The sequence below is a fragment of the Scyliorhinus torazame genome, chromosome 30 (genome assembly GCF_047496885.1).
Source record: "Scyliorhinus torazame isolate Kashiwa2021f chromosome 30, sScyTor2.1, whole genome shotgun sequence".
NCBI classification, from domain to species: Eukaryota; Metazoa; Chordata; class Chondrichthyes; order Carcharhiniformes; family Scyliorhinidae; genus Scyliorhinus; species Scyliorhinus torazame.
Window position 1 is genome coordinate 13918618 of NC_092736.1, and position 144179 is coordinate 14062796.

Here is a 144179-nt window from a genome sequence, read left to right on the forward strand (position 1 = left end):
ATGTCGCTGAACAGAAGTGGCCTCCCACCCTCTCTGTCGGATGTGAGTGTGTCCTTGGCATTTTTCAAGGGGTGGGGGGGGGGAGGGCGGGCGTTATTTTGATATCCATGGCCAACGTTGGCATCTCAACAAAGAGTAAAGTATCTGGTCGTTTATTGGATTTTTACTTGTGAAATCTTGTGATAAATTGGCTTCTACACTTTCCTCCAATAGAGAGGCTAATCCTCAAATCAGGTGCCGGAATGTGGCGACTAGGGGCTTTTCACAGTAACTTCATTGAGGCCTGTCATAATATGTACCCATGCACATCACGAGGTAAAAGCAGGCAGTGACAGACACCCAGGTGAGCCAATCAATATACAGAACAGAACACGACCAATCACAAGACGGGACACCAGAGGGGGGCTTCCAACTATAAAACACACGAGGCATCAGCACTCTGCCTCTTTCCACTGGTGATAGCTGTAGTGACAGTCAGGGTGTACAAATCATTCAACACCTCCAACACGTGGATCAGAGCTAGCCTGGTCTAGATAGTTGGCTTTAGTTTACTTAGAGTAGTAGAGAGTCAACCGACAGGCAGCTGTGTGTTTCGTTACCAGAGTTCAATAAATCTCATATTGAACCAACACCCACGTTTGGTGTGTACTTGATCAGCTAATTGCATCATGTGCAATCCGTGTTACCCCAGGGTGAACAACACAACAAAGCCTGCTTGTGACAATAAGCTATTAATATTAGCACATTCTTTTTTGCAATAACAGAATGGTTAGCACGATGGTGGCTCTCTCCATGGGGCAAATGGGAAAACCTGGGTCTTCTCCAGTTGATTAAACAAAGTTAATGAACACAAGGATAAAAGAGTGTTTGATTTTATTCTTTCGCAGGGCATGGGCCACGTTGGCTAGTCCGGCATCCCTAATTGCTCCTGAGAAGGTGGGGATAAGTGGCCTTCTTCAACCGCTGCTGCCCATGTGGTGTAGGTACACCCACAGTGCTGTTTGAGATGGAGTTCTAGGATTTTGACCCCAGCAGCAGTGAAAAAACGGCCGATGCATTTCCAAGTCAGGATGGTGAGTGGCTTCAAGGTGGCGGTGTTCCCATGTGTTTGTTGTCTCTCTCTCTTGCTTGCTGGTGAAAGAACTGCGGTATTGTTCTGAAAGCAGTGAGTGCCTGGCACATCCTTTGCTATGAATCTGGAATGATGCTGAGTCTGCAGAGAAGGTAGACAACCTTGGCAGAGAAAACTTCAAGCCTGGAAGGAAGAAGTATCAAAACGAAAGCCTGAACTTCAGAAAGACATTGACTGGAAGCAGTCCAAGTGCATCAGAGATCCTGATCCTTTTAATCTTATTAATATTTTTCTTTCCCTTCCCACCACCGTTTCCCCTCTGTGTGTTTGTCTGTGTGTGTGTGTATATATAGAGAGTGGGGATTGTTAGAAAGGGGATTTGGGGAAAGGGGTAATAGATAGTTACATTTTCTGTCCATTTAATTACAATAAATGGTACAATAATAAGTAAATAAATAAATAAATAATAAATAATGAAAGGTTACTTGTGTTTTAAAGTTACAAACCAGGGGCGGGATTCTCCGACCCCCCCCCCCCCGCCGGGTCGGAGAATCGCCAGGGGCTGGCGTGAATCCCGCCTCGCTGGTTGCCGAATTCTCCGGCACTGGATATTCGGCGGGGGTGGGAATCGCGCCGCGCCGCTTGGCGGGCCCCCCCCCCCCCGGCGATTCTCCGGCTGGGATGGGCCGAAGTCCCGCTGCTGGAATGCCTGTCCCGCCGGCGAGAATCAAACCACCTCTCTTACCGGCGGGACAAAGCGGTGCGGGCGGGCTCCGGGGTCCGGGGGGGGGGGGGGGGGGGGGGCGTGGGGCAATCTGGCCCCGGGGGGTGCCCCCATGGTGTCCTGGCCCGCGATCGGGACCCACCGGTCCGCGGGCAGGCCTGTGCCGTGGGGGCAGTCTTTTCCTTCCGCCTTCGCCATGGTCTCCACTATGGCGGAGGCGGAAGAGACCCCCTCCACTGCGCATGTGCAGGGATGCCGTGAGCGGCCGCTGACGCTCCCGCGCATGCGCCGCACAGCAAAGTCATTTCCCGCCAGCTGGCGGGGCGGAAATCAGTCCGGCGCGGGCCTAGCCCCTCAAGGTGAGGGCTCGGCCTCTCAAGATGTGGAGAATTCCGCACCTTTGGGGCGGCGCGATGCCGGACTGATTCGTGCCGTTTTTGGCGCCGGTCGGCGGACATGGCGCCGATTGCGGAGAATCCCGCCCCTGGTAGCTGCAGTTTATCGGGCTCAGCCAAGGATCTCGGATATTGCAAATAAAATCTAGTTTCACCGGTCTTGCGACTGTGAGTCAAGTGTGGCTGAATTGACCCCAAACTAACCCAGAGTGTCGTGACAATGACCTCGCTGAATTGCAGAGCACGTTAACAGGACTGAATGGTTTCCCCGCTGTTCCTCTGTTCCTGTATTCGGAAGGCCCGTCAATCTGATCGTAAACCAAAGGACGATCTTACTATCGAGAATTTTTAAAAGAAGTTCAGCTGACTCAACAGACAACCAATGTCACCCTGTCATTAATGCTAATGCTGAGAGAATTATCCGTTTCATAGCCTTGTGGAGCAGATAGCAATGAAAACGATACGTGCGTTGTAACTGTGAAGATGGTGATGTTATTTGGCAGCTTTAGAATGTGTGATCTTTACATAAAAGAATTTGCACCAACAGCCACCTTCTGGAATTGCCGGAAAAGATTTCCGTTTCAGATATGACAGCAGGCTTAGATTTTCCTTGGCAGCTTTGATCAAGTGTCCCACATTCTGTCTTGGAGCAGACGCTACACATCCAATGTCTCTATGGTAACAGTCTACCCTCCACCAAGGTGCTATACTTAATTTCCATGAGTTAAAGTTGAAATAGTTTATCCTGCGGAGCCATCTCTGGCCAGATACGTGGGGCTGGATTCTCCGTCGGCCGACGCTGAAATTGGGAAAGGCTCAGCTCCAAAGTCTTCCCGCTGATCCAGGATGCGCCAAACTACGCCGAAGCCATGACTCGACTCAAGGACAATTACGAGCAAAAGACAAAACACGCTCTTCGCCAGGCACGCGCTCGCCACTCGCTCTCAACTACCGGGTGAGTCCATAGAAGACCTCTGGAGGGCCCTAATCCCACTAGTCCGGGACTGTGACTGCCAGGACGTTGCAGCTAAGGAACACTCAGACCTCCTTATGAGGGACGCCTTTGTGGCCGGAATTGGGTCAGACATCATACGTCAGCGGCTCTTAGAAGGGGCCACACGCAACCTCGCAGAGACTAAAACGCTAGCGCTCTCCATTACGGTCGCCCTGCGCAACGTCCAGTCCTACGCCCCCAACCGCACGGCCCACCCCTCCTACACTTCATGGACCTCACAGGCAGCCGCCCCAGCGGGGGCACTGCACACCCAATACGCCTGCGCTACACGCCAGCCAGCAAACCCCGGGGGGGCCCGATGCTACTTTTGCGGCCAGCAAAAGCACCCCCGCCAATGCTGCCCGGCCCGCACTGCCCTTTATAAAGCCTGCGGGGAGAAGGGCCACTTTGCCGCAGTGTGCCAGGCCCGCCCAGTGGCCGCGATCGCCCGCACCTCCCCCAGTCACGGACAATGGGCGCCGCTATCTTCTCCTCCCCCCCCCAGACCATGTGCAATCAGTGGGCGCTGCCATCTACCCCTCCGTGCAACACGTGCGTTTCATGGGCTCTGCCATCTTGCTCCACCCCCGCAACGTGCATTCCATGGGCGCCGCCATTTTGTAACGCCCAAGATCTCCGGGCGCTGCCATCTTGTCTACCCCTCAGCACATGGGCACCACCAGCGTTCCAAGATTGGAACTCAATGGCCACCCCATTACCCGACGACCAACCAAGGCTTGCCTCCATGTCACTCGACCAATCTCGCCTGCATAACCTGACCAACGCATCCACCAGCGTGAAAGTCGATGGCCATGTGACCTCTTACCTGCTGGACTCCGTGAGCACCGAGAGCTTTATACACCCGGATACAGTAAGGTGCTGCTCCCTCACGATACACCCCGCCAATCAAAAAATCTCCCTGGCCTCCGGATCCTATTGCGTAGCGATCCGGGGATACTGTACGGTCACGCTCACGGTCCAGGGCGTAGAATTCCACGGCTTCCGCCTCTACGTTCTCCCTAACCTCTGCGCTGCACTAATCCTCGGCCTGGACGTCCAGTGCAACCTCCAGAGCCTAACCCTTAAATTCAGTGGACCCTTCCCACCCCTTACTGTGTGCGGTCTCGCGACCCTAAAGGTCGACCCACCTTCCCTCTTTGCTAATCTAACTCCAGATTGCAAACCTGTCGCCACCAGGAGCAGACGGTACAGCACCCAGGATAAGACCTTCATCAGGTCCGAAGTCCAGCGGCTGCTTCGGGAAGGCATCATCGAGGCCAGCAACAGCCCCTGGTGAGCTCAAGTGGTAGTGGTTAAATCTGGGGAGAAACACCGAATGATCATGGACCACAGCCAGACCATCAACAGGTACACGAAGCTCGATGCTTACCCCCTCCCACGCATATCAGACATGGTTAACCAGATAGCACAATACCGGGTCTTCTCAACGGTGGACCTGAAATCTGCCTACCACCAGCTCCCCATCCGTAAATCGGACTGTTCATACACCGCCTTCGAGGCAGATGGCCGTCTATATCACTTACTTAGGGTCCCCTTCGGCGTCACTAATGGGGTCTTGGTCTTCCAAAGGGTGATTGACCAAATGGTCGACCGGTACGGTTTGCGGGCCATGTTTCCGTACAAAGACAATGTCACCATCTGCGGCCATGATCAGCAGGACCACGACGCCAGCCTTGCTAAATTTCTCCGCAACTCTCCTAAACCTCACTTACAAGGAGAAGTGTGTGTTCAGCATGAACCGCTTAGCCATCCTCGGCTATGTGGTCCAGAACGGAGTTCTGGGGCCCAATCCCGACCGCATGCACCCCCTCATGGAGCTCCCCCTCACCCACTGCCCCAAGGCCCTCAAACGCTGCCTGGGGTTCTTTTCATTTTACGCTCAGTGGGTCCCAAACTATGCGGACAAGGCCCGCCCACTCGTACAGTCCACCCAGTTTCCCCTGACGGCCGAGGCCCAACAGGCCTTCGCCCGGATCAGAGCTGATATCGCCAAGGCCACAATGCACGCTGTAGATGAAACACTGCCCTTCCAAGTAGAAAGCGACGCATCAGACATCGCCCTTGCCGCCACCCTCAATCAGGCAGGCCCGTGGCATTCTTTTCCCGCACCCTTCATGCCTCTGAAATTCGGCACTCATCCATCGAAAAAGAGGCCCAAGCTATCGTTGAAGCTGTGCGGCATTGGGGGCATTACCTGGCCGGCAGGAGATTTACTCTCCTCACTGACCAACGGTCGGTAGCCTTTATGTTCAACGACACACAGCGGGGCAAGATCAAAAATGATAAAATCTTGCGGTGGAGAATTGAGCTCTCCACCTATAATTAGGAGATTAGGAATCGCCCTGGCAAACTCAACGAGCCCAAAGACGCCCTATCCCGAGGTACATGTGCCAGCGTACAAGTAGACCGACTCCGGACCCTGCACGACAGCCTTTGTCACCCAGGGGTCACACGGTTGTACCACTTCATTAAGGTACAAAATCTGCCCTACTCCGTCGAGGAAGTAAGGACAATCACCAGGGACTGCCAGGTCTGTGCGGAGTGCAAGCCGCACTTCTACCGGCCGGACCACGAGCGTCTGGTGAAGGCCTCCCGCCCCTTTGAACGCCTCAGCATGGACTTAAAAGGCCCCCTCCCCTCCACCGAACGTCACACACATTTCCTCAGTGTGATCGATGAATACTCACGGTTCCCCTTCGCCATCCCATGCCCCGACATGCCGTCTGCCATCGTCATTAAAGCCCTCAATTCGATCTTCACTGTTCGGTTTCCCCGCCTACATCCACAGTGACAGGGGATCCTCATTCATGAGCGATGAGCTGCGTCAGTTCCTGCTCAGCAGGGGTATCGCTGCCAGCAGAACGACGAGCTACAACCCCCGGGGAAACGGACAGGTAGAAAGGGAGAATGGGACGGTATGGAGGGCCATCCAGCTGGCCCTACGGTCCAGAAATCTCCCGGCCGCCCGCTGGCAAAAGGTCCTCCCTGATGCACTACATTCCATTCGCTCGTTACTCTGAACTGCCACTAACAATATACCGCATGAACGTCTTTTTGCCTTCCCCAGGAAGTCCACATCCGGGGTGTCGCTCCCCACTTGGCTCACAGCTCCGAGAACCGTGCTTCTCCGTAAACATGTGCGACTCCGCAAGGCAGACCCGTTGGTGGAGAGGGTGCACTTGCTCCACACAAATCCCCAGTACGCCTACGTGGTGCTCCCCAACGGCCGCCAGGATACCGTCTCCCTCAGGGACCTGGCACCAGCAGGTTCCACCCCCACACCACCCCCGGCGCCACCCTCCCCTCCCCCATTGCTCGCAACACCACTACCCCCAGGACCGTCTGTCCTCCCCCTGCCCACGCCCGTCGATGAAGAGGATTTCGGCACACTCCCGGAGTCACCCTCGACCAGGTCAGCACCCAACATCGCCGTCACCACTTCGTCGCTCTCAAAGGACCAGCAAGGCCCCGGACCGGTTGAACCTCTGACCTGTCCACCGGACGCCAAGAGACATTTGTTTTGCTGTGTAAATATTAAAATCATGATTGTATATAGATATCCACCACCCCCGCCAGACTCAATTTTGACAGGGGGTGAATGTGGTAAACCACTGTTGTACTTATATTAGAGGGTGTATGGTAGAACCTGCACTACAGGTTCGCCTGTGGCCCCTGCCTGCTGGCTCCACCCAGGAAGCGGGGTATAAATACGCGTGTCCTCCAGCTCGCAGCCATTTTGCCAGCTGCTGTGGAAGGCCACACATCTGATACCAATAAAGCCTCAGTTTGGATTCAACTTTCGTCTTTAAGTCAAATTGATCGTGCCTCAGCTCCGTTGCCTCAACAGCAGCGTCAATGCATTTTACTCCGCACGTACGGTAATTGCTGTCCGCATATCATTTGCGGGCCTGACCCCGTATTCTCTGGGGCCTCCGCGATGATCCAACTCAGTGTCACAAGTAGGCTTACAATAACCCTGCAATGAAGTTACTGTGAAAAGCCCCTAGTCGCCACACTCTGGCGCCTGTTCGGGTACACAGAGGGAGAATTCAGAATGTTCAATTCACCTCACAGCACGTCTTTCGGGACGTGTGGGAGGAAACCGGAGCACCCGGAGGAAACCCACGCAGACACGGGGAGAACGTGCAGACTCCACACAGACAGTGACCCAAGCCGGGAATCGAACCCGGGTCCCTGGCGCTATGAAGCAACAGTGCTAACCACTGTGCTACTGTGCCACCCTCTACGGACTTAGCCCCTTCGTCATTCAGGAGAGTTGGGACCACCATAACTGCTGCTCTAACTGGCCCCAACCAGCTAACTGAACTCAAACCTGGGACTGTAGATTGCAACCATACACTAGTCATTATCTTTGCCGAAAAAAAGGTAAAGTCACCATAGTCCCAGGTGACCAATGGCTGCTTTCCACTTTCACTGGTGGGGATTTAACCTGAGGGTCACCATACCTCAGGCGAGGGGCAAGGTTTAGAAGGCCAGGGCCTTCATGAATAACCTTAGTCGCTACAGGATCCGAACGCTCGCTGCTGGCCTTGCCCTGCATCACGAACCAGCTGCCCAGCCAAGCAAACTAAACCAGCTAATAACCCATCATTGGTGACAGTAGATTTCTTAAGTCAAACATCCGTCATTTTGACTAACAGTTCCAGGAAGAACCAAAATGGCAAATGGAAATCTTAAGCCAAAGGCTACTTATATAAATTGCCTCCTTGAGTTCTGTCTCACCTACAACATTATGCATACAGTATTTTGGTTGTCAGCTCCAGTTCCATTTTGTGAGCGGTTGCAGTTGTCATGAGAGAGTGCCTTTAAGACATGGATGTTTAAGCAATGTACCTTTAATAAAAACAGTGATGTCATAGAGTGGGTGGAGCTGAGGTCAGGTCAGCCATTTTGCAGTTTAGTTTTGCAGGTTTTGTTTGAAAAGCAGCTTGTGTGTGTCTGTGTTTTGCAGTGAGCTGTATTTGCTGTGATCTCTGCTATGAAAGACTATCTCTGGATCATTTGGGTGATTTAAAGTAAAGCTTTTAACCTGATGTGATACTGTTTAAAGGTGTTAAGTCTCTTGGAAGTTTGAAGGAACATTTTAAGGAATTATTTACTGTTGCAATATTTTCTGAGTTATCTTTGAAGTAAGGGGTGTTAAGAGATCCAATGTTTATTTAAGATGTTAAGTTGAGTTCATGGAATAAACAGTGTTTTGTGTTTAAAAATCCACGTGTCCATAATTGTAATCCCACACCTAGGGAACAAGCCATGTGCTCAGAAAAGCAACAAATCCATTAAAGGGAGAGGTTGGTTGAACTCCGTGATTCATTTTGGGGTTCTGAAACCCCCCGCCTATAACAATTGGGGGCTCGAGGGGGATAACAGTCTATCGATTGGATTAGCTTTTGTGAACTTAAAGACAGTGAAGGATTGTTGCTTTTCCGGTGTGGTATTTTAGTTTAAGTGGGGAGAGTGTTGTGAACAATGGCTCTTTCAGAGGCTCAGAAGTTTTTGGGGGTGGTGAATGTCACACGTAGTACTTTACGGACAGAAACGAAACGCAGACTGTTAGATTTGGCAGGAACATTGCAGTTAACCTTACCTGATAAAATGCGAAAAGGTGAAGTAATTATGGCGGTGGTTAAGCATTTAAAGTTGCCTGAGATACCGTTTGACTCATTGGAAATGGCAAAAATTCAGTTGCAAATTAAACAAATGGAACATCAGAAAGAATTAAAGCGGCTGGAATACGAGAGTGAGAGAGAGGAAAAAGAAAGAGTAAGAGAGAGAGGGACAAAAAAGAGAAAGAGAGAGCGAGGAAAAAGAAAAGGAGCGAGAAGAAAGGAGAAAAGAATAGCCCTAGCAGAACGAAAAGATAAAGAGAGGGAGTTTGAACTTCAGAAAATGGCCATGAAATATGACAATCAGTTAAAATTGGCAGACATAAAGGGAAACGTACAGTTAGATGATAGTGATGAGGATAGTGAGAAAGAGCGTCATAGTCGAAGGCTTGGTGGGAATCTATTTAAATATGTCCAAGTATTAAGGAAGTGGAAGCCTTTTTCATTTCATTTGAGAAGGTAGCTAAACAAATGAAATGGCCACAGGACATGTGGGTGTTACTGATTCAAACAAAGCTGGTAGGTAGAGCGAGTGAAGTGTTTGCATCACTACCGGAGGAGGTATCTGGAATGTATGAGGAGGTGAAGAAATCCATCTTAAGTGCATATGAGCTAGTGCCTGAAGCTGACAGACAAAGGTTTAGAAATTTAAGGAAAGAATTTGGTCAAACATACATGGAGTTTGAAAGGCTCAAACAGAGTAATTCTGATAGGTGGATAAGGGCTTTGAAAATAGACCAAACGTATGAAGCTCTCAGAGAAATTATACTTTTGGAAGAGTTTAAAAATTCAATTCCTGATGTACTGAGAACTCATGTGGAAGAACAGAGGGTTTCAACTGCGAGATTAGCAGTGGAAATGGCAGATGATTATGAATTAGTTCATAAATCAAAGATTGGTTTCCGACATCAGTTTCAGCCGGTGAGGGATAGAAACTGGGGACATGAGAAATACTCAAGTGGTAAAGGTAAAGGTGATCTGATGGAAGACAATAAAGAGAGTGTACCTCAGATTAAAAAACAAAGGAGGGTGGAAAAGAAATGAAATATTTCAAATGTGTTCACTAATAAGCTAGGCCATGTAAAGTCACAGTGTTGGTGGTTGAAGAAAAGCACTGGGAAGGCTGATGTGGTAAAACAGGATAAGACAGTGGGGTTTGTTAGAGTGGCAAAGGAAAGCCCAAGGGAAGCGAAGGAGGTGCAAATGATTGTACAGCCTGTTCAAGAAGTAATTGTTAACAAGATGCCAGATGTCTTTAAAGAATTTACTTGTGTGGGTAAAGGTTACTCATGTGTATCAGGAGGAGCAGGTAAAGAAGTCACAATTTTAAGAGATACAGGGGCTAGTCAATCTTTAATGGGAAGAGATGAGGAATTATGTAGTTTGGGAAGAATGTTGCCAGAAAAAGTGGTGATATGTGGAATTCAGGGTGAGAGGAGTAGCGTTCCATTATATGAGGCAAGGTTGGAAAGTCCAGTGAAGAGTGGTGAAGTGGTAGTAGGAGTAATAGATAAACTATCTTGTCCAGGAATACAGTTTATCTTGGGTAATATAGCTGGATCGCAGGTGGGAGTGATGCCTACTGCGGTTGATAAGCCAGTGGAAAATCAGACAACTGAAGTGTTAAAGGACGAATATCCTGGGATTTTTCCGGATTGTGCAGTAACAAGGTCGCAAAGTCACAGATTAAGACAAGAGGAGAAATCAAAGAGTGAAGATGAAGTTGAAGTGCAATTATCAGAAACGATTTTTGATCAGATGGTTGAAAAAGACCAAGAACAGGTGGAGGATGAGGCGGATATTTTTAGTTCAGGAAAATTGGCGGAGTTACAACTGAAAGATGTAGAAATAAAACGGATATATCAGAAAGCATATACGGAGGAGGAATCTGAGAGTATACCAGAGTGTTATTACCGTAAAAATGATGTCTTGATGAGAAAATGGAGACCTGTACATATGCAGGCGGATGAAAAGTGGGCAGATGTTCATCAAGTAGTATTGCCGGTAGGGTATAGAAAGGAGGTGTTGCGAGTTGCACATGAGGTACCAGTGGGAGGTCATTTGGGAATAAGGAAAACTCAAGCTAAAATCCAGAAACATTTTTATTGGCCTGGACTACATAAAGAAATAGTTAAATCTTGTCAATCATGTCACACATGTCAAGTGACAGGGAAACCTCAAGCAGTGATAAAGCCAGCGCCCTTAATACGCATTCCAGCATTTGAGGAACCTTTTACAAGGGTCCTAATCGATTGTGTAGGACCGCTTCCTAAAACAAAAAGTGGGAATCAATATCTTTTGACTGTAATGGATGTGTCTACTAAGTTTCCAGAGGCCATTTCAATACAGCTAAAAGGATTGTGGAGGAGTTACTTAAATTCTTTACGAGATATGGACTACCCACAGAAATTCAATTGGATCAAGGATCAAATTTTACTTCAAAGTTATTCAAAGAAATTATGGATAGCTTAGGAATAAAACAATTTAAATCAACTGCATACCATCCAGAATCGCAGGGAGCGTTAGAAAGGTGGCATCAGACATTAAAGACAATGTTGAGGGCGTATTATCAAGATTAGCTAGAGGATTGGGATAAAGGAATTCCATTCGTATTGTTTGCAATTAGGGATGCACCTCATGAGCCTACCAAATTTAGTCCTTTTGAACTAATTTGTGGTCATGAGGTAAGAGAACCATTTAAATTGATTAAGGAGAAATTGTTGGGTGAGAAATCGGAAATTACACTATTGGATTACGTGTCAAATTTTAGGGAACGATTAAATAGAGGTGAATTGGCTAGACAACGTTTGTAAGTTGCACAAAATGTGATGAAACAGGTAGCGGACAAGAAATCCAAAGTTTGTAGTTTTGCCAGTGGGGATAAAGTTTTAGTGTTGTTACCAGTGGTAGGGGAGCCTTTAAAAGCTAGGTTTTGTGGACCGTATCAGATTGAAAGGAAATTAAATGAGGTGAATTATGTGGTTAAAAACACCAGATAGAAGGAAGACTCACCGAGTGTGTCATGTGAATATGCTTAAAAGGTACTTTGAAAGGGAAGGAGAGAAAAAGGAGGTTTTAATGATTCTAACTCAAAGCGACGAACCAAATCCAGATGACTGTGAATTTGACATACCTCAAATTAAATTGGAAAATGAGCATGTTCTTAAAAATTGGGATGAATTGTTAAGTTACCTTCCAGAGGATAAATGAACTGACCTGAAAGAGTTACTGATATCACATGGGAAAGTTTGTAGAGATAAATTGGGAAGTACTAAAATGGCTATATCTGATGTAGATGTGGGAAATGCTGTTCCTATCAAACAACATCCATATTGACGTAATCCTTTAAAATTGGTACAGGTTAACAGAGAGATTGAGAGTATGCTGAAGAATGGCATAATTGAAGTGGGTTGCAGCCAATGGAGCTCATCCATAGTGATGGTACCTAAACCAGATGGTACCCAACAGTTGTGTGTGGACTATCGAAAGGTGAATGCAGTTACAAGAACGGACTCTTATCCTATCCCACGTTTGGAGGATTGCATTGAGAAAGTGGGACAATCTGCTTTTATTTCCAACTTCCAGACATGGAAAGAACGTTTAAAACATCTGAGGGAGTTCTTCGATCGACTTCAGGAGGCGGGTTTGGTGATAAACCTAGCCGAAAGTGAATTTGGAGAAGCCCGAATCACTTTCCTTGCGGAGTTTCCATTATCCTCAAGGCGAAGGGAAATAATGCGATCTCGTGGCATGAATGAATTTGATCGAACAGTTGTGCAAATGTTTTGTGGCATGATTACTCCACTGATGGACTTGCTAAAGAAATGTCAAAGGTTTCAAGGGACGGCGGACTTTCAACAGGCATTTGACTGCCTGAAAGCTGTGATCACCAATGCTCCTGTATTGGATAATTGCAAGGGACTCTGTGGTCAGATTGAACTAAAGTATCTGATTCTGAAGAGAAATGCCGAGGAGTAGAGGAATGGATGGATCGTGCAGAGACTTTGTTCAGAGAGACTGTCAATCGAGAAGGATTTTGGTTGGAGGAAGAACAACAAAGAAAAATGGACTATATTATTATATCTGTTTGCGTGTGTTGTTTTCTTCAAATGAAAATGTATATTTACTGTGTGCATTTCTTAGTGGATGGTGCAAAAGTGAAAAATGAAACCATCTTGAAGTTGATGGTTTATTTATTTTTTCTTGGGTGGAGGTGTCATGCGAGAGTGCCTTTAAGATATGGATGTTTAAGCAATGTATCTTTAAGAAAACAGTGATGTCATAGAGTGGGTGGAGCTGAGCTCAGTTCAGCCATTTTGCAGTTTGGTTTTTCCAAGTTTTTAGTTTCAGTTTAAAAGCAGTGTCTGTGTGTTTCCAGAGAGCTGTAAGTTTTGCAGTTTGGTTTTGCTGAGAGCAGCTAAAAAGTGCCTGGCTGGTTTTGCTGAGAGCAGTTTAAAAGTAGAAAGCCAGTTTGCGACAGTCTCTGCCATTCTACAGAAAATATATATATCCTTTAACCTGATGTGATACTGTTTAAAGGTGTTAAGTCTCTTGGAAGTTTGAAGGAACATTTTAAGGAATTATTTACTGCTGCAATATTTTCTGACTTATCTTTGAAGTAAGGGGTGTTAAGAGATCCAATGTTTATTTAAGATGTTAAATTGAGTTCATGGAATAAACAGTGTTTTGTGTTTAAAAACCCACGTGTCCATAATTGTAATCCCACACCTAGGGAAAAAGCCGTGTGCTCGGAAAAGCAACAAATCCATTAAAGGGAGAGGTTGGTTGAACTCCATGATACATTTTGGGGTTCTGAAAAGCCTCGCGCATAACACAGTGAAGAATGCATCAGGTTATGAAAGTGTTGTCTCATTATTCATTGTCCTAAATACTTTGAAAAGATAATTTGGAAAAAAAAGCCTCCCCCCACCCCCCAAAAGGACAACAATATATAAATTATAAAGTAGAAAAACAATTCCTATTTAGCACATTTTGCATTAGGTTAACGCAAATCGAGCTGACGGGTGACTTTGTTGAGAATTGGAACGCATTTTGGATTGGGTAAATCAGAGAACTCTCCCAACAATTGACTGTAATCTAGTCATCCCTCTAGACCACCCCTAATAACATGACTTAGAATCACTACAATGCAGAGGGAGGTCATTCGGCCTTTCGAGTCTGCTCCGACCCTCTGAAGGAGCACACGGGGAGAACACGCAGACTCCGCACAGACAGTGACCCAAGGTTGGAATTGAACCCGGGTCCCTCGCGCTGTGAAGCAGCAAAGCTAACCACTGTGCCACCGTGCTGCCTTCACAAGTCCAATCGCTACTCCCTCATCGCTTATTTTGTCCCCAGACCCTCTATCTGCATAATATTGTCCAATTTGTACCAAATAATTATCTTCAATCCACTGAGGATTGGATTCATAACAGCGCCAACTGACTTTACTCATAACCCTTAGCAGGCATCAAGGACAAGAAACTATCCATCTAATCTACAGCCTGTCTTCCAACCAGGTTAGACAAAAGTTAGACGATCAAATCAAATCACATTAACATTGCGAATGCTTTCTGTCAGGATATTATGTGACTATTTCTACATTTTTAGCATGTAAAGGGCAGCATTTCCATTGTAGTTAGCAAGCAGTTTCATGCTAAATTTTTCAAAATAAGTCCCCTTTAAATAAAGGTACTTGCTTGTAGGGGAAAGGAGGTTTAGAGGGGATTCGAGGGGGGACCTTTTCACCCAGAGGGGGGTGGGAATCTGGAACTCGCTGCCTGAAAGGGTGGTAGAAACGGGTACCCTCACAATATTTAAGAAGTATTTAGACAAGCACTTGAAACGCCCCAGCACACAAGGATACGGACCAAATGCTGGAAAATGGGGCGAGAATAGAGAAGGTGCTTGATGGCCGATGCAGGCCCGATGGGCCGAAGGGCCTTTTTCTGTGCTGTACAACTCGATAATTCTGTGACTTTTGCATGCAGAACGGCACCCAATGCAGCGAAACGAGCGAGGTTCTCACGATTCTCAAAATGAATCTCTGAAACTCTGAAGAAGAATCATACGCCCCGGAGAATTGGGCCGTAGCCACGCATGCACCTGGCGGCGGGCCCGCAGCGGCCGCACCGTTCTTCATGGCAGAGGCCGCTAGCGGACCTGGCCCGCGAAATAGTCCCCCCCCCCTTCAGCCGGCTTGCGCTTCCCGACCGCCCCTCCACAATGCCCCGAATAATGTCCCCCCCCCCGCCGCGGATCGGCCCTCCCCAGACTGTGGCGGTGCTGGGCTGGGTCCGCAGCTGCCACGCCGAGTTCCTGACGGATGAGACCACGAGAGACCCTCACCGTCAGGAACTCGGCTGGTCGGGGGTGGAGCATCGGAGGCGGGCCTCAGGCACTGTCCTGAGGCCGTCGATATGTGACGCAGCGTAGAAACGAATGAGAATAGAAACCAGCACAGATCTGTTGAGCAGAACGGCCTGTTTCTGCACTGAAACATTTTGATTCTCACCGCACTGGTGAAACACTGGCAAGCTGGCACAGTGGTTAGCACTGCTGCACCACAGCATCAGGGACCGGGGTTCAATTCCGGTCTTAGTTGACTGTGTGGAGTTTGCACATTCTTCTCGTGTCTGCGTGGGTTTCCTCCGGGTGCTCCCTTGTCCTCCTATATCCAAAGATGTGCAGGTTAGGTGGATTGGCCGTGCTAAAATTGCCCCTTAGTTTCCAAAGATGTGCAGGTTAGCTGGGGTTACAGGGTTTGGGGGGGGGGGGGGGCCTAGGTAGGGTGGTCTTTCAGAGGGTTGGTGCAGAACTGATGGGCTGAATGGCCTCCTTCTGAACTGTAGGAATGTTTAGTTGATCAGCCTGCTGTGCATTGCTTCAGAAGCTGGAGTTACTCTCTTTCAGGAGTTTTAAGAGGCACTCAAAATCATGTGCAATTTTGCTGAGAGTAAATAAACAGCATGTTTCCCACTGGCAGAGGGACAAAAGAGAGAAATCTAAGATAATTGGTCAAAGAATCGGAGGTGACAGAAGGAGAAGTTGTTTTTTTAACCCAGTGAGATTTTATGATCTGCAATGCGCTGCCTGAAAGGGTGATGGAAACAGATTCAATCATAACTTTCAAAAGGGAATTGAAAATAGATTTATAAAGGAAAGGATTACAGAGAGATGGAGAAACAAGTGGGGTCATTGAATACCTCTTTCAAAGAGGCACTAGAGGCAAATGGACCAAAAGATTCTCTTTCTGTATCACTCTTGGGTTTGTACATAGCATTTTATGTTTTAATTTTTAAACGCCAATGATGTCACAAGACGCTCTTCAAATGCAGTGTGTTAATGTGATAAGCACACACTGGATTGTGTTATTTATATATATAATATATATATAAAATTACATATATGTGTATGTAACTCAAATGAGCCTACAGCAGCATAAAGTCAACACTCAGTGGAACTAATTATGAACAAGGACAAGGTACTCCGCTAGCAGAGAGATTTCAGATGAGCTTAGCAGTTCCGTAAAGTGCTGACCTCAAACTTATGGCCGCAATGACATAAGTGCCTCTGCGTTACGCTCGAAAGTGCAGTCTTCAGCTGAAAATCTTCCAATAAGCCTTCAGGCTACCCATCTCATAACAAGCTGGCATGTTGAATGTCACTCAAAAAGCAAAGTCTGACAGCAATTGACTTCACCGGCCTGTGAAGGGCAGAGGGAATCTCATTCACAGGGGCTGGTGTAGCACAGTGGGTTAAACAAATGGCTTGTAATGCAGAGTTTGCACATTCTCCCCGCGTCTGCGTGGGTTTCACCCACAGCCCAAAGATGTGCAGACTAGATGGATTGGCCACGCTATGTTGCCCCTGAATTGGAAAAAATAATAATTGGGTACTCTAAATTTATTTTAAAAATTAGAAAAATCATCGAACACTGTCTCGGGGACGTGCGGTGAGAAACTGCAGTTCACGTGCTGAAAACCTGCCGAGGGCCGGCGCTGACATGGTGGGCTGAATGGCCTCCTTCTGTGCTGTGACCATTCTATGATCCTATTCTGCAACACAAGCGTCTTCACAATCTTCATGATAGCAGGAGCCAACTCAGATGCAGCTGATACTGAATAATTCTGCCCAGGGGATTGATGACTTGGTCTTCAGTGATTTTTAAGGTTCTTCCTCGCAACTAATTCAAGAGAACAATCTGATACATTTGGTTTCTCGTGAACAGTCGTAGACTAATAAGAAAGAGAAGATAGAAACTGTGGGATTGACTGAGGGATTTGCTGTGGGTCCATGCAGCAAACAAGGAATGTCGATTTTTCATCCATTCAAGTGAATTGGCCGGACACCTACGTTTGCAAACACAGAACAAGTAAATTCGAAAGAGTTTCTTGATCGTTCCCTTCAGCCTTAATAACAAACAGATGGTCTTATAGCACACATGAGTGCGGCCTCAACCGGGACCTGGGATTCATGTCGCATTACATTCATCCCCCACCATCTGGCCTGCGAAATCCTACCAACTGTCCTGGCTTGACACAATTCACACCTCTTTAACCTGAGGTTGACGAATGTGATATAAAATAGTTACTTTAGAGATACTAGTTAATGTAATGTAGAAATAAGTCACTTTGATTCTGGCAGTTAGGGACAAAGGGGTTTGAGACCGCATGGAAAAAGCAGGAAGAGGTGTGTCTATGAGAGTGATGCTGCATTGATAGGGGCCAGAGAAAGGGATTGGAAGTGAGCCAATCAGAATAGATCGAACAGGTCAGGAGGGACATAGGCTGACCTATGTCCGTCGAGTATGTGAAACTTGATACCATTTGAATTGATTTTGCAGAGATCCCTTTGTCTTTTAGTTCAGTCGTTTTCTGGGGTGTAAGAGGCTGGATGTCTCTTACGTTTCTGTAAGATGATTTAAGCTTGCAAGCTAAATAAATAACTTCTTTTTACGTGCGAATCCATCTCAACTTTTATTGAGGCCAGACTGACAGAGAAAGAAATTTGGGAATCAACAAGGTTACCCCATCTCTGGATCTGTAAAGATTTAATCACCTGCTAATGCTCGCATTCCAAGCATTGTCTGGCATCTTTGAATTTGTCTATATATATGTTTCTGGAACAAACCTCTTCATTCACCTGAGGAAGGAGCAGCGCTCCGAAAGCTAGTGATATCGAAACAAACCTGTTGGACTTTAACCTGGCGTTGTAAGACTTCTTACTGTGCTCACCCCAATCCAACGCCGGCATCTCCACATCATAGCAGAGATAGGGGTTGAGACATAGCATAGATAGGGGCTGCTTAGTACAACTAAGAATGTAAAGAATGGGAGCAGGAGTCAGCCTTTTGGGCTTTGAGTCAGTCAAAAGATAGGATCATGGATGGGTCACCACCTCAACAGGAGGGTAGCACAGCTCAATTACTCTATCAAGTCTTCAGCAATCTCTGACTAGTAAAAGTAGCTTCACCGAGGCTGGGGGATTCAATCCCGGTCACTGGGTAGATCTGGCATGAAAGCATTTAAGTGACCCTAACTGTTCACTTGAATATGCAAACTTAGAACCCGCCCATTGTGGGCAGGATCCAGATCATGACATCTCACAAGATCTCGTGAGGTGTGATGAGCCAGGTAAATCTCGCGTGAGGCCGCTCGCATGATTTACCAGCCTCATCGCATCCTGTGGTGGGCACGGCACAGCTGTTAGATCGCGCTAATGTCTCTGATGAACTACTCCACAGGCACTCCTTTTAATCCAAACAAAAACCCATTAGCCCGAGCTTTTACGATGCTTTAATTGCAACTCTGGCTCCAAAATCGCCCAGCTATCTGGCAAAGCAAGATTTTTTAAAAATACTACCGCAGCAGTCATACACACACTAACCCAGGCGTTTAACCCTTACTGCACCAAATACACACAATACAACATATCTGAAATTCCTACATTCATCGCAATGGGGAGAGAGTAGGAGAATGGCATTGAGGTGGAGGATCAGCCTTGATCAAGTTGAATGGCAGAGCAGGCTCGAGGGGCTGAATGGCTTATTTTTCTATGCCTCTGTGTTTCAAAGAAACCCAACTCGGCCACCCAAGTCTCTTCTGCCATTGATCCCAATTCACCCTTCAAACCCATTTCTGGCCCACTCTCCAAAAGATGATCGGCAGATTCTTCCCTGGCCTCAACCAACAAGAACAACAAAAACCGGTGTTTGTATCATAGTTTTAACACAATAAAATGTCCCAAGGCCCTTCACAAAGTCTGACCCTTGGTCACGTAAGGTGACACCAGGACAGGTGCCAAAAAGCTTGGCCAGAGAGACAGGTTTTCAGGAGTGTCTCAAAGGAGAATAGAGAGGTGTCGAGGTTTAGGAATCACAATCTTTACAGTGCAGAAGGAGGTCACTTGGTCCCATCAATTCTGCAGTGGTTCTCTGAAAGAGAATTCCACTTCATCCCACTCCCCTGCATTATTCCTGTTCTTTCTTTTCAGGTGGCAACCCAATTCTGCTTTGAGTACCTCGATCGAACCTGCCTCCGCCTTCCTCTCAGGAAGTTCGTTCCAGGCTCCAACCACCTTCTGGGCGATAAAATAATCTTTCCTCGCATCGCTTTTTGTTCTTTTCCCCATTATTTTGAATCTGTGCCCTCTAGTTCTTGATGTCCTCTTGAGAGGGGAACGGTTTTTCGCTATCTTCCCTGTCCAAACCCCTCAGGATCTTGAATGCCTCGATCTAGTCCCCTGTCAGCCTTCTTTGCTTCAAGGAAAGCAGAGGCAAAGCTTCCAACCTACCCTCATAGCTGTAGCTGCTTATCCCTGTCAACTCGGTCATGAAGAGGATTCCAGAGCGTAAGTCCCTACATTACAGCAATGGCTGTTCTGCAAAATAACTTAATTTGCTTCATTTGATCACAACTTTCAGGCTTCCTGAAGTCATGATGAGTGATATATAAATGTGGGTTGTTGCTATTCTACGTTCTTGAACACTCTACGGTCTTACATTCCCTTCAGGTCTTCTGACCCTCCAGTTATTTATACCTCTATAAGAATGTTTGGAACACCCTTGTGGTGATGTGCATCAATGTTAATGCATGTAGGCTAGCTAGACACTAGAGGGAGCACCAGAAACATCACACACAGACACTCAACTAATAGATCAGTTAGATAGGACATGACCAATGGACATTCAAGATACACACAGAGGTGACACCACCACAGGAGGGCATTACACCAACCCATATATAAAGGACACCACACACATGATCTGCTTCTTTCCAGTGGACACAGTCAGTGAGTAGAGACACAGGGTTGATTCAATATTACACCCACCACGTGGATTGCAGCAACTGGTTAGTCAGTCTGGGTAGCTATAGTAGGATTAGCAGTAGTGTCGAACCTGAGTAATAGAAGTGTAAATAGTTTAATAAACGTGTTGAAGTTATCTCCACGTCTGAACCTTCCTTTGTCAAGTGCACCACAAGGAAGCCGCTTATGTTACACCAAGAACATAACAAATCAACCCTGTTACACTAGAAATGTTTTATACGTGCGAGCTGCTACAAATCAACCCTGTGACAACTTATTCTATTGGTGTCATAAGGCAATGCTGAATAAGCGCCACCGCATTCGTCCAGTAAGAAACTGCTATTTTTGCAAGGGCGGCAATTGGCAGAGTGGTTAGCACTGCTGCCTCACAGCGTCAGGGACCGGGTTAAATTCCAGCCTCGGATGACTGTGTGGATTTTGCCCATACTCCCCGTGTTTGTGCGAGTTTCCTCTGGGTGCTCTGGCTACCTCCCACAGTCCAAAGATGCGTAGGTTAGGTGGATTGGCCATGCTAAATTGCTCCTTAGTGTCCAAAGATGTGCAAGTTAGGTGGGGTTATGGGGATAGCGGGGGGTTGGGCCTAGGTAGGGGGCTCTTTTGGAGGGCCAGTGCAGACGCGATGGGCCGAATGGCCTTTTCCAGCACTGTAGGGTTTCTGTGGATTCTATTCTATTCTATGAATACATCATGTACAGGGGTGCATTGTTTAACTCGGTAATCTATTGCAACTTCCAATGCAATCTGCGTTCTTTACAAATGGGAAATCTGTTTTTACAATGGAGCTTGCTGGAACACTTGTCAGCCTCTCAATAGAATTAAAACCCAAGTCAGTTCTGCTATAAAAATAACAAATGGCTAGAAGAAACCTTCAAGGGCAATTCTGGAAATACTTATCTTGTACTCCTATTATTAACAGTGTTATCCGAATTTGATCATTTAAAATAAAAAACCCCGTCGTTTTCCTTGCGGGTATTCACAATTGTCCTTAGCATGGTCGCGTAGTTATCTTGCACACTTTTCTCTTGTGTTTTGAAAAGAAACGATTCTCTGCCGGCAAGATTGCTTCGCTAGCAATCTGTAATCCCATCAATCTTTTGGAGGGATGGGTGATAGGAAAACACAACGCTGGTTGACTTCAATCCGGACATGAAGAGTCTGAAATATTGCCACCTACCTACAAATTGTGTTGACAAATCCTCAAGTGGCGATTGCATTGCACTCGGTCTGATTGGCGTGGAGATGACTTTGAAGTACAAATTCCAATATTTCTTCCACTTCTAATTCTTAATGTTGGAGGAGCACCAGTAGGGCACCAGTATAAAGGTTTCAAAATGCCCAGGGCGTCCAATATTCAGCTTCGCACCGAGTTGGAGTCATACTTCAACCACTGAAGACCTGAACACGTACTTCAGGTACAGTCCAAAGATGTGCGGGTTAGGTCCATTGGCCATGCCAAATTGTCCCGTAGTGTCCAGGGATGTGCAGGTTAGGTTACGGGGATGGGGTGGGTGAATGGACCTGGGTGGGAGTGTTCTTTCAGAGGGTCGTTGCAGACTCGATGGGCTGAATGGCCTCCTCCTGCACTTTTGGGATTCAATGATTCAACCATTGGAGGACTGAATAGGTTCTTCAGCCACTGAACAGGTGCCAGAGGGCATCTTGGAGGGATCCCGACACAATCTGGCTTTAATGTGCCCCAGTGCCCCCTCAAGCACCTGGCATTCCGGTTCCAATGCCTCCTTTCAAATCCAGCGCCCTCTCAAGATGACCTGGCTTTGATAACAAAAGTAACAACATTGCTGCAGTCAGAATTCACGGTATGAAAAATTGCAACCTAAAACGTCGAGTGGCTCGAGAATAGATTGACTGCCTGTCACCTTGTCAGCTGCCCTCAGGCTGAATCAGATTTAATTCAAAATTCCATCACAATGGACGATTACTTGCAGGGCTGAAAGCGGCAATATTTCCATTTCCAACTTGCCGACAGCTCACGGCTTCTTTTGTCTATTTTTGCTCAACACCGTACAGCTCAGGGAAATGCAAATTGTAATTAACATCATGCAGAGTGGCAGGATAACCCATCCCAGTTAAATTCACGTTGTCGAAAAACAGAAACGCAAATTTCAATTTTTCTCAACGGAAGAAATTCTAGACATGCATTCTCCTCTGGAAACTTTCAGTTCAGTTTGTGCTACAATAAAGTTGCATTCGCTTGTAATTCTGACAATGATTCTCCGGGACCTTTAGATTTTTCTTCCCCGCACATGCAATGCCCTACCCCGGGCTAATGAATTTGTAGAACGATGCACATCGGCAGCAATTAATTCTATGACAATTTTGTTTTAAGGGGCTAAACTAAAATCAATTTAATATGGGTGCAAGTATGGATGGAAGTGGTGACACGATATTTTCAGAGCAATTGGTGATTTGGCATCAACGCATGTTGCGAGGCACCGCTCACGGGATTTCACTCACCAAGCAAATTGGTGTCGATTTTCCAACCTATATTGTCCTTGAGGGAGCTCCTTGCGCATTCATTGCTGAAACTAACAAGTATCTTTTTCATTTTTCCAATTAAGGGGAAATTTAGCATGGCCAATCCAGCTACCCTGCACATCTTTTGGGTTGTGATGGTGGGACCCACTCTGACACGGGGAGAATGTGCCAACTCCGTAGGACAGTGACCCAGGTCCGGGATCGAACGTGGGTCCTCGGCGCTGTGAGGCAGCAGTGCTAACCGCTGCGTCCCCTAACAGGTATTTTAACATGGCAAATATCCACCAGAGGAAACATCTGCCGGTTGGAGAGTTTAAAGGGTAATTTAACCTCGACCTTTTGAAAACATCTGCCTGGGTTTGGTCACCTCTCTCAGGAGATTACCTAAATTGGGTAGCATTCAAAACGAGATTAAGGGGCTGGTTTAGCACACTGGGCTAAATAGCTGGCTTTTAAAGCAGACCAAGGCAGGCTAGCAGCACGGTTCAATTCCCGTACCAGCCTCGCCGGAATGTGGCGACTAGGGGCTTTTCATAGTAACTTCATTCGAAGCCTACTTGTGACAATAAGTGATTTTCATTTCATTTTCAAGGGTGGAAGGTGTGGGATATGGAATGCTGAATTGCCATTAAGTGTTGTATTTGCTTTAGCAGCAGGACTTTACAGCACAACATCTATTCCAGTTAAGTATTCGGAAGAATAAAGTAATTGGGCAGGATTTTCCAGCCCTTCCCACCAGCTGGAGAATACCACCACCCAACCCAGTGGCGGGATCTCCAGCAGAAGGGCGGGCAAGCAACGCAAACCGACATTGATTTCAGGGGGCCTGGAAGATCCCGCGGAGGCCAGTGGCGGGCCGTCTCCGCTGCCGGAAAGCACGCGCTCCGTGGGTGCCGGAAAAATCCCAACCATTGTTTTTCGTCCCCATTCCAAATTCCATTCCCTAACCATCGACTTGAACCCTGTCTCGGGCACATTTCCGATCAAGCCAACCTGTGCAAAACCTTGGTACCACAATTGGCCCTGAGGTAAACTCCCGCTCTCATATTCATGCCGTCGGTAAGACCGCCTATTTCCATCTCCTAACATCGCCTGACTTCACTCTGTCATGTTCATAAGACACAGGAGCAGAATTAGGCCATTCGTCCCATCGAGCCCGCTCCGCCATTCTATCCTGGCTGATATGTTCCTCATCTGCTCCCTACAATGTTACAGACCAAGAGCTGGATTGCAAAATCAGCCAGAGCATCTCCTCCCTAGAACATGCGACCTAGGAACGGGAGTCGGCAATTTAGCCTCCCGGGCCTAACGCCCTCAATGTGATCGTGGCTGATCCCATCCTGGCCTCAACTCCCCCGTCCTGCCCGTTCTCCATAATCCTTCAACCCATTACCAATTAATAATCTGTCTAACTCCCCCTTAAATTTACTCATTATCCCAGCAACCACTGGGATAAGATCTCTGGGTTAGCGAATTCCACAGATCCACAACCCTTTGGGAGAAGTAATTTTTCCTCAAATCTGTTTGAAATTTGTTACCTCTTATCGGTTCCTCTGCTGCTGAATGCCTCGTTCATGCGTTTGTTACTTCCAGACTCAACAGTTCTAATGTACCCCTGGCTAGTCTCCCACATTCTACCCTCTGTACACTTGCAGTCATCCAAAGGTCCACTGCTCGTTGTCTTAACTCGCACCAAGACGTGTTCCCCTGTTATCCCCGCAGTGCTCCCTGATCTGCATTGACTCCTGGACGAGCAAGGTCTTGATTTTAAAATTCAAATCCCCCTATGGCCTTGCTCCTCCCTATCGTTGTGGTTTACTCAAGTCCCACAACCGTCTGAGATATCTGCGCTCCACTAATTTTGACCTCTTGCGCAGCACTGATTTTAATCACATCACCATTGGTGGCTATGCCTCCAGTTGCCTAGGCCTCAAGCTCTGGAATACTCTCCCTACTTCCCTCTGCCTCACTACCTCACTCTTCTCTTTTCAGGTACTGTTTAAAACCTACCTCCTTTGTGCCATCTGATTGAATATCTCCTTATGCTGCTCGGTGTCAGACTTTGCACACACGCCAACACAAACCAAATACCTTCAGCAAAGGAGGGAAGTGGGTTGGAAGTAGAGAGATCATCGCAACATCCACTCATGGGCTCCAGAGTCGAAATACTGCAGGCGTTGGGAATCTGAAAGTAAAAACAGAAAATGAGGGAAATACTCAGCACGTCGGGCAGGATCTGTGGAGAGAGAAGCAGATTTCATGTTTCAGCTCAATGACCCCGTCGTCGGAGCTGGGAGAGAATGGAGATGGAACAGGTTTCTCCACCTTCTGGAAGGTAGTGTCCGTGTACTCTCATTTGCTGGCAGCCATTCATTGCCAATTACCACTGTTGTATTTCCGACTGTTTCTGATTCCCATGTCTCCTCATAGAATCGTAGACTTTACAGTGCAGAAGGAGGCCATTCGGCCCATCAGGCCTACTGAAAACACACCCTACTTAAGCCCACGCCTCCATCCTAACCTCGTAACCCAGGAACCCCACCTAACCTTTCAGAACTAAGGGGCAATTTAGCACATCTAATCTGCACATCTTGTGACTGTGGGAGGAAACTGGAGCACCAGGAGGAAAACCACGCAGACATGGGGAGAACTCGCAGACTCTGCACAGACAGTGACCCGAGGGCGGAATTGAACCCGAGTCCCTGGAGCTGTGAGGCAGGAGTGCTAACCACTGTGCCACCGTGCCACCTCTTTTGTTCGTGTTGTTATCTTCTGATGAGCAGTAAGACTGCATTATATTGAGAGGCTACATCACAGACTAATATGCCGACAGTGTAGATGCTTGAAACATGTCGTTGCTGGTATTTATTCCTTTATGTGCATCACCACGAGTCCTCAGAGACTGGCCCAGTATGGCTATGAAGCACAGGAAAAAGATATTCAAATACTGAAGTTCTATACAGGATCAGATTTTTAAAAAATCAACCTGTTCAATTTGAGGTATTATTGCCACATTGCTCAGTGAAATGTAGAACCAAGTGCTAACGAATCAGATCTTCAGGAGGTCATTTAAAAGCCAAATGCATTTAAACTAAGTGTCAGCTTGGCTCAGTTGCAAACGCTCTGGCCTCTGGGTTTAAAATGAGAGGTGGAATTGCAGATCCATCCACCTTCATGGATTCAGCCCATTGAGACAAGGTGGGGCGGGGGGGGGGGGGGGGCTTAGCCTTCCACAAATACCGGGAGTCAGCTTCATGGGGGTCACTTTCCTTCACTCGATCGAGAGGATCACCGAGTCGTCCCTTAGCACTGTTGCTTCACAGCGCCAGTGTCCCAGGTTCGATTCCCGGCTTGGGTCACTGTCTGTGTGGAGTCTGCACGTTCTCCCCGTGTCTGCGTGGGTTTCCTCCGGGTGCTCTGGTTTCCTCCCACAAGTCCCGAAAGACGTGCTTGGACATTCTGAATTCTCCCTCCGTGTACCCGAACATGCGCCGGAGTGTGGAGACTAGGGGACTTTCACAGTAGCATCATCGCAGTGTTAATGGAAGCCTACTTGTGACAATAATAAAGATTATTAATATTTTTTGAAGAGTAAGACATGGTGTCCTGTTGTACTGGCCGATATTCCTCTTGCAACCACAGTAACTGGTCACTCCTCTCACTTCTGCGCATGGGGGGTCTTGTTTTGTACACAATAGCTACCACATTATATTATAAAGGTAAATTCGACATAGGCCCAGATGACCATCGGCTGCTTTCCCCTTTGAGGGGGGAGAGCTGACTAGCGGTGATTTAACCTGAGGGTCACCACACCTTAGGCGAGGGGCAAGGTTGAGAAGGCTTCATGAATAGCAATGACTGCCACATAGGTAGGATAGTAAGCTGCAATGAGAAAATAAGACAATTACAAATGGATGTAGATTAGGTGAGTGGGCCAAAATCTGGTAGACAGAGTTTAACGTAGATACGTGTGAGGTTATCCATTTTGGTCGGAAAAATGGAAGGGCATCTTATTATCTAAATAGAGCAAAGAACAAAGAAAAGTACAGCACAGGAACAGGTTCTTCGACCCTCCAAGCCCGTGGGGACCAAGCTGCCCGACTAAACTATAATCTTCTACACTTCCAGGGTCCGTATCCCTCTATTCCCATCCTATTCATGTATTTGTCAAGATGCCCCTTAAATGTCACTATCGTCTCTGCTTCCACCACCTCCTCCGGCAGCGGGTTCCAGGCACCCACTACCCTCTGTGCAAAAGACTTGCCTCATACATCTCCTCTAAACCTTGCCCCTCACACCTTAAACCTATGCCCCCTAGTAATTGACCCCTCTACCCAGGGGAAAAGCCTCTAACTATCCACTCTGTCTATGCCCCTCATAATTTTGTAGACAAATAATAGTCGCTTATTGTCATAAGTAGGCTTCAATGAAGTTACTGTGAAAAGCCCCTAGTCGCCACATTCTGGCACCTGTTCTGGGAGGCCGGTACAGGAATTGAACCCGCGCTGTTGGCCTTGTTCTGCATTACAAGCCATCTGTATAGCTCACTGTGCTAAACCAGCCCTTGGAGAGAATGGAGAGAAACTTGAGAGGGCTACAGTGCAGAGGAATTTGAGTGTCCTTGTGCCTGAATAGCAGAAAACTAGTGTGCAGGTACAGCAGGTAATAAGGAAGGAAATGGAATTTAGGCCTTCATACCTAGAGGGATAGAATATAAAAGTAGCAAAGTGTTGCTGCAACTGTACAAGGCATTGGTGAAACCGCACCGAGAGTACTGTGTATAGTTTTGGTTCCCGTATTTGAGGAGGGATGTAGTTGCATTGGATGCAGTTCAGAGGCGCTCCATTAGATTGATTCCAGAGATGGCGCAGTGGGTTAGCCCTGCTGCCTCGCGGCGCCGAGGCCCCAGGTTCGATCCCGACTCTGGGTCACTGTCCGTGTGGAGTTTGCACACTCTCCCCGTGTTTGCGTGGGTCTCACCCCCACAACCCAAAGATGTGCAGGGTAGGTGGATTGGCCACGCTAAATTGCCCCTTAATTGGAAAAAATTAATTGGGTACTCTAAATTTATTTTTAAAAAAGTTTAGGTCTATTATTCTCTCTTGAGTTTAGAAGAATGAGGGAAGATCAAATTGAGATATTTTTTAAGGGGAATGAAGAGTCCACACCAAGTAGGTCGAAACAAAAACTTACTTTATTTTACAATTACTATTATACACAGCTCCAGTAGTTCCCTACTGGGTTGCCTCTAGTCGGTACTTTACTGGCCGGCTCTATTTATACAAAACCAAGTATTACAAAGAACAATACAGCACAGGAACAGGCCCTTCGTCTCTCCAAGCATTTACCGGTCATGATACCCCCCTTGGTCAAAACCCTCAGCACTTCCTAGTGCCGTGGTAAACCATGTTATTGCATTACATGTATTGTATTGTATTGTGCATGCCTGGGCTTGTCCAGGCTGGCTCCGCCTGCGGCCCCGCCTGCGGCTCCGCCTGTGGCTCCTCCCTTTGGGGCTTCTGTATAAAAGTGGCAAGTCTCCGCCTCTGGACCCAGTTCGGGTCCAGAGGCAGGAGGCTTGCTGTTTAGTGTATTAAAGCCTCAGTTACGTTCATCACTCGTCGTGTGTTATTGATGGTGTATCAATTTAATATACAGCACTTCCTAGTGCCATATCCGTCTATACCCATCCTGTTCATGTATTTGTCGAGATGCCTTTTGAACATCGTTAATGTATCTGCTTCCAAAACCTACCGTGGCAACGCGTTCCAGGCACTCACCACCCTCTGTGTTAAGGGTCCCCCACCCCCTTATCAGAGAAGCTCGTATTCTGCAAGATCCATAGTTAATCATCCCTACCCCTGTAAATCCGTGCGGGTTCTAACAGGTCTATAAGATGGTAAAAGGTATTGACAAAGTAGATGTGGAGCGGATGCTTCCTCGTGCTGGGCAATCTAGAACGAGACGTCATAGATTTAGGATAAGGGGTAGCAGATTTAAAACAGAGATGTGGAGAAATTACTTCTCTCAAAGGGTCGCGAATCTGTGGAATTTACTGCCCCAGAGTGCGGTGGATGCCGGGACAGTGAGTAAATTTAAGGATGAGAGAGACAGATTTTTCATTAGTAATGGGTTGAAGGGAGAACAGGCAGCAAAGTGGAGTTGAGGCCGAGAGGAAATCAGCTATGATCATCAGAATGGCGGAGTGGGCTCGAGGGGCTGAATCACCTGCTGCTGCTCCGAGTTCCTGAGCAGGGTTCTCTGGACCCCAGCCACGTGATTCTCGGTGGGGCTTGTCATTAGCGAGCACTCTCTTCAGCACTCATGGAGCCTTGATCCAGCGCTGGGCGGCGTCGCGCTGTCGTCATTAACACCAAGTCTGGCCAGGTGTCGGGCAGTTAAGGAGACCCCTCTGGGGCCGCAGAGGTAAGTATCGCCCCCAGGGGGGATCAGGAGGACATGACAAGGCCGTGCGCCGGGAGTGACACTTTGCCATATTTTGATAAAATTCGGCCGATAGAGTTACACCAAATTGGCGGAACAGAAACATATCAGTTGGCCAAATTAGTCAAATTTGTCAATAGTGGCTTTAATACTCCATTGGAGCCTCTTCCCGCCCCTTTTCTCCGGACACTTCCCGCACATTTCTTTCTCCTCTGCTTATCCAACTTCCTCATAACTGTATCTGTGCCATTCACCTCAACTACTTCACGTGGTAACGGGTTCCACATTCTAATTACTCTCCACGTGAAGGAGTTTCACCTGAATTCCCTATTAGATTTATTAGTGACTATTTCATACTCATGGCCCTAGCGTTGGCCTTCACCACAAGTGAATGCGTCTTTTTTACTACCTGCCCTGGCAAACTCTTACTTTCCTCTTTGCTTATTTTGGCCACTTCATCAAACGTTTTGATTCACTTTCACCCTGCCCAATGCTTCAGTTATCATTTCTGTTCTGTCTATGCCGCCTTTCATGCATGCCCTGTAACTCAGGAATCTGATCAGGCAAAGAACGTGATATAGCCAAGAACAAAAGCAAACATGACATAAGCCAGTGAAACCCATGCCTCATTTACACAGCCTAATATCCAACTACATGTTGAACACTCTTTGAATGCATTCTCCACGGGCAGACATGTTTCTTTTTGTTTAAGATCTGCACTAAATTACTTCTGAATTGCTTCGATTTGTGACTTCTGATTCTCCCGGTGCGGTAGAACGAAGAACAAAGAACAAAGAAATGTACAGCACAGAAACAGGCCCTTCGGCCCTCCAAGTCCGCGCCGACCATGCTGCCCGACTAAACTACAATCTTCTACACTTCCTGGGTCCGTATCCCTCTATTCCCATCCTATTCATGTATTTGTCAAGATGCCCCTTAAATGTCACTATCGGCCCTGCTTCCACCACCTCCTCCGGCAGCGAGTTCCAGGCACCCACTACCCTTGAAGATACTCAATGTTCCTCTCGTTTATCCCATTTGATACTTCTGATGGAAAGTTGGCAGGAAAACGATTGCCGAACAATGGGCCACCTTCAAAGAAGGAGGCGGAATTCTCCGTCGGCGGGACCCTCCGGTCCGCCGGCTGCGCACCCACGCTAGGGGGTTTCCCACAATTGGAAACCCCATTGGCCGGCGGCGGGAACGGAGAATCCCGCTGTCGGCGGGTTGCGCCGCACTGGAAAACGCGGCTAGCGGACCGGAGAACCTTGCTGAGGCATTTGTTAGAGGTGTTCAAAATCTAGGGCCTGGGCAGAGTAGAGAGAGCGAAACTGTTCCCACACGTGAAAGGACAGAGAACGAGAGGGAGACAGATTTAAATTTATCAGCAAGAGAAGCAAAAGCGACACATGGAAAACTGTTTTCATGCAGCGAGCGGTTAGGATCTGCAATGCTCAGCCTGAGAGTGTGGTGGTGGCAGGTTCAATCGATAATTTCAAGAGGAAATTAGGCTGTTATCTGAAAAGGAAGAATGTGCAGGGGATATGGGGAGAAGGTGAGCAACTGGCACTAAGTGGATGGCTCATTTGGAGAGCCTATGCAGATACGATGGGCCAAATGGCTTCCTTCTACACTGTAACAACTCTGTGATTTACCTCAATGAGAACTACCTTTTTCTCTCTGGATTGCTGACGTCAATCTTTCCTTATTAGTTCATTCCTTTTAATATGGGCAGCACGGTAACGCAGTGATTAGCACAGTTGCTTCACAGCGCCAGGGTCCCGGGTTCGATTCCCGGCTTGGGTCACTGTCTGTGCGGAGTCTGCACGTTCTCCCCCGTGTCTGCGTGGGTTTCCACCGGGTGCTCCGGTTTCCTCCCACAAGTCCCGAAAGATGTGCTGTTAGGTAATCTGGACATTCTGAATTCTCCCTCCGTGTACCCGAACAGGCGCCGGAGTGTGGTGACTAGGGGCTTTTCACAGTCACTTCATTGCACTGTTAACGTAAGCCTACTTGTGACACTAATAAAGATTATTATTATTTGAAATGTTAGATTTCCTTAAATAGCAACCTCAGTCGTTTGCAAGGCCATTGGTGAGAACGCTGCAGCAGGAGCCTTGGGAAATACAAGTAAAATACATTTATGTGAGCATAGCATTTGAGCGAGAAGGGAACAGATGTTTACGAAGGTAGCTTCAGATGAGAAAAGAAGGGAGTGAAGCATAAATGTCAGCATTGATGGATTGGATTGATTAGTTTATTTCTGTGCCTCATATTCTGCTCAATCCTATGCAATCCAAAGATCTGGTTTAAGAAACAAAATGAAAGATTTTGATGTCCGAATCAAAGGAGTCAACAATGATATTGCTGAGCTGTGGGAGAGGTGTTTAAAGGCTCACACTAATCCTCACCGATGGAGATTTACTGACGCCTCACCAGCCCTGCTGTCATCCTTTTTGCTCTGCAATATTAATAATCTTTTATTACTGTCACAAGTAGGGGCGGCACATGGCACAGTGGTTAGCACTGTTGCCTACGGCGCTGAGGACCTGGGTTCGAATCCCAGCCCTGGGTCACTGTCCGTGTGGAGTTTGCACATTCTCCCCATGGGTACCACCCCTACAACCCAAAGACGTACAGGGTAGGTGGATTGGCCACGCTAAATTGCCCCTTAATTGGAAAAAGAAAATTGGGTACTCTAAAAAAAAAAATTTTTTTAAATAATTATTGTTCAGCACAAGTAGGCTTACTTAAAACACTGCAATGAAGTTACTGTGAAAATCCCCTAGTCGCCACACCCCGGCGCCTGTTCAGGGACACAGAGCGAGAATTCAGAATGTCCAATTCGTCGAACAAGCACGTCTTTCGGGGCTTGTGGGAGGAAATCGGTGCACCAGGAGGAAACCCACGCAGACACGGGGCGAGCGTGCAGACTCCGTACAGACAGTGACCCAAGCGGGAATTGAACCTGGAACCCTGGCGCTGTAAAACAACAATGCTAACCACTGTGCTACTGTGTCGCCCACGAAAGAGAATGTACCCTCCTAAAGTCCGGTTCGCTTCATCTTTTTATTGAAGCCCCTTGCCTCCTGAGACGTCTTTCCCCTTTGAGTTTGTTTCAATTTTCCTTTTACCTTTCTCAGTCTCATGTTAAATCCATTGAGGGCACCGTCAACCAGTAGCCAGGGTGCTCTCGATGCTAGATTTGTAGAAAATAAGGATAGGAGTGGGCCATTCAGCCCTTCACTGCCTGACTTTGGCGCACATCGAAGGGCTGACGCTTCAGCGCAGTACTGAGGGAGTTGAGTTTGAGCTGCCACGATTTGGGTGGGATACCCTGAGGCCGGCACTGTCATCAGACTTGCTCATGGCTCAGGTGGCCAGTATTGATCTTAAAGCACGACTTAAAGAACAGCAGCAAGGTTTCCTGCTGTGTGCCTTGGCCAACATTCCTCCCTCAACATACATCAGGTTAACCGGTAATTCATACTGTGGTCGTCTGTGGCATCTTGCTGTGTGAGAGAGAAAACAGCTATCACATGGCTGGCAATTTGTCAAGGGTTTCCGAGAGATGCGCAAAAATACAAGTCTCTCTTGTTAAGCATTTCAAATTTTTCAGCTGTCTTTGCAAACCCAGTGATATCATCCTTATGAATAATTAAATTGGGCATGATAATGAAGGAACTGTGATGCATTGAATTATGCAGATATTGAAAGACTGATTAGTTGCAAACATTAGGCAAAAATAGGGGAAGTTATGAACTGTTACATATCCTGTCTGTCGCATTGAAATGTGCGCTTATTACAGATTTGCAGAGCAATATCCCATTGTTGTTTTTTTTAATTTTTCTGTAGTGTAATATTGAGTTTCAATGCAATTATTTTCAGATTATAATATTAGAATGTAGACCTCTCAATCAATTAATTGAGACAAAGAAGGTAGATGTCTGATAAATTGAAGTTAGGTTAGTGCATGCATGAAGAGCAGTACGGTAGCATAGTGGTTAGCACAGTTGCTTCACAGCTCCAGGGTCCCAGGTTCGGTTCCCGGCTTGGGTCACTGGCTGCGCGGAGTCTGCACGTCCTCCCCGTGTCTGCGTGGGTTTCCTCCCGGTGCTCCGGTTTCCTCCCACAGTCCAAGGATGTGCAGGTTAGGTGGATTGGCCATGCTAAATTGGCCCTTAGTGTCCCAAAAAAATGTTAAGTGGGGTTACTAGGTTACGGGGATAGGGTGGAGGTGTGGGCTTGAGTAGGGTGCTCTTTCCAAGGGCCGGTGCAGACTCAATGGGCTGAATGGCCTCCTTCTGCCTGTAAATTCTATGATGAAGGAGAGGGATTTACTGTTTTGGTTACAAGAACACAAGAAATAGGGGCAGAAGTAGACCATTCGGCCCCTCGAGCCTGCTCCACGCGCCATTCAATACATTCATGATTGATCTCCAGCTTCCATTTGATTCCCCTGCCTCTTCCTTGATTCCCTGAGACACCAAAGATCTGTCTGACCCCAGCCTTAAATATATTCAACATTGGAGCACCCACAATTCTCTGGGGTGGAGAATTCCAACCCTTTGAGTGAAGTAATTTCTCCTCATCTCAGTCCCACATGATTGGCCCCCTTGTCCTGAGTCAGTGCCTCCATATTGTAGATTCCCCAGCCAGCAGAAACGATCGTTCAGCGTCCACCCTATCTTCTTGTTCTTTGCCGATCACTCGCTAACGAGCATGATTGTCCACCTAAGAAATTCCGCGTTACTGGTCCTGGGCCATGTGGGTCCATGCGTGTCTGATGAGCCCGATCCTAGAGCCACATCTCCAACCGCACACTTGCCGGATGTTTCCGGGAGGTGGGATCGGTCCTTGGTCTCTAGATCGCTGGTATTCCTTTCTCAGGCTCCTTTTCCTGGCCACGCCTTGCCATGGGGTAGCCTTGAAGAATTGTGTCCCTTCAATCAGGAAGTTCCCCCAAGTAGGTCTCTCCTAAGCAAGGGTCTCCCAGGCATTGACGTCGATGTTGCACTGTCTATCCCTGTAATCCTGTCAAACCCTAGCATACCCTTCAGAAACTTGGATGTTTCAATGAGCTCGTCTCTCATTCTGCTGAACGCCAGAGAATAGAAGTGCAATTTACTTGGCACCTTGTCATAGGGGAACCCCTTCGTCCCAGGGACCAATTGTGCTTCACTGTTGCTTCACAGTGCCGGGGACCCAGGTTCGATTCCCGGCTTGGGTCACTGTCTGTGCGGAGTCTGCACTTTCTCCCCGTGTCTGCGTGGGTTTCCTCCGGGTGCTCCGGTTTCCTCCCACAAGTCCCGAAAGACGTGCTTGTTAGGTAGTTTGGACATTCTGAATTCTCCCTCTGTGTACCCGAACAGGCGCCGGAGTGTGGCAACTAGGGGCTTTTCACAGTAACTTCATTGCAGTGTTAATGTAAGCCTACTTGTGATACTAATAAAGGTTATTGTTTTGTGAATCTTCGCTTACCGCCTCTAATGCGCCTTTCCGTGCGTTTCCCGACGTCGTGGGGTGGCCACAATGGGAAACCCCATTGGCCGGCTGCGGGAATGGGGTGCGCCATGCAGGGAAATAGGCCAGCAGGACGGAGAATCCCACCCTTTATCTTTTCTTAAATGTGGGGACCAAAACTGCACACAGTACCCCAACTGTGAACTCATCAAAGGTCGGTACAACTGTGGCAACACTTCTTTGTTCCTGCACTCAAATCCCCTTACAATAAAGATCAACCTGTTAACTGCCTTCTTAACTGTAGAGATGAAATAGGATGAGCGGCGACACTGTGGAGCATAAACACAGATCAGAATAGTTGGACTGATTGACCTGTTTCTAAGATGCAACTTCGATGCAATTCATCTTGAGAATTGGTTACATGTTTGATTTTTGTCATTGATTTGATGAGACCTTAAATGGTTAGGATGAGGGAGTCTTGGGTTGTCAGCTCATTTCCAACCTTCACCCACAGTAAGCATCTTAAGAGTAGAGTAAGGTTTTCCAAAGAAGAATCTCAATGTAATTTTGAGAGAGGTAGTCACAAAACTACAATCACACCTCCACACGCGCAAAAAAACAGCTTGAACACATTCAAACATTAGCAAGACTTACAGCAAGTCTGCATACCTTTAGCTCCACCTGATGATCACAAGAACAATATGCTGTAAACTGTTCATATTATGTGTTTTAACTTTTATTGTGTTCAACTCTTTGAATCCTTCTGTTCAACTGTAGCCTTCTAGTCGCTGCCAATTATTCTTTCTCCATATAATGTAGGAAAATGTGAAATTCTGCACTTTGGTAGGAAGAATAAAGGAGCTGAATATTATTTAAATGGAGAAAGACTGCAGAAAGCTGCATGGTGGCGCAGTGATTAGCGCTGCTACCACACAACGCTGAGGACCCGGGTTCGCTCCCGGCCCTGGGCCACTGTCCCTGTGGAGTTTGCAATTTCTCTCCATGTCTGCATGGGTCTCACCCCCACAACCCAAAATTTGTACAGGGTAGGTGGATTAACCATGCTAAAATTGCCCCTTAATCAGAAAAAAAAAAGAATTGGGTGCTCAAATTTATTTTAAAGAGTATGTTGAAGGCTGAGGTAGACAGATTTTTAATCCGTGAAGGAATCGAGTGTAATGGGGATAAGACACGAATGTGGCGTTAGGCTTATCAGATTAGTCATGGTCTCACTGAACGGTGGGAGCAGACTCGATGAGCTGAATGGCCTTCTTCTGTTCCTATGTCTTATGGTCTAACCCATCTGTAACCCAAAATACATCACAAATAACACTTCCCAACTGACTAAGGACAAGGTTTGGAGCCCTGGGCAGAGTCGGCACATACCTCATCTCATGAGAGTGATGTCACAGGTTTTTACATTTGGTCGACCTTTTGTTTTGTGGTTGTCATTTTCATTCCCTCTCTGTTGGTTTTGATATCATACTGCCCTTATTTCAATTCATCGCCTTGGCTGTAACGCTTGCGCCTCGTTTTTCATTTCCTTTCACTGCTTTGTTATGAATTTCATTCTCGACGTTGCTTCGACTGGGTCCACTTCGTTCATGACAGGAGTCCTAATCCATGGTGCACATTTATCCCAGCTCTCCACACACATCGTCACAGGCGCGGAGGCACAGTGCAGCTTTCCAGTGCCAGTTTGCCAGCTCCAATCATAATTGTCAATAGCTCTGTAAAAACCATTGGAGGCATGGATTGAAAACCAAAGGAAAAAGACAAGTGACCAGGTCCCAAGACAAGAGTGAGATTCGCCAGAGCAGCAGGTTCGATCCCGGTCACTGTCTGTGTGGAGTTTGCACATTCTCCCCGTGTCTGCGTGGGTTTCGCCCCCGCAACCCAAAGATGTGCAGGGTAGGTGGATTGGCCACGCTAAAATTGGCCCTTAATTGGAAAAAACGAATTGGGTACTCTAAATTTATTTTTAAAAAGAGTGAGATTATCTGTAATGCTTAGGATTTCTAAATGAAATCCCCTGCACCAAATTCTAAATCATCCGTGGAGCGATTGCAGAAGTCCCTTGAGATTTATGGTACTCCTGACTTAACTATGCTTCTCCCGATGTCTATGTCTATGTGTTTACATTGTGTATTTATCATACGTCCTGGGCAGGATTCTCCGATTGCCGACGTCAAAATGACGTTCGGTGATCGGCCGGAGAATTCCCGTTTACGCCGGAATCGGGGGCGGTACCGTTTTGTGCGATGCTCCGCCCTCTCAAAATCGGCGTACTCAGGGAGTACGGGCGGCCTCAGAACGTCGCCTGAGACCCTCCCCCAATGCTCCGCCCTCGATGGGCCGAGCCCCCGACCACGTGGGACACGTGTGCACACACCATTCAGGGACTTCGCGTGGCGGCTGCGGAGCATTTCCGCTGGCAGCGGGAGGCTCGGCGGAGGTCTGGGGGGACTGCTGGGAGGTGGTCCGGGGGTGGCGAGGGGGGACCAGGGGGGCAGTTTTTGGCAGGCTGTTTTTTTCATGCATCGAACGATCTGCCTGGACTGTACGCAGAACAATACTTTTCACTGTATCTCGGTACACATGACAATAAACCCAAAACTAAATCACTATTTCCGTTGCTGCATCAGAACAACAAATATATATTTTATCAATGTGCCCCCGTGAGGGCTCAAAGTCCCTGAGGGGAGTCAGTATTTGCAATTGGAAATGTGCTGACATATTGAGGGGTCTCCGGAGTGAACAGAAAAAAAGAACTCGCATTTCTGTAGCACCTTGCACAACCTCATGGCGTCCATGTCGGTATTACTGCCAATTAGTTTATTTTTTAAATTGTAGTCCAATTGTATGGGCCAGGGTTTAAAAAAACTCCAAAGTGTATTAGGGAGTCCACCTGACCTATAACCTTTCTGTTGATTTTGGTTACGATGTGTCCAAGAGCCTTCCTTTCAAGTGTTATTCAACAAACTTCTTAGGCGCTTTTAATCAAAAAAACAAGCTTTATTCTCAGAATTTAGTTAACATTTGTATAAACACACACTGCAAGAATTTTTATCAATTACAAACATAACGACCCCACACAGCTACAGTAATCTATGTAAACCCTTCATGAATTCCCCCTTAACTGTTCCAATTCATAAACCAAAACCCCCTGTTTATCAAAACAGCAGGTAGTTATAATCAATGGTTTTCTTCCATGGAACAACTCTTTAAAATGAAATAGAGAGACAGGCCAAAATACTTCTGTTACAGCAGTCAAATGTGAAAGCGAAAACAAAACAAAAAAAGCTCCCAGAGCCACAGCCCAGCTCCACCCACATAATGGCATCACTGAAGCCATGTGATAAGACAAAAACCTTTCTTAAAGGGACATGACACGATGTGAGGAAACATAGGGCAGCCAAAAGCAGCAATTAAAGAATCACCAAATAATCTGCTCTCGTGATGTTGTTTGTGGGATAAATGTTGGCCAGGATACTGTTCAAAAAGTGCCATGAGATATCTAACATCCCAGCTGGGAGGGCAGACTAGGCCTTGGTCACACCATGACAATGCAGCACTCCTTCAATTGGATTTGAATTCCAAACCTTATGACTCAATGACGGGAGGGCCACCAATATGGCATGGCTTACACCGCCTGGGAATGTGGCGGTATTTCTCAGGTGGATATGATATTTGCAAGGTGAATCCCACGTTGGAAAGTTTGTAATCCACCGTTAAATAAAAATGAAGAAATCTTCAATCAAATATTATGGGGTGGCTATAAAATGGGCAATGTGCCATCTCTGTGCCCCAAGCTATCAAAGATAGCAAATGGTATTTGATCTTCACTTGGTTGACAGGGTTGAACTGTGTTTGGTACGAAAAGTTGGACTGGGCTATTTTTGGCACTGTTGTTAAATTGGTGGATGAATCCTGAATCCTCATTTATTTTTATTAATTCATGCCATGTCACTGGCAAAGCCAACATTTGTTGCCCATCCCAATTTACCCTTGAAAGTTTAAAAAATTTTTTTTAGAGTATCCAATTCATTTTTTCCAATTAAGGGGCAATTTAACGAGGCCAATCCACCTACCCTGCACATCTTTTGGGTTGTGGGGGCGAAACCCACGCAAACACGGGGAGAACGTGCAAACTCCACACGGACAGTGACCCAGAGCCGGGATCGAACCTGGGACCTCGGCACCGTGAGGCAGCAGGGCCAACCCACTGCGCCACCTTGCTGCCCTTACCCGTGAAAAGTTATTGGTGAGGCAATTTCTTGAACCGTTGCAGTCCACGTGGTGTAGGTAACCCACTGTGCTATTCCAAAGGAAGTTCTAGGAATTTGACACAGTGTCAGTCCTGCCTTGTGCTTTGTAGATTGTGGACGGGCTTTGGGGAGAGGTGAAGAGGTGAGTAACTCCCAGGCTCTGACCTACTCCTGTAGTCACTATATTTATGTTGCTGGTCCATTTTAGTATCCAGTCAATGGCGACCCCCTTCTCCCCCCTCCCCTCCCCCCTCCAAGGTTGTTGATGATGGGGAATGATAATGTTGCGGAATGTCAAGGGGAGATGGTCATTGCCTGGCACTTGTGTGGAATAAAAGCCACTTGAATCTTATCAGCCCTAACCTGAATATTGTCCAGATCTGGCTATACCATGGACACAGACAGTTTCCGTATCCGCGGAGTCATGAATGTTGCGGAACGGGCAGCACGGTGGCGGTGGTTAGCATTGCAGTCTCACGGCGCCAAGGTCCCAGGTTCGATCCCGGCTCTGGGTCACTGTCCATGTGGAGTTTGCACATTCTCCCCGTGTTTGCGTGGGTTTAGCCCCCACAACCCAAAGATGTGCAGGGTGGGTGGATTGGCCGCCCTTAATTGGAAAAAATGAATTGGGTACTCTAAATTTATTTTTTAAAAGTGAATGTTGCGGAACATTGTGCAAAACAAGTAAAAATCCGGAAATGATTGGGACTGGGCTGAACTGGAGTTACACTTTAAGCCATACAAACCCAGTTGGGAGCAGTCCCAGACTTTTCCCAGTTTTCCTTCTGCGGAGGGAGGGGAAGGCCATTAATAAGCAGCTGAGGAATGCCAAGACCTGTGACAGGAAGCGTACAAACGTACGAATAGGGATGAGGAGCAGGCCACTCGGCCCCTCGATCCTGCTCCTCCATTCAGTAAGGTCATGGCCGATCCTGATTGTAACCTCCGCCCGAGACTGCTGCCGACCCGATAGCCTTTCAGCTCCTTGTGAATCAAGAATCAATCGACCTCTGCCTTAAACATTTTCAAAGTTTCCGCTTCCGCCCCCTTTTGAGAAAGAGAGTTCTGCAGACTCAGAGCCCTCTGAGCGAATTTTGTTTTGCTCATCTCCAATTTAGGATATGTGCAGTTTAAGGGGAACAGGGATTAAATCATCATGAAGCATCATAAAATGTTTTACAATAGAGTAAAAGAGACTTTATTCAATTATCCGTTGGAGACACTCACGTTAAAGTTAATGCAGCAGAAAATCGAGCAGGGACAATTTCCAGCAGCCTCCACGTTTAACACTCTCCTTCAAAGGTGCCCTCTGCGCCTCCCTTATTCTCCTGTATAAGAGCTGGAGCAATCCTCTCAGAATCGCAGGATTGTTACGGCACAGAAGGAAGCCATTCGGCCCATCCTGCCTCTCCCCAGCCTTTTCCCCTACCCCCGCACATTTTTTCTCCTCAGGTAATCAGCTAACGCGCTCTTGGAGGCCTCGATTGAACCCGCCTCCCGCCAGGCTCCAGGCCCGTGTATTCCAACCTGAGCCGCTCACTGTGTGAAAAAGTATTTCCTCACATCACATTCGGAAATGATCGGCCAATCATTTTTTTTTTTAATTTAGAGTACCCAATTAATTTTTTCCAATTAAGGGGCAATTTAGTGCGGCCAATCCACCTACCTGCACATCTTTGGGTTGCGGGGGCGAAACCCACGCAGACACGGGGAGAATGCGCAAACTCCACACGGACAGTGACCCAGAGCCGGGATCGAACCTGGGACCTCGGCGCCGTGAGGCAACAGGGCTAACGGACTGCGCCACCGTGCTGCCCCTGATCGGCCGATCATGATGGAAATCTGCATTTTATCTCTACGGTGCCCATGGGCGGCACGATGCCAGGGACCCGGGTTCAATTCCGACCTCGGGTGACTGTGTCTGCGTGGGTTTCCTCCGGGTTAGGTGGATTGGCCACGAGTAATTGCGCTATGGCGTCCAAAGATGTGCAGGGTATTATATGGGGATAGGATGGGGGAGTGGGTCTGGGTAAGGTGCTCTTTCGGAGGGTGGATGCTGCTTCGATGGGCCGAATGGCGTCCTTCTGCGACGTAAGGACTCTACGAATAGCCACAGATTTAAAGTAATTGGTAGAGGAGTAGAAGGAAATTGAGGAATATTTCTGTTTCACAAAGAGGCTGAAACCTGAACTCAGTAAACTGAAACAGTGGAAGAGGCAGAGAGAGAACCTTTGCTTGAAAATATAAAAATAAAACACTCGAATATGCATTTGGATCTGCTGTAACCCAGGGAGACAGGGGTCAGAAGCTGGTTGGGGTGGGAGTGTGTGGGGGGGGGGGGGGGGGGGGTGGAGAATTGTGCTGGACAAATCTTTATGGGCTAGCACCGACCTGACGGGCCGAACGGCCGGGATCTCCCTGTGTGCTAAACATTCCTTGTGCGGCTGCCTGCTTGTTAGCACTTCAGTCACAAGGCAGCATTGCAGACAGCCACACACACGCCCCCCGAGAGGAGGTGTCTGGCTGGGGGGGGGGAAGCGGTGGAACCATGGAGAGGTTCATTCACAGGGAATCAGGGGCTGGTGTGGGTAGCAGCAAATCTGGAAGGGGCTGAGAGAGAGAAAGAGAGGGAGAGAGAGAGAGGGAGAAAGAGCCACGGTTCTGTGCTCAGCCAGTGTGCTGTGAGAGCAGTCTGCTGCCTCCTGCGCAGATGGAGAGGAGCTGGGAGGATGTTTAAGATGCTCGCACCCCTCCTCACTCGCCCGGGGAAGCAGGGGTGCAGAAGGGGAAGGGGAGGAGTGGACGATTGCACCCTTTCAGGGAAAAGAGGGGGCAGTTCCTGGGCAAAGGAGGAGAGAGGGAGCTGCTGAGGAATGCTGAACCCAGGAGCGACTGTTGAGAATATATTGAGCCAGCTCTTTGGATGGGACGAAGCGGAGGGAGTAACGTTTCGAATCTAAACCACCTTCCTGACACAGATGCTGTCGGGCCAGCTAAGTTTACCCAGTATTTTGTGTGCCCGTTATCCTGCAGAATCCCAGCTCCCGCAGCATTTTCCTTTTAATTTGGAGAATATTGGGGGGAAACTATTGTGAGTTGTTCCCCAGCTTGATCCTTGGAGAGTCCTGATCCTTCAAGACTTGAGTCACAGTCTCTACTCCCTTGGTCCAAACTGTCTTTGCCAAGACTTGCCCCTGCTCCAAGCATTGGGCGATGGACAATGATCTTCCCCGGGGTCTGCTGAAGACGAAGGTATAGCCTTAGCCAGCCCCCCCCCACCCCCCACCCCGCCCCAGGACAATAAAAAAAGGGGGAAAAGTTGGGGAACTTTTGTTGCTGTTTTGGTAGCAGAAGGAAGATGTTAGGATTTGGGGTGTGATAGCCAGGTACCCTGCTCTATCTCTCTCTGTGGAAGAGATGCAGGGCTCTGCTCAAGGAGGTGAGATGGAAAACTATCGGAAGATCGGGCGGACGGAGGAGGAGAGCCCCCTGCCCTTCGCGGACCTGCCCCTGGACATCGTGGAGATGAGGGTGAAGGAAGGGAGCAAGATCAGGAACCTGATGGGCTTCGCCATGGGCCGCATGGCGCTGGAGGGCACCCGGCAGATTGTGTTCAGCGGCTCCGGGAGGGCGGTCACCAAGACCATCACTTGTGTGGAGATCATGAAGCGGAGGATCGGGGGTCTCCACCAGGTGACCAAGCTGCGCTACAAGAGCCTGCAGGAGACCTGGGAGCATCGGGGCGGCCCGGAGGGCACACCTAACCTCACCCTGCTCAAGAGCGTCCCCTCCATCTGCATCCTGCTCTCCAAGGAGCCCCTGGACGCCGGTGAAGCCGGCTACCAGCCCCCAGACACCGGGGGAGGACTGTGGCTGGAGGAGGAAGAGGAGACCCTGAGGGAGGAGGAAGGGGAGGAGGACCCCAGCCCATCTCCGAGGGGTGTCAAGCGCTCCCTCTGCTGCGAGGACACCCAAATGGTGAAAAAAGTCAACAGACAAGACAGCCAACTCGAGACACCCCCGTTACCCAATTATAATTTCCTAGTGAACTTTCAGCAGTAATCTCTTGTAAGCACAATATATCATATATATATATATATATATACTTTATAGAGCAGTTTGTAAACATTAAAATGTGGATTATAAATGCTCCTGTGTGTGTTGTGTTCGCTACATTTTAATTTGGAATCGAAACTCCTAGAAATACAAACTTGGGAACACTAACTCTGGACTCAGCTGGACGCAGCCCAGGGTTTTCCCTGTGAGCAGAGCCTCTGGGATGTTTGATGCTGCTGGATTCATTCTGCACCGAGAGCTGGGAAGGTGGGTGACCTCTGTGTGTGTGTGTGTATGTGTGAGTGTGTATAGTTTTCTCCTCTTGTGTTGAAGTGTTGACAGCCCCTTGCCTTTTCCTGTTGTACAAAAAGGTCTCTCTGGAGAAGGTTAAAAACTGGGGGGTTGATATTGGTGTTGAGGGGGGGGGGGGGCAGGGAAGACATTTTTTTGCAATGTCTCCCCCATGCCAATCCCCAGAGATGCAATCTCAAATTTGGGGGGGTTAACATGGTGGGCCTTTGCTTAAAGGGGCCAGGAATGTTTAACAATCACAGTATTCCGCTCCACCCCCCCACACACACACACTGTCTCTGCCGTTAACCCTCCTTTCCAAACTTTTGCAGCTGGAAATAGCCCCCCCCCCCCCCATCTCTTTTCACTGTGATTTCACTGTGGCTAATATCTGCCCCCCCTTTTCACTGTGAGGTCTCTGTGACTAATATCTCCCCTCCCCTTTTCAATGTGATGTCCCTGTGACTAATATCCCCCCTTCCCTTTTCACTGTGTTGTCTCTGTGACTAATATCCCCCCTCCCCTTTTCAATGTGATGTGCCTGTGACTAATATCTCCCCCTCCCCTTTTCACTGTGATGTCTCTGTGACTAATATCTCCCCCTCCCCTTTTCACTGTGATGTCCCTGTGACTAATATCTCCCCCTCCCCTTTTCACTGCGATGTCTCTGTGACTAATATCTCCCCCTCCCCTTTTCACTGTGATGTCTCTGTGACTAATATCCCCCTCCCCTTTTCACTGTGATGTCTCTGTGACTAATATCTCCCCCCTCCCCTTTTCACTATGATCTCCCTGTGACTAATATCCCCCCTCCCCTTTTCACTGTGTTGTCTCTGTGACTAATATCTCCCCCTCCCCTTTTCACTGTGATGTCTCTGTGACTAATATCCCCCCTCCCCTTTTCACTGTGATGTCTCTGTGACTAATATCCCCCCTCCCCTTTTCACTGTGTTGTCTCTGTGACTAATATCTCCCCCTCCCCTGTTCACTGTGATGTCTCTGTGACTAATATCCCCCTCCCCTTTTCACTGGGTTGTCTCTGTGACGAATATCTCCCCCTCCCCTTTTCACTGCGATGTCTCTGTGACTAATATCTCCCCCTCCCCTTTTCACTGTGTTGTCTCTGTGACTAATATCTCCCCCTCCCCTATTCACTGTGATGTCTCTGTGACTAATATCCCCCCTCCCCTTTTCACTGTGTTGTCTCTGTGACTAATATCCCCCTCCCCTTTTCACTGTGATGTCTCTGTGACTAATATCTACCCCCTCCCCTTTTCACTGTGATCTCCCTGTGACTAATATCCCCCCTCCCCTTTTCACTGTGTTGTCTCTGTGACTAATATCTCCCCCTCCCCTTTTCACTGTGATGTCTCTGTGACTAATATCCCCCCTCCCCTTTTCACTGTGATGTCTCTGTGACTAATATCCCCCCTCCCCTTTTCACTGTGTTGTCTCTGTGACTAATATCTCCCCCTCCCCTGTTCACTGTGATGTCCCTGTGACTAATATCTCCCCCTGCCCTGTTCACTGTGATGTCTCTGTGACTAATATCTGCCCCCTCTGCTTTTCACTGCGATGTCTCTGTGACTAATATCTCCCCCTCCCCTTTTCACTGTGTTGTCTCTGTGACTAATATCCCCCTCCCCTTTTCACTGTGATGTCTCTGTGACTAATATCTACACCTCCCCTTTTCACTGTGATGTCCCTGTGACTAATATCTGCCCCTCCCCTTTTCACTGTGAAGTCCCTGTGACTAATATCTCCCCCTCCCCTGTTCACTGTGATATCCCTGTGACTAATATCTCCCCCTCCCCTTTTTACTGTGATGTCCCTGTGAGTAATATCTCCCCCTCCCCTTTTCACTGTGATGTCCCTGTGACTAATATCTCCACCTCCCCTTTTCACTGTGATGTCCCTGTGATTAATATCTCCCCCTCCCCTTTTCACTGTGAGATCCTGTGACTACTATCTCCCCCTCCCCTTTTCACTGTGATATCCCTGTGACTAATATCGCCCCCCTCCCCTTTTCACTTTGATAGCCCTGTAACGAATAACTACACCTCCCCTTTTCACTGTGATGTCCCTGTGACTAATATCTCCCCCTCCCCTTTTCACTATGATATCCCTGTGACTAATATCTCCCCTCCCCTTTTCACTGTGATGTCCCTGTGACTAATATCTCCCCCTCCCCTTTTCACTGTGAGGTCTGACTAATATCTCCCCCTCCCCTTTTCACTGTGATGTCCTTGTGATTAATATCTCCCCCTCCCCTTTTCACTGTGCTATCCATGTGACGAATAACCACCCCTGCCCTTTTTCTAGTGATGTGACTGTGATTATTTTCTGCTCTTCAACAGATTGAAGCGGTTGCACTCAACAAATTGGCTGGATAATTTAAGAAATTAACACCAAAATGATTGTGTGCTCAAATGATGTAGGAGCATAGTTTATTAAGAATTCGTAGCGTCTGGTGAAAGAGTTTTGGCAAAATTACACTTCGAAATCTCGCTTCATTTGTGCGCTAAAATAACGGCCTGTTCTTGTTTTAAACTCTGCCAATTTTTTTTTTTGCAACCATGTCCCCCAATGCTGAAAGCTGAAATTGAGACTGGGGTGAATGTGCGCACGTTAGCAGGGTGGTTACAGCGCCAGAGACCTGGGTTTGATTCCCGGCTTGGTTCACAGTCTGAGGGGAGTCTGCACATTCTCCCCCTGTCTGTGGGTTTCCTCCGGGTGCTCCAGTTTCCTCCCACAAGTCCCGAAAGACGTGGTGCTGTTAGATAATTTGGACATTCTGAATTCTCCCTCCGTGTACCCGAACAGGCGCCTGAGTGTGGCGACGAGGGGCTTTTCACAGTCACTTCATTTCAGTGTTAATGTAAGCCTACTTTTGACACTAATAAAGAGTATTATTATTATTAATCCAACTGGCGACAATTAAATCTCGTTGCTAAGGGTTGTGTCAGAGGAAAGCTCTCCCGAATTAAATCTTTAGAATTTGAATGGTAGATCTGAATGAAACCCTCTCGAGGGAAGATCCTTGGGCGGGATTCTCCGACCCCCGCCGGGTCGGACAATCACCGGGGGCTGGCGTGAATCCCGCCCCCGCCGGTTGACGAATTCTCCGGCACCGGAGATTCGGCGGGGGCGGGAATCGCGCCGCGCCGGTTGGAGGCCCCCCCCCGGCGATTCTCCGGCCCGTATTGCCGAAGTCCTGCTGCTGGAATGCCTGTCCCGCCGGCGTGGAATAAACCACCTACCTTACCGGCGGGACAAGGCGGCGCGGGCAGGCTCCGAGGTCCTGGGGGGGGGGCCGCATGCCGATCTGGCCCCGGGGGGGTGCCCCCACGGTGGCCTGGCCCGCGATCGAGGCCCACCGATCCGCGGGCGGGCCTGTGCCGTGGGGGCACTCTTTTCCTTCCGCCTTCGCCATGGTCTCCACCATGGCGGAGGCGGAAGAGACCCCCGCCACTGCGCATGCGCGGGGATGCCGTGAGCTGACCCTCCTGCGCATGCGCTGCCCGGCAATGTCATTTCCGCGCCTGCTGGCGGGGCGCCAAAGGCCTTTATTGAGCAGACTTGTTCAGACCTTTGGGGCGGCGCGATGCCAGACTGATTTGCGCCGTTTTTGGCGCCGTTCGGCTGACATCGCGCCGATTGCGGAGAATTCCGCCCCAAGTGTTTTGAACCCTTTTTTCTTTAGTTAGCAGAAAGCAAAGAATATTGACTGGTTGAGGAGTCCACTGAATTCCAATCTTCTAACCATGATTTCTGTTCTATAATGTAGAGAGCAATCGGGTCAGCTTCCTCTGTGTTAATTGAATAGGATATTTGAAGAAAATTAATGGGTTTTGGGGGGGGAGAGAAAAGATTAGGCATGGGGCTAAAATTGGACAGCTTTTTCGACGAGCTGGCAGAAACACAGGCTGAATGGCCACCATCTTTGCTGTTTCCATCAAATCCCCCACAGTGCCGAAGGAGGTCAGTCAGCCCATTGAGCCTGCGCCAATCCTCTGAAACTCTACCCAGTCTCACTCCCTCACCCTATCCCATAACCTCACCTAACCTGCACATCTTTTGGACACTAAGCATCAATTTAGCATGGCCAATCCATCTAACCTACGTACTTCTGGGTTGCATTCGGCAGGTCAGGCACAAGTCAGGAGTGTAATGGAATACTCTCCACAACACTCATAGAATAGAATTTCATAGAATTTACAGTGCAGAAGGAGGCCATTCAGCCCATCGAGTCTGCACCAGCTCTTGGAAAGAGCACCCTACCCAAGGTCAACACCTCCACCCTATCCCCATAACCCAGTAACCCCACCCAACACGAAGGGCACTTTTGGACACTAAGGGCAATTTATCATAGCCAATCCACCTAACCTGCACATCTTTAGACTGTGGGAGGAAACCGGAGCACCCGGAGGAAACCCACGCACACACGGGGAGGATGTGCAGACTCCGCACAGACAGTGACCCAAGCCGGAATCGAACCTGGGACCCTGGAGCTGTGAAGCAATTGTGCTAACCACAATGCTACCGTGCTGCCCCAAGAAGCTCAACACCATCTAGGGCAAAGCAGCTCACTTGATTGCTCCTCCTTCCATAAACCTTCAAACCCTCCATCACCGACAAACAGTGTATCATCTACTAGATGCACTGCAGTAACTCACCACGTTTCCTCAGACAGCACCTTCCAAACCCACGACCGCTACCATCTAGAAGGACAAGAGCAGCAGATACCTGGGAACCCCACCACCTGGAGGTTCCCCTCCAAGTCACTTACCAACCTGACTTGGAGATATATCGCCGTTCCTTCCCTGTCGCTGGGGCAAAATCCTGGAACTCCCTCCCTAACAGCAGAGTGGGTGTACCTACACCTGAAGGACGGCAGCGGTTCTAGAAGACAACTCACCACCACCTTCTGAAGGGCAACTGGGGATGAGCAATAATTGCTGGCCTTGCCAGCGACGCCCACCTCCCATAAATGAATTTTAAAAAGGTGTGTGTGAATTATAAAGTATTTAACAGCAGGATCAATACGCTGTGCAAACACTCAGAGATACCTGTGAGCACATATGTTGATATTAGCCTTACAGATTAAAGCAGTCACAATAGGTATCTTGTCCAGATGTTTGCACATCCATACAATAACGTGACTTTATATTTGCATCAGTGTCAGAAGCTCCTCTCTTTACAAGATGTCGGTGCTTTTAAGAGGAGACATTTACTCCTGCTACTGTTTGATTAACAGAGGTTTCTTAATGATTATTATGATCGCCACAGAACAGGGGCGGGATTCTCCAAGCCCTGGGCCGGGCCGGAGAATCCCTGCGAACGGGCACGCCGCTCTGACCGCGGAGAATCGGCGCCATTGGCGCCAGCGAGGTTGGCGCCGATCGCAGGCCGCACTACGCGCCGACCCGCCAATTCTCCGGCCCGAAAGGGCCGAGCGGCCGTAAGAAAGGAGCCGAGTCCCGCCGGCGCCGTTCTAACCTGCTCTGGGCCAGCGGGACCTCGGTGTGGAAGGGTCGGGTGGCGGCCTGTGGGGGGGGGGGGGGTGGAGGGGGGCGTCCGATGTGGCCTAGCCCGCGATCGGGGCCCACCGATCGGCGGGCCGGCCTCTGTGGCTGGGGAGGCCTCCTTTCCCACGCCCCTGTCGCCCTGCGCCATGTTGCGTCGGGGCCGGCACGTTGAAGGAGGCCACTGCGCGTGTCCTCATTGGCACCGGCAGAACTGCGGATGCGCGGATCCCACAGCACATGGTTCGCGCCGGGATCTGCAGCTGGAGCGGCACGAACCGCTCCAGCGCCGTGCTGGCCCCCTGTCGGGGCCAGAATTGATCGTGGGAGCGGCCCGCTCACGCCGTCGTTTTACAATGGCGTGGACACTCTGCCGCGGGATTGGAGAAGCCTGCCCAGGTGCCTCGGCTGGAAGGTCTTAAGTTTGTACACAGCTGCTGCCATAGAAACAAGACGTTTCTTTTGCCGTAGATAGAGGTACCCCAGGGATCCAACTCCTCGAGCTGTGTGGATAGATTCGCCCTCAGTCACCCGTGAAGCAGCAACGTCCCAAACCCCAATGATCATTTACAAACTTACATCTGGGAGATTATGCAAGGAGACTGCAAACGCAGTCGGCGGCATTTATTTTTTTCCGATCCAATGCGTCCAGCAAGAAAAATAGAAATTAGCAATCCAGACTGATTGAAACAAATGAGTGCATTTGCTTCCTCAGTGTGTATCCGTGTGGTGAATAATGATATTCACAATGCAATCAAATGAATAGCATTATTAATACAAACAAATATTTTTTTCTGCATTCTTTCACAGAATGTGACATTGCTTGTCATAGAGTCATAGATGTTTGCAGCGTGGAAACAGGCCCTTCGGCCCAGTCCAACCCTAATTGCCCTTGAACTGAGTGGCTTGCTAGGGCCACTGAGGGCTGTTAAGAGTCAACCACATTTGCTGTGGGTCTGGAGTGACATGTCGGCCAGACCCAGGTTTCGTGCCCGAAAGGACATGAGTGGACCAGTTGGGTTTTTACAGTAATCAGTGATCATTGTCATGCCATAACAATGATACTAACTTGATATGCCATATTTTATCAATGGAATATAAATGTCACAGGCTACCACCATCTTGGGATTTGAACCCATGTACACAAAGAATAAGCCTCGCCCTCTGGCCATCATCTCCTCACCGCCTTGCAATGCAATATATAAGCGCCCTTAATGTACAATAAGTAGTATTTTCTTTTAGTGTCTCCGTTCATATTTTTGTTGTCATAATGGGCAGCACGGTAGCACGGTGGATAGCACAATTGCTTCACAGCTCCAGGGTCCCAGGTTCGATTCCCACTTGGGTCACTGTCTGTGCGGAGTCTGCACGTATTCTCTGTGTGTGCGTGGGTTTCCTCCGGGTGCTCCGGTTTCCTCCCACAGTCCAAAGATGTGCAGGTTAGGTGGATTGGCCATGTTAAATTGCCCTCAGTGACCAAAATTGCCCTTAGTGTTGGGTGGGGTTACTGGGTTAAGGGGATAGGGTGTGGTTGGGTAGGGTGCTCTTTCAGAGAGCTGCTGCAGACTCGATGGGCCGAATGGCTTCCTTCTGTACTGTAAATTCTATGAGAAAACATCGATTCTTTCAATGCTGTTTGCGTTAATCGCTGAATTCATCAGTGTTTATTTACAGAGGGGGAATGTTTTCATTTTGCCGTCAGCGAGTTCGCAGAGCCAAAGGTTAAATTTACATTTCTACCATTTGCCGATTGATGGACAGCCGAGTGGCGTTTGGAAATGGAGATTCCGCTGGAGTGACGTGTAACTTTTCAAAGACGCTCCAGAACCTGTGCGAAACACGAACACCATTCATGCTGGAAGCCTTTGATTCAGGTAAATTCTGCCAGGTATTAATAATGTTTATTAGTATCACAGAACTTCATTAACACTGCAATGAAGTTACTGTGAAAAGCCCCTAGTCGCCACATTCCGGCACCTGTTCGGGTACACAGAGGGAGAATTCAGAATGTCCAATTCACCTAATAGCACGTCTTTCGGGACTTGTGGGAGGAAACCGGAGCACCCGGAGGAAACCCATGCAGCCACAGGGGGAACGTGCAGACTCCGCACAGACAGTGACCCAAGCCGGGAATCAAACCTGGGACCCTGGCGGTGTGAAGCAACAGTGCTAATTACTGTGCTACCGTGCCACAGTCAGGTGGGGGGGGGGGGGGGGGGGGCGGATACCACATTCAACCGTGTTTATTCCTTTCTCAGCATTATAATAACAACAATAATCGTTATTGTCACAAGTAGGCTTACATTAACACTGCAATGAAGTTACTGTGAAAAGCCCCTAGACGCCACATTCCAGCGCCTGTTCGGGTACGCAGAGGGAGAATTCAGATTACAAGACCAAGGCGCAGGGTGGACGGGGCAAGGCCCGAATCCATCTCCTTGCTCACTCCGAATACCAATTCAAATTCAAATTGAATCTAATTCATGGTCCCCACTATGGATCCAAACTGACAAGAGGAGATGTTATCACCGATCTCACGCCTGATCCCGATCTTAGCCGACTGTGTTGATTAAGATCTGCCTATGTAAACACTGGAGGGTGGGGAAAGGAGGAAGGTTTTGCGCCCTGGTCAAGGACAGGATTTCATTTTAACAATGCTTATTTTTGGTGGAAAACTCATTCCTACCATATTGATAAAGCTGCAGATGGTTAACACTCTTAAATACATCGCGGGATGCTATTCAATCGGAAGGCTAAGCATAATTTATTACCCCGTCTGAATGTACTGACCATGATAGTTTGATTTTAGCAGAAACTTGAAACCTAATCCAACCAATGCAATTTCAAGTGCATGTTTGGGTGAAATGTTCCCATTGAGCCGAAAGTAGAAACTCTATCCTAATGGACAAGATCACAGTTTCAATTGCTCTCACAACTGAATCTGATATGGGTCAGCAACACATTAGTGCATGTTTGAGTTCTGTACGGTGGTAATGGGGGGAATGGTTTCGTGTGTGTGGGTGTGTGTGTGGGTGTGGGTGGGTGTTTGTGTATATTGGAGGGGTGGAGAGATGAGTGTGTACGTTTGCGAATGCACGCAAATCCGCAGAGTTTGTAGATGACCATATGTGTGTAGATGTGTGTAAACATGCATGTGTAGGTGTGTACACTTTGCAAAAACGTAGTCACAAGAGAAGCGAGCATTAATTACACTTGCTTGGAAATGTTAGAACATTTCCAGCTCCCAGCACCGGCTAACAGGTGTCCTCATTGAACATTTATTTTCCATTTTCTTTCTGATTTGATTGGTAAATGGCCCCAGGGTTTGATATGAAATGAAATGAAATGAAAATCACTTATTGTCACAAGTAGGCTTCAAATGAAGTTACTGTGAAAAGCCCCTAGTTGCCACATTCCGGCGCCTGATATTATGTAACTTTTATAATACAAATTATTTAAAAACTCAATTAAAAAACATCTCACTCACGAAGAGGTGTCTTTATCGATCAGCAAACCTCTTTGAACAAATGGAGTCCTATTTACTAGTTTGACTGAGGTTGTTAACATGTTGTTGCCCTCAAGTATAGTAAGGGTTTTTAAATGTTCAGTCTTCTTCCAAAGATTACTGCTCAACAATCTTGATTTCTGGAGAATTCATTTATATTCCATTTCATGGTGTAGAGTTTAAACTGGTCATGTTAATAATTTATGTACTGGTTTGCAAGTCCCTTCATTGTTTTATATTGCAAAGTTCAAAGGGTCTTGCCTCAGGGTTGTTCAACTTTCTTTAATTTGAAGAGCTGGCTAATGCAGCTTGCAAAAGACGACACAGCTTCGGGACCTGTGAGCGAGGGGTGTGATGTTCATACGTGCAAAGTTAATGTAAGTCTTCTAAACCCATACGGACCAATGCTTTGAGTATTACAGCTCCATAAGTGAGGTTGGATCAATGGTGCAGAATGTTTGCTTGATTCCTGTTGGGGAATCGGGAAGCATTGATGAAGAAGATTCCCTCAGGTGATTGCTTATACATGGATACAGTACATAAAAACATAAGAACTAGGAGCAGGAGTAGGCCATCTGGCCCCTCGGGCCTGCTCCACCATTCAATGAGATAATGGCTGATCTTTTGTGGACTCAGCTCCGCTTTCCGGCCCGAACACCATAACCCTTAATCCCTTTATTCTTCAAAAAACTATCTATCTTTATCTTAAAAACATTTAATGAAGGAGCCTCTACTGCTTCACTGGGCAAGGAATTCCATAGATTCGCAACCCTCTGGGTGAAGAAGTTCCTCCTAAACTCAGTCCTAAATCTACTTCCCCTTATTTTGAGGCTATGCCCCACCAGTGGAAACAACCTGCCCGCATCTATCCTATCTATTCCCTTCATAATCTTATATGTTTCTATAAGATCCCCCCTCATCCTTCTAAATTCCAATGAGTACAGTCCCAGTCTACTCAACCTCGCCTCGTAATCCAACCCCTTCAGCTCTGGGATTAACCTAGTGAATCTCCTCTGCACACCCTCCAGTGCCAGTACGTCCTTTCTCAAGTAAGGAGACCAAAACTGAACACAATACTCCAGGTGTGGCCTCGCTAACACCTTATACAATTGCAGCAGAACCTCCCTAGTCTTAAACTCCATTCCTCTAGCAATGAAGGACAAAATTCCATTTGCCTTCTTAATCACCTGTTGCACCTGTAAACCAACTTTTTTGCGACTCATGCACTAGCACACCCAGGTCTCTCTGCACAGTAGCATGTTTTAATATTTTATCATTTAAATAATAATTCCTTTTGCTGTTATTCCTACCAAAATGGATAACCTCACATTTGTCAACATTGTATTCCATCTGCCAGACCCTAGCCCATTCACTTAGCCTATCCAAATCCCTCTGCAGACTTCCAGTATCCTCTGCACTTTTTGCTTTACCACTTATCTTAGTGTCGTCTGCAAACTTGGACACATTGCCCTTGGTCCCCAACTCCAAATCATCTATGTAAATTGTGAACAGTTGTGGGCCCAACACTGATCCCTGAGGGACACCACTAACTACTGATTGCCAACCAGAGAAACACCCATTAATCCCCACTCTTTGCTTTCTATTAATTAACCAATCCTCTATCAATGCTACTACTTTCCCCTTAATGCCATGCATCTTTATCTTATGCAACAACCTTTTGTGTGGCACCTTGTCAAAGGCTTTCTGGAAATCCAGATCTACCACATCCATTGGCTCCCCGTTATCTACCGCACTGTTAATGTCCTCAAAAAATTCCACTAAATTAGTTAGGCACGACCTGCCCTTTATGAACCCATGCTGCGTCTGCCCAATGGGACAATTTCCATCCAGATGCCTCGCTATTTCTTCCTTGATGATAGATTCCAGCATCTTCCCTACTACCGAAGTTAAGCTCACTGGCCTATAATTACCCGCTTTCTGCCTGCCTCCTTTTTTAAACAGTGGTGTCACGTTTGCTAATTTCCAATCCGCCGGGACCACCCCAGAGTCTAGTGAATTTTGGTAAATTATCACTAGTGCATTTGCAATTTCCCTAGCCATCTCTTTTAGCACTCTGGGATGCATTCCATCAGGTCCAGGAGACTTGTCTACCTTTAGCCCCATTAGCTTGCCCATCACTACCTCCTTGGTGATAACAATCCTCTCAAGGTCCTCACCTGTCATAGCCTCATTTCCATCAGTCACTGGCATGTTATTTGTGTCTTCCACTGTGAAGACTGACCCAATCAGTTCCTCAGCCATTTCCTCATCTCCCATTATTAAATCTCCCTTCTCATCCTCTAAAGGACCAATATTTACCTTTGCCACTCTTTTTTGTTTTATGTATTTGTAGAAACTTTTACTATCTGTTTTTATATTCTGAGCAAGTTTACTCTCATAATCTATCTTACTCTTCTTTATAGCTTTTTTAGTAGCTTTCTGTTGCCCCCTAAAGATTTCCCAGTCCTCTAGTCTCCCACTGATCTTTGCTACTTTGTATGTTTTTTCCTTCAATTTGATACTCTCCCTTATTTCCTTAGATATCCACGGTCGATTTTCCCTCTTTTTACCGTCCTTCCTTTTTGTTGGTATAAACCCTTGCTGAGCACTGTGAAAAATCACTTGGAAGTTTCTCCACTGTTCCTCAACTGTTTCACTATAAAGTCTTTGCTCCCAGTCTACCTTAGCTAGTTCTTCTCTCATCCCATTGTAATCTCCTTTGTTTCAGCACAAAACACTAGTGCTTGATTTTACCTTCTCACCCTCCATCCTTTTAAATTCCACCATATTGTGATCGCTCCTTCCGAGAGGATCCCTAACTATGAGATCCTGAATCAATCCTGTCTCATTACACAGGACCAGATCTAGGACCGCTTGTTCCCTCGTAGGTTCCATTACATACTGTTCTAGGAAACTATCGCGGATACGTTCTATAAACTCCTCCTCAAGGCTGCCTTGACCAACCTGGTTAAACCAATCAACATGTAGATTAAAATCCCCCATGATAACTGCTGTACCATTTCTACATGCATCTGTTATTTCTTTGTTTATTGCCTGCCCCGCCATAATGTTACTATTTGGTGGCCTATAGACTACTCCTATCAGTGACTTTTTCGCCTTACTATTCCTGTAGGAGGCAGTCTTCCGATTTGAGCTTAAGGTGCACTCTGCAGCTACATGTCGTAACATATAACCTGAACGATCTTAATTCAGGTTATGTAATTCCAGTTTAAAAAATCGGAAATTGGGAATAAAGTAATCCAATAAGGAGGAACTTTATTACCCAGAGGGAGGTCCTGTGGCACAGTGGGAGCGTCACTACCCCTGGACCAGAAGCTCTGGGTTCAAGTCCAGCCCCGGGACGTTTTGGCCACGGAAGCAGTAATGCGGTTGAATGGGCTGATAATTTGGGCGGCATGGTAGCAAAGTGGTTAGCACTGTTGCTTCACGGCGCCAGGGACCCGGCCTCGATTCCCGGCTTGGGCCACTGTGTGGTTTCCTCCGGGCGCTCCGGTTTTCTCCCACAAGTCCCGAAGGACGTGCTTGTTAGATGAATTGGAAATTCTGAATTCTCCCTCTGTGTACCCGAACAGGCGCCGGAGTGTGGCGACTAGGGGCTTTTCACAGTAACTTCATTGCAGTGTTAATGTAAGCTGACTTGTGACACTAACAATGATTATTATTATTAATCAGTTCGGGAATCCTTCCACCACTTCCTCACTATTCCTTCGAGGGGAAAACAGTGTGGGTGTGAGGATAGGCTTAAAAGAACACTCCCCAAAGAGTTGTACAAATGGGGAACTTGCTGCCACATGGAATAGTTGAGGTGAATGACAAAAATGCATTCAAGTGCAAGCTAGACAAAGCTATGAGGGAGAATGGAAGCTGATAGGGCAGTAGGGTGAGGGGAAGGCTTGAGAGGAACATAAAAACTGGCATAGAAGTGTTGAGTTCAACGACCTGTATCTGGGATGCAGACTCAGGTGAATGAAATCCTTTGCTCATGTGCAGAATACAATAATCGGTTCTCTTCCAAGATATCACAATCGTTTAAAGAGTACACCAATATTAAAATGTTGGAAGCCATTGAAAATCTCAATAGATTCCCGCCAATGCACAAATAATTTATTTGTACACTTTGTGAACTTGCTTCTCCAGTGGGGCAAAAGGTAGAGAAAGTGCATCTTGTGGCTTTGTGGCAGGATTCCTATTTCTATGTCGTAAGGTAGTGAGTGAGTTGATAATCTCCACTTCACTGCAGGTACAATCTAGGCAGACACGCCAGCATAGTATTGAGGGAGGGCTGCACTGTCAGACGTGTGGCCTTTCTCGATGAGATGATAAATCAAAACCCTCCCAGTTCATAGAGATCTTTTCCATCTGCCTATCTCAAAGTTATCTTTGATGCCCAAAGTTGTACACACATGAGTACGGCCTCAATTGGGACCTTGGATTCATGTCGCATTACATTCACCGCCGTAATCCAATAAGGAGGACAGTGACAGTGCTAACCATTGTGCTACCATGCCACCAGATGGTGGTCGGCCTGTGGAGTTCGCTTCCACAGAAAGTGGAATCAAATGCACAGCACGTTGTTAAGGGTCCCCCGTGTCCTTATGGGGAGCTGGAATTCTGCAAGTTCCACGGGGTACTGGATCATCCCTACCCTGTGAGCCAATCCGACAATACCATCTAATCACTCAGCTTCTCTCTTTAACCATTTTCCATTTCTAAACTGCTCTGTAATTTATCTTCCATTGAAGTGACACAGTGGAAGTTGTTGTTCTGACTGTGTGGCCACTCCAATCTGTATGTTCTCCCCTTGCCTGCGTGGGTTTCCTCCCACAAGTCCCGAAAGATGTGCTTGTTAGGTGAATTGAACATAGAACATACAGTGCAGAAGGAGACCATTCAGCCCATCGAGTCTGCACCGACCCACCTAAGCCCTCACTTCCACCCTATCCCCGTAACTCAACAACCCCTCCTAACCTTTTTGGCCACTAGGGGCAATTTATCATGGCCAATCCAACTAACCTGCACGTCTTTGGACATTCTAAACTCTCCCTCAGTGTACCCGAACAGGCGCCGGAATTAGGCGACGAGGGGATTTTCACAATAACTTCATTGCAGTATTAATGTAAGTTTACTTGTGACACTAATAAAGATTTTATTTCTGGATGAAGATATTTCTCCTCATCTCAGTCCTAAATGGTCTGCCCATATCCTCAGGTTGTGGCCCCTGATTCTGGGACATCCCCACCGTCGGGAACATCCTTCTCACGTACTGAAACCTTTCCCCTGTGAAATCTGAAATTCTGAAATATATTTTGCTTAAACACAGTTTCATCAGTTGTCAAAAGTCATTTGACTTTAAGGCCTCTTGAAACTCTGGGACAACCGTGTGAGACAGAGGGAGAATTGATTTTAGTGGTTTGCGTTGGCTTGTATGGATTGGATTGGATTGGATTGGATTTGTTTATTGTCATGTGTACCGAGGTACAGTGAAAAGTATTTTTCTTCGTGCAGCTCAACAGATCAAAAAGTACATGGGAAGAAAAGGGAATAAAAGAAAATACATAATAGGGCAACACAACATATACAATGTAACTACATAACACCGGCATCGGATGAAGCATACAGGGTGTAGTGTTAATGGGGTCAGTCCAAAGAGGGTCATTTAGGAGTCTGGTAACTGCGGGGAAGAAGCTGTTTTTGAGTCTGATGGAGTTTAAGCTTGGGATGGAGCAGTGGGAGAAGTGGTTACTGACTCGGAGAGGCAATTGGGAAGCAATATTAGATTACGGAATGCTTAGATAAGTGAAGCCCAAAAATAACAAAGCATTTCTTGAATCCCCATGGAAGTCAGTCGATAAGGAAGTCAACAATACCAAGTTGTGACTGACTGGGGAATGATAGCAGCCCTACCGCCGACGTGACAATGCCCTTTCTCAAAGCCACCACGATTAAAGCTTTCTTGGCAGCTGGGAGCAATAGCTTTAAAACCACTTCAAAGCAGTATCAGTCATTAAGCTGTTTCTAATCCGCACTAGCCTGTGTCAATGATTACTGCAGCCCCTGTCCAATCACTGGGCTATTGATAAGAGAATTAATTCTTTTTTGGGGCGAGTTAATCAGGTTTGTTGGGTTGGTGTGAGAGGGTGATCAACAGCATTTTGAGCTTCGTCAAGTTCATTTTACACTTTTAAACGTGATATTAGCCCTCCACAGAATGTCAGATCTGAAGTAAAACCATTCAATTATTTGTAAGTTTAATTAACTCTGGATGAAGATTAGTGAATAAATGTCCCATGGGGTTGTTCAGGGGAACGTGAGGTGAAGTGGTCTCACCTGCTGCAACAAGAACATAAGAAGGTATAAAGGTAAGGAAGTGTTGTTGCAGCTATACAAGGTACAGGTAAGACCGCACCTGGAATATTGTGCACAGTTTTGGTCCCCTTATTTGAGGAAAGATGTAGTGGCATTGGAGGCAGTTCAGAGGAGATTCACTAGGTTGATTCCAGAGATGAGGGGTTTGTCGTATGAAGAGAGATTGAGCAGTTTAGGCCGATACTCCAGGGAGTTTAGAAGAATGAGGGGAGATCAAATTGAGGTATGCAAGATGCTAAAAGGTCTGGACAAAGTAGACATGGAGCGGCTGCTTCCTCGTGTGGGGCATTCTAGAACGAGAGGTCGTAGCCTTACGATAAGAGGTATCAAATTTAAAACAGATATGAGGAGAAACTACTTCTCCCAAAGGGTTGTGAGTCTGGAATTCGCTACCCCAGAGTGCGGTGGATGCTGGGACCGTGAGTAAATTTGAGGAGTTAGACAGATTATTAATTGGTAAAGGGTTGAAGGGTTATGGAGAACGGGCAGGACGGTGGAGTTGAGGCCAGGATGGGATCAGCCATGAACACATTGAAGGTGTTAGGCCGGGAGGCTAAATTGTCTAATCCTGCTCCGAGATCATGTGTTCGAGGGAGGCGATGCTCTGGCTGATTTTGCAATCCAGCTCTTGGTCTGCAGCATTGTAGGTAGCAGATGAGGAGCATATCGGCCATGAGAGAATGGCGGAGCAGACTCGATGGGCCTAATGGCCTAATTCTGATCCTGTATCTTATGAATTTATGAACCTATGAACTAGGGGCAGGATTAGGCCATTCGGCCCCTCGAGCCTGCTCCGCCATTCAATACGATCATGACTGATCACATCTCTGCCTCAACTCCCCTCTCGTGCCCTTCACCTTCCTTGCTCATTTTCGCACAGCCCTCGATTGCCATTGACATCAGATGACTATTTGGCCACGGGGTGCAGGGCAATCAGCAACAAGCCAGGCTACTTAACCCTTCTTCAACACCAAATGGACATGAGTGTCCCTTTGCTGCGGTTGCCGGCCTCTCCCTGCTCTTAATGGCCGAGACTGCAGTTCCCCTGTAAACAGCCCAGACTTTGATCTGCTGAGCGGTTGTATGCTTGATGGAGTATAAAAATCTCCCCCCCCCCACCCTCGGCGATCATCGAAGCCCTTTGTGGGTGGTGGGGGGGGAGGAGGAGAGGGGGAAACATTTCTCAGAAGTAGCTAACAATGGGCAGCACGGTGGCACAGTGGCTAGCACTGCTGCCTCTCGGCACCGTGGACCCGGGTTGGATCCCGGTCCCGGGTCACTGTCCGTGTGGATTTTGCACATTTTCCCCGTGTCTGCGTGGGTCTCACCCCCACAACCCCAAAAAGATGTGCAGAGTAGGTGAATTGGCCACTAAATGGGCAGCACGGTAGCACAGTGGTTGCACTGTTGCTTCACAGCGCCGAGGGTCCTGGGTTCGATTCCCACTTGGGTCACTGTCTGTGCGGAGTCTGCACGTTCTCCCCGTGTCTGCGTGGGTTTCCTCCGGGTGCTCCGGTTTCCTCCCACAAGTCCCGAAAGACGTGCTGTTCGGTGAATTGGACATTCTGAATTCTCCCTTTCTGTACCCGAACAGGCACCGGAATGTGGCGACTGGGGGATTTTCACAGTCACTTCAATGCAGTGTTAATGTAAGCCTACTTGTGACAAATAATAATAAAGATCAATTTCCCCTCAATTGGAAAAAAAGAATTGGGTGCTCAATAAATTAATTTTTTTAAAGTAGCTAACAACAACATTTTTATCGTTAAAAAATCACCGTACCCCTCTTTCTTATTTGGACAAACTGCTGCTCAAATGTGTTTTGACTGTCAAGGCGGTATTGAGGCTTCAGTCTGATCAAGGGGTAGATTGATCTGAATTTTGCTCACTTTCATTTCCCGCAAGCAACCTTCAACCTCAACCCCCCCCCCAATAGAGAAAATGAGCCAGGATTGCCTCTCCTGACCACAGTCCAATGATCCGAACATGTGCATAGTCCTTTATTTCATAGAATTTACAGTGCAGAAGGAGGCCATTCGGCCCATCGAGTCTGCACCGGCTCTTGCAAAGAGCACCCTACCCAAGCCCACACCTTCACCCTATCTCCATAACCCAGTAACCCCACCTAACATTAAGGGCAATTTTGGACACAAAAGGGCAATTTATCATTGGCCAATCCACCTAACCTGCACACCTTTGGACTTGTGGGAGGAAACCGGAGCGCCCGGAGGAAACCCACGCACACACGGGGAGGATGTGCAGACTCCGCACAGACAGTGACCCAAGCCGGGATTCGAACCTGGGACCCTGGAGCTGTGAAGCAATTGTGCTAACCACTGTGCTACCGTGCTGCCCTCTTGGGGGTTTGACAAGGAGCCCAGACTCTGCTCCCATGATCGGAGGGATAACAGTGCCACCCATTGCCTGTGCCTGCCCGAACGAGACACCTGTATTGTGAGACCGAGAAACCATTCCCTCTTTATGGTAATCGGTCTGTGATGTACTCACAGTCACTTTAATCGGAAACAGAAGGATGACTGCACTGCAGTGTTGTGAGAGTCTCACTGAAGTGCATCATGTGAAACATTAACTGTGAAATGCAGCCCCCTCCCCCATCAACTCATTTAGACATGCAACAACATTATTGATGAGATTCCTTCCCGCACGGGGTGTAAACATTGTTCGACCAAATGGATCCAATTAGCGTTCATATCAAAGGAAAGATTAGAATTGCGGTTGGCATTACACATTCCATTTCAATGTGCCTCACACAGCAAATTGAAATCTGTTCCCTTTCATTCTCCCTCCTCCCTCCCACCCCCTGATTGCCAGACTTCTTAATGCCACAAGTATTCTAATGGTATTCTGCTAAATATGGATCTGAGTTAATTTAGCTGTGCACAGAACTAATGACTGGATCTCAAATTAACTCAAAATTTAGCCTGCCTCAGATCCATAGAAATATAACCATCAGGCAAAGACTCGGGCACTGAATTCGCCAAGACATTGTCCAAGTTTATTGAATAAGAGATAAAAGGAACATAAATATGCTCAGCGACAATACACAACAGACTTTCTCCCCGTGTCTGCGTGGGTTTCGCCCCCAAAAGATGTGCAGGCTAGGTGGATTGGCCACGCTAAATTGCCCCTTAATTGGAAAAAATAATTGGGTACTCTAAATTTTTAAAAAATAAATACACAACAGACTTCAAGGTCTTTGCACTGCCTCTTCCCCCAGAAGCATACACAGTGCTTTGGGGGTGGACAATTAAAAGAACTCACCGGAGGAGGAGGCTCCACAAGTATCCGCATCCTCAATGATTGGGAGCCCAGCACATCAGTGCAAAAGAGAAGGCTGAGGCATTTGTAACAATCTTCAGTCAGAGGTGCCGAGCGGATGATACATCTCGGTCTTCTCTGGACGTTCCTGTGGTGAATGTACAGTGCTAATAATTCACCAGTGCATTTGTATCTAGTGCTAATAATTCACCAGTGCATTTGTATCATGTTCTGCTGTTGTGTTATGTTGTTAACCCTGTGGGCTCCACCTATGGGCCATTGTGTGGCTTCACCCACAGGGGGATATGTTGGGGCATGTACGGGCTCCGCCCATGGCTCCTCCCCTTAAGAGGAAGTATAAAGAGCAGCTGACCTGCAGGCAGTTCCCAGTATTGTACCAGTCGCAGGCAGGCACTGTTCTAAGCTGATTAAAACCACGGTTTACTTCACCTCGTTTCATTTCCATTTCATTTCATTTTCATTTTGTGTCTTTGAGTGAATTGATGGTCGCATCAATTTAATCAGCTTAAATACAACTATGGAATCAGCCCCCAAACCTGACAGACTGGAACTCGATCTGCAGGCCGCGGAGGCGAAATACATTTTTTCGCACTGGCATCGATGCTTAAAGGCCTATCTCACCGCGTCGTCCACGCCATCCGTCACTGACGAACAGAAGCTGAGCCTCCTCCACGCACGGGTGAGCCATCGCATTTCTGTCCAGCTCGACGCCGCCGCCTCCTATACAGATGCCCTTGCGCTGCTCGAACGCCTCTACATACGGCCTGTGAACGAGGTCTACGCGCGACATGTCTTCACCACTCGCCGCCAGCGCCCCGGGAAGTCGCTGGATGTGACCTCAAAGCCCTCCAGGCCGTTATGGCCACTCAGCACATGGAGCTCGCTGTCCGAGACGTCTACGTGGTGGGAGTCCGTTTGAATTATGTGAGACAGCGCCTGCTCGAAAAAGGGGCCCAGGACCTGGACGACATGATAAAGTTAGCCACCTCTCTGGAGGCTGCTTTTCAGAGCCTTACTGCGTTCCCGGCCGACCACGTGACTCCCTCGTGGGCCCCCGACCAGAGACTACCTCGGCCTGTGCCGCGCGGCCGCCCGCCCGCCCCCGGCAGCACTGCCCGGCCCGCAACGCAAACTGCAGCAGCTGCGGGCGAAAAGAACACTTCGCCAAGGTCTGCCTGGCCAGGTCTAAGAACTCTAACTCACAGACCCAATCCTCAGACTCACAGGCCCGCAGTCCCCGCAATGTGGCAGCGCGTCTGCTGACTCCGCCTCCTCACAACCCGTGCGACTCACAGGGGCCACCATCTTGGCCATAATCCCCCACGCGGCCGGCCACGTGCGATCCATGGGGGCTGCCATCTTGGACGCCACCTTCCTCACTGCCCGCCACGCTCGACCAACGGGGGCCGCCATCTTGGCTGCCATCTGCCACGCCGCTCGACGCGTACGATCTACACGGACAGTCATCGCGGGGCTGCCCCAGCACCTCCAATCACGCCGCCGGCTACCCTCAACTCAGCGCGGTCACGTTGGACCAGTCGCGACCCAAGCATCTCCAGAGCTCCATGATGGCCGTCCGGGTTAACGGGCACGAGACGCCTTGCTTTTTCGTCTCCGGGAGCACAGAGAGCTTCATTCACCCGGACATGGTAAGACGCTGCTCGCTCCCAATTTTCCCGACGCAACAAATCATCTCCCTCGGTGCAAATCCAAGAGTGCACTACTGCAACCCTAGCGATACAGGGCGCTCAGTACGCTAATTTTAAACTATATGTGCTCCCAGACCTCTGCTCTCCTTTCCTATTGGGACTCGACTTCCAATGCAACCTCAGGAGCCTTACTCTTAAGTTCACGGGGGCCCCTGCCCCCAGTCACTATATGCAGCCTCGCGACCCTAAAAGTCGACCCTCCCCCTCTCTTCGCAAACCTCACCGCCGACTGCAAGCCAGTCGCCACCAGAAGCAGGCGGTATAGCATGCAGGACAGGATGTTCATTAGGTCAGAGGTCCAGGGTCTCTTGCGGGAGGGAGTCATCGAGGCCAGCAATAGCCCCTGGAGAGCTCAGGTGGTGATCGTCAAGACCGGGGAGAAGCTCCGGGTGGTGATTGATTACAGCCAAACCATTAACCGGTAGACACAACTCGATGCGTACCCCCTTCCCCGGATTGCAGACATGGTAAATCAGATCGCACACTACCGCGTGTTCTCCACGAAATCTGGATACCACCAGCTCCCAATCCGCCCGGAGGACCGCCACTACACGGCTTTTGAGGCAGACGGCCGCCTTTTCCATTTCCTCCGGGTCCCCTTTGGTGTTACGAATGGGGTTTCGGTGTTCCAAGAGCAATGGACTGAATGGTGGACCAGTACAGACAGCGGGCCACATTCTAGACTTGGACAATGTCACCATCTGCGGCCGTGATCAGCCGGACCACGACGCCAACCTCCACCGATTTCTCCAAACCGCCCAAACCCTCAACCTCACCTACAACAAGGAGAAATGTGTTTTCCGCACAACCAGACTAGCCATCCTCGGCTACGTCGTGGAGAACGGGGTCCTAGGGCCCCACCCTGATCGTATGCGCCCCCTCCTGCAACTCCCTCTCCCTCACCGTCCCAAGGCCCTGAAGAGGTGCCTTGGATTCTTCTCCTATTACGCCCAGTGGGTTCCCCAGTATGCGGAAAAAGCCTGCCAACTAATTAAGGCCACCATTTTTCCACTGGCGGCTGAGGCCCGCCAGGCCTTCAGTTGCATCAAGGCGGACATCGCCAAAGCCGCGATGCACGCGGTGGACGTGTCCGCCCCCATCCAGGTGGAGAGCAACGCATCGGAGATCGCTCTCGCCGCCACCCTCAACCAAGCAGGCAGACTGGTAGCGTTCTTTTCACGCACCCTCACCACCTCTGAAATTCAACACTCCTTGGTCAAAAAAGAAGCCCAAGCCATCGTGGAAGCCGTGCGGCACTGGAGGCACTACCTCGCTGGTAGGAGGTTTACCCTCGTCACCGACTGACGATCGGTAGCCCTCATGTTCGACAATACGCAGCGGGGCAAAATCAAGAAAGATAAGATCTTGAGGTGGAGGATCGAACTCTCCACCTATAACTACGATGTAGTATATCATCCTGGGAAGCTCAACGAGCCCCCAGATGCCCTGTCCTGCGGCACATGCGCCAGCCTGCAAGATGACCGACTACGGGCTATCCACGATGACCTCTGCCACCCGGGGGTCACCCGGCTCGGCCATTATATCAAGGCCCGCAACCTACCCTATTCCACCGAGGAGGTCAGAGCCATGACCAGGGACTGCCAAATCTGTGCGGAGAGTAAACCGCACTTCTATCGACCGGATAAGGCCCATCTGGTAAAGGCATCCCGGCCCTTTGAGCGCCTCAGTATCGATTTCAAAGGGCCCCTCCCCTCCAATAACCACAATACATACTTTCTCAACATCATAGATGAGTTCTCCCGCTTCCCATTTGCCATCCCCTGCCCCGATACTCCCACTGTCATTAAAGCCCTGCATAGTGTCTTCACCCTGTTTGGTTTCCCCAGTTATGTCCACAGTGACCGGGGCTCGTCGTTCATGAGCGACGAACTGCGTCAGTACCTGCTCAGTAAGGGCATCGCCTCGAGCAGGACGACCAGTTATAACCCCAGGGGAAACGGGCAGGTGGAGAGGGAGAACGCGACGGTCTGGAAGACCGTCCTACTGACCCTGCGGTCCAGGAATCTCCCGGTTTCCCACAGGCAGGACGTCCTCCCCGATGCGCTCCACTCTATCAGGTCCCTCCTTTGCACGGCCACAAACCAGACTCCTCATGATCGCTTGTTTGTTTTCCCTAGGGGAGCGACCTCAGGGGCCTCGCTTCCGTCCTGGCTGAAGACACCGGGACCAGTCCTCCTCCGAAAACACGTTCGGAGCCATTAGACCGACCCCCTGGTAGAGAGGGTTCAGCTCCTACACTCCAACCCACAATATGCTTATGTCGAACACCCCGATGGCCAACAAGATACGTCTCTCTCCGGGACCTTGCTCCCGCAGGCTCAACCACCACTGCAGCCCCCACACCAAATCCCGTCCAACCTCCCATGTCCAGCGCCCCCACCCCTATATGGCTCCCGCGCTCCCTCCCACCCGCCGCACCGGTCCACAGGAATGAAGCTCCAGAAGAGCCGCTCCCGGAGTCCACGCCTGTGCCCGCACCGGACCCACTTCCACAGCCACCCGGACCCGCTGCAACACCAGTGCTTCGGCGATCGCAGCGCACGATTCGTGCGCCGGACCGGCTGAACCTATGAGCCCGTCACCCCCGCCGGACTTCATATTTTAACAGGGGGTGAATGTGGTGAATGTATAGTGTTAATAATTCACCAGTGCATTTGTATCATGTTCTGCTGTTGTGTTATGTTGTTAACCCTGTGGGCTCCACCTATGGGCCATTGTGTGGCTTCACCCACCGGGGGATATGTTGGGGCATGTACGGGCTCCGCCCATGGCTCCTCCCCTTAAGACAAAGTATAAAGAGCAGCTGACCTGCAGGCAGTTCCCAGTATTGTACCAGTCGCAGGCAGGCACTGTTCTAAGCTGATTAAAACCATGGTTTACTTCACCTCGTGTCTTTGAGTGAATTGATGGTCGCATAAATTCCCAGCACCACAGATGCCAATATGCAGCCAATTTGATTCGCTCCATGGGAAGTGCATTTTGAGAGGACTAACAAGGGTGGGGAATACACAATGAACGGTAGGACACTAGGAAGTACAGACAACCAGAGGGACCTTGGGGTGCACGTCCACAGAACACTGAAGGCAGCAGGATAGGTAGATAAAGTGCTTAAGATGGCATATGGGACGCTTCCATTATTAGCCGAGGCATAGAATATAAGGGCAGGGAAGTTATAATGGAGCTGTATAAAATGCTCGTTAGTCCACAGCTAGAGTATTGTGTGCAGTTCTGGTCGGCACACTACAGGAAGGGAGTGATTGCACTCGAGGGGTTGCAGGGGAGATTCACCCGCTTCCTGGGTTGGAGCGTTTCAGCTATGAAGAGAGGCTGGTTAGGCTGGGGTTGTATTTGTTAGTGCAGAGAGGGCTGAGAGGGGACCATACACAATTATGAGGGACATTTATAGGATAGATAGGAAGAAGCTTTTCCTCGTAGTAGAGGGGTCAATAGCCAAGGGGCACAGTTTTAAGGTAAGGGGCAGGAGATTTACCGGGGTTTTGAGGAAAAACCTTTTCACCAGAAGGGTGGTGGGAATCTGGAACTGGCTGTCTGAAAGGGTGGGACAGGCGGGAAGCATTTAAATGAGGACTTGAAGCACCATGGTATACAAGGGTACGAACCAAGTGCTGGAAAATGGGATTAAATGGGTGGCGCAAATGCGATGGGCTGAAGGGCCTCCTTTTGTGAGGTAAAACAATGTGACTCTATAACTCTGTATCAAAAATTGGCTGAAGGCACTAATACTGCAAAGGCTATGGGCCCTGACAATGTTCGCCCAGCAGTAACTTCATTGCAGTGTTATTGTAAGCCTACTTGTGACAATAAAGATTATTATTACATACTGAAGACTCGTACTCCAGAACTTGCCGTGCCCCTAGCAAAGCTGTTCCAGTACAATTGTGACACTGGCATCTACCCAGCAATGTGTAAAATTGTCCAGGTATGTCCTGTCCCCAAAAAGCAGGAAAAATCCAACCCAGCCAATTACCATCCCATCGGTCTACTCTCAGTCATCAGTGAGGGGGGTGTCATCAACAGTGCTTTCAAGTGGCTCATTCACTGCTCACTGACACTCAGTTTGGGTTCCGCCAGGGCCAGTCAGCTCCTGAGCTTATTACAGCCTTGGTTCAAACATGGACAAAAGAGCTGAACTCCAGAGGTGAGGTGAGAGTGACTGCCCTTGACATCAAGGCAGCATTTGACCGAGTGTGGCATCAAGGAGTCCGAGCTAAACTGGAGTCAATGGGAATCGGGGGAAAACTCCGCTGGTTGGACTCATGCTTAGTACAAAGGAGAATGGTTGTGGTGGTTGGAGGTCAATCATCTCAGCTCCAGGACATCATGGCAGGAATTCCTCAGGGTAGTGACCTAGGTCCACCCATCTTCAGCTGTTTCATCAATAACTTCCTTCCATCATAAGGTCAGAAATGGGGTTGTCCACTGAGAAATGCACAATGTTCAGCATCATTTGTGACTCCTCAGGTGCAGAAACGGTCCATGTCCAAACGCAACAAGACCTGTACAATATCCAGCCTTGGGCTGACAAGTGGCAAGTTACATTCGCATCAACAAGTGCCAGGCAAAGACGGCGGACGGGATTCTCCGCCGGGGTGATTCGCCGTTTTGCCGGCTCCCGGGGGTTTTCCCGACGGCGTGGGGCTGCCCCACAATGGGAAACCCCATTGACCGGCTGGCGTAACGGAGAGTCCCGCCAACGGGTCGGGGCAAAAATGTGGTGCGGCGGGCGGAGTATCCAGCCCATTCTCCAACAAGAGAGAATCTAACTGTCGTCCCTTAACATTCAATGGCATTACCATCACTGAATCTCCCACTATTGGAGGTTACCAATGACCAGAAAGTGAACTGGACTGGACATACAAATACTGTGGCCACAAGGTCAGGCCAGAGGCTAGGAATCCTGCAGCAAGTACCTCCTGACTCCCCAATGCCTGTCCACCATCTCAAGGCTCAGGTCTGATGGAATACTCTCCACGTACCTGGATGAGTGTAGAAGCTTGTCACCATCCAGGACAAAGCAGCCAGTTGATTAGCGCGTCATCCACAAAGATTCACTCCCTCCACCATCGGTGCACAGCGGCAGGAGTGTGCGTACCTTCTACACAGCAACTCGCCAAGGCACCTTCGACAGCACCTTCCAAGCTCACGACCTCTACCAACTGGAAGGATAAGGGCAGCAACCACAGAGGAGCACCTCCACCATTGAGGTTCCCCTCCAAGTCACTCACCATCCTGACTTGGAAATATATCGGCCGTTCTTTCACTGTCGCTGAGTCAAAATCCTGGAACTCTCTCCCTAACAGCATTGTGGGTGTACCTACACCACATGGACAGCAGCGGGCTCAAGGCAATTAGGGATGGGCAATGGATCAACACCCAATTCCCGCACTGACAGGAATTCTGCCTTGACGCCCGAGAACATACAACACAATTGGTTTCCCTTTGCTTGATGCGCACAAACATTTGGTTCCCGAAACCTCCTTTTGTACTTAATTCTGACCTCACCTCACCTTGATCGAAAGTTGTTGTTGATAGCCAATTGTTCAATATTGCTGTAAGGGTTGATTTCACTTATCACAGCCCAAGGGAAAATGGACACTTGCTTGTCTGCACTTTTAGCACAGGGCTAAATCGCTGGCTTTTAAAGCAGACCAAGGCAGGCCGGCAGCACGGTTCAATTCCCGTAATAGCCTCCCCGAACAGGGGCCGGAAATGTGGCGACTAGGGGCTTTTCACAGTAACTTCATTTGAAGCCTACTTGTGACAATACGCGATTTTCATTTCATTTCATTTCAAATCACTCCATTGGCTGTGGAACAAAAGATTGAGATGGCCCAAATCCATGAAAGGCACTATAGAAATGCATGTCCCACTTTCTGTAGGCTTTGGAAAAGACTATTTAACAGTTGTCATCCAACAGCAACCTTCTCTGCTCGTCTCTGCATGGCTGCCTTGTGTTATGGGCGAGGCGTTTTCAGAACCCCAAAATGTATCATGGAGTTCAACCAACCTCCCCCTTTAATGGATTTGTTGCTTTTCCGAGCACACAGCTTATTCCCTAGGTGTGGGATTACAATTATGGCCACGTGGGTTTTTAAACACAAAACACTGTTTATTCCATGAACTCAACTTAACATCTTCAATATACATTGGATCTCTTAACACCCCTTACTTCAAAGATAACTCCGAAAATATTACAACTGTAAAAAATTCCTCAAAATGTTCCTTCAAACTTCCAAGAGACTTAACACCTTTAAACCGAATCACATCAGGTTAAAGGCTTTACTATTATGAGTTTAAATCACCCAAATGATCCAGAGATAGTCTTTCATGGCCAGAGATCACAGCAAATCCAGCTCACTGCAAAACACAGACAGTCCCCAAGCTCTTTTCCTCCAAACTGAAACTTCAAAATGGCTGACCTGAGCTCAGCTCCACCCACTCTCTGACATCACTGTTTTCTTAAAGGTACATTGCTTAAACATCCATGTCTTAAAGGTACTCTCACATGACACCTCACCCCAAGAAAAATAAATAAACCATCAACTTCAAGATTGTTTCATTTTTCACTTTTGCACCATCCACTACGAAATATACACAGTAAATATACCTTTTTCTTTTTAAAAAAAACCCACACACAAACAGGTATAATAATATAGTCCATGTTTCTTTGTTCTTCTTCCTCCAACCGAAATCCTTCTCAATTGACAGTCTCTTTGAACAAAGTCTCTGCACGATCCATCCATTCCTCTACTCCTCGGCATTTCTCTTTAGAATCAGATACTTTAGTTCAATCTGACCACAGAGTCCCTTGCAATTCTCCAATACAGGAACATTGGTGATCACAGCTTTCAGGCAGTCAAATGCCTGTTGAAAGTCCGCTGACCATTGAATTTTTTGACGTTTATTTAGCAAGTCCATCAGTGGAGTAATCACGCCACAAAACGTTTGCACAAATGTTCGATCAAATCCACTCTTGCGAAGAAATCGCATTATTTCCCTTCGTCTTGAGGGTATCGGAAACTCTGCAAGGAAAGTGATTTGGGCTTCTGCAAATTCACTTTCGGCTAGGTTCAGCACCAAACCCGCCTCCTGACGTCGATTGAAGAACTCCTTACGAATAATGAAATGTTCTTTCCATGTCTGGAAGTTGGAAATTAAAGCAGATTGTCCCTATTTCTCAATGCAATCCCTCAAACGTGGGATAGGATAAGAGTCCATTCTGGTAACTGCATTCCCCTTTCTGTAGTCCACACACAACTGTTGATACCATCTGGTTTAGGTACCATCACTATGGGTGAGCTCCATTGGCTGCAACCCACTTCAATTATGCCATTCTTCAGCATACTCTCAATCTCTCTGTTAACCTGTGCCAATTTTAAAGGATTACGTCTATATGGATGTTGTTTGATAGGAACAGCATTTCCCACATCTACATCATGTATAGCCATTTTAGTACTTCCCAATTTATCTCTACAAACTTGCCCATGTGATATCAATAACTCTTTCAGGTCAGTTTGTTTTTCCTCTGGAAGGTAACTTAACAATTCATCCCAATTTTTAAGAACATCCTCATTTTCCAAATTAATTTGAGGTATGTCAAATTCACAGTCATCTAGATTTGGTTAATCACTTTGAGTTAGAATCATTAAAACCTTCTTTTTCTCTCATTCCCTTTCAAAGTACCTTTTAAGCATATTCACATGACACACTCGGTGAGTCTTCCTTCTATCTGGTGTTTTTACCACATAATTCACCTCACTTAATTTCCTTTCAATCTGATACGGTCCACAAAACCTAACTTTTAAAGGCTCACCTACCACTGTTAACAACACTAAAACTTTATCCCCACTGGCAAAACTACGATCTTTGGATTTCTTGTCCGCTACCCGTTCATCACATTTTGTGCAACTTTCAAACATTGTCTAGCCAATTCACCTGCTCTATTTAATCGTTCGCTAAAATTTGACACGTAATCCAATAGTGTAATTTCCGATTTCTCACCCACCAATTTTTCCTTAATCAATTTAAGTGGTCCTCTTACCTCATGACCAAAAATTTGTTCAAATGGACTAAATTTGGTAGACTCATTAGGTGCATCCCTAATTGCAAACAATACAAATGGAATTCCTTTATCCCAATCCTCTGGATAATCTTGACAATACGCCCTCAACATTGTCTTTAATGTCTGATGCCACCTTTCTAACGCTCCCTGCGATTCTGGATGGTACGCAGTTGATTTAAATTGTTTTATTCCTAAGCTATCCATAACTTCTTTGAATAACTTTGAAGTAAAATTTGATCCTTGATCCGATTGAATTTCTGTGGGTAGTCCATATCTCGTAAAGAATTTAAGTAACTCCTCCACAATCCTTTTAGCTGTAATATTACGTATTGGAATGGCCTCTGGAAACCTAGTAGACACATCCATTATAGTCAAAAGATATTGATTCCCACTTTATGTTTTAGGAAGCGGTCCTACACAATCAATTATGACCCTCGTAAAACGTTCCTCAAATGCTGGAATGGGTATTAACGGCGCTGGTTTTATCACTGCTTGAGGTTTCCCTATCACTTGACATGTGTGACATGATTGACAACATTTAACTACATCTTTATGTAGTCCAGGCCAATAAAAATGTGTCTGGATTTTAGCTTGAGTTTTCCTTATTTCCAAATGACCTCCCACTGGTACCTCATGTGCAACTCGCTACACTTCCTTTCTATACCCTACCGGCAATACTACTTGATGAACTTCTGCCCACTTTTCATTCACCTGCATATGTACAGGTCTCCATTTTCCCATCAAGACATAATTTTTACGGTAATAACACTCTGGTATACTCTCAGATTCCTCTTCCGTATATGTTTTCTGATATATCCGTTTAATTTGTACATCTTTCTGTTGTAACTCCGCCAATTTTCCTGAACTAAAAATATCCGCCTCATCCTCCACCTGTTCTTGTTCTTTTTCAACCATCTGGTCAAAAATCATTTCTGATAATTGCACTTCAACTTCATCTTCACTCTTTGATTTCTCCTCTTGTCTTAACCTGTGACTTTGCAACCTTGTTACTACACAATCTGGAAAAATCCCGGGATAAACGTCCTTCAACCCTTCAGTTGTCTGATTTTCCACTGGCTTATCAACCACAGTAGGCATCACTACCACCTGCGATCTAGCTATATCATTACCCAAGATTAACTGTATTCCTGGACAAGATAGTTTATCTATTACTCCTACTACCACTTCACCACTCTTCACTGGACTTTCCAACCTTACCTTATATAATGGAACGCTACTCCTCTCACCGTGAATTCCAGATATCACCACTTTTTCTGGCAACATTCTTCCCAAACTACATAATTCCTCATCTCTTGCCATTAAAGATTGACTGGCCCCTGTATCTCTTAAAATTGTGACTTTTTTACCTGCTCCTCCTGATACACATGAGTAAACTTTACCCACACAAGTAAATTCTTTAAATACATCTGGCACCTTCTTAACAATTACTTCTTGAACAGGCTGTACAATCATTTGCACCTCCTTCGCTTCCCTTGGGCTTTCCTTTACCACTCTAACAAACCCCACTGTCATATCCTGTTTTACCACATCAGTCTTCCCAGTGCTTTTCTTCAACCACCAACACTGTGACTTTACATGGCCTAGTTTATTACAGTGAAAACATCTGAAACTTTTCATTACTTTTCCACCCTCCAGGATTTCTTATTTAATCTGAGGTACACTCTCTTTATTGTCTCCCATCAGATCACCTTTACCTTTACCACTTGAGTATTTCTCATGTCCCCAGTTTCTATCCCTCACCGGCTGAAACTGATGTCGGAAACCAATCTTTGATTTATGAACTAATTCATAATCATCTGCCATTTCCGCTGCTAATCTCACAGATTTAACCCTCTGTTCTTCCACCTGAGTTCTCACTACATCAGGAATTGAATTTTTAAACTCCTCCAAAAGTATAATTTCTCTGAGAGCTTGGTCTATTTTCAAAGCCCTTATCCACCTATCTAAATTACTCTGTTTGAGCCTTTCAAACTCCATGTATGTTTGACCAAATTCTTTCCTTAAATTTCTAAACCTTTGTCTGTAAGCTTCAGGCACTAGCTCATATGCACTTAATATGGATTTCTTCACCTCCTCATACGTTCCAGATACCTCCGGTAGTGATACAAATACTTCACTAGCCTTACCTACCAGCTTTGTTTGAATCAGTAATACCCACATGTCCTGTGGCCATTGCATTTGTTTAGCTACCTTCTCAACTGAAATGAAAAAGGCTTCTACCTCCTTCTCGTCAAACCTTGGCAATGCTTGGACATATTTAAATAGATCCCCACCACGTCTTCGACTATGGTGCTCTGTCTCATTATCCTCATCCATCTCCTCCAACTGTACGTGTCCCTTTGCGTCAGCCAATTTTAACTGATTTTCATGTTTCAGAGCCATTTTCCAAAGTTCAAACTCTCTCTCTTTTTCCCTTTCCTCTCTATCTCTTTCTTTGTTTCTTTCTTCTCTCTCCTTTTCTTTTTCCTCTCTATCTCTTTCTCTTTCTTTTTCCGCTCTCTCTCTTTCGTATTCAAGCCGCTTTAATTCTTTCTCATGTTCCATTTGTTTAATTTGCAACTGAATTTTTGCCATTTCCCATGAGTCAAACTCTATCTCAGGCAATGTTAAATGCTTAACCACCGCCATAATTACCTCAACTTTTCGCATTTTGTCAGGTAATGTTAACTGCAATGTTTTTGCCAGACCTAACAGTCTGCTTTTCGTCTCTGTCCGTCTTCACCCCCAAAAACCTGTGAGCCTCTGAAAAAGCCACTGTCCACAACACACTCCCCACTTAAACTAAAATACCACACCGGAAAAGCAACCATCCTTCACTGTCTTTAAGTTCACAAAAGCCAATCCAATAGATAGACTTTTATCCCCCTCGAGCCCCCAATTGTTATGGGCGAGGCATTTCCAGAACCCCAAAATGTATCATGGAGTTCAACCAACCTCCCCCTTTAATGTATTTGTTGCTTTTCCGAGCACACGGCTTGTTCCCTAGGTGTGGGATTACAATTATGGACACGTGGGTTTTTAAACACAAAACAATGTTTGTTCCATGAACTCAACTTAACCTCCGAAATAAACATTGGATCTCTTAACACCCCTTACTTCAAAGATAACTCCGAAAATATTACAACAGTAAATAATTCCTCAAAATGTTCCTTCAAACTTCCAAGAGACTTAACACCTTGAAACAGAATCACATCAGGTTAAAGGCTTTACTATTATGAGTTTAAATCACCCAAAAGATCCATTTCATGGCAGAGATCCAGCTCACTGCAAAACACAGACAGTCCCTCAGCTCTTTTCCTCCAAACTGAAACTTCAAAATGGCTCAGCTCCACCCACTCTCTGACATCACTGTTTTCTTAAAGGTACATTGCTTAAACATCCATGTCTTAAAGGTACTCCCACATGACACGTGTGCGTGTAATAGAAGAGGGGGTTAGAAACGCTGAGGGAGATATTGCTTCATCTGCGGTCAGGCGGTCTGTTCCACTTGATTGGCTCTTATAGACGGGAGGCTGGCAGCGTACTCAGCATTTGAACCAGGGAATGACGCATCAAAGCTGAGAGCTCCCCCCCACCCAAGATTTCGCTGCCCCAGGGTTTTTGATTCAGCAGTAATGGAAATGCAGACGGGGTCAAAAAGCATTTCTAATGTTTAACAATGAATTCAGCTGTCGCTGGCTTCAATGAAGTGTTGAGCTTTCGACAAAACTGTGCACACTTGCAACGCACTCCGCACACCCCACCTTTGCTGGAAGCATATCCAGATATTTTCAGGTGCATTTTTTTATGCAATCAAATTCAGAAGAGTTATAAATCCTGTACTAAAGAACAAAGAACAGTACAGCACAAGAACAGGTCCTTTGGCCCTCCAAGCCAGCGCTGATCACGTGTCCTATCTGGACCAACCGCCTTTATCCTTCTATACCCCACCTGTTCATGCACATATCCAGATAAGTCTTAAAGGTCGCTGACGTACCTGCCTCAACCACCTCACTTGACAGCGCATTCCAGGCCACCACCACACTCTGTGTTAAAAGCTTCCTGTGTTCTGGGCGGAACGGTGGCGTAGTGGTTAGCACTGCTGCCTCCGCCGGGTTCGATCCCAGCTCTGGGTCACTGTCCATGTGGAGTTTGCACGTTCTCCCCGTGTCTGCGTGGGTCTCACCCCCACAACCCAAAGATGTGCAGTGTAGGTGGATTGGCCAGGCTAAATTGCCCCTTAATTGGGAAGAAATTGGGTACATTAAATGTAAAAAGAATGTTTCAAGTTTGTACTGAGGTGTGGTATGTACTGCACTCGACTTTGCAAGAAGAATCTCCAGACACCTGTCCTAAAATTAACTTTTATTGACTGGAAGCAGAGTTCCCATTCTGTGCTCCCACAATTGAATTTAAAGTAAAGACGTTGAAAAGAATGTTCTCTTTGCGACTTTGAAATCTCTGTCAGCCTTGCTGTATAGTGCATTTGCTGTCAAGTCCCTCCATTATAATAGGTATAAATTCAGGGCAGCACGCGACACAGTAGTTAACACGTGGGGCCGAGGACCCGGGTTCGAATCCCGGCCCTGGGTCCGTGTGGAGTTTGCACATTCTCCCTGTGTCTGCATGGGTTTCACCCCCACAACTCGAGGTTGTACAGGGTAGGTGGATTGGCCACGCTAAATTGCCCCTTTATTGGAAAAAATAAATAAATAATTGGGTACTCTGAATTTATGTTTAAAAATAGGTCTAAATTCAGTGAGCATTCCTGGCAGTACATTCTTAGCCATGTGTGCCTAAAATTGGGACTAAGAAGGTTTTCTTTTCCCCCTTAAAAACTTCCCAGGGCGCAAAGAGAAAAAAGACTCAACTCAGGGAGTCAATATTGAGCGCTGAAATTGTCCTTCACACTCCTGAGACGCAGCGAGTCCCAAGCTTGGCTCAGAGATTGCATTCTGCCATTGGGTGAACCAATCCCGGAGCTTATTCGGACTGCTCAACCTTGCTGATCTCGGTTTCTGATTGGATCCATTCACCCGCTCGTGTTTGGTCAGTTTTAATCCTTGATTTAGGCTCAACCCCTGTGGCGTTGGATCACCTGTTTTACAGATTATTCGTCGGGTGCTAAGTGACCACCTTGCGGTCAGGTGCGCATTTGCCCCCTGCTGTGTGCTGTAATTGACAGGTAGGTCAGTGGAAGGTTCCGGATGTTTTACAACAGCAACTTGAATTTACACAGCACCTTCAACGTCGAAAAATCTCCCAAGCACTTTCTTCCTTTTTGTTTTAATCTCCCGAGTATTTGACAGAAATGAGTAGCAAACACAATCCCATTCAAAGTTAATTTGATCATATTTTGATTATTATTTTGATTTGAGCCACACGAGGGTCAAATAGGTGAATTTTAGGGTGGCACGGTAGCACAGTGGTTAGCGCTGTTGCTTCACAGCTCCAGGGTCCCGGGTTCGATTCCCACCTCGGTCACTGCCTGTGCGGAGTCTGCACGTTCTCCCCGTGTCTGCGTGGGTTTACTCCGGGTGCTCCGGTTTCCTCCCACAAGTCCCGAAAGACGTGCTTGTTAAGGTGAATTGGACATTCTGAATTCTCCCTCTGTGTACCCGAACAGGCGCCAGAGTGTGGCGACTAGGGGATTTTCACAGTAACTTCATTGCAGTGTTAATTGCTACTTGTGATAATAAAGATTATTATTATTATTTTAAAAGCATTTGAAAGGAGGTGGCACAGTGGCTAGCACTACTGCCTAACAGCGGGTTTCCTCCCACAGTTCAAAGGTTAGATGGATTGGCCATGCTAAATTGCACCTTAGTGTGTAAAAGATTAGATGGGGATAGAGGGTGGGGGCGTGGGCCTAGGTAGAATGTTCTTTCGGAGGGTTGGTGTGATCTCGATGGGCTGAATGGCCTCCTTCTGCACTGTAGGGATTCTATGAAGAGGGCAAAGCAGCCGCTTGATTGGCACACCATCCACCACCTTAAACTCCCTCCACCACCGACACAGAGCGGCAGCCGTGTGTACCATCTAAACAGATGCGCTGCAGCAACTCACAAAGGCTCCTTCGATAGCACCTTCCAAACCCGCGGCTTCTACCCTCTGGAAGGACAAAGCCAACACGTGCATGAGAACACCACCACCTGCAAGTTCCTCCGATGGGCATCACATCATCCTGACTTGGAAATATATCGACCATTCCTTCCCTGTCGCTGGGTCAAAATCCTGGAACTCTCTCCCTAACAGCACTGGGTGTACCTACACCACAGGGACTACAGCGGCTCATCACCACCTTCTCAAGGGCAATTAGGGGTGAACAATAAATGTTAACCTTGCAAGCAACACCTATATCCAGCGAACAAATGTTTATGGGAGTGGCACCTCTGATCATAAAATTTACAGTGCAGAAGGAGGCCATTCAGCCCATCGAGTCTGCACCAGCCCTTGGAAAGAACTCCCAACCATAGCCCACACCTCCAACCCTATCCCCGTAACCCAGTAACCCCACCCAACCTTTTTTGGACACTAAGTGCAATTTAGCGCGGCCAATCCACCTAACCTGCACCTCTTTGGACTGTGGGAGGAAACCGAAGCACCCGGAGGAAACCCACGCAGACACGGGGAGAAAATGCAGACTTCGCACAAACATTGACCCAAGCCGGGAATCGAACCTGGGAACCTGGAGCTGCGGAGCAACTGTGCTAACCACTGCGCAACCGTGAGCATCATTCGCATGGCTGGAGGAATCAGGAACAGATACATTTTTCGGATCCACAGAAACGTAGAAAGTAGGAGTAGGAGGAGGCCAGTCGAGCCGGCCACCACATTCATTATGATCATGGCTGATCATCTAACTCAATTGGCTGATCCCACCTTTCCCCTACATATCCTTTGATCCCCTTCTACAAGTGCTACATCGAACTGCTTCTTGTGTTTGGCCTCAACTGCTTTCTAGGGTAGCGAATTCCACAGGCCGACCACTCTCTGTGTGAAGACATTTCTCCTCCTTTCTGTTCCCAACGAGGCTACCCCGTATCCTCAGAGCGTGACCCCTAGTTCGGAACACCACCCCACCGCCCCGCCATCGGGAACATCCTTCTTGCATCTCCCCTGTCTAGCCCTGTTAGAATTTTACAGCATCCGGCAAATGGAATTACAGCATTGTAAAGCTTTTAGAGAAGGCATATGAGTGAACCTCCCATGACTCTGGCAAGTTGGAACGCCGACTCTTTTATCTGGATAGGACGAGGCCACAACGAGACAACTTTTGTTCGCCACATTCATGATAGCCACAGTAAACGTCAGGCTCCTCGGGGTAAACCACTGTTAGTGTATTATATGTATTGTGGTAAACTGTTACTGTACTACATGTATTGTGGTAAACCACTGCCTGATGGTTCTGCCTGTGGCTCCTCCCCTCGGGCTCGGTATAAAGGTGGCTGACCTCCGGCCCTGCCCCAGTTCAGGATCAGTGGCCAGGAGGCTTCCAGTTTAGCTTATTAAATTGATGTGCCATCAATTAACACAAGACGAGTAGTGAACGAAACTGTGGCTTTAATAAGCTAAACAGTGGTTTACCACACTCCTTAAGGACTGCTCATCTGAGGCTAAGTTGAAGCAGAGAGCTTGGCTCCGGATTTAATGCGGAGATCTGGGGAGTGGTTACTGCTGACACTGGTGGATGTCTGAGATGGAAGGTGTCCCATCCCCAGGGATTAGCATCATCTGCATGGATGAGCAGAATATTCAGAAAAATACTGCAAGGTGGAACGATTACTGTGGAGGTCACTGATTTATAAATATTCCTTTCATCTCTTTGCGGTATTTCATGCCAGGTCCATTTCGTGTTTCGGGTGTGAGGTGGGGCAGGGGGCGGGGGGGGGGGGGGGGGGGTGGAGGGAATAATTGCTCTTCAGGCTCAGAGAGAAAATTCTATTAAATTTAGGAATTATTCATTTGGAAAATCTGTACACTCCAGTAAAAGAACGATGCAAGTTGCTGACAATCATGCGTAGAAGCTCCTGCTGTTATCACCAAGGCTGCTGCAATCAGGGTTATTATAGAACTGTCTTGGAACTTGATGGCAAAGCACTAATTCTCGTAAACCCGCCGTGTCTCCAACAATCTGCAAGCCGCGCTTTTCCCGCAGTCTGCTTTTTTTTTACGGAGGCGCTCCCAAAGATTAATGACTATCCTCCCTGCATTGACCAAAATCTCACAGTACATTACTAATCTTGGAGCCGATTTTACAGATGTCAGTAGCTAATCTGTGCATTTAAAATTAAATTGCGGGGCCCTCTGTGTCCTCAAAATGCTGAGGCAGCGATTCATGAACATGCTGCAACACAAGGAAAAAGTCTGCAAAGGGCTAATTAGCCTGCGGAATAAATTATTTGGTTGGAAAACTTTTTGCCTGTCTTGCGAATCTGGAACTGGATAGATTTCGACCTCTTGTACCATTTTCCGCATTGGTGTAAAAACATGTATCACGCCCTGTGCGCCACACAGAGACAAACCATTCGGCCCAACTGACCTGTGCTGGCCATGAGTTTGGCCTGCACCTCTTCATTTCACCCTGCCAGCATAAACTTCTTCATAGAGACAGAGAACATAGAAAATAGGAGCAGGAGGCGGCCATTCGGCCCTTCTAGCCTGCTCCGCCATTCATTATGATCATGGCTGATCATCCAACTCAATAGCTTAATCCCACCTTCCCCCCATATCCTTTGATCCCCTTCACCCTCAGTGCTATATCTAACTACTTCTTGAAAACATGCAATGGTTTGGCCTCACCTGCTTCCTGTGGTAACGGATTCCACAGGCCGACCATTCTCTGGGTGAAGAACTTTCTCCTCAGCTCTATCCTTTTTGAATAAATTTAGAGTACCCAATTCTTTTTTTCCAATTAAGGGGCAATTTATTTTGGCCAATCCACCTACCCTGCACATCTTTGGGTTGTGGGGGTGAGACCCACGTAAACACGGGGAGAATGTGCAAACTCCACACGGACAGTGACCTGAGCTCGGGATCAAACCCGGATCCTGAGAGCCGTGAGGCAGCAGTGCTAACCACTGCACTACCGTACCCCCCGCCCCCAATTCCTCATCCCTATCCTAAATGATCTATCCCATATCCTCTGGTTCCGGACACACCCACCATCGGGAACATCCTTCCTGCATCTACCCTGTCCAGTCCTGTCAGAATTTTATAGGTTTCTATGTGATCCCCCCCCTCTAATTCTACTGAACTCCAACGAATACAATCCTAATCGATTCAATCTCTCCTCGTACGACAGTCCTGCCATCCCAGTAATTAGTCTAATCAATACCCAAACCCTCCTGTCCTTCCCCTCCTCCTGTCCTGCCTCCCCCGGTTTAACCCCTTCGTTCCCTCCTTCCCGCCCCTCCCCCTCGCTCTGCTGACACCTCAATCCTCCTTGAAGAAGTCGATGGCAACCCGGTAGCACAGTGGTTAGCACTGTTGCTTCACAGCTCCAGGGTCCCAGGTTCGATTCCTGGCGTGGGTCACTGTCTGTGCAGTCTGCACGTTCTCGCCGTGTCTTTCCACCGGGTGCTCCGGTTTCCTCCCACAGTCCAAAGATGTGCAGGTTAGGTGGATTGGCCATCCTAAATTGCCCTTAGTGTCCCGTTGGGTGGGGTTGCTGGGTTGCGGGGATGGGGTGGAGGTGTGGGCTTAAGTGGGGTGCACTTTCCAAGGGCCGGTGCAGACTCGATGGGCCGAATGGCTTCCTTCTGCACTGTAAATTCAATGATTCTAAGTCTCCACGCCGGACTGTCTGTAATGTGTCCATCAAGAAGCTCAAGAAACAGTAGCTCATCTTTCAACAGGACACTTTACAGCCTACTGGCCTTAACAGTCACTTCAACAGTTTTAAATTGCAACCCCTGCCACCATTTTGGTTCCTTCCACTCTGTGGGTTTCTTTTTCTCCTCTCTCTTACTTTTTTTTGTTTGCTTTCAAACCTGCAGCATTGGCAATGTTTGCTTTGCCCAACTTGCGAGTCCGGTCCTGGAATCTTCCCTCTGCTCTCCCACGCTGTGTCCACGCTTTTCCCGTCAACGGTCTTTGCCTCAGCGGGGGTGTTTTTGGCCGCAATTCTCGTCGCCGGTTTTCCCTTTTGTTGTCTTCTCGATGTGTGCCACAGAGAGGTGCACGGGTGCCACACGCTTGGTTTTCTCACAAACGCGATGAGCGGTTTTTTTCACGGATGTTGCCCCCACAATCTAAAATGGACAACAGCGGGCAACAATCTGCTGACGTCACTCCAGATCACGTGACCTTCCACCAGCCCCAGGGCGAATTTTCTGGTACATATGTATGACAAAGGAAGGTCAAGCGGTGCAGTGAAGAGTGTCCTGCCTCTGAGCCAGGAGCACTGTGTTCGAGTCCCGCCCCGGGACTTAATGGCCAAAGAAGGTGTGTTCGTAATGTGGCCAAACAGGTTGAATATCGACCTGCAAACATTGCATACGCCCGTCAATGGCAGGCGGTAAGAGTGGGAGAGATTCCTGGTCAGCCATGGGGTGGAAAGAATGTTGGCATGGCACCCTGGACTCCCTGAGATTTTTGTTTTGTTATTCTTTTATGGGACGTGGGCGTCGCTCGCTAAGGCAGCACTTAATAATAATAATAATCGCTTATTGTCACAAGTCGGCTTCAATGAAGTTACTGTGAAAAGCCCCTAGTCGCCACATTCCGGCACCTGTTCGGGGAGGCCAGTACGGGAATTGAACCCGCGCTGCTGGTCTTGTTCTGCATTACAAGCCAGCTGTTTAGCCCACCCTGCTAAACCAGCCCCACAATTATTGCCTATCCCTAGTGAACTGTAACACACCACCACCATGTATATTGAATACTGTGTCCATCACTTCAGATAGGAACTGAAGGGCGTGGGTTTCCTCCAGGCGCTCCGGGACCTGCCACAATTCCCGAAAGACGTGCTTTTTAGGGGAATTGGACATAATAATAATAATCGCTTGTTGTCACAAGTAGGCTTTAATGAAGTTACTGTGAAAAGCCCCTAGTCGCCACATTCCGGCACCTGTTCGGGGAGGCCAGTACGGGAATTGATCCCGCGCTGCTGGCCTTGTTCTGCATTACAAGCCAGCTGTTTAGCCCACTGTGCTAAACCAGCCACATTTCTGAATTGTCTCTGTGTACCTCAACAATGTGGCGATGAGGGGTTTTCACAGTAACGTCATTGCTGTGTTAATGTAAGCCTACATGTGACAGGAATAAAGATTATTATTATTATTATAAATTGGGAGACAACTGGAAAATGGTAAGAGGTGATCCATGGCTAGGGGGATCTGTGCACACATTAAGAAAGCAGTCTTACTGGTTGAAAATATAATAGGAAGGAGCGTGCTTGTGATCCCGTTTCCCCTGGGACATCTCACTGCCTCCAACCCCCTGTCCCTCAACTACCACTTCCATTGTGTCAGCCGCCAGCAACACCTCATTGCTATTAGGGCCCACTTAGTGCTGTTGGAACCCTTTTCCCCCCTTCCCAAACTGCTTGGACTTCCGTCCACAATACTAGCCAGTTCCCAGGACCCTGCTCCCAGTGATATCAAGACCTTAGCAATGTTACTGCCAGAACCCTCCTCCACAGTACTGCCCTCCCTCTGCTCCCATATCCTGAGACCTAGATATCACCTCCACCTACCCCCCACCCCCCGCCCACCCTCCGCCCCCGTTGTCCTCTGAGGGGAGAGGTGGTGGTGTAGTGGCAATGTTGCTAGTCCAGGCATCCAGAAACTCAGAAGCTGTGCGTTCAAATCCCGCCACGGCAAATGGTGGAATTTAAGTTCAATTAATGAATAAAATCTGGAGGGCGGCGCAGTGGTGGAGTGGTTAGCACTGCTGCCTCACGGCGCTGAGGACCTTGGAAACCAGCGCAATACTATGTGTGCTATGTTTGAATCCACAGCTGCAGACAAGGGGCTGGATTCTCCGATTTAGCGGCCAGCGTGGGAACTGTCGCGTTTTACGGTGCCACAATCGCGCAGAACCCTCACCGATACTGGCTCCAGTGAGGGGCTAGCCTCTCACTGCTAGCAGTGGCGCCGGGTAAAACTCCCAGCTCCCGCGGCGAAAACGGCTGGAGAATGGCCGGCACCGTGGCCACGCATGTGACGCTGGCGACCTGCAGCGCTCGCGCCGTACAATATGGCGGCGGCGGTGCGCGGACCGACCTTCCAAATACTGCCCCCCCTGGCCATCTCCCATGGCGCTCGCGGAAGGCTCCCCGGCCAGCAGCACGGCTCGCGGCTGACTGTGGCGGCGCTGGACGCAGCCCGCGGCCGCCGGGCCGGGATCCCGACCGCTGAAACCACACGTCCCCCGTGCAGTTGGGAACTTGGTCCACTGGGGGCGGAGCATCGGGGGAGGGCCTTCCGTTGACGCGCCAACGGCATTCCAACGGCGTGCGGCGCGCGACGTGATGACGCCATTTTGGAGGGGGCGGAGAATAGAAAACCAGTATCAAATTGGCTCCCCCCCCCCACCATTTGTTTGTCAGAATGGATTCTCCGCCCGATCGCCGATTACGAAATCAGCAGCGGCAATAGAGAATCCCACTCAAGAAGTTTCTTACATAACTTAATGGGTTCATCTTGTGCTCAAATTCACCTTTGAAATCGAGCAGTCAAATGAAATCCCTTTCCCCGATGTGCTAGCTGAGAAATCTGCTGATGGGTTCTCTACTGCTATCCACCCTGAGCCTATCCTCACTGGTCAGTATTCGCGTTGGGATTCCTCCAGTTCCATGCGTCAAATGATTAGCCGTATTGCTACCCTGATCAGATCATTGCTCGCTGTATATCACTGAAATCCATGAATGAGCCTGAAGCCGTCACTTTCGGTTTTGAAAAGTGCCCGTCTACCTGAGATTACCCTGGAAGGCTCAGGTGTCTCAAAAAAGTAGAGCAACGGGTGAAGGTAGCCTTTGCACGCCGCTGCTATGCAATGCAATGCTCCTGAATGTCGCCTCTAACAGGAAGCTGCTGCCAAGTCAAAAAGATATTCTGCCGATCACACAAATGAACAATGCGGTATTTGAATTTCAATGCCGGTGTGATGTTGTGCATAGAATCATAGAACTTACAGTGCAGAAGGAGGCCATTCGGCCCATCGAGTCTGCACGGCTCTTGGAAGGAGCACCCTACCTAAGCCCACACCTCCCCGTAACCCAGTAACCCCACCTAAACTTTTTGGACACTAAGGGGCAATTTAGCATGGCCAATCCAGCTAACCTGCACTTCTTTGGACTTGTGGGAGGAAATCGGAGCACCCGGAGGAAACCCACGCAGACACGGGGAGGACGTGCAGACTCCACACAGACAGTGACCCGAGGCTGGAAATGAACCCGGGTCCTTGGCGCTGTGAGGCAGCAGTGCTAGCCACTGTGCCGCCGTGCCGCCCTCCGTGGCTCTACACTACGATCTGAGCATCATCGCATTTACCCGTGGGTTCTGATGCTTTATTTCTCAATGTTTGCGTGTACAGAATGGAAACACTTCTGATTTAATTCCAAAGTGTTGTTGAAAACTGATGAGATATTGACTAAGGCATATGAAAAAGACCTTTACTGTGCTTTCTGCTTTCAGTTACACACTGTATAGGATTTCTGTCAGTTTAGGGTGGCCGGCTCTTCTTTGAAGAATAGCCCCTGGAATAACAATAAATTCAAAGGATTTAAGAATCAAATGAGCAAAAATGGACCAAAGTCTGTGTGCGGGAAGAGATGAGTGTCAGAATTGTCAGCCAGAAATGTGATAGTCTGCAATAAATCCAATTGGGAATTTAGGAAAAACTTCATTACTCAGAGCGTGTTTCGATTGTGGGGCTGGCTCACACATGGAGGAGTTGCGGTGAATCAGATCAATATATTTAAGATAAACATTGAAACAGAAAATAGAAGCCCATTCGGCCCTTCGAGCCTGCTCCGCCATTCATTATGATCATGGCTGATCATCATGTTCAATACCCTGATCCCGCCTTCCCCCTGTATCCCTTGATCCCTTCAGCCCCAAGAGCTGTATCTAATTCCTTCTTGAAATTACGGATGTTTTGGCCTCAACTACTTCCTGTGGCAGCGAATTCCACAGATTCACCCCTCTCTGGGTGAAGAAATTTCTCATCCCAACAATTGACACACGGGGCTCTGTCCTTAGCCGACAGAAGGAACATGTCCAGACTTTATTCCTTTCTCAACAAAACAGAAGCTTGGGAACAGTCCTTCCCCTGTTTCATTCCCCAGGGTGAATGCCTTGACCCATCAGAGTCGACCTACCCAGTTTGAATTTGAAAAAAAAAAGCTGGGCAAAAAAAAAAAACCTCCGTCGTTCAGAGACTATTGGCCAACTTTTGTGAGGGCCACGAAGAATCCAGCACACGTTTGCAGAGTCAAACAGAAAGTAACTTAATTGACAACAATATGTACACTGCAGCAGAAGTTCACCACTGCTTCCTTCGCTAGCTGGTATCACACTTGCCAGCTCTATTTATACAGCTGCAACTACTAGTGAGTACCCCAACCCCCTCATTGAGGGAGCGTATACTCCTCAAGAGTCATGGGATAACCAATTGTCCCCAGCCAATAGGATTCGGGCAGGTTATAACATCAACTAATCAGCACTCATGCAGTATAAATTATTGTTCCCCTGTTGCCGTTGGGAATTTCTTGAAAGTTATTCTGATGCAAGATCAAAAGCTTTGATAACTTGTGGCTTTTTTTCAACAATGCAAATGAGGCTACGTGACGTGCGAACTGATTATTTTGAAACTGAGGTGGAGAGACTTTTGTTCATCAATGGTACTTATGATCAAATTGATTGGTGGGACAGGTTCAAGGGGCTGAATGGCCAAATGCTTCTTTGTTCAATGCACAACCATCTGGACTGCTGTTCTGCTCTGCTGTGGGAATTTGTGCTCTAAACAAATGTATTTAAATGGTTATAATTCTATGCATTGTACTTCTATGCATTTTAAATTAGCCTCATATATACCAGCCAAATGAATGCTGTCACTTTAATAAATGATCTCCGTATATTTACCAGTGTGTTGGCAGCCGTAAGCCTCTATTTGCACTCTGTGAGATTAAACTGGAATTTGTAGTTGGCGAACATCCATCTGTATAACCTTGGACTATTGTTCGCTGTGCGACATTTATCCATGTAGAAATTGAAATAGGACCTTATTATATTTAGGAACACATGAATATGCTCATATAAAATTCCTTCCTCCATTAACGGAGCAAATAACCAGTACCGCACTGCAAAATCGATAGGTCACCATTCCAGAGTTAGGAGTTGTTATATTGATATAGCACACACATACACAGACGTGGATATGCACTAACACAGAAACACGCACACATACATAGAAGCACATACACATGTACTCACAAATACACACACGCATGAACACCTGCACACATAAATACCTGCCAATAGCAGTCTCTATTTTTAAGCAGCATTCGTAGAATCCCTACAGTGCAGAAGGAGGCCATTCGGCCCATCGAGTCTACACCGACCCTCTGAAAGAGCGCTCCACCTGGGCCCACTCCCCCGCTCTGTAACCTCATAACCCCACCTAACTGTTGAAAACTAAGGGACAATTGATTCCGGCCAATCCACCTAACCTGCAGATCTTTGGGAGGAAACCAAAGCATCCGGAGGAAACGCACGCAGACATGGAGAGAATGTGCAAACTTAGCACACACCATCACCCAAAGTTGGAATTGAACCCTGGTCTCTGGTTCTGTGAGGCAACAGTGCTAACCACTGGGCCACCCATGAGCCCCATATTGATTCATAAAATCATAGATTCCCTATAGATGCCCTCTGAAAGAGCACCCTGCCTAGGCCCATACCCACCCTATCCCCGTAACCCCCCACGTAATCTTTGGACACTAAGGAGCAATTTAGCATTGCCAAACCACTTACCCTACACGTCTTTGGAGTGTGGGAGGAATCTTGAGCACCCAGACGAAACCCACGCAGACACAGTGGTGCAGTGGTTAGCACTGCTGCCTCACAGCGCCGGGGACCCGGGTCACTGTCCGTGTGGAGTTTGCACATTCTCTCCGTGTCTGCGTGGGTCTCACCCCCACAACCCAAAGATGTGCAGGGTAGATGAATTGGCCACGCTAAATTGCCCCTTAATTGGGAAAAAAAGGGGCGGGGTTCTCCGACCCCCGCCAGGCCGGAGAATCGCAGGCGGGGGGCGGCGTGAACCCCGCCCCTGCCACCCCGCGCCGGCTGCCGAATTCTCGGACGCCGGTTTTTTGGCGGGGGCGGGGATCGCGCCGCGCCGGTCGGGGGCCGTTGGCAGCGGCCCCCCCCCCCCCGGCGATTCTCCGCTCCGCGATGGGCCGAGTGGCCGCCCGTTTCCGGGCACTCCCGCCGGCGTAAGTTACACGAGGTTTGTACCGGCGAGACCTGGCTCTGAGGGCGGCCTGCGGAGTCTTCGGGGGCGGGATATGGCCCTGGGGGGGGGGGGGGGGGGGGGGTTGCCACGGTGGGCTGGCCGGCGATCGGGACCCAGCGATCTGCGGGCGGGCCTGTGCCATGGGGGCACTCTTTCTCGCTGAGACGGCCGCTGTAAAGCTCCGCCATGCTCCTGCGCATGCGCCAACTCGCGCCGGCGGGCGGAGGCACTTCAGTGCCGGTTGGCGCGGCGCCGTTTGGCGCGCTGCCAATCACTCCAGCGCCGGCCTAGCCTCCGAAGGTGCGAAGGATTCCGCACCTTCCGGGCGGCCCGAGACCGGAGTGATTCACGCCACTCATTGGCGACGGTACAGCCCGCCTGCCGGATACCGGAGAATCCCGCCCAACAATTGGCTACTCTAAATTTATATTTAAAAAAATAATTTTACCTACTCTCTGCTTGGGTCGTGAGGTCTTCCCATGATGGATACAATATGAGTTGGCATGGTAGGTGTAAAGGCAGAGGGTGGTGGGTGGGGGGGGGGGAACATGGGTTGATATAAGTTAGCACCAAGTTGGCACAGGCAAAATAATGGGCCATGGAGGGCAGGTGTAGGTCAGCATGGAGGGTATGACCAGCTGTGGTGGTGCGTGCAGGGCACAAGGTGGCATGGGTTGGCATGGATGGGGCGTGAGGTATGTGTGTTGCGGTGTTAGGGCTGAGGGCTGGAGCCACGTTTTACTGTTCAATGTTTATTTATAGGCCCCAAATCTGGCCTGCCACCCACCCCGCTACCACACCCGATTGCCTCCTCACTTCTTCACGGGCCGCCTGCCCCAACTCCTATTCGAGCCCACCCCGAACAGATAATCCAATGTCCAGGTGGCCATTTTTAAGAATTGGGTTTGCGGAGCTGATAATTCTCCCAATTCTGCGCAACCGGCGGGGGAGTGAAAATCGGGTTCGGCATCTCAGCATCTACCCTGACAGGTCCCCTCAGACTGCCATGTGTGGATAGCCTCCCATTCTTCCAAACGCCAATGGGTTCAAGCCCAATCTGCTGAATCTTTCCTCATAAAACAAACCCCTTCATCTCAGGGGTCATCCGAGGGAACGTTCTCTGAACTGCTTCTGTAGCCACCTGGGATGGCCACTTACAACCAGGAACAGAGAAACTCGCAAAGCATGACGGGTAAAATGGACAAGGCAAGATTCAGGCAGGCTCAGAACCTGAAATGTATATTTGCAAGCAAGGAGTCCAGACGGTATCGAAACTCCGACCAATTAGCATTTTGATGGACCGATTAGCATTTGATGGCCCATCTCCACCAAGACAAAGGACTGGTACTCGAGCGACCGGTACAGTCCTAGACATTTCGGCGCCACTCCCTGTTCTAGGGAAGCGTAAACAACAGGGTCAGTGACCGCTTGGGACACGCCCATTTATTGGTTAGAAATCGAACATAGTGATCAGGGATCACCCAATTAGTGGGGTCCAAACTGAAGGACCGCCCAAAAGAGCGCGAAAACCCCCAAGCATAAGAAGAGAGTCCGCCATGTGTTCGGCCTCTCTTGGTCCTGGCGCCCCGGCTACGTCTGTTTCCAGGTGCAGCACCACCAGACGCACGTCCAAGTTCAACGCCCGCTACCAGACGGATGAGCCCAGCTGAGCAGTAGTTACTTCTCCAGACCCGATAGACACAGATTCGAAAAACGGCCCCTGTTCTGACCTAAGCCGGGTGCCCGAAGTTAAGTACAGGTTGTCATAGTCGATAGGTGTAGTTAACTAGTAGTGTTTATGTTGCATGACTAATTGTGTGTAAATAAAGTACCCTTGACCTTGAACTAACTAACTGGTGTTTGGCTCTTTGATCGATAGCCGGTTGAACCTTGTGGTGGTATCATTGATACCTGGCGACTCTGAGCAATATAATATAGATATCAAAGAAAGGGCTAACCCACTGATTGCCGTAGTTGGAGCAGAGCCACAGACAAGGCAACACTTCCAAAGCAAATAAGTCCCTCCTGAAGACTACTTGAGGCTGCCTCGCAGTGCTGCACTAAACTGGGTTTCTGTGCTTAAAGACTCTGGAATAGTCTCAAGCCCACAACTTTCTATTTCAGTGCACTACCTGTTACAACGCCGATCCTTGAAGCTGGGGTGTGGGTACTGACCACTCCCAGAAACACACCTCACATCCCATCCATGCCAACCCATGCCACCTCATGTTCTGTACCCATGTCTCCACCCCCCACCCTCCACATGTGGAATCTATTAAAACAGGCCCACAAAAGAAGATCAGAACCAAACACCTAAGTAATTGTGAATATCATAAACAAAACCAGATAACAGCAGCGATTATGATCTGTAAACCCATCTCAGAGTATAACTAATGATTGAAAACTGCCTCACCTTGACTGTTCAAATTTATGATCGCATCTTTATAGATTAGAATCCTGTCTCGCACGCATTCTTTGGGATAAGGCAGCTAATCATCCTGTCACTGACTCAACTCTTGACTACATTTGATCCAGCCACTTAGATGCTGAGTCAGAATTAGGTGCAGCAATCGAGGCAGTTCTCTACTTCTAAAGACTATTTTAGAGTGCCCAATTGTTTTTTCCCAATTAAGGGGCAATTTAGCATGGCCAATCCACCTACCCTGCACAGCTTTGGGTTGTGGGGGTGAGACCCACGCAGGCACGGGGAGAATGTGCAAACTCCACACGGACAGTGATCCGGGGCCGGGATCGAACCCGGGTCCTCGGTGCCGAGAGGCAGCAGTGCTTACACTGCGCCACCGTGCAGCCCAATCCTGAGCTTTATTAATAGGGTCATAGAATATAAGAGCAAGGAGGTTATGCTGAATTTATAAGACTAGTTAAACATTAGCTGGAACATTATGTACAGTTCTGGGAGCCACACTATAGGAAGGATGTGAACGTGTTGGAGAGAGCGCAGAAGAGGTTTACAAGAATGGTTCCAGGGATGGGAAATTTCACTTGTGAGGGTAGATTGGAGAGGTTGGGAGTGTTTCCCTTGGAGAGAAGAAGGCCAAGAGGAGATTTGATAGAGATGTGAAAAATCATGAGAGGACTGGACAGAGTAGACGGGGAGAAACTGTTCCTACTCGTAAAATGATCAAGAACGAGAATTCACAGACTTTCTTTTTTATAAATTTAGAGTATTCAATTAATTTTTTCCAATTAAGGGGCAGTTTAGTGTGGCCAATCCACCTAACCTTGCACATCTTTTTGGGTTGTGGGGGCGAAACCCACGCAAACACGGGGAGAATGTGCAAACTCCACACGGACAGTGACCCAGAGCCGGGATCGAACCTGGGACCTCGGCGCCGTGAGGCAGCAGTGCTAACACACTGCATTTTTCCTGATGAGCAAAATTGTCAGCAAAATGTCTCCTTTTTCAGCAATAGATTGTTATTGTTTGTACCGTTAGCAAGAACAACACCTTAAATACTGTCACAGCGCAAAATTGTATTGCCAATACATTGCTGCCATTTGGACATCACTGAGTTGATTCTATTGCCTGGGTACAGTGCTGTGCGATATCACATGTTGCACTTGTACAATAATAATCTTTATTGTCACAAATAGGCTTACATTCACACTGCAATGAAGTTACTGTGAAAAGCCCCTAGTCGCTACATTCCGACGCCTGTTCGGGTACACGGAGGGAGAATACAGAATGTCCAATTCACCTAACGAGCCCGTCTTTCGAGACTTGTGGGCATAAACCGGAGCACCCGGAGGAAACCCATGCAGACACGGGGAGACCGTGCAGACTCCGCACAGACAGTGACCCAAGCCGGAAATCGAACCTGGGACCCTGGCGCTGTGAAGCCACAGTGCTAACCACTGTGCTACCGTGCCGCCCTGCTACTGTATCACCACCTACTATTTGCTGTTTAAATGGAGGTGCAAACTTGCCTATTAAAATGGATTAATGCACAGCTTAAAATAACTGGGGAACTTTGTATAAATGCATTGTGTCTGTCTGATAGACATCGAGCATTGTAATTTCCTGTCTGATGTTTGCCTTCACAGATAATCTTTGGAACACGCTTTCCGCGTTTGCCAATTTAAAAAGTAAAATAGTTTCATTCAGAATAGGTTAGCTTTGGAAAGAAGCCAGGAAATGGGCAGGAATAAGACAGAGAGTGCAGGAGAACATTGCACATGTTTTGGCCTATAATGCTGTATCTGTGCAAAATGGCTCACTTGCACCCCCTGGGGAATGTTAAACCAAATAGCTCCCCAAAAGATTCTTTTGAATTTCAGATTTCAGGCTTTTGACTGAATTTCTCCCAGAGTTTATTCGGGGCAAGATTGTGCAGTGTTCATTTCCGACAATGCGAAGGTGGGACAGTCCCATGATGGAGCAAGCGTTACACTTGCTAGAAGTGACATACATTCATACCCAGGGACTCATTCTCCGCAAACAGAAAGAATATGTTCAATTTTCACACCATTTTTAATTACCAGCAAGCATGGAGTGCCGTTTGTTCCTTGTTACTTTCTCCATGACAACGCTTTGGCCAATCAGAGTTGACTTGCCAACCAATCAACACCCTTTCTCCCATAGTATAAATCGGTGTGGTCATGTGCAATTTGGCATTCTTGCATTTTGCCCTGATGAGTGCAAGACGGAAAACTTTGACAACGTCTTTTTTTTAATGATTTCAGATTTCCTGAATTTACTGCTTATTTTTATGCATGAAGTTATCAAAGAGTTAAGGAGGGTCTGATTTTTTATCAGGGTTTGGGAATATTACTTTTGTTTTATATATAGGTACAGCTTTTAAAGTTTGGGGTCAGATACGATTGTGCATTAACCATTGACTTTGAAAAGAACGCTTTCACTCCTGGTGAAGACTGGGAGAAGATGTTGAAAACTTCCACATTGCGATCCATTGATTTACCAATGATTGAGATTAATGGTAATAAATCAGAGGCTGGGAGGGAGTGAGGTACAGAATCCCCTAATACGTATTGTTGGGAAATAGCAGAAAGACTGATGCAGATTTCAATGACTAATTCTTAAATTCACATTTCAGATTTCTCCAATGGGCACGTAAAAACATGTTTTAATGTAATCAGTGAGAGTTGACGCACGGACAAATGTATCCTCTCTGCACAAGTGGAAAAAGGTGAATTTCGATCAGCTCTGCCCCACCTTGACATTACAGCTTTGCCGCTTGTGTGCAGCCGAGGCCCAGTTGATTCACTTCCAGGGACGTTTTGAAAGAGGAGAAAGAAACTCATCCCTCAATCTTATCTCTGCTTTGTCGGAAGCATTGGAATTGCGAGATGAAAGAAGGTTCACCTCGTTCAATGATGGACAACCTGGGCTAGCGAGTGGGCCGCATAAGCCGGCTTCCTTCATCTCAGTGGGCCGCGTAATTGAAATCAGGGCTTGTTCACTAACAATGACCTCCCATAAATCAGATCAAGTACATTTATTACACACTGAGGACGCGGTCTTCCCAAAAAGGAACAAAGTCCCTTTCCCAACAAAGTTGCAGTGCCGAGAAGCACATGGCTATTCAACACTATTCGCATTGAGTAAGGGGCCTAAGTGGGGGACGCGCGGCCAAGTCCGTATGTAGCCCCGGTTTTTACACTGGGGAGCTCCACTCGCCAGAAGTATATCGCCCCCCTTCCCCTCCACGCTAGACAACCCCAATCGTGCGCACGTACAAAATGGCAGCTTGGCACCACCAGGTTGGCACCAAGGTGGCACTGCCAGGGTACCCAGCAGGCACTAGCAATGCCAGGGTACCACCCTGCCCAAAGGGTATGCAGCTGGGGGCCTCCAATCTCCTTGGGACACCCCCATGAGTGCCATTCTGTCTGTACCCCGTTTGTGGGGACCAGTTTTAAAAAAAATATATATACTTTATTCATAAAATCTCTAATAAACATTACAGAACATTTCGAGTTGTTATGACTGTACATTTCCAACAAAGTTACATATTCACTTAACTTTCTTGCATTCAATTGGGATGACATTCCACACATTTCCCTCTTTACTGTACAATTCTTTCTTAAGTATTTACATCGTCATGTTTCTTTCAATACTTTTGTACATTGGAGCATTAATGACCCAGACCGAGGGGTTTTACATTGTTACCCTCCCCTCGGTGTACATTTGCTGGAAGACCTTACACAGTGGTCTTTCCCCATTGCGCCTTGGCGGCAGCTGCCCCAAGCCTGAGTGCGTCCCTCAGCACGTAGTCCTGGACCTTGGAATGTGCCAGTCTGCAACACTCGGTCGAGGACAGTTCTTTGCACTGGAAGATCAGCAGGTTTTGGGCAGACCAAAGAGCGTCTTTCACCGAGTTGATGACCTTCCAGCAGTAGTTGATGTTTGTCTCTGTGTGTGTCCCTGGAAACAGTCCGTAGAGCACAGAGTCCTGTGTCACAGATCTGCTCGGGATGAACCTTGACAAATACCACTGCATCTCTCTCCAGGCCTTCTTTGCAAAGGCACATTCCACAAGGAGATGGGCAACCAGTACTGAACGGCACTCGCCCAAGGTCGCCGAGGCGAAGGGAGCGAATCCCAAAGCCTCAGGTACCTCGGGAATCTGCATATTACAATGAGGCTTACTGCCTCATTCTGATATGCAGATTCCCCAAAACGTGATCCTGCCCATTGTGGGCGGGATTCTCCTTGCAACACCTCTTAAGATTGCGTTGAATCTCACGAGGCGTGTGAGCCTAGGTGGATCCCAGGAGGGGGTCTCCCAGCTTTCACCGGCCACGCTGCGCCGGAACATCATGCCCTGAATTGGTCATAACAAGTGATAGAAAACCCTTAATCATTTATATATTAATAGAACTACCATTAACTTCAAGTGATGAAATCAAAAGAAATGTTTATACTTTGGACACAGAGGGAGTGCACAGCACTCATAGTCAAAGTTGTGAGTAATCAGCACCCCCCTCACTTCACTCACCCTCGCCTTTGTCATAATGCACATAATGAAGTAAAGACAGGCAGTGACAGACACCCAGGTTAGCCAATCAACACACAGGACAGAACACAACCAATCACCAGACAGAACACTAGAGGGGGGCTTCCTACTATAAAACACACGAGGCATCAGCACTCCGCCTCTTTCCACTGGTGACAACTGTAGTGACAGTCAGGGTGTACATATATAATTTAGCACCTTCTACATGTGGATCAGAGCTAGTCTGGTCTAGTTAGTTAGAGTTAGCACACTTAGAGTAGTAGAGCGTCGACCCACAGCAAGTTATGTGCATTGTTACAGAAGTTCAATAAAACGTATTGAACCAACGTCGAAGTTTGGTGTCTGCTTTCCAGTCCAACTGCATCCAGTTGCAGCCCGTGTTACCCCAGGGTGAATAACACGACAGCCTTAAGGGTGAATAACTTCAGTCACACCTTCTTATGTAAATTGTTCCTCTCAAGACTTCTACATTTACCACGTCATGACCCAAATTACTCATATTCTGCATTCCAAAATTGCCCCTTTTAATAAATTCATTCACGTGTTGTGAAGACCACCATCTGGGCCAGTCTTTATCGCCCACCCTCAACTGCCCTTGAGAAGGTGGTGGTGAGCTGCCGCCTTGATCCGCTGCAGTCCCTGTGGTGTAGGTTCACCCTCAGCGCTGTGAGGGAGGGATTTCCAGGATTTGGACCCAGCGACGGTGAAGGAACGGCCGATGTATTTCCAAGTCAGGATGATGTGCAACTTGATGGGGAACTTGAAGGTGGTTCTATCTCCCTGCTGCCCTTTTCCTTCTAGGTGGTAAAGTTTGCAGGTTGGGGAGGCGCTGTTATGGAATTAAAACAGTGATACATATACATTCTAAGTACATTTGCTAATGGACTAACAAAGATAGTGTAATAATCATTTTCCCCCCCCCCCCATTATTTAATGGCACATTTTGGAAACACTCTCCGTACTGTTATTTTAAGTGTTTATTAGTGTTGTAACAGTCCCGTTCACAAAGTGTCAACATTTGCAATGTGGGTATTGAAACTGTTGCTTGCAGATGTTGTCAGCTGTTCTGGCAACAGTTACAGAACATTTCGACTGACCTCAATTAACTTCTGTATCGAAAATTAGTTTTTGTTTTCCCACCAGCCTGATGCTCAAATTGCCGATGACAACACAGTCCGGCGGGACTGTTCCCGGTGTTCAACTTGCACGTTTACTTGCTCGCATGCACAGCTTGGTGAGTTTTGTATTCATTAACGTGAGGAACGATAGTGTTGGAAATGCTGAGTACAATTCCTAACTTTGCTCACCAGGAGACACTGCAGCCATGAGCCCACCTGAGGTTGGAAGGCTGCAACTCACCAAGGCTCTCTTAAACCCGTGACCTCACCCACCTGGAAGGCACGGTAGCACAGTGGTTAGCACTGTTGCTTCACAGCTCCAGGGTCCCAGCTTCGATTCCCGGCTTGGGTTACTGTCTGTGTGGAGTCTGCACGTTCTCCCCGTGTCTGCGTGGGTTTCCTCCGGGGGCTCCGGTTTCCGCCCACAGTCCAAAGATGTGCAGGTTAGGTGGATTGGCCAGGCTAAATTGTCCCTTGGTGCCCAAAAGGTTAGGGTGGGGTTACTGGGTTACAGGGATAGGATGGAGGCGTGGGCTTGGGCGGGGTGCTCTTTCCAAGGGCCGGTGCAGACTCTTTGGGCCGAATGGCCACCTTCTGCACTGTAAATCCTATGAATGCGACAATTGTAGACGTGTCAGGTTCTCAAACACTTTGACAATCCAAGAACTTGCAACAAACAAGACTGTATTGACCAGCTGAGCAGCTACACCATGCTTGTACTCTTCCCGCTCTCCGGGGAGAACTCCCACGCTCCCGACAAGTGACCCTGTTTCGCAGCCGTGACATCCCATAACCACTCGCTCGACAACAATGATCTGGCTGAGGGATAAATATTATCCAGGGCAACAATAAAAAGCACCCACATAAATACTCTTAGCGCAGGAGGAAAATTGGAACATAAATACTCTTGAATGAAGGAAACAACACTGGCCATGATCTCCCGTGGTGTTTCTCCAAGTTAACCGGAGGATTTAGCAGATGTTTGCGAGAGGAGAGAATTCGCAACCGGTAAGAGGTAAAGTTATTCCTGACCGTGCCACCTTCACCTGCAGAAGCAGGCACTGTTGGATTGGGGCATTGCGTTCCTCGAACATTTACATGACAAGCAGATAGATTTTTGTGCTCGGTGTCCTGGCCAACATTCACCCCTCAATCAACATCACAAAAACAGATGATCTGCTCAGTGTCGCGTTGCTGTCTGTGGGAGCTTGCTGTGAGCAAATTGGCTGCCGTGTTTCCAACATCACAACAGCGCCTACACTTCAAAATGTACTTCATTGGCTGTAAAGCACTTTCAGACATCCAGTGGGCGATAGGTGCTACATAAATGCACGGTTTTGCTCTAATTGGCAGGCTATTTGCCAGGAAAAAAGAGGCACTGTATGTCAAAAAGCTAATCATCGCCTGTGTAGCATTTTGGAATGCCTTGAAAGGCACTCTTTAAATAGAAGTCTTTTGTGTGTATGTACTGACAACAGGCAAAACATGCCGTTGCGTGTGAAGCACCTTCAGCTGTTTCGAAGAGTCATGATTAAGCTACTGCATAAAAGTTTTCCAAGGCAGTGTAACATCTGAGAGATTGGCGACCACCAGTTTGAGCAACAGCAAACTATTTATCAGAATAACCACAGCTATGTACAGAGTGCGAGGACGTGCTACCAACGTCTGCAGCTCCAGGATCGATACCCGAACAGGTGCTGGAATGTGACGACTAGGGGACTTTCACAGTAACTTAATTGCAGTTTTAATGTAAGCATACTTGTGACAATAAAAACGATGATGATGATTCAGCCCACAGAAGCTCGCGTACAACCCCTCTATGGCCCGATTGGTCGATCGTGTCACATGATCATTTGAATGCTCGTTCCCCCACCCCTTAAAGGAGCCCGCTACTGCAGGCAATTTTAAAACGCTTCTTATCAATTTGGGGCAATCTTCCCTGGGCTGGGGTTGATGCATGGAAATTATTTGCAGCAACTCCAGGACAGAAGGGATTGTTTTAATATAGTGCATAGGTCGGTGTCCTTTGTATCTGTAAATTAGCTACGCTTAATAAGGGGCATTTTATACGTGCAAATGAGATCATTTAATATTTCGCGGGGGGAAAGGAATATGGCATGCTCTACTATTCTTTTTAAAAAAAATAGATTTAGAGTACCCAATTCATTTTTTTTTCCAATTAAGAGGCAATTTTGCGTAGCCAATCTACCTACCCTGCACACCTTTGTGTTGCGGAGGCAAAACCCACGCAAACACGGGGGGGGGGGATGTGCCAGCTCCACATGGACAGTGACTGATGAGACCTACCATGTGGAATTAGTGAAGTCCTGCGACACTAAAACTCAGTAGAAATTGGATTTAAACTTCTCGGACGCAAACAAGAATCTTTATTGTCTTTATTTGATTACAATTGAGAGAAACTAAAATCTATTCTCAATAAAGTCCGGCTAGCAAAAGGACTTAAAGAGAAGTAACTTATAAACAATTTAACTTTCAAAATAATACAGAAATTGTTTCTTGCTTATAGCAAAACAGCTTGCATTTGCTTCAAGAGTTAGAGTGGAAAAGTGAAAATATGAAAATAAGGATAGCGAATAGTTAGATTAAAGAATAGAATGATCCTGGATAAAGATGGCCATACAGACCATCATGTTTAAGGAGAATCTTATCAGACTTTAGGCATCTATCTACACCTCTATGTCGTCCTAATTGGTTTGGGTTAGAATCAAACATATTTGATTTGATGGTTAGCTGTCAATCCTTAATGTGCAACATAAGTTCTGAATGTTTCATGTTTGAATATTTGTGTATGTTATGGAATGCGATTCTGTGCTATTATCAAGACTAGTTTCTCCTGATTTTCTGCTGACTTTGCTTTATCCACATTATGAACAATAGTGCCTTCATGTTGCTATGGTGCCTGCTTCGTCCTTGATCTGATTACTGGTACAGCTCATTTCTTAATGTCAAACTGTCTTTGAAAATATTAGAACAATAGCTTTTTCATCTCTGCTTAGTAAAAATGTTGTTTTTATTTCCAATGAGTTTATGCATGTGTCAGGCTTTTTGTGTCTCTGTTGAAGCTTTGTGTTTTATCATGACCTGAGGTTATGAGTGCTGAAATCCTCATTTTAAATGGGTATTAAAGCTGGGGCTTAATATTTACACTAAATAGCCTTCTTTTACCTATCAGATTTATCAGGAAATAGTTGATTTCTATCAGTGACCCTGAGCCGGGATCGAACCTGGGACTTCAGCGCCGTGAGGCAGCAGTGCTGACCACTGAGCCACCGTGCTGCTGTTACTATTCTTACTAAATTCGTAGGAGAAGGCAGTGGCGTGGTGGCAATGTCACTGAGCTGGTGCTCCAGAGGCTCAGGCTAATTTATCGAAGAAAAGATATCCTTGCCATGGAGGGAGTGCAGCGAAGGTTCACCACACTGATTCCTGAGGTCAGAGGATTGTCGCATGAGGAGAGATTGGGTCGACGGGGCCTGTATGCAGTGGAGTTTTGAAGAATAAGAGGGGATCTCATTGAAATGTATAAAATTATGACAGGGCCGGACAGACTGGATTCAGAGATGTTGGGCGCGATTCTCTGCTCCTGCACCGTTTCAGAGAATCGCCTGGGGCGCCATTTTTACCTGCGACACCGGTCCGACGCCCTCCCGCGATTCACCCCAGCGGCGCAGGACAGAGAATCGGCCGGGACCCCCAAAATGGCGATTCTCCGCTCTCCCGATATTCTCTGGCCCGGATGGGCCGAGCGGCCTGCCCAAAACGACGGCTTCACGCCGGTGCCATCCACACCTGGTCGCTGCCGGCGTGAACACCGCGGGAACGCTGGGGGGGGGCGGCCTGTGGGGGGGCGAGGGGGGTTCCTCCACTGGGGGGGTGGTCTTAGGGGTCTGGCCCGCGATCAGTGCCCACCGATCGGCGCGCCGGCCTCTCTGAAGGAGGACCGCCTTTCCTCCGCTACCCCGCAAGATCGATCCGCCATCTTGCGGGGCGGCCGCGGGGAGGACGTCAACCGCGCATGCGCGGGTTGGCGCTGGTTATCCTGCGCATGCGCGGTTGACATCATTTACGCGGCGCCGGCCCTGTAATTTACGCGCCGCTGCTTTTACGCGGCGCCGAGGCCTGGCGCGCGTAAATGACGTGGCACCGCTCCTAGCCCCCCAGGGGAGCGTGAATCGGGGTCTGGGAACGGCCTCCGACACCGGAGTAAAACACTCCAGTTTTCACTCCGGAGTCGGCACTTAGTCTCCAGATCGGAGAATCGCGCCCCATGTTTCCTCTGGCTGGGAGTGGGGGGGGTCGGGTTTCGAACAAGGGGTCACGGTCTCAGGTTACAGGGTAGACCATTTAGGACCGGGATGCGGAGACATTTTCTCACTCAGAGAGTGGTGAACCTGTGAAATTTTTCATTGGTGGCCAAATCATTGAATATATTTAAGAAGGAAATAGATAGATTTCTAGACTCTAAAGGTGTCAAGGGGTGTGGGGAGAGGGCAGGTGTGTGATGTTGAGACAGAGGATCAGCCATGATTATGTTGACTAGCAGAGCAGGCTCGAAGGGCCGAATGGCCTAATCCTGCTCCAACTTTCTATGTTTCTATGAGACAAGTGGTCAAGTCCCACCACAGCAGTTAGTGTAGAATTTAAATGTAATTAATAATCTTGAATTTTAAAGTTAGTCTCAGTAATCGTGACCATTAAACCATTGTTCATTGACGTTAAAAGGCTCTCTGGCTCGTTAATGTGCATTAGGGAAGGAAATCTGCCATCCTTAGCTGGTCCTGACCGAGCCTTAGGGTGCCGAGGAGGTGCTGTCAGCTATTGAGTGAATTCAGACTGGTAATGCTCCGGGTCCTGATGGGTTCCCAGTGGAATTTTATAAAATGTTTGCAGGATGGTTGGTATCGGTACTGGTGGAGATGTTTGAGGGTTCGATAGCCCCGGGGGTCTCTTCCGGAGACAATGATGCAAGCATCCATTTCACTTCTATTAAAAAAGGATAAGGACCTGGTGGAATGTGGGTTGTACCGCCCGATTTCCCTATTAAATGTGGATGTTAAGATATTGTAAGAAGCCTTACAACACCAGGTTAAAGTTCAACAGGTTTGTTTTGAATCACTAGCTTTCGGAGCGCAGCTCCTTCCTCAGGTGATTGAAGAGGTGGGTTTCACAACCACATATATAGACAAAGTGAATGATGCAAGATGGTAATTTGAATGCGAGTCTTTGCAGGTAATTAAGTCTTTACAGGTCCTGCGACAACGGATGAATGGATATTGCGCGACAATTGCCAGGCAGGAAGGTTCCCTTCCAGTCGGGGAACACTTCAGCAGTCCAGGGCATTCAGCCTCTGATCTTCGGGTAAGCGTTCTCCAAGGCGGCCTGAAGGACGCGTGACAACGCAGATTCACCGAGCAGAAACTGACAGCCAAGTTCCGCACACATGAGTACAGCCTCAACCGGGACCTTGGATTCATGTCGCTTTCCATTCAACCCCCACTATCTAGCCTGGGCTTGTGAAATCCTCCCAACTGTCCTGGTAAGAGGCAATTCACACCTCTTTAACCTGTGATTATCCCACTCTCCAGTTGCTCCGTCTGGACCTGCAATGACTTAATTACCTGCAAAGACTTGCATTCAAAGTATCATCTTGCATCATTGACTTTGTCTATATAAATGTTTCTGGAACCCACCTCTTCATTCACCTGAGGAAGGAGCCACACTCCGGAAGCTAGTGATTCGAAATAAACCTGTTGGACTTTAACCTGGTATTGTAAGACGTCTTACTGTGCTCACCTCAGTCCAACTCCGGCATCTCCACATCATGGCTACGATATTGGACAAGGTGCTAGCGCTAAGGTTGTAAGGCGTGTCTCTCTCACCTTATGGCAGAGGATCAGACGGGGTTCATTAAGGATTGGAGATCGTCTAATGTGTGCCATTTGTTAAATGTGGTGTTGTCCCCATCGGAGGGGACGGAGCAGGAGGTCATTGTTGCACTGGATTCCGAGAAGGCTTTTGATACGGTCGAACGGGGGTATCTGTTTGCGGCGCTGGAGAAGTTTGGGACAGGGCCTAAATTTGTGTCGTGGGTACAGTTGTTATGTAAAGCACTGAAGGCCAGTGTCCACACACGGTATTTTCAGTTGAACAAAGGAATGAGACAGGGGCACCCTACATTCACCCTCTTGTTTGCAATGGTAACACAAACATTGGCCTTTGCCCTGAGGGCTTCAGATAGGTGGAGGGGGATGATGAGGGGGTGGAACCTAGGGGACTGGATTCTCCGTCGGCGGGATCGTCCCTTTCGTCGGCAGCGCACTCACGCCCGCGGATTTCCTGAAGGCGTGGGGGTGCCCACAATGGGAAACCCCATTGACCGGCTGCCAGGACGGAGAACCCCGCTGCCGACGGGAGTGCGCCGCACCAGAAAACGGTCGCGGCGGGACGGAAGATCCAGCCCAGGTTGTCCCTGTACACTAATGATCTACTCCTTTATGCGACAGACCCAATCCCTATAGTGGGCGATATAATGGCGCTGTTGAAGTGTTTTGGCACTTCACCAGGGTACAAGATGAACCTGGAGAAAAGTGAGTGTTTCCCGGACACTCCCCCGGGAGGGGGGGGGGGGGAGGGGCGCCAATCTGGGGGGTGTTGCCGTTCTGCTTAGCGAGTTCCTATTTCAGATATCTAGGGGTTTAGGTGGCTCGGGATGGGTCCATGGCGGAGAGAATTCAGTCGGTCAAGGTGAATTTTTTACCAAGATTTCTGTTCCTATTCCATTGTTTGCCGGTTTTTGTACCAAAGTCCTTTTTTAGGAGAGTCGGGAAATTGATTTTGTCCTTTATTTGGGTGGGCAAAGTGGCGGGGATTCTAACTACAGTCCTTCAGAGGGAGCGGCAGTCATGGGGCTTAGCATTTCCAAGCTTGATATATAATTACTGGGCGGCGAATGCGTTGAAGATGTTGCGGTGGTGTGGGGGTCCAGAGGCTACAAGGGTACGGATGGAGTTGAAATCATGCAGGGGGTCAGGGTTGAGGGCACTAGTGAAGACGTCACTCCCGTTCTCTCCGGTAAAATATTCGGCGAATCCGGTGGTTGCCTCCACCCTGAAGATATGGAGCCAATTTCGGCAACATTTAAATTGGGGCAGAATCGAGGCTGGCTCTGATCTGCACGTGTATGCTGGAGCCTGGGAGGTTGAATGCCACGTCCGGGGGGTTGGGAAGAGAAGGGGTTGGAAGGAATGGGGGATCTGTTTTTGGAGGGACGGTTTGCGAGTTTGGAGGGGTTGTCGGGGAAATTTGGGCTTTCGCGGTCTGACGCGTTCAGATACCTACAAGTTCGGAATTTTGCGAAACGGATCTTTCCGACATTCCCTGTGGCGCCGCCAACCTCGTTGATGGAGAGGGTGCTGCGGGGGTCATTAATTGTGATGTTGTGCAGTGATATAGGAGATGCAGGATCCTGTGGAGCCTCAGCGGCTCACCAACTCTACTGATGTGAGAGCACAATGGGAGGAGGCTGTAATCTGGAACATTATTTTACTTTAATGTGCGTATTATAAATAATATGTCTACGTGTCCCAAAATCTGTAAAATCCCCAAATCCAGCACATGTTGGGTCCTTAGTTTCCACTACCTGTCATTACACATATAATAATCTTTAAAGGCAATCACTGCAACAAAAGCAACTTGTATCGTGTAGCGCCTGCAACTGAGTAAAATATGCAAACGGCTCATTGAACCATTGAAACACTACAATGCAGGGTGCCATTCAGCCCATCGAGTTGCCACCACCCCCCGAATAAGCACTCTACCCTGGCCCACACCCTGCCCTATCCCCATAACCCCATCTAACCTGTGTATCTTTGGACACTAAGGGGCAATTTAGCATGGCCAATCCACCTAACCTGCCCAGCTTTGGACTGTGGGAGGAAACCGGAGCACCCGGAGGAAACCCACACAGACACGGGAAGAATGAGCAAACTCCACACAGTCACGCGAGGCTGGATTTGAATCCGGGTCCCTGGCACTGTGAGGCAGCAGTGCTAACCACTGTGCCACCAGGTCACAGGAGAGTTATCAGACAAAATTTGTCACTGAGGCACATGTTCGGACAGGGAGATAGCCAGAAGAGGTAGTTTTCAAGGAGCAACTTCAAGACAGACAGAGAGGTGGGCAGGTGAAGTGGCTTAGAGAGGGAATTTCAGGGCTTAGGGCCACTGTTCCCCCTATTGTTGGAATGATGAAAGTTGGGGATATGGAAGAGGGCAAAACTGGAGCAACACGGACGTCTCAAAGGATTGCAGGGCTGGATGCGATTACTGAGATAGAGAGAGGCAAGGCCACAGAGGGATTTCAAATAAAGGACAAGAACTTCAAAATTGAGGCGTCACTTAACCGGGAACCAATGTAGGTCAATGAGCTTTTTTCAAAGCATTCTGCTCGAATAAATGTCTGTTTTATTTGACAGAAATGAACACCCTTATCAGCTACGATATTGTACCTAAAACCCAAAATTCTTGATGCTGGCCTGAGAGCATGCCGTAAATTAAACGATCTAGCTAGTACAATCCGCATCCTAGAAGCAGTGAAGGTCAGTGGAACCGATAAATCTTTTTCCACAGTTCTTGTCTGTATGAAAATTTGAAAATAAAAGATGGTGTTGCCTTAATTCGTGGCTGTCAAAGGGGAAACCTTCAGGAATAGATGTTTTCTGACTTAACAGTTCTGAAAGTGCAGCAATTGCTTTTCCCGTTCAAATAGGTGGCAATTAATGATCTATAATTTATTAAAAGCGCATTTTGCAACCCACATCGACGCAAAGGTTCCTAAACATAGAACATGCAATATTAATACTATTCCTGGGGCCTATTTCTGTCATCATATCTACACGAGCCATACGTCGTGAGGCAGCAGTGCTAACCACTGTGCCAGTGTGCCGCCCAAGGCCCTCCCAGCGTCTACGTGCCACACCCCCACAGCCCAGAAATTTGCAGGGTAGGTGAATTGGCCCCTTAACTGAGGAGAGTGTGAAAAGGGAGGTGACCAATGCAGGATTGAGGGTGTTGTACCTAAATGTGCGCAGTAGACGGAACAAGGTAAATGAGCTTGTTGCACACATTGAAATTGGCCGGTACGATGTTGTGGGCATCACAGAGACGTGGCTGCAAGGGGATCAGGGCTGGGATCTAAATCTCCAAGGACATATATGTCCTATCGAAAGGACAGGCAGATGGGCAAAGGGGGCGGGGTTGCATTGTCAGTAAGGAATGAAGTTAAATCGACAGCAAGGACCGATGTAGGATCAGAAGGCATAGAATCTCTGTGGGTAGAGTTGAGGAATCGCAAAGGTAAAAAGACCCTGATGGGATTTATGCACAGGCCCCCGAGCAGTAGTCAGGATGTGGGGCAGAAAATAAATCAGGAGATAGAAAAGGCATGTAAAAAAGGCAATATTGGATTGGATTTGTTTATTGTCACATGTACCGAGGTACAGTGAAAAGTATTTTTCTGCGAGCAGCTCAACAGATCATTAAGTACACGAGAAGAAAAGGGAATAAAAGAAAATACATAATCGAGCAACACAACATATACAATGTAACTACAAAAGCACTGGCAATATTACAATAATCATGGGGGACTTCAATATGCAGGTGGACTGGGAAAATCAGGTTGGTAGTGGATCCCAAGAAAAGGAATTTGTGGCATGTCTAAGAGATGGATTTTTAGAGCAGTTTGTGACAGAACCTACTAGGGAACAGGCAATTCTGGATTTGGTGATGTGTAATGAGGCAGATTTGATTAGGGAACTTAAGGTGAAGGAACCCTAAGGGAACAGTGACCACAATATGATAGAATTTACCCTGCAGTTTGAGAGGGAGAAGCTGCAATCAGATGTAACGGTATTACAATTAAATAAGGGTAACTACAAAGACATGAGGGAGGAGCTGGCCAGAGTTGATTGGAGAAGAAGCCTAACAGGGAAGACGGTGGAACAGCAATGACAGGAGTTTTTGGCGGTTATTAGGGAGGCACAACAGAAGTTCATCCCAAGGAGGAGGAAACATGCTAAGGGGAGGACAAGGCATCCTTAAACAGGCTGACGAGGGATGTCAAGGACAGCATAAAGGCGAAGGAAAAAGCCTACAAAGTGGTGAGGATTAGTGGGAAACCAGAGGATCTGGAAGCCTTTAAAAGCGAGCAGAGGACAACTAAAAAAGCAATAAGAGGTGGAGAAGATGAAGTACGAGTGCAAGCTAGCTAGTAATATAAAGGAAGATAGGACGAGATTTTTTTCAATATATAAAAGGTAAGAGAGAGGCAAAAATAGACATTGGACCACTAGAAAATGTGGCTGGAGAAGTAATAATAAGAAACAAAGAAATGGCAGATGAGTTGAATAGTTACTTTGCATCAGTCTTCACAGAGGAAGACACCAGTGGGATGCCAGAGCTCCAGGAGAACCAGGGGGCAGAGGTGAGTGCAGTGACCATTACTAAGGAGAAGGTTCTGGGGAAACTGAAAGGTCTGAAGGTGGATAAGTCACCTGGACCGGATGGACTACACCCCAGGGTCCTAAAAGAGATAGCTGAGGAAATTGTGGAGGCATTAGTGATGATCTTTCAGGAATCAATGGAGGCAGGAAGGGTCCCAGAGGACTGGAAGGTGGCTAATGTAACACCACTGTTTAAGAAGAGAGGGAGGCAGAAGACGGGAAAAATTGGCCGGTTAGCCTGACTTCGGTCATTGGTAAGATTTTAGAGTCTGTTGTTAAAGATGAGATAGCGAAGCACTTGGAAGTGCATGGTAAAATCGGACTGAGTCAGCACGGCTTTGTCAAAGGGAGGTCATGTCTAACAAATTTGTTAGAGTTCTTTGAGGAGGTAACAAGCAAGTTAAACAAAGGAGAATCAGTGGACGTGATTTATTTAGATTTCCAGAAGGCCTTTGACAAGGTGCCACATAGGAGACTGTGAAATAAGTTAAAAGCCCATGGTGTTAAGGGTAAGATCCTGGCATGGATAGAGGATTGGCAAAGACTGGGAATAAAGAGGTCTTTTTCAGGCTGGCAGCCGGTGACTAGTGGTGTACCTCAGGGGTCTGTTCTGGGACCACAACTTTTTACAATATACATTAATGATCTGGAAGAAGGTACTGAAGGCACTGTTGCTAAGTTTGCAGATGATACAAAGATCTGTAGAGGAACAGGTAGTATTGAGGAAGCAAGAGGGCTGCAAAAGGACTTGGACAAGCTAGGAGAGTGGGCAATGAAGTGGCAAATGAAATACAATGTGGAAAAGTGTGAGGTTATGCACTTTGGAAGGAGGATTCTAGGCATAGACTATTTTCTAAATGGAGAAATGCTTCGGAAAGTAGAAGCACAAAGGGACTTGGGAGTCCTTGTTCACGATTCTCTTAAAGTTAATGTGCGGGTTAAGAAGGCAAATGCAATGTTAGCATTCATGTCAAGAGGGCTAGAATACAAGACCAGGGATGTATTTCTGAGGCTGTACAAGCCTCTGGTCAGATGCCATTTGAAGTATTATGAGCAGTTTTGGACCCCATATCTAAGGAAGGATTAGAAGGACCATATCTAAGGAGGAACACAGACCTCTTCATTCACCTGAGGAAGGAGCAGCGCTCCGAAAGCTAGTGACATCGAAACAAACCTGTTGGACTTTAACCTGGTGTTGTAAGACTTCGTACTGTGCTCACCCCAGTCCAACGCCGGCATCTCCACATTAAGGAAGGATTATCATAGATTATCATAGAATTTACAGTGCAGAAGGAGGCCATTCGGCCCATCGAGTCTGCACCGGCTCTTGCAAAGAGCACCCTACCCAAGGTCAACACCTCCACCCTATCCCCATAATCCAGTAACCCCACCGAACACTAAGGGCAATTTTGGACACTAAGGGCAATTTATCATGGCCAATCCACCTAACCTGCATATCTTTGGACTGTGGGAGGAAACCGGAGCACCCGGAGGAAACCCACGCACACACAGGGAGGATGTGCAGACTCCACACAGACAGTGACCCAAGCCGGAATTGAACCTGGGACCCTGGAGCTGTGAAGCAATTGTGCTAACCGCCATGCTACCGTGCTGCCTGGATGTGCTGGCCTTGGAAAGGGTCCAGAGGAGGTCCACAAGAATGATTCCTGGAATGAAGAACTTGTCGTATGAGGAATGTTTGAGGACTCTGGGTCTGTACTCGTTGGAGTTTCGAAGGATGAGAGGGGATCTTATTGAAACATACAAGATACTGCAAGGCTTGGATAGAGTGGACGTGGAGAGGATGTTTCCACTTGTAGGAAAAACTAGAACTAGAGTACACCATCTCAGATTAAAGGGACAATCCTTTAAAACAGAGATGAGGAGGAATTTTTTCAGCCAGAGGATGGTGAATCTGTGGAACACTTCGCCGCAGAAGGCTGTGGAGGCCAATTCACTGAGTATCTTTAAGACAGAGATAGATAGGTTCTTGATTAATAAGGAGATCAGGGGTTATGGGAGAAGGCAGGAGAATGGGGATGAGAAAATATCAGCCATGATTGAATGGCGGAGCAGACTCGATGGGCCAAGTTGGCTAATTCTGCTCCTATGTCTTATGGTCTTAATCGGGAGTAAAATAATTGGGTACTCTAATATGGGCAGCACGGTAGCATAGTGGTTAGCACAGTTGCTTCACAGCTCCAGGGTCCCAGTTCGATTCCCAGCTTGGGTCACTGTCTGTGCGGAGTCTGCACATCCTCCCCGTGTCTGCGTGGGTTTCCTCCGTGTGCTCCGGTTTCCTCCCACAGTCCAAAGATGTGTAGGTTAGGTGGATTGGCCATGCTAAATTGACGTTCGAGTCCAAAAAGGTTAGTTGGGGTTATTGGATAAGTATTGGATAAGTAATTGGTTATTGGATAAGAGGGGGATAGGTAAGAAGTGTGGGCGCCGGTGCAGATTCGATGGGCCGAATGGCCTCCATCTGCACTGTAAATTCTATGATCTAAATTTATTATTTTTAAAAAGAGGGGCTTTTCACAGTAACTTCATTGCGTTTTAAATGTAAGTCTACTTGTGACAATAAAAAGATTAGGTGAAGGAGGGCCACACACCCATTGCCCACAACACAACATACCGCCCAGCCAGGGCAGGTGACTGGCGCCAGTATCAAACATGGCGGCGTCGCAGAGTGGAACCGGTCAATTCGGCGGAAGTGCGCATGCCCGGTTTGGGCGTGCAAGGTGCGGCGGCGGATACGCGGTGACGTTATGAACGTGACGCGACGGATACGCGGCGACGTCAGTGGACGTGACACGGCGACGCAGCCCTCGCGCTTCTCTCTGTGGTGCCGGCGGCGCTTCTCGTTCAGACTCTCAGCCACCCACCCGCACACAGACACACCCCGGCGGCATGTTCCGAGCGGCGCTCCGGTACAGCAGCACCGGCCTGGCCGCGTGGAGGCGGACAACGGCGGCCCGGCGAGGGCACCCAGCAGCGGGTAAAGTCAAACAGTCCTTCCGCCTTCCCTCCCGGCGCTGCCTCGCTCTCCGAGCCCGGCTTTACCCGGGGAATAACCTCCTCCCCGGGAGGGTGTGAGGGGGACCCCGCGGCGGCGGCCTCGGCCTCTTCTCTCCCGCGGCTTCGGCCTCTTCTCTCCCGTGGCCTGTCCGGCAAAACCCCCCGTGTCCTTGCAATGACCCGCCCGCTACTCGAGGTAGGCTCCGGGCCTAGTGACATTGTGGGAGTGGAGGAGGAGGAGGTGGGGCTAGGAGTGAGTGGAGGAGGAGGGGAGGCTGTGAGGCAGTGGAGAGGGGGGACTGTGAGGGAGTGGAGGAGGAGGGGGACTGTGAGGGAGTGGAGGAGGAGGGGGACTGTGAGGGAGTGGAGGAGGAGGGGGACTGTGAGGGAGTGGAGGAGGAGGGGGACTGTGAGGGAGTGGAGGAGGAGGGGGACTGTGAGGGAGTGGAGGAGGAGGGGGACTGTGAGGGAGTGGAGGAGGAGGGGGACTGTGAGGGAGTGGAGGAGGAGGGGGACTGTGAGGGAGTGCAGGAGGAGGGTGGCTGTGAGGGAGTGCAGGAGGAGGGGGGCTGTGAGGGAGTGCAGGAGGAGGGGGGCTGTGAGGGAGTGGAGAGGGGGGCTGTGAGGGAGTGGAGAGGGGGGCTGTGAGGGAGTGGAGAGGGGGGCTGTGAGGGAGTGGAGAGGGGGGCTGTGAGGGAGTGGAGAGGGGGGCTGTGAGGGAGTGGAGAGGGGGGCTGTGAGGGAGTGGAGGGGGGGGGCTGCGGGAGGAGGAGGGGGGGCTGCGGGAGGAGGAGGGGGGCTGCGGGAGGAGGAGGGGGGCTGCGGGAGGAGGAGGGGGGCTGCGGGAGGAGGAGGGGGGCTGCGGGAGGAGGAGGGGGGGGGCTGCGGGAGGAGGAGGGGGGGGGGCTGCGGGAGGAGGAGGAGGGGGGGCTGCGGGAGGAGGAGGAGGGGGGGCTGCGGGAGGAGGAGGAGGGGGGGCTGCGGGAGGAGGAGGGGGGGCTGCGGGAGGAGGAGGCTGTGAGGGAGTGCAGGAGGAGGGGGTGCTGTGAGTGGAGGGGGACTGAGTGGAGGGGGACTGAGTGGAGGGGGACTGAGTGGAGGGGGACTGAGTGGAGGGGGACTGAGTGGAGGGGGACTGAGTGGAGGGGGACTGAGTGGAGGGGGACTGAGTGGAGGGGGACTGAGTGGAGGGGGACTGAGTGGAGGGGGACTGAGTGGAGGGGGACTGAGTGGAGGGGGACTGAGTGGAGGGGGACTGAGTGGAGGGGGACTGAGTGGAGGGGGACTGAGTGGAGGGGGACTGAGTGGAGGGGGACTGAGTGGAGGGGGACTGAGTGGAGGGGGACTGAGTGGAGGGGGACTGAGTGGAGGGGGACTGAGTGGAGGGGGACTGAGTGGAGGGGGACTGAGTGGAGGGGGACTGAGTGGAGGGGGACTGAGTGGAGGGGGACTGAGTGGAGGGGGACTGAGTGGAGGGGGACTGAGTGGAGGGGGACTGAGTGGAGGGGGACTGAGTGGAGGGGGACTGAGTGGAGGGGGACTGAGTGGAGGGGGACTGAGTGGAGGGGGACTGAGTGGAGGGGGACTGAGTGGAGGGGGACTGAGTGGAGGGGGACTGAGTGGAGGGGGACTGAGTGGAGGGGGGCTGAGTGGAGGGGGGCTGTGAGGGAGTGGAGGAGGAGGGGGGCTGTGAGGGAGTGGAGGAGGAGGGGGGCTGTGAGGGAGTGGAGGAGGAGGGGGGCTGTGAGGGAGTGGAGGAGGAGGGGGGCTGTGAGGGAGTGGAGGAGGAGGGGGGCTGTGAGGGAGTGGAGGAGGAGGGGGCTGTGAGGGAGTGGAGGAGGAGGGGGCTGTGAGGGAGTGGAGGAGGAGGGGGGCTGTGAGGGAGTGGAGGAGGAGGGGGGCTGTGGAGGAGGAGGGGGGCTGTGAGGGACTGCAGGAGGAGGGGGGGCTGTGAGGGACTGCAGGAGGAGGGGGGGCTGTGAGGGACTGCAGGAGGAGGGGGCTGTGAGGGAGTGCAGGAGGAGGGGGGGCTGTGAGGGAGTGCAGGAGGAGGGGGGGCTGTGAGGGAGTGCAGGAGGAGGGGGGCTGTGAGGGAGTGGAGGAGGAGGGGGGCTGTGAGGGAGTGGAGGAGGAGGGGGGCTGTGAGTGGAGGAGGAGGAGGGGGGCTGTGAGTGGAGGAGGAGGAGGGGGGCTGTGAGTGGAGGAGGAGGAGGGGGGCTGTGAGTGGAGGAGGAGGAGGGGGGCTGTGAGTGGAGGAGGAGGAGGGCTGTGAGTGGAGGAGGAGGAGGGCTGTGAGTGGAGGAGGGGGGGGGGGCTGTGAGTGGAGGAGGAGGGGGGGCTGTGAGTGGAGGAGGAGGGGGGGCTGTGAGTGGAGGAGGAGGGGGGGCTGTGAGTGGAGGAGGAGGGGGGGCTGTGAGTGGAGGAGGAGGGGGGGCTGTGAGTGGAGGGGGGTGACTGAGAGTGGAGGGTGGCTGCGGGAGGAGGAAGGGGGCTGTAAGGGAGTGGAGGAGGATGGGGGCTCAAGGACTGGAGGAGGAGGGGGCTGTAAGGGAGTGGAGGAGGAGGGGGGTTTAGGGGGTGCTGGAAGAGGCAGAATAGACCCATCCCATTAAAATCCCTCACTCTGTCCCCTCTGGGTGCATTGCAGTCACTTCCTCCTGTGTTCACAGAAGTTTATAATGAGATAAAATCCAACCCCCTTCTGTGGTTGTGCATTTCTCAATACTAATTAAATTGCAATAGGAAGACGTGCAGGCTGCAAAACTACTGGAGATTTACATACTGTCTTCACTGCAAAATCACATGATATGCCACTTTTTGCATGCACTTATTTCAGATTTGGTGTGACTCCTTGTCTTAATTATTTTCTGTAACTTTTTAATAATTGATTGGATTGCCCCTTCCACCCAAACATCCATTGCAGAAACAGGTATTTGGCGCATTTTTAAAGCAGTTTGATTTGATTTATCTGTGATTATTGGTTGAATTATTGGATGTGCAGTGAAGGATAATTCAAGGTCACTTGTATATACCTAGTTAGGAAGGTCTGTTTGCAGATGTTGCAGGAACTGATTTGGAGCAAAATTGTCAAAATGTGCTTCAATGTATCTTGATGATGGTACACAGGCTACCCCTGTGTGCCCATGGGTTTTGCAGCTGTTCAAAACTCTGGTGCGGCTTTATTTGGAGTATTGCGTGCGATTCTGGTCGCCGCATTATAGGAAGGATGTGGAAGCATTGGAAAGGGTGCAGAGGAGATTTACCAGGATGTTGCCTGGTATGGAGGGAAGATCTTATGAGGGAAGGCTGAGGGACTTGAGGCTGTCTTCGTTAGAGAGAAGAAGGTTAAGAGGTGACTTAATTGAGGCATGCAAGATGATCAGAGGATTAGATAGGGTGGACAGTGAGAGCCTTTTTCCTCGGATGGTGATGAGGGGACATAGCTTTAAATTGAGGGGAGATAGATATAGGACAGATGTAAGAGGTAGGTTCTTTACCCAGAGAGTATTAAGGGCGTGGAATGCCTGCCTGCAACAGTAGTGGACCCGCTAACATTAAGGGCATTTAAATGGTCATTGGATAAACATATGGATGATAAGGGAATAGTGTAGATGGGCTTTAGAGTGGTTTTACAGGTCGGCGCAACATCGAGGGCCGAAGGGCCTGTACTGCGCTGTAATGTTCGATGGTTGGAGTGAATGTTTGTGGATAGGGTGTCAGTCAAATGGGCTACACTCTCCTGGATGATGTCAAGTTCCTTGGGTGTTGGGGCTGCACTCAGCAAGGAAAGTGGAGAATATTCCATCATGCTCCTGACTTGTGCCTTGTAGATGGTGGACACATTTCGGGAATCAGGGGGTGAGTTAGAGGGCTAGCCTCCAGCCTACTCTTGTCGTCACAGTGTTTAAGATAGCTAGTCCAGATTTTGTTTCTGGACATTGGTAACCTCCCCATAATGTTGATTGTGGGGCCTTCAGCAAAGGTAATGTCAAGCAGCGATGTGGGAGATGGTCATTGCCTGGCACTTGTCTGCCCAGCCCTAGACATTGTCCAGATCTTGCCGCATTTGGACAAGGACTGCTTCAGTATCTGCGGAGTCACAAATATTGCTGACCATTGTGCAGTCATCAGTGATCATCCCCACTTCTAAATTTATGATAGAAGGAAAGTCATTCGAAGAAGCAGCTGAAGCTGGTTGGGCCTCAGACACTTCCCCGAGGAGCTCCGTTAGTGATGTCCTGGAAGTGAGATAATTGGCCTGCAACAACCACAGCCATCTTCCTTTGTGTTAGGTTTAACTTCAACCCCAAATCCCATTGACTCCCGATTCGCTCAAGCTCCTTGCTGCCGCACTCGGCCAACTGCTGCCTCACTGTCGAGGGCAGTCAGTCATTTGTTGGTATATTCACATTGTTACACTTGTGTGCTGGAGAGTTTATTTTCCCGGACCCTTTTGAGAGGGGAGAAAGCTACAAGGTACTGTCAATTGTTTGAAAGGAAATGGTTGAATCACATATGATTAACCATCTTGAGCTGGTCAGTTGAATTAAATGTATAAATTTAGTTTTGTAGAATGTACTTACAATCCATTTTGAAGGTGAGCTAGTGCATTGTAGGAAATGGTTTTGAAATAATGCCGGAATCAATGGCTTTAAAGAACTTGAATTTAAACACTGAAATTATTTCTGAAAGAAAATCCTGATAGTCTGAGCCTGGAGTGCATGGCTATAATTAGATCTAAAATTGCGGGCTGGCTCATTTTGAGAAATGTGCTGGTGTTCTCAGGTGGCTTAGACATATTGAACAGGGTAGCTGATCTTTGTTGTTGCCTGTCTGAATTGTTGAGTTTTAGTGGGGTCGAGACAAACTTAGAACTGCAGTTTTGGTTCTGTTGGTTTCCATAAATTAGCATTGAAATGAGCCAACAGTGTTATCAGCTTTCAGCCCTTGGTATAGTTCAAGAAATATGATAACCTTGGAACCCTGCAACACCAGGGGATTGCCCACTGAATACCATATCAAAAGGGGCAGAGTAATGCACAGAGATCACTCTTCTGAAGCTGGGTCAATTGGTGGTTGCTCTTGATGCTGTGATTGGGTACACTCGACAGACATGTTCCATTTGCCCACATTTGACATCACGTCGTGATGGCCAGAGAAACGAGCTAATATGCGCACGTTTTATTGCAAGTGTAGTTGTAAGTTCATATTTTCTTGTGGACCACCACGTACCAGTGTCACAACTTGTTGCCAAACGTGGTCTGGCGAAGAGTTTATTTTTGCGTGGTCTTCTGAATTGGCCAGGAGGTATTGAAGCTTTAAACAAACTGGACTTGGTAGGGTTGAAACCTTTCGGCTGTTTGTCTTTTGTGTTCGATTCTGATTTAAGGGATCGGTGTTCGGTTCTGCGAAGCTGTTTATGGGCTTGGCTCTGTAATGATTAACTGCCAAATAGGCACCTTGTGAAAACAGGTCGAGGTTAGTTTAAAGTTGCTCAGCTTCCTGTAGCGTAGCATTCAAAATGAAACTAACTCCCCGCTGCCTGCAAGACAACTCCAATAGCTACAAATCTATGTTTTTTAAGTGTTGGAGGCAATATTTGGACAATCCTCTGATTGACGTGTTCAGTGTCAGCTCTTTGACAGCTCTGCATTGTATGACTGGAAACCTTACCATTACCTCCAAAATGGCACGCCTTTTTTAATTTGCTTTGTTTCCTTTCCAAACTTGCCTGACATAATCACTGGCCACTTGATCAGGTAAAAGCTGCGCCGACGGTCAGTATTCTTAACTCCTGTTCCCACTGTTGAAGCTGTTGAACTTGGAGTACAACGAATGAGTGGTGGAAATGACTTCCTGTTTTTGATCTAGCTGTGTCTATAAGCAATCACAATTGTCTTCGCTCCCCACCCCCATCATTGGTTTCTGCCCACGTTTCCTCCATTCCATTCTAAGGAAAGTTGCCTCTTTGGTTTACTGTTACCTGAACATGTTTTGACTCGTATTCAACATTTTCATGCCGCTGGTTCATTTTTTCAACAGAACGCTATTGTTTAGCTTGCCTATGTGACAGCTGGGATAGGCATAACCTTTAAGCGGTATCTACAATGTATGGTTGCTTGCGCTGCAGCGTCTCTGCAACCATGGCGCCTTATTTGACCCTCGACAGAGTTACTGACACTCCCAACGCCAAGGCTGCCGCTTTTCAACTCCTGCAAATTGATTTTCAGATTCTCGTGCTTTTAAAATCCTCCGTGGCCTCTGCCCTCCCCAACCTCCATGACCCCTTCCAACTCAATGGCCCTCCGAGATCTCTGCCCTCCCCCAGTGCTGGCCTCTTGCACATTCCCTAGTTTAATCGCTTTCCATTAGCCCCTCATTCCTCCTGTATGAACTTCCTTAAAACCAGTCTCCTTGCACTCCTCCTAACACCTGTTTCATGTGACAGGATGTAACATTCTGTTGAATGCTCCTGTGATGCACGTTGGAAGGTTTAACTCTTGTTAAAGGTGATGGGTATATGCAGATTGTTCCTTAACATTCTCGGGCCTTGTTGATATTCCAACGTGGTTATCTAGTTCTGCAGTGGCAGTTGGCGCCCAGGCATTTACCATGGGTGGAAGAGTGGCTTTGTGGCACGTGCAAAGCAGTACACGGAGGCTGAAATGTGATATGGTAGTCAAGTTATTTTAATAATGCAGTAGGAATAGATAGGTTAACCTTCATTTTCAAAGGTTGTATTTGTTAATTAGTACCCAGAATGCTTTTTAACCTGTCCTTTTCAGTCGGAAATAAAATACTCCTGATCACTTCAGTAGAATTTGGCCCATTATGACAGCACTTCCACCTTGTCAGTTGTATTTTCAGACGCAGCTGTAATATTTTGCAGAGTGAATCCTGGAATTAGGAACTTGTTCCTATCCTGCCCGACTGGCTGTGTCTTCCAGAAAGTTTGTTTCTCCCATATCTTGATGCTGATTTGTTAAGATTATTAGTCAAAATTGACCATCTTGAACTTTAAAAGTCAAGAATCAAGAAAAGACTCCCAACTTTCCATTAGAATACAAGGTGGTAACCTTCAGTTAAACATTCACTTTCATAATTGTCGGGCACGGTTGCTATTTTAACTTCCTCTTTCCTTGAGGAAGTCTGTCGGGGTTGTGAGCTAGTGTGCTCGGGACCATCCTACAACTGATGCTGGCTTTAATGGGATTGGCCAGCGGAAGTTCAGCTTCCGGTATGGCATGTGTATGCTCCATTGCTTAATAATTCACTTGTTGCTCATCCCTGTTCCAGTATAACTGGTGTCTACTCCTGATTTGATCACTAGTATTTGCAATCACCAATTTTTACCATATTTTAGTTTTGCTTTAATTCCGTAATAATCCTACATCTGCATATTGCTATCGCCTAATCATTCTGGAATCTATCTTGGAAAAATTGTGACGGGCTCACTTCATAGAATGAATTAGCTCTGTGAAGTTAATTTGCTTTACATATTGAGGAGTGAGGGAGTAGAAAGAAGCAAGTTGCCTTGCTGCCAGGTGATGGATGTTAATAATTGGGGTTGACTTTGGTCTTGGAAGCTGGGCGCGAAGTTGCAAGGAGGTTCGATGCGTGTTTGGGATTTAAAATATGTCGTCCCTTTTGACAGCTGCCCTTGCTTCACGCTGGTATTCACATGGCAAGCAGGAAACTGATGAGGAGTTTGATGCTCGCTGGGTAACGTACTTCAACAAGCCTGACATTGATGCCTGGGAGCTCAGGAAAGGTAAAAAGTAAATCCGTTTGGAAGATGCATAGTTGTACCAGTGACTATAAAGCTAGAATGTTTCAACTTAATGGTTCAAGTCCGTCATAAATCTTTGGCCAAGGTAATGGCCCAGGATCTGAGATGATTCGCAAGAGTATCTCTTGTTGCAAATTGCAGTTTTTATTTTACACGCGTTGTGAACTTGCAATTTTTCCACAGCAGTCTGGGCCAATGTGTCACCTGTAATCACCAGGCCAAAATTAGTTTCTTTGTACTTATTTTAGCGTAACAATTTTTCACCGCTGTTTTCGACACGCTCTTCCTGTAAGCTTGGAATGAACTCAACTGCTATTTGGTCTGGTCCCTATTCAATCTTGGTGCTGTTTTGCACTACGGTCTTTCCTCTTTCTTAGTGGCTCATGTAGAGTGCCTCTTTTTTAAAAATCTAGTTTTGTTTGTAAAGGTTGAAAGATTTTGTGCATTCGTTCTGCCCTTTGACATTGTACAAAATGGTCGCTTTTTTTGCCCCTAGCATTCTGCTCGAATAAATGTCTGTTTTATTTGACAGGAATGAACACCCTTATCGGATACGACCTCGTACCTGAACCCAAAATTCTTGATGCTGCCCTGAGAGCATGCCGTAGGTTAAACGATCTAGCTAGTGCAATCCGCATCCTAGAAGCAGTGAAGGTCAGTGGAAGCGAAAAATCCTTTTCCACAGTTCTTGTCATTTTTGAAAATTTGTAAATAAAAGATGGTGTCGCCTTGATTCGTGGCTGGAAAGTGGAAACCTTCAGGAATAAGTGTTTTCTGACTTAACAGTTCTGAAAGTGAAGCAATTGCTTTTCCTGTTCAAATAGGTGGCAATTAATGATCTATAATTTATTAAAGGCGTATTTTGCAACCCCCAAGTTCCTAAACATAAGACATGCAAAATTAATACATTTTATAACATTCCTTGGCCTATTTCTGTCGCCATATCTACACGTGCCTTGCATCTGCTATTGACCGCTCCCTTCTCTGAGATGGATGGTGCTGTGCTTTCTACCTGAGGCCTTCTTGACCTCTCCAGGCTGCACTAACACCAGTTGTCATCTCCAGACCAGGTTGGATCTTTCCTACAGCTAGTACCTGGCCATGCTGGAGAAATTATTAGAATTCCTCCGATCATGAAACTTAGCGAGGGATTCCTCCTTTGGACGTAATGAAAAATGATAGCCTCAAGCCATCGCTGGAAGTGTAGAATTCCTCCGAAGAGTTACTACTTAGCAACACCATTTCTTACTATCAAGTAACTCTTAGACTAATGGTTACACTTCCCACCCGATTTTTGCTTTTGAAAGAAATACTCTCCTTTGGTTCACTGCCTCAGAAGCTGCTCTTTTAAGCCTTCTGCGAGCATGGGAAAGATTTCCAGCCTTTTTATTATCACATCCCATCTGTCTTATCAGTCCAGCCTTGATGTCAGCTCCTTCCCTATCCCATGGCAACTACCCATGACTTTTTTTATTCATGGCATGTGGGTGTTGCCGGCTAGGCCAACGTTTATTACTCCCTTATTGCCCTTGAGCTGCCACCTTGTACCGCTGCAGTCCATGTGGTGTAGGTGCACCCACAGTGCTATTAGGGAGGGAGTTCCAGGATTTTGAACCAGTGACAGTGAAGAAACGGTCGATATTTTTCCAAGTCGGCACGGTAGCACAGTGGTCAGCACGGTTTTTTCGCAGCTCCGGGTCCCAGGTTCGATTCCCGGCTTGGGTCACTGTCTGTGCGGAGTCTGCACTTTCTCCCCATGTCTGCGTGGCTTTCCTCCGGGTGCTCCGGTTACCCCTCACAGTCCAAAGATGTGCAGGTTAGGTGGATTGGCCATGCTAAATTGCCCTTGGTGTCCAAAATGGTTAGGTGAGGTTACTGGGTTAAAGGGATAGGGTCAAGGCGTGGGCTTCAACTTAAGTAGGGTGCTCTTTCTAAGGGCTGGTGCAGACTTGATGGGCCGAATGGCCTCCTGCACTGTAAATTGTATGATTCTGTAAGTCAGGATGGTGAGGGGTTTGGCGGAAACGTCTAGGTGTTGGTGTCCCCATGTGTCTGCTGTCCTTGTACCTCCAGCTGGCAGCGGTTGCGGGTTTGAAAGGTGCTGCCTAAGGAACTTTGGTGAGTTCCTGCAGTGCATCTTGTAGATGGTACACTGCTGCCACTGTGCATCGGCGGTGGAGGGAGTGAATGTTTGTGGCTGGGGTGCCAAACAAGCAGGTTGCTTTGTCCTGGATGACATTGAGCTTCTTGAGTGTAGTTGGAGCTGCACTCATCCTGGCAAGTGGAGAGTATTCCATCACACTCCTGACTTAAATCGTGTAGATGGTGGCCAGGCTTTGGGAAGTCAGGAGACGAGTTACCTGCCGCAGGATTCCTAGCCTCTGATCTGCTTTTATAGGCTAGACCTGTTCATTTTCTGGTTAGTGGAAAGCACGGTAACATTGTCAATAGCACAATTGCTTCACAGCTCCAGGGTCCCAGGTTCGATTCCCGGTTTGGGTCACTGTCTGTGCGGAGTCTGCATATCCTCCCCGTGTGTGCGTGGGTTTCCTCCGGGTGCTCCGGTTTCCTCCCACAGTCTAAAGATGTGCGGGTTAGGTGGATTGGCCATGCTAAATTGCCCTTAGTGTTGGGTGAGGTTACTGGGTTATGGGGATAGGGTGGAGGTGTTGACCTTGGCTGGGGTGCTCTTTCTAAGAGCCGGTGCAGACTCGATGGACCGAATGGCCTCCTCCTGCACTGTAAATTCTATGATAACCCCCTCCCCCGGGATGTTCATAGTGGGAGATTCAGTGATGGTAATGTAATTGAATGTCAAGGGCAATGGTTCGATTCTTTTTGGAGATGGTCGCTGCCTGGCACTTGTGTGATTCGAATGTTACTTGCCACTTGTCAGCCCAAGCCTGCATATTATCCAGGTTTTGCTGCATTCGAACATGGGCTGCTTCAGTATCTGAGGAGTCGCAACTGTCGTTGAACAATGTGCAGTCATCTTTTGGACGTGGCCTGCTTTTCTCTCGCTCATTACTGCTCGGACTCTTCTCAGCCAATTTTGTTTGCTGTTCCTTTCCGACCAGTAACCTGCCACCCGACCCAGGGCTTCCCCATGCACTGCTGCGTCATCCATCCACCAGTACCACACGTCGCCAATCCCGTCCAATGCTCTGACATCCCGGAACTAATGAAATTGTGGTGGGGTACAGCCCTGATTTAATTGAATGACAGAACATATTTGTGGGGCTGAATGGTCTTGATCTGTACCTATGTTTCCATGTAACCAACTTCCAAGCACCACCTAGCTACCCAACGTCAGTTGCAGTAGCATTAAAGACAATGCTCCGAATCTATCTCCCTTATACCTGACCCCTGGAATATCTTCCTCTGTCTCCTGAGCATTCGAAATGGAAAGGGATCTAATGATTTTCATATTTAAATCAATGACACATGTTAATTTATTCTTTTCACACAAATGTACATTGTAGGATTTGGCCTTTAAGATTCCACTCAAATGCTAATAATTCTATTACAAAATGCAGTTTAACCGTATTTCAATTGACTTGATATGTTGTTTGTTATATGGGTTGAAACAATACATGCTTTACCTACAGGATTGAGCGATGCAGCAGATCAGATCTAAAAAAAACTTTTTATTTAGAAAGAAGACTGCTCCCACCATGTTGCTCACAATTGAACTTTGACTAAGGTTCTTCAGAGGAGAAATTGCTATCCTGACCTCACCTGGCCTGCATATAATAATAATAATTTTTTATTGTCACAAGTAGACATACATTAACACTGCAATGAAGTTACTGTGAGAAGCCCCTAGTCGCCACATTCCGGCGCTTGTTGGGAATACAGAGGGAGAATTCAGCCGGTACGGGAATTGAACCCACGCTGCTGGCCTTGTTCTGCATTGCGAGCCAGGTGTCTAGCCCACCGAGCATGGCTCCTGTCCCACACAATGTGGTCAATCCTTGCTCGTCATGTTTCCCGCAGGTAGTTTTTGCTATCAATGGATAGTTAATGATGTCCCGTGTAAATGACATCTTATCAGAAGAGGAACAAATGTTGTGGGCAGCACAGTGAGGCAGTGGTTAGCACTGCTGCCTCATGTCGCCGAGGACCTGGATCCAATCCTAGGTCACAGTCCATGAGGAATTTGCACATTCTCCTTGTGTCTGCGTGGGTCTCACCCCCCACAACCCAAACTCATGCAGGGTAGGTGGATTGGCCACACTAAATTGCCCCTTAATTGGATAAAGAATTGGGCATTCTAAAATAAAATAAAAAGCTTTTTTTTTTATAAAAAAAAAAGAGGAACAAATGTTAACTCAAATAAAATAATTTGAGACTTTTTGATTTTATCTTCCCCTTTGTCGGGTGGTGGGACGTGGCTTTCAAGGAAGGGTGAATTTAGAATAAGCTGTACCGCTCTATGTAAACCAGTAAGTTGCTGGTCTAATTAAATTGATGCAAACTTGTTCATTGTTTTTCCAGTCTGCCTGGTTCCAGGATGCTAATTTTGACAGTACACACAGCTAGGTGCCACCTGGAGTGTATGGGGAAGCCCTGGGTCGGGTGGCAGGTTACTGGTCGGAAAGGAACAGCAAACAAAAACCTGGAGAAATGCGTGGCATATAATGAATATAAATGTGACTCCTTGCACTTTTCAGGAAAAATCTGGCCCTCACAAAGACATCTACCCCTACGTTATTCAAGAACTCAGGCCTACATTGACTGAACTGGGCATTCCAACCCCAGAGGAGATCGGTCTAGACAAATTATAACATTATACCTGGTGAGTTTAGGACAGACTCGATTCTTTGTTTAGCCGATCAGTTTGACTTGACAATGACAACTGATTCTAAGATGGCTTGTGGAAATTTGTGATGTACGAATTCAGTATTTGTACGGCAGTCTCATGAATACAATCATATGGCGGATTGGGTACTGAAAACCGAACCAAAGCCACGTTATCTTGTAAATTGTGAAATACAAGTAGCGTAAATACATGTTACTTAGTGGAATTGTTGATTTTTGTTGCATTGTGAAGGAAAGGATTTGCTAAAACATTTTAAGAAGTGGCAGTTTGAAATATTCTATGGCTTTTTTGTGGGTGAAACTTTTAAGTTTTGTTAAAGTTGACATTTGTGATATGTTGTCTATTGTCACCCACTCAGTTGTGGAAGCTTTACCTACTTGATCTATTTCATCTGCGTTTCAGTTGATGGCAGATTAAGCTTCACCTAGAAAAAGTAATGGCTGCCAGAATGAGTGCATACTTATAAATTCGGAGCAGGAAGTCGGCCATTCGGCCCCTCGAGCCTGCTCTGCCATTCAATAAAATCATGGCTGACTTGCTTGTGACTTCAACTCCACTTTTCTCCCCTGTGCCCTTTGACACCCTTGTCAATCAAGAATCGTTAACTCCTCCTTAACAATACTCGGTGACCCAGCCTCCACTTCTGTCTGTAGAAGAGAATTTCATAGACGAATGGCCCTCTTGAGAGACAAAAAATTCTCCTCCTCCGTTTCAAATGGGACACCCCTTGTTTCTAAGCTGTCCGCTACATCTAGTCTCTGCCACGAGTGGAATCATCCCCTTGGCATCCACTCTGTCCAGTCCCCTCAGGGTCTTGTATGTTTCAATAAGTCACCACTCGTTCTTCGGAGCTTCATTGGATCCAAGCCCAACCAACCTGTCCAATCTTCACCGGCTAAACCCCTTCGTCTCTGGAATCAGCCGAGAGAATGTCCTGTAATCAACGTCTCATGTAATTCCTGTACGTTGATCATCTGCAGCTCCCACAAAATGTGTTTTAAGTGCTCATAGTGCACTTCCACATGAGTAAAAATGGCAGAGAACAGACAGCTCAAGTGGAAAAAATATGGCTGCTTTCAGCAAATGGAGCACATCATTGCTGAAAACCTGATGTGGTTACGGATTGCAAACTGTGTTAGAGTCGAAAACTTAATTACACAATGTGATCAGTTGCTTGTCTGTTTCTACTGATAAAGAATGTTGTAACACGAATTAGTAATTATTGGTCATTTTTTCCCCACTTGTGTTCAAATAGCAAATTCAGTCATGTTAAAGTGATCTACCTTTAGAGTGCTCGTCACTGTTACCCTGGCCAGTTCTGACCATGTGAAAAGCAAGTTCTTTAGTAATAGTGAGTTACCGAACCACTTTTGGGCATTATACCTTTAATGAGTACTTTGCCGCTGATCTTGAATTGGGTCCAAAACATTCTGTTTTGCAAGTGCAACCTCTCTCGAAAGAACATAATCTGCTTTCTCATTAGACCCACAAAGTAAATTTGTTTGGGAGGACTCTTTCTCGGGGAAAATTCAGACAAAGTACACCATGCAACAGAATCTATCGCTTCTTGGCCTTTTGGCTAAGATCGAGCATGAGGTCAGGTGTAAGCCGGGATCTGGGATGTCTCTCTTGTGGGGACCATGAATTGGATTCAATTTGAGTTGATTTTTGGAGTGGGCGAGGAGCTGGATTGAGGAGTTTGCCTCTGTCCATTCTGCCCCTTTGGTTTTGTAACTCTGATAAAGAAATTTAAAAGAAAGCAATAGAATCTAGTAACTCATCTCGTACCAGTGGAAAATGTCACTTTGGATGGAAACTAGATACATTGGATGTAGCTGCAGCAACTGTTCTTAGAATCCAGGCAGTTGAGACATCAACTATCTTACTGGCAACTTCATTTCCATTGGTGTCGCCATTATGGGTAGCATTGTGGATAGCACAATTACTTCACAGCTCCAGGGTTCCAGGTTCAATTCCGGCTTGGGTCACTGTCTGTGCGGAGTCTGCACATCCTCCCCGTGTGTGCGTGGGTTTCCTCCGGGTGCTCCGGTTTCCTCCCACAGTCCAAAGATGTGCAGGTTAGGTGGATTGACCATGATAAATTGCCCTTAGTGTTGGGTGGGGTTACTGGGTTATGGGGATAGGGTGGAGGTGTTGACCTTGGGTGTGGTGCTCTTTCCAAGAGCCGTTGCAGACTCGATGGGCTGAATGGCCTCCTTCTGCACTGTAAATTCTATGATAATTATTATCCGAGTGATCCAGCAGCCCTGTCCTATTTATAGCTAGTCCATCATCTATTTTGCACCCAGTTCCTTGGGTTCGCGTGGCAGCAATTTAATCTTGCTTCTCATCCCATCGCTTAGAATGGCAAACTCCCTCGTCGAGGTTTGTCAAAGTTATTTGGAAAACTGCTAGAATTCCTGGCTCCAGTTTGAATATAGTTCTCAAACAAATGAATGAGCTCAAATTTAAAACACTCTACCTGTGCAACGGACGAGCTGCTAGATTCTATTGCCCCCCACGAGAGGCCAAATCCCACCTTCAGGTTTACACCCTCCCAAATCCACCTCCATATTCTATACTCGTGCATGTCGAACAAATAAGGAAAGAATATTTTTGGGCATGTCTGCCTTTTTAGATGTCATACCCCTGAGCCCAGAATCTCTCCCCTTTTGAGACTTCCTTAAAAACTACCAATCATGGTCACGTATTCTAATATGTCTGACTTAATGGGCAGCACGGTAGCATTGTGGATAGCACAATTGCTTCACAGCTCCAGGGTCCCAGGTTCAATTCCGGCTTGGGCCATTGTCTGTGCAGAGTCTGCACATCCTCCCCGTGTGTGCGTGGGTTTCCTCCGGGTGCTCCGGTTTCCTCCCACAGTCCAAAGATGTGCAGGTTAGGTGGATTGGCCATGATAAATTGCCCTTAGTGTCCAAAATTGCCCTTCGTGTTGGGTGGGGTTGCTGGGGTAGGGTGGAGGTGTTGACTTTGGGTAGGTTGCTCTTTCCAAGAGCCGGTGCAGACTCGATGGGCCGAATGGCCTCCTTCTGCCCTGTAAATTCTATTCTATGATTATCTTAAAATATCTGGTACCACTCCCGTGGATCACCTCGGGGCATTTAAATCGTTTACAGGGACGCCACATAAATGTAAATTGTGCATAGAAATTAATGCAAAATCTGATTCGACTGCCCTTTCCGCCCATTAAGATGACTGATTTTCTTGCCCTTGTTTGGTGTTGAACCACGTTCAGTATTTGAGGAGTGCGGAACTCAAGTGAACCGAATCTTAACATTGTGCAATATTTTTCTTCCAGGCAGTCTTCTGACCGTCGTCCAATATGATTGTACATGATGCAAGATGCAACCTAAAATATTACTTTATTGAACATTTGGAGTCTTGTTCTGTCTAATGTATTATGCCTACCTGCGAACTTAATTCAATAAAGAATGGGATGAACACGGAGTGCCAACAGTTATTGAGCAGTATTGTATATATATATATATATATATATGTAATTGTTCCAAGTTTACCTTTGGACTTCAGTGGTACTGGAAAATTCCAGCCTTTGAAGTGCCTCTCTTTTTAAGTTTAGTGTTCCTGCCAACAAACATACTAATTACAGTAATACTCATGTAGGCTGTAGCATTACAAAATTAGTTACTGCTGCCTTGAAAAAAATGCCATTCAATAAATTGCTCCGACTTATTCTAAAGTGAAACTGGAATGATGTTTTCGGCTGCAATGCCTAATCAGCACATTTTTGTGTGCAAAGTTTAGACTCGAGTCTGCAGTGGGTGAAGTAACTGAAGTTTCGTCCCGTCCTGATCTGCGAGAGCCCGCGTTTGCAGCTCACGATTTCCTTGGAAAGTTTCATAATTCCTCGGAATCAGATTAAAGCCTTCAGTTTATTGTGCTGGCTGCACTGCTTAAATTTGGAGCAGAGTCCATGGGGAATTCAGATTATTTTTCAATAAAATTTAAGTGCTGCTTCATTTGCCATCTACTGCAAACGTGTTGACCAGCTGGATGGAAAATGACTAGTGTAGTTGCAGCCATTCTGACGTTAGAAAAATTGTCTACTTTATAAAGCCAGCGGACGAAAATGATCGTGGTGTTTGAGCATAGCGAAAACATCAGGCAATCTGCTTTTACCTTTTTTTCAGTTATTGCTCCGGCCACATGACAGTGACCAATAACTTCAACAACTGATCAAAGCTTCTGAAGACTAGAATCCCAACCCACCACCTGAAGGAGTGGCCATTCAGCCCCTCGTACCTGACCTGTCATTCAATGAGATCATGGCTGATGTGTGGCCTAACTCCATATACCTGCCTTCGGCCCACGTCCCTTAATATTTTTACTTAACAAAAATCTATCCGTCTAGGTACATTTTGGAGCTTGTGGAGTTTTGGGTCGGGTAGGCAATGAGGTACCGAAGCTCGTAAAGTGGTCTTGCCGTGGGATGCTGCTGCATGATAGTAGTATTTGGCCCATCAAGCCTCCATACTGCCATTATAGGTGGGCGGTCAAATTAGTCCCACTCCCATATGATTTCTCCACAGCCCTGCAAAGCTTTCCTCTTAAAAGTATTCACCAATTCCCCCTTTTTTCTAAAGGTTGCCATTGAATCTGCTTCCATCACCTTTTTGGCAGATCATTCCAGATCAAAACTAGATGAATAAAAAAGTATTTTTCCTGATGTCACCTCTGATTCTTTAGCTAATTATCTTAAAATTGTCCTCTGGTCACAGGTGTTGCTGAGAGTTGAAGACATTTCTCATTAACTCCTCGGGTGGCACATTGGTTAGCACTGTTGCTTCACAGCGCCAGGGTCCCAGGTTCGATTCCCGGCTTGTGTCACTGTCTGTGCGGAGTCTGCACATTCTCCCCGTGTCTGGGTTTCCTCCGGGTGCTTCGGTTTCCTCCCACAAGACGTGCTGTTAGGTAATTTGGACATTCTGAATTCTCCCTTGTGTACCTGAACAGGCGCCAGAATGTGGCGGCTAGGGGCTTTTCACAGTAACTTCATTGCAATGTTCATGCAAGCCTACTTGTGGTAATAAAATTTTTTATTATTAGTAGAACCAACATCTTGTACACCTTTATCAAATCTCATAAACTTTCCTGCTCTGACATCGACTCGCGTCCCTCCAGGTAATCAATACCCCTCATCTCTGGTACTATCACAGTAAATAGCCCCTGCGCTCGCTAATAGCCTTGACGTCCTTATAGCCTGATGCCAAGAATTGGTGCACTATTCCACCTGGAGTTGAACTTAACGGCCGAAAGGTGCTGATACCTCAACTCGAACCTTCATTTGAATTTATTTTGAAACTCGTGGAATGAAGAGTCATGGACCAAGTGCATTCAATTCTTAATTGCAAGTTAAGCCTCCGTTAGCCTTTGAAGCTCAATTCTGCTTGTGATTTTCTTGTTTACAAAATGTAAAGGAGCGTTTCTAGAATTGTTTAAAGATGTCATGGGACTTTGTAGTTGCATTTTAAGTGTCTGACAACCCTGTGATATTACTCCATAATACACCTAGCTATTACCTTACACGTAATAGACACCTAAAATGAGTACACCCTCAACGCACGTACGCACTTTTATCCAAAGACTGATTGCTACAATGAAAACGTACATCTGAGCAGAAAACCACATCTTTCTACTCTACTCCGTTACCAGTTGACTTTTTTAATAGTTTTAGTTGACGTTTGTTTTTCTAACCTCTGCTTTCTCGTACTGAAGTAGACGAGTTAATCATTATGTGTTGGAAAGATGTTAGTGTCTCTACCAGCAGAGAAATGTTTTTGACTTTTTGTGGTTACATCTTGCAGTGGAGTTCTGGTTAATGTGCTTTGCATTCCTGTTTAGCAAATCTCTTAAGATCAGCCCTGTTACTTTTGGTCAAAATTATGAATGTGAAATCTTATGCCATCATTGATCCACTTATAAAGCATGAAACAGCACAGCCGGAGGTACATCATACTATCCATTTCGTCCCACTCTTTCCCCATTTCCCTGAAATTGTTTTCTCTTCAAATATTTGGCACTTGATGTGCTTAAAATGGATGATGAAGACCTTAAAGAGGGTCCGGAAGAATGAGTGCACATGGGGCACTATCACATGGGAGCACTATCACATGCGAGTCCCCTTCAAAATCACGCGACACCGGACGAGGAAAAATGCTACCCTTCCTTCATTAGGTCAAAAACGCATAAATCCAGCACAGATGATGGGCATCGCAGGCTGGGCCAGCATTTACTGCCCATCCATAATTGCCCTTGAGGGGTCAGTTAAGAGAAAAACACATTGCTGTGGATGTGGAGTCACACGTAGGCCTGAGCAGGTAAGGATGGCAGATTTCCTTCCTTAAAGGACATTAGTGAACCAGATGGGTTTTTACGACAATGGTTCACGGTCATCATTAATTCCAGATTTTTATTGAATTCAAATTTCACCATCTGCAGTGGGGGGGATTTGAACCTGGGTCCCCAGAGCAGGACTCCCGGTTACTAGCACAGTGACAGTACCACTGAATGTATGGCTGCCAATGATAAAATGGAAAATACTGAAGATGCCACCGTTGTCTCAAGAGCTGTTAGGGTTGTGCAATCAATGCTGACTTTGCTAGTGATGCCTGCATCCAATGAAAATTTTTATTTTTAAAAATCTCTCGTTCAACCTAAAGGTGATGGCCCTTGCAAGTGAGGACGGGTGAGCTAAATTTATTCTGATCATCGCACATCCTGTGTGGTTTCCCCTAGCTAACCAGTCTTGTGTGTTTCCTCCAGTGCTGATCTGTCATTTGGCTGCACTATCAATATTTTAGGTTTGTTTTTAAATGTATAAATCTACACGCTTACTGATTGAAAGAACTGGCGATGGGCAATGCTATGGGTGGTTGGCCCTGCATTTGATCAGGGCCAAGCTGAACTGAGTGTGCTGATGGAGAAAAATTCATGTATTTATTGAACTGAAGAAGAGTGCCTCTGTTGTTGAAATCCGATTCCTCCAAATATGCTCCCATCTCAACTCTCTGGAGGAGAGAAATTAAATACATACTTTGTGAACTGGATGCAAGTCGTTCGATTACCTAGATTTGTACGCCGTATTTCTAAAAAAAAAAGTGAATTTTTATATCATGCCATATCAAGCTCAAATTGCTGGTTCTACTGTCAGCAAGCTTGTCATTCAAAACTCGGAAGTCCAGCTCGCCGACAGATGTTGGCTTCTCGTCAGGCAGCATGTCAAAGAATAAAGAAAAGTACAGCACAGAAACAGGCCCTTTGGCCCTCCAAGCCTGCGCCAACCGTCTAAACTAATATCTTCTATACTTCCGGGGTCCGTATCCCTCTATTCCCATCCTATTCATGTATTTGTCAAGATGCCCCTGAAACGTCACTATCGTCCCTGCTTCCACCACCACCTCTGGCAGCAAGTTTCAGGCACCCACTACCCTCTGTGTAAAAAAAACTTGCATCGTACATCTACTCTAAACCTTACTCCTTGCACCTTAAACCTATGCCCCCTAGACTTCCGGTTGCGGCAGGGATGAGCTAGCCGCACGTTTCGGCGGCTCCAGCTCCGACGGAACTTCGGGCTCTTTTAAGAGCCCCAACGGGGACTTTGACGGCTGAAATACCCGGCGCGAGGGAAGGGAGTCGCCCCCGGAAGACGGAGAGAAAAACCGGCGGCGGCGGCTGCAGCCCGAAGAATCTGCAGCCAGAAGGTCAGAGGGAGTGGAACAAAATGGCGGCGGAGAAACCACAGGTGACATGGGGGCCTGAGCAGGACGAGGTGGTGAGACGGTGCGTGGACCTGCTGAAGAAGGAGGTAATGACCCCATTGTTACAGGCAATTGAGGGGCTTAAGGAGACTTTAAAGACCCAGGAGACTGAACTTTGCGTGGTGGAGCAGAAGGTGTCAGGTATTGAGGACGAGGTCCTGGGCCTGGCGGTCAAGACTCAGACGCACGAGGCACTTCATAAAAAGTGTGCTGACAGGATGGAGGCCCTTGAAAATGGAGCGCGAAGGAAGAACCTTAGGATACTAGGTCTCCCGGAGGGTGCGGAAGGAGTGGACTGTGGAGCGTACGCAAGTAAGATGCTGAGCTCTCTGATGGGTGCTGAGGCCCCTGCGGGCCCCATGGAGGTGGAGTGGGCAAATCGGATCCCGGCGAGAAGACCAAAAGCGGGAGAACCACCGAGGGCGATAATCGTGCGATTCTACCGCCTTAAGGACAGAGAAGAGGTCCTGAGATGGGCTAAAAAGGTGCGGAGTAGCAGATGGGAGAATGCGGTGGTAAGGATCTACCGGGATTGGAGTGCGGAGGTGGCGAGAAGGAGGGCGAGCTTCAACTGAGCCAAAGAGGTTTTGCACAAAAGGAAGGTGAAGTTTGGGATGCTGCAGCCGGCAAGACTATGTGTCACGCCTCAGGAGGGACACTATTATTTCGAGACGGCGGAGGAAGCATGGTCCTTCATCAATGAAGAGAAACTGGACCGGGACTGATGCTGCAGGGAACTGTTATTGTTGTTATTATTGTTTTTTGTTAATGGGATGGTGAAAGTTAATCGAGAAGTAAACCAGGAAGGGGGGGGGGGGACACTGAGGAAATGTGGGCGCCGGTGAGGGGGGAGAGGCGGGACATAGTCGGAGAATGGGGAAGGAGAGGGGGAGGGGAAAGGGAGCTGCGCCATAAGAGGCGGGTCAGGTAAAGGGATGTTCCCGCGCCAGAAAGAATAGGGCGGGAAAGCAGGCGCAAGGCGGATGGGAGTTCCCTCACACCGGGGGGGTCGAGGAGCGAGCAGGAGTAGCCGGGGTCAGTTGAAGTCAGCTGACTTACGGAAGTGATATGGGGGGAGCAATCAAGCTAGATAGGGATCTAGCGGGGGGGGGGGGGGGGAAGGGGACAACTGGGTTGCTGCTGCGGAAATCCAAAAGGAAATGGCTAAAGAGAGGGTGGTCGGGGGCAGAATTCGACGCTGGGGGAGCGAGCGGGAGCATGGAGGCGGGATATGGGACTGGCCTAGAGAAGGTAATGGCTAGTCGACACGGGAGGGGGGCAGGTAGCCCCCCAGTGAGGCTGATCACGTGGAACGTGAGAGGCCTGAATGGGCCGATAAAAAGGGCCCGAGCGCTCGCGCATTTGAAAGGACTAAGGGCAGACGTGGTTATGCTCCAAGAGACGCACCTAAAGGTGGCGGACCAAGTTAGGCTAAGGAAAGGATGGGTGGGACAGGTGTTCCACTCAGGACTGGACGCAAAGAACAGAGGGGTGGCCATTTTGGTGGGGAAACGGGTAGCATTTGAAGCAAAGAACATCGTAGCAGATAGTGGAGGTAGATATGTAATGGTGAGTGGTAGGCTGGAGGGAATGGAGGTCGTGTTGGTTAATGTGTATGCCCCAAATTGGGACGATGCGGGGTTCATGAGACGGATGCTGGGGCGTATTCCGGACCTGGAGGCAGGAAATTTGATTTTAGGAGGGGACTTCAATACGGTGCTGGACCCGGGGCTAGATAGATCCAGCTCAAGGACTGGAAGAAGGCCGGCAGCGGCCAAGGTACTTAAGGGGTTTATGGACCAAATGGGGGGAGTGGATCCATGGCGATTTCTTAGACCCAGGGCTAGAGAGTATTCCTTCTTCTCCCACGTCCATAAAGTGTACTCCCGGATAGATTTTTTTGTTTTAGGAAGGTCGTTGATCTCTAGGGTGGAAGAAGCTGAATACTCAGCCATAGCGGTTTCGGATCATGCCCCACATTGGGTGGACCTGGAAGTAGGAGAGGACAGGGAGCAGAGAACACTCTGGCGATTAGATGTGGGACTGATGGCGGATGAGGGAGTGTGCGCAAGAGTGAGGGGGTGTATCGAGAGATACCTGGAGGTCAATGATGACGGCGAGGTCCCTGTGGGAGTGGTCTGGGAAGCACTAAAAGCGGTGGTCAGAGGAGAGCTGATTTCTATTGGGGCCCACAAAAGGAAAACAGAGGCCAAGGAAAGGGATAGATTACTGGGGGAGGTTTTAGGGTGGACAGGGAATTTGCAGAGACCCCGGAGGAGGAGCTGTACAGGGAGAGGAGACGACTCCAGACCGAGTTTGACCTTCTGACCACCAGAAAGGCGGAGGTACTGTGGAGGAAGGCACAGGGGAGGAGGTATGAATATGGGGAAAAGGCTAGTCGCCTGTTGGCGCACCAACTGCGAAAAAGGGCAGCACGAGGCAGTTCCTGGACCAGTTGAGGTTCCCGAAAGTGGAGGAGCAGGCGGTGGCAGGCCTGGGGGTGCCGATTGAGGTGGACAAGGTTATTAAGGGACTGGGAAGCATGCAAGCAGGGAAGGCCCCGGGGCCGGACGGGTTCCCGGTGGAATTCTACAGAAAATATGTGGACTTGTTGGCCCCGTTGTTGGCGAGGACGTTCAACGAGGCCAGGGGAGGGGGGACACTACCCCCGACAATGTCGGAGGCGACGATATCGCTAATTTTGAAGAGGGACAAAGATCCGATGCAGTGTGGGTCCTATAGACCTATTTCACTATTGAACGTGGACGCCAAACTGCTAGCAAAGGTGCTGGCATCGAGGATAGAGGACTGTGTCCCAGGGGTGGTGCACGAAGACCAGACAGGGTTCGTAAAAGGGAGACAATTGAATGTTAACGTGCGACGGCTATTAGGGGTGATAATGATGCCCTCAGTGGAGGGGGAGGCAGAGATAGTGGCGGCAATGGACGCAGAGAAGGCATTTGATAGGGTGGAGTGGGAGTATTTATGGGAAGTGTTAAGGAGGTTTGGGTTTGGGAACGGATTTATTCGCTGGGTTAGACTACTTTATGGGGCACCAACGGCAAGCGTAGTTACAGGTCGACATAGATCGGAGTATTTCCGATTATATAGGGGAACAAGACAGGGATGCCCGCTGTCTCCATTGTTGTTTGCGCTGGCAATTGAACCTCTGGCCATGGCGCTGAGAGACTCCAGGAAATGGAGAGGGGTGACTAGAGGGGGAGAAGAACACCGAGTCTCGTTATACGCGGATGACCTATTGCTATACGTGTCGGACCCAGCGGGGGGAATGATAGAGGATATGCGAATCTTGAGGAGGTTCGGGGAATTTTCGGGGTATAGGTTAAACATGGGGAAGAGTGAATTATATGTGATACATCCAGGGGACCAGAGTAGAGAGATAAAAGGCTTACTGCTAAGGAAAGTGGAAAGAAACTTCTGATACTTGGGGATTCAGATCGCTAGGAGCTGGGGAACCTTGCACAGACTTAATCTGACACGGCTGGTAGAACAAATGGAGGAGGACTTTAAGAGGTGGGACATGCAGCCTTTATCGCTGGCGGGCAGGGTGCAGGCAATTAAGATGATGGTCCTCCCGAGGTTCTTATTTGTATTTCAATGTCTCCCTATTTTAATCACCAGGACCTTTTTTAATAAAATAGATAGGAGCATTACGAGCTTTGTGTGGGCAGGGAAAGTTCCGAGAGTAAGGAGGGGGTTCCTGCAGCGCAGTCGGGACAGAGGAGGACTGGCACTACCGAACTTGGGAGATTATTATTGGGCCGCCAATGTGGCAATGATACGTAGATGGATGATGGAGGGTGAGGGAGCGGCGTGGAAAAGGCTGGAGAGAAGGTCCTGTAAAGGGACGAGCCTAGAGGCGCTGGTGACGGCGCCGCTACCGTTCTCACTGAAAAAGTACACCACAAACCCGGTGGTGGCGGCAACACTGAACCTATGGGGACAGTGGAGAGGGGTGCGGGGAGCCCTGGTGGGGTCCCCTATCAGGAACAACCATAGGTTCGCCCCAGGAAGAATGGATGGAGGATTTCAGAGCTGGTACCAGTTGGGAATGAGGAAGGTGGGAAATTTATTCATAGATGGGACTTTTGCGAGCTTGGGAGCACTGGAGGAAAAGTATAAGTTACCCCGGGGGAATTTCTTGAGATATATGCAGGTGAGGGCGTTTACTAGACAACAGGTGAGGGAATTTCCGCAGCTCCCGACACCGGGGATACAGGGCAGGGTGCTTTCAGGGGTGTGGGTCGGAGAGGGCAAGGTGTCAGAGATTTATAGAGAGATGAGGGAAGAGGGGGAGGAGTCGGTGGGCGAACTAAAAAGAAAGTGGGAAGAAGAATTAGGGGAGGAGATAGAGGAGGGTATGTGGGCTGATGCCCTAAGCAGGGTAAATTCCTCTTCCTCATGCGCCAGGCTTAGCCTGATTCAATTTAAGGTGCTACATAGAGCACACATAACGGGGGCAAGATTGAGCAGGTTCTTTGGAGTGGAGGACAAATGTGGGAGGTGTGGCGGGAGCCTGGCAAACCACGCACATATGTTTTGGGCGTGCCCGGCACTGGAAGGGTATTGGAAGGGAGTGACGGGAGTGATTTTGCAGGTGGTGAAGGCCCGGGTCAAACCAGGCTGGGGGTTAGCTCTATTTGGAGTTGCGGAAGAGCCGGGAGTGCAGGAGGTGAAAGAGGCCGATGTCGTGGCCTTTGCGTCCCTCGTAGCCCGGCGCAGGATCCTACTCATGTGGAAGGAGGCGAAACCCCCCGGACTGGAGGCCTGCGTAAACGATATGGCGGGGTTTATTAAACTGGAGCAGATAAAGTTTGCCCTGAGAGGATCGGCTCAAGGGTTCACCAGGCGGTGGCAGCCATTTCTCGACTACCATGGGGAACGTTATAGGGAAGACAGATGACCAGCAGCAGCAACCCAGGGGGGAGGAGGGGGAGGGGGGGGAGGAGGCTTAGTTGAGTATAGGTCAATAGAGTACGAGGTTTTGTTACTTGCATATTATTATTATTATTATTGTTAAAAAGTTTAAAAAATTCTGTTTTGTTATTGTTATCGTTTCGCTTGTTTTGTAAGCGGGAAAAATGTTGCTCAGGGAAAAACAATTTCAATAAAATATATTTTTTTTAAAAAACCTATGCCCCCTAATAACTGTCCCCTCTACCCTGGGGAAAAAGTCTCTGACAATCCACTCTGTTTCTGCCCCTCATAATTTTGTAGACCTCTTATCAGGTCGCCCCTCAACCTCCTTCGTTCCAGTGAGAACAAACCAGGTTTATTCAACCTCTCATAGCTAATGCCCTCCATACCAGGCAACATCCTGGTAAATCTCTTCTGCACCCTCTATAAAGGCTCCACATCCTTCTGGTAGTGTGGCGACCAGAATTGAACACTATACTCCAAGTGTGGCCTAACTAAAGTTCTATACAGCTGCAACATGACTTGCCAATTTTTATACTCAATGCCCCGGCCAACGAAGGCAAGCATGCCATATACTTTCTTGACTACCTTCTCCACCTGTGTTGCCCCTTTCAGTGACCCTGCGAACCTGTACACCTAGATCTTTCTGACTGTTAATACTTTTGAGGTATCTACCATTCACTGTATATTCCCTACCAGTATTAGACCTTCCAAAATGCATTACCCCACATTTGTCCAGATTAAACTCCATCTGCCATCTCTCCGCCCAAGTCTCCAAACGATCTAAATCCTGCTGTATCCTCTGACAGTTCTTATCGCTATCCACAATTCCAGCAACCTTTGTGACATGTCAAACTGACTAATCAGACCGGTTATATTTTCCTCCAAATCATTTATATATACTACGAACAGCAAAGGTCCCAGCACTGAACCCTGCGCAACACCACTAGTCACAGCCCTCCAATCAGAAACACACTCTTCCATTGCTGCTCTTTGCCTTCTATGACCTAGCCAGTTCTGTATCCATCTTGCCAGCTCACCTCTGATCCCGTGTGACTTCACCTTTTGTACCAATCTGCCATGAGGGACCTTGTCAAAGGCCTTACTGAAATCCATATAGACAACATCCACTGCCTGACCTGCATCAATCATCTTTGTGACTTCCTCGAAAAACTCTTATCAAGTTAGTGAGACACAACCTCCCCTTCACAAAACAGTGTTGCCTCTTGCTAATAGGCCTAGATCTTTCCAAATGGGAGTAGATCCTGTCTCGAAGAATTCTCTCCAGTAATTTCCCTGCCACTGACGTAAGGTTCACCAGCTTGTAGTTCCCTGGAATATCCTTGTTACCCTTCTTAAACAAAGGAACAACATTGGCTATTCTCCAGTCCTCTGGAACATCACTTGAAAACAGGATCCAAAGATTTCTGTCAAGGCCTCATCCATTTCCTCTCTAGCCTCCTTCAGTATTCTGGGGTAGATCCCATCAGGCCCTGGGGACTTATCCACCTTAATATTTTTCAAGATACCCAACACCTCGTCTTTTTGGATCTCAATGTGACCCAGGCTATCTACACACCCTTCACCAGACTCAACAGCCACCAATTCCTTCTCTTTGGTGAATACTGATGCAAAGTATTCATTTAGTACCTCACCCATTTGCTCTGGCTCCACACATAGATTCCCTCCCCTGTCCTTCAGTGGGCCAACCCTTTCCCTGGCCACCCTCATGCTTTTTATGTACGTGTAAAAAGCCTTGGAATTTTCCTTTACCCTATTTGTCAATGACTTTCCATGACCTCTTTTAGCCTCCTGACTCCTTGCTTAAGTTCCTTCCTACTTTCCTTATATTCCACACAGGCTTTGTCTGTTCCCAGCCTTCTAGCCCTGACAAATGCCTCCTTTTTCTTTTTGACGAGGCCTGCAATATCTCTCGTTATCCAAGGTTCCCAAAATTTTCCATATTTATCCTTCTTCCTCACAGAAACCTGCCAGTCCTGAATTCTTTTCAACTGACATTTGAAAGCCTCCCACATGTCAGATGTTGATTTACCCTCAAACATCTGCCCCCAATCTAGGTTCTTCAGTTCCTGCCTAATATTGTTATAATTAGCCTTCCCCCAATTTAGCACATTCACCCTAGAACCACTCTTATCTTTGTCCACCAGCACTTTAAAACTTACTGAATTGTGGTCACTGTTCCCGAAATGCTCCCCTACTGAAACTTCTACCACCTGGCTGGGCTCATTCCCCAATACCAGGTCCAGTACAGCCCCTGACCAAGTTAGACTATCTACGTATTGTTTTTAAGAAGCCCTCCTGGATGCTCCTTACAAACTGTGCCCTGTCCAAGCCCCTAGCACTAAGTGAGTCCCAGTCAATATTAGGGAAGTTAAAGTCTCCCATCACAACAACCCTGTTGCTTTTACTCCTTTCCAAAATCTGTCTACCTATCTGCTCCTCTATCTCCCGCTGGCTGTTGGGAGGCCTGTAGTAAACCCCCAACATTGTGACTGCACCCTTCATTTCCTGATCTCTACCCACATAGCCTCGCTGCCCTCTGAGGTGTCCTCCCGCAGTACAGCTGTGATATTCTGCCTAACCAGTAGTGCAACTCCGCCACCCCTTTTACATCCCCCTCTACCCTGCCTGAAACGTCTAAATCCTGGAACGTTTAGCTGCCAATCCTGTCCTTCCCTCAACCAGGTCTTTGTAATGGCAACAACATCATAGTTCCAAGTACTAATACAAGCTCTAAGTTCATCTGCCTTACCTGTTATACATTAAAACATATGCACTTCAGGCCACCAGTCCTGCTGTTTTCAGCAACATCTCCCTGTCTGCTCTTCTTCAGAGCCATACTGGCCCTATTTTCTAGTTCAACCTCAATTTTTTCACCTTCTGACCTATTGCTCCGGTGCCCACCCCCCCCCCTGCCATACTAGTTTAAATCCTCCCGTGTGACACTAGCAAACCTCGCGGCCAGAATATTTATGCCTCTCCAGTTTAGATGCAACCCGTCCTTATACAGGACACACCTGCCCCGGAAGAACTCCCAGTGGTCCAGATAACTGAAACTCTCCCTCCTACACCATCTGTTTAGCCACGTGTTTAGCTGCTCTATCTTCCTATTTCTAGCCTCACTGGCACGTGGCACAGGGAGTAATCCTGAGATTACAACCCTTGAGGTCCTGCCTTTTAACTTTCTGCCTAGCTCCCTGAACTCCTGCTGCAGGACCTCACCTCGATTTAAAAATTCCCATCCTTGCTATCAAACTCCTCCATGGCCTCTGTCAACTCCTTCAGTCCGGAATCCCCCCCAACAACGTATTTGCACCTCCCAACAATTGTGGCATCTTCAGTATTATCCATTTTATCATTGGCAGCCATACCTTCAGCCACTTGGGTCCCAAACTCTGGAATTCCCTTCCCTCTCTTTGCTCCTTGGAGATTCTCCTTACAGCCTTACCCCTTTGACCAAGCTTTGGTTATCTGACATGACATCTCTAGGTGGTCTGGTGGCGCACTTAGTTCTGTAACCTTTCTGTGAAGTACTTTGGGCTGTTCAATTGCTGTATCAATGCAAGTTGTAACTCCACAGCAACCTCCTGTAACAGCCGAGAGATGAATGATCAGTTGAGCGCTACAGCTAAAAGAAAAGACTTTAAGGGAGGAATATTTGTTTTAGACACCAGGAGGATGGCACATTCTTGAATCGTACTATGAGACCTTTAACACTGGAATAGGCAGATAGAGTTTTAGGTTATTTATTGGAAGGAAGATAGCACAGAACTGCTTCACTACTATACTGAGAACCAGCTTTCATTTGAGCGACAATGGTTTGAAGTGAGGATGCTACCAATCTACATGGGTCCAATGAGGTGTGTCAAAAAAACATGTGGGGAATGACCTTCTGGCGGAGTGGAGGTGGAATGGGTAGAATGCAAGTTGATTTTTTTTGGCCTTTTGCTTTTTGCGCATTGAGAGAAAATGAAGAACCTTTTGTTTTAAGACTCTGACTTTATTGGGGAAAGCACATATAATTTCACAGGATGCTACAGATCTAACTTGGAATGAAGGTAAAGACACATTCATAGATACATACATAGAAGCAAGAGGAGGCCATTTGACCTTTCGAGCCCCCCCCCCCCTCCCCCCCCCCCCCCCCCCCCCCTCAATATCCCTTGATCCCTTTAGTCCCATTAGCTATAACTAACTGCTTGAAATCACACACCGTTTTGGCCTCACCTGTCTGTGGTAGCGAATTCCACAGATTCGCCACTCACTGGGTGAAGAAATTTGCCCTCACCTCAGTCCTAAGAGGTTTACCCCTTATCCTCAAACTATGATCCCTAGTTCTGGGTTCCCCCACCATCGGGATCAGATGAAGACTTGAGGGCAATAGTGCTAGTCATTTCGAGCAGAGGTGTACCATTATTACTGCAGAGTTTCAGTGTGTTATTTTGAGTTATGCCTACCTGGATTGATGGTAACTCCTTCGGCATATCCATTTGATACCCCTCATTCATGTCAGTTGCATGTTATATTTGCTCCCCTCTTCCTTGAGCCCCTTTTATTATGTTTTCATCCATATAGAAAAATACAGCACAGAACAGGCCCTTCGGCCCACGATGTTGCGCCGAACCTTTGTCCTAGATTAATCATAGATTATCATTGAATTTACTGTGCAGAAGGAGGCCATTCGGCCTATTGAGTCTGCACCGGCTCTTGGAAAGAGCACCCTACCCAAAGTCAACACCTCCACCCAACACTAAGGGCAATTTTGGACACTAAGGGCAATTTATCATGGCCAATCCACCTAACCCGCACATCTTTGGACTGTGGGAGGAAACCAGAGCACCCGAGGAAACCCACGCAGGCACGGGGAGGATGTGCAGACTCCGCACAGACAGTGACCCAAGCCGGAATCGAACCTGGGACCCTGGAGCTGTGAAGCAATTGTGCTATCAACAATGCTACCGTGCTGCCCTTAAGAACAAATAAATCTACACTATATCATTTTACCATAATCCATGTACCTATCCAATAGCTGGTTGAAGGTCCCTAATGTTTCCGACGCAACTACTTCCACAGGCAGTGCATTCCATGCCCCCACTACTCTCTGGGTAAAGAACCTACCTCTGACATCCCCCCCTATATCTTCCACCATTCACCTTAAATTTATGTCCCCTTGTAATGGTTTGTTCATATCCAGTCGAAAAGGAGTTGACCTGATCTCAGCACTTTGGCTGACAGAGCACTGCAGGTATTACAGGTTTCGGTCACTGTCTACACATTCTCCCCTGCGTGGGTTTCCTCCGGGTGCTACGGTTTCCTCCCACAGTCTATTCTATTCTATGACAGATGGAGTTTAATCCGGACAAATGTGAGGTAATGCATTTTAGAAGGCCTAATGCCGGTGGGAAATATACAGTAAATGGCAGAACTCTTAAGAGTATTGACAGGCAGAGGGATCTGAGTGTACAGGTCACTGAAAGTGGCAAGCCAGGTTAGTCATCGAGTCATAGAATTTACAGTACAGAAGGAGGCCATTCGGCCCATCGAGTCTGCACCGGCTCTTGGAAAGAGCACCCCACCCAAGGTCAACACCGCCACCCTATCCCCATAACCCAGTAACCCCACCCAACACTAAGGGCAATTTTGGACACTAAGGGCAATTTATCATTGCCAATCCACCTAACCCGCACATCTTTGGACTGTGGGAGGAAACCGGAGCACCCGGAGGAAACCCACGCACACACGGGGAGGATGTGCAGACTCCGCACAGACAGTGACCCAAGCCGGAATCGAACCTGGGACCCTGGAGCTGTGAAGCAATTGTGCTATCCACAAGGCTACCGTGCTGCCCCACGAAGCTAGTCAAGAAGGCATACGGCATGCTTGCCTTCATTGTCCGGGACAGTGAGTATAAAAATTGGCAAGTCATGTTGCAGCTGTATAGAACCTTAGTTAGGCCACACTTGGAATATAATGTTCAATTCTGGTCACCACACTACCAAAAGAATTTGGAGGCATAGACAGAGTGGATAGTCGGAAACTATTTCCCAGGTTGGAAGAGTCAATTACTAGGTTGACATAAGTGCGAGGGGTAAAGTTTAGTGGGGATGTGTTAGGAAGTTTTTTACATAGAGGGTAGTGGGTGCCTGGAACTCACTGCCGGAGGAGGCGGTGGAAGCAGGGACCATAGTGACTTTTAAGGGGCATCTTGACAAATACACAAATAGGATGGGAATAGAGGGATACGGACCCCAGAAGTGCAGAAGGTTTTAGGTTAGATGGGCAGCATGGTCGGCACGAGCTTGGAGGGCCAAAGGGCCTGTTCCTGTGCTGTTCTTTTCTTTGATGTGGAGATACCGGCGTTGGACTGGGCTGGGCACAGTAAGAAGCCTTACAACACCAGGTTAAAGTCCAACAGGTTTGTTTGGAATCATAGATTCACAGAATTTACAGTGCAGAATGAGGCTATTCGGCCCATCGAGTCTGCACCAGCTCTTGGAAAGAGCACCCTACCCAAGCCCACACCCCCACCCTATCCCCATAACCCAGTAACCCCGCCCAACACTAAGGCCAATTTTGGACACTAAGGGCAATTTAGCATTGTTGCTCGTTTTAGCCTTAGTTTAATTGCTCTTATTCTGTCACCTTTGCTCTTGAGTCGGCAGGTATCTTTCTGATACCGCCACGTGGTTCAAGTCCGAGTAATGATTAATAATCCAACACAGTGAAGAGGGGTGTTCCACAAACACATAAGTAGACAAAGTCAATAATGCAAGATGATATTTTGAATGTGAGTTCTTTTCTTTGTAAAGCTCAAGCCTGTATGTTAGAGTAATCGACACTACTGCTATACTCCGGGATGGAGTGGGTTATGTGCCATACTCACCCTTTATAAACATCCCAAGCCCAGTCTGATTTATCAGTCATGTGGACAAATTCTTGCTAACTTGTGTGGAAACCATGGAGACTGGGCTGCATTTGTAGAATCCGACTTTGGCGCAAGACTACGGAACGAGATAAAACAACCAATCAAATTCTTTGAATTCAGCTCAAGGTGCGCCAAAAGTATTGGCGCCCAGTATTCAAGCTTAGTGGTGGAGCAGGCGGGTTTCTGTAACTTTAATATCCAGTCCGGTGACCTAGTTGGCTGGATTTATTCTATAAGGCAAGATCGCTGAGAGTGTAGAAATGCCAATGTCTCTATTTGAATGGGGGCTGCGTAACTTGGTGAACTCATTGTATTAACAATCGGAGTGATTCTGAGACTAACACCCCTGCCAACTTAACCCACTTTTTACAATTGCCTTGATAATTCTTTGTGTCCCTGTGACCAATTTAGGCTGCATTTCCAATATGAAGAGAGAAAATGTTGGAAATACTTTACAGGTCACGCAATATCCATGAGTGGCCATTCAAACCGATGACCAATTGTCAAAACTAGAAAGTTATCTGTAGGGAGAAAAAAAGACTTATTGTTCACTTTTAGAATTTCCAATATTTTGCTTTATGATAAATCCATTGCTTGATTTTGAATTTCTGGGCCTGTGTAGAATATAAACACAGTAATTTAGTTTTAAGAAGACGTCACTTTCCCTCTGTCTACGAGGGTCTCACCCCCCACAAGCCAAAAAGATGTGCAGGGTAGGTGAATTGGCCACTTAATTGGAAAAAAAATAAAATTGGGAACTCTAAATTAAAAAATTAAAAAGACCTCACTGAATTACGAGCCTAAAAAAGCTCGATGCCATCCAGGACAAAGCAGCTGGCTGGATTGGCACCCCGTCCACAAACATCCACTCCCTCCACCACTACCATACAGTGGTAGCCGTGTGTACCACCTACAAGATGCACTGCAGTAGCTCACTGAGGTACCCTCAATAATGACGCTCAGAGTGTAAATGGTAAAGAAGGCTTTATTAGACTAAGAACTATGCTAGAGCTGAGACATGTGCTGACTGCTGCACAGCCCATGAGGCAGCCCTTTATATATGGCTCACAGATGGGCGGAGCCAGAGGCGGAGTCCCCAGGGTTCCAAGCCCGGTCTTAAAGGGGACATCACCTTACAAGATGATAAGGCAGTAACCGTTCATCACACTCACCAAGGCTCCTTAGACAGCACCTTCCAAACCCACAATCACTACCATCTGGAAGGACAAGAGCAGCAGACACAGGGGAACGCCACCACCTGGAGGTACACCTCCAAAGCCATTTACCATCCTGACTTTTTAAAATTAATTAATGGGATGCGGGCATCGCTGGTCAGGCAAGTGTTTGTTGCCTATCCCTAATGGCCCCTTGAGAAGGTGGTGGGGCGCTGACCTCTTGAGCTGCTACAGTCTTTTGAGGTGTAGGTACACCCACAGTGCTGTTAGGGAGGGAGTTGCAGGATGTTGCCCCAGCGACAGTGGAGGAACGGCCGATATGTTTCCAAGTCAGGATGATGAGTGACTTGGAGGGGAACTTGCAGTTGGCGGTGTTCCCATGTATCTGCTGCTCTTGACGTTGGGAATATACCAGCCTTCCTTCCTTCCTTTAGGGATGGCAATAAATTCCGGACTAACAAACAAAGCACACATCCCATGAATGAATCTTTTAAAAATCTCGCCATGAAATTCCCAAACTGAAGGTCTTGGCATGGATTGTTTATTTTTTACATATAGCACCAATGCTTACTGATTACATAATATTGTGTTTACAGTATCAATCAACCAGACTCAAGCCCTACTCCTGACCGTTTTCCTCTTCATTCACTAACAGGGTGTGGGTGTCACTGGCAGAACCATTATTATTGCCCATCCCTAATTGCCCTTGAGATACAACTGAGTGGTTTGCGAGGACGTTTCATTGGGCAGTCTGATGTTAACCACACTGCTGTGAGCCTGGAGTTACACATAACCCACACGGGGTAAGGACAGCAGATTTCCTCCCATGAAGGACATCTTGTGAACCTCAATATGCAGGGCATCTGCATTGCCACAGGTGTTACCTT

General features: G+C 47.9%; 2 protein-coding genes across 4 annotated transcripts; both read left to right on the forward strand.

Moving 5' to 3' along the window:
• Nucleotides 1-41373: 41373 nt before the first annotated feature.
• LOC140404393 (ribonuclease P protein subunit p25-like protein) lies at nucleotides 41374-95497 on the forward strand. 3 transcript variants are annotated; one of them, XM_072492853.1, is made up of 3 exons: nucleotides 41374-43155; nucleotides 50407-50578; nucleotides 93249-95497. In XM_072492853.1, exon 1 carries the CDS (start codon nucleotides 42250-42252, stop codon nucleotides 42892-42894), a length of 645 nt encoding a protein of 214 aa, XP_072348954.1. In that variant the 5' UTR covers nucleotides 41374-42249; the 3' UTR covers nucleotides 42895-43155; nucleotides 50407-50578; nucleotides 93249-95497. The 3 variants fall into 3 exon arrangements, 2 of the variants coding, with proteins under 2 accessions (XP_072348954.1, XP_072348955.1); XM_072492854.1 differs by lacking the exon at nucleotides 50407-50578; XR_011938497.1 differs by lacking the exons at nucleotides 41374-43155; nucleotides 50407-50578 and adding an exon at nucleotides 52441-52586.
• A 14117-nt stretch (nucleotides 95498-109614) lies between these two features.
• LOC140404394 (cytochrome c oxidase subunit 5A, mitochondrial-like) lies at nucleotides 109615-125905 on the forward strand. The gene is made up of 5 exons (XM_072492855.1): nucleotides 109615-109806; nucleotides 117481-117597; nucleotides 118148-118269; nucleotides 122289-122413; nucleotides 125757-125905. The coding sequence occupies exons 1-4, from the start codon at nucleotides 109719-109721 to the stop codon at nucleotides 122400-122402; spliced, it is 441 nt and encodes a 146-aa protein (XP_072348956.1). The 5' UTR covers nucleotides 109615-109718; the 3' UTR covers nucleotides 122403-122413; nucleotides 125757-125905.
• The last annotated feature ends 18274 nt before the right edge of the window (nucleotides 125906-144179 follow it).

Bases quoted from the DNA above. Each gene is read 5' to 3' on its own strand.
- LOC140404393 (XM_072492853.1), top strand. From the start codon at position 42,250: ATGCAGGGCTCTGCTCAAGGAGGTGAGATGGAAAACTATCGGAAGATC.
- LOC140404394 (XM_072492855.1), top strand. From the start codon at position 109,719: ATGTTCCGAGCGGCGCTCCGGTACAGCAGCACCGGCCTGGCCGCGTGG. The intron at 117,598-118,147 runs GTAAAAAGTAAA...TTTATTTGACAG, and splicing joins TGCCTGGGAGCTCAGGAAAG to GAATGAACACCCTTATCGGA. The intron at 118,270-122,288 runs GTCAGTGGAAGC...TGCACTTTTCAG, and splicing joins GCATCCTAGAAGCAGTGAAG to GAAAAATCTGGCCCTCACAA.